Source organism: Triturus cristatus, chromosome 9 (assembly GCF_964204655.1).
Source record: "Triturus cristatus chromosome 9, aTriCri1.1, whole genome shotgun sequence".
In the NCBI taxonomy this organism is placed as follows: domain Eukaryota; kingdom Metazoa; phylum Chordata; class Amphibia; order Caudata; family Salamandridae; genus Triturus; species Triturus cristatus.
In genome coordinates, this window is record NC_140592.1 from 473,196,481 (window position 1) to 473,340,659 (window position 144,179).

Consider the following 144,179-nt stretch of genomic DNA (forward strand, 5'->3'; position numbering starts at 1 on the left):
AATCAAAAACGCCTGTTTTTTAGTGAAAGAGATAACCACCCCCCCTTACGACATGCTTCAGAAATGAAAAAAATGTCCATTTTCAAATGTTGCGTCTTTGAACGACAATTCACATTTGTACGTGGAAATTCACGTTTAAAGATAAAATGAGATGTTTAAAGTGATTTTCATTCTTCCAGGGGCCTTAAACACGAGATTTGAGGAATGGGTAAAAGTGAATGAAAATGGCCAATTTACTCACTCTGCGGCCTTAAAATGTGTTTCTCCTCCTCGGGAAGTGAATAAAATACCATTTGGAGGCATTTATAGTTCAATCAAAAACGCCTGTTTTTTAGTGAAAGAGATAACCACCCCCCCTTACGACATGCTTCAGAAACGAAAAAAATGGTCCATTTTCAAATGTTGCGTCTTTGAACGACAATTCACATTTGTACGTGGATAATCACTTTTAGAGAAAAAATTAGATGTTTAAAGTGATTTTCAAGCTTCCAGGGGCCCTAAACACAAGATTTGAGGAATGGGTAAAAGTGAATGAAAATGGCCAATTTACTCACTCTGCGGCCTTAAAAAGTGTTTCTCCTCCACGGGAAGTGAATAAAATACCATTTGGAGGCATTTATAGTTCAATCAAAAACGCCTGTTTTTTGGTGAAAGAGATAACCACCCCCCCTTACGACATGCTTCAGAAACGAAAAAAATGGTCCATTTTCAAATGTTGCGTCTTTGAACTACAATTCACATTTGTACGTGGATAAACGCTTTTAGAGCTAAAATTAGATGTTTAAAGTGATTTTCAAGCTTCCAGGGGCCGTAAACACAAGATTTGACAAATGGTTAAATGTGAATGAAAATGGCCAATTTATGCACTCTGAGGCCTTAAAAAGTTTTTCTCCACCCCAGCAAGTGAATTAAATAACATTTGTAGGCCTTTATTGTTCAATCAAAAACGTCCGAGTTTTTGATGAAAGAGATAACCACCCCCCCTTACGACATGCTTCAGAAACTAAAAAAATGGTCCGTTTTCAAATGTTGCCTCTTTGAACTACAATTCACATTTGTACGTGGAAAATCACTTTTAAAGATAAAATGAGATGATTAAAGTGATTTTCATGCTTCCAGGGGCCTTAAACACGAGATTTGAGGAATGGGTAAAAGTGAATGAAAATGGCCAATTTACTCACTCTGCGGCCTTAAAAAGTGTTTCTCCTCCACAGGAAGTGAATAAAATACCATTTGGAGGCATTTATAGTTCAATCAAAAACGCCTGTTTTTTAGTGAAAGAGATAACCACCCCCCCTTACGACATGCTTCAGAAATGAAAAAAATGTCCATTTTCAAATGTTGCGTCTTTGAACGACAATTCACATTTGTACGTGGAAATTCACGTTTAAAGATAAAATGAGATGTTTAAAGTGATTTTCATGCTTCCAGGGGCCTTAAACACGAGATTTGAGGAATGGGTAAAAGTGAATGAAAATGGCCAATTTACTCACTCTGCGGCCTTAAAAAGTGTTTCTCCTCCACGGGAAGTGAATTAAGTAATATTTGTAGGCCTTTATTGTTAAAGCAAAAACGCCCGATTTTTGACGAAAGAGATAACCACCCCCCCTTACGTCATGCTTCAGAAACTAAAAAAATGGTCCGTTTTCAAATGTTGCCTCTTTGAACTACAATTCACATTTGTACGTGGAAAATCACTTTTAAAGATAAAATGAGATGTTTAAAGTGATTTTCATGCTTCCAGGGGCCTTAAACACGAGATTTGAGGAATGGGTAAAAGTGAATGAAAATGGCCAATTTACTCACTCTGCGGCCTTAAAAAGTGTTTCTCCTCCTCGGGAAGTGAATAAAATACCATTTGGAGGCATTTATAGTTCAATCAAAAACGCCTGTTTTTTGGTGAAAGAGATAACCACCCCCCCTTACGACATGCTTCAGAAACGAAAAAAATGGTCCATTTTCAAATGTTGCGTCTTTGAACGACAATTCACATTTGTACGTGGATAATCACTTTTAGAGATAAAATTAGATGTTTAAAGTGATTTTCAAGCTTCCAGGGGCCCTAAACTCAAGATTTGAGAAATGGGTAAAAGTGAATGAAAATGGCCAATTTACTCACTCTGAGGCCTTAAAATGTGTTTCTCCTCCACGGGAAGTGAATAAAATAACATTTGGAGGCCTTTAATGTTCAATCAAAAACGCCAGTTTTTTGGTGAAAGAGTTAACCACCCCCCCTTACGACATGCTTCAGAAACGAAAAAAATGGTTCATTTTCAAATGTTGCGTCTTTGAACTACAATTCAGATTTGTACGTGGATAATCACTTTTAGAGCTAAAATTAGATGTTTAAAGTGATTTTCAAGCTTCCAGGGGCCGTAAACACAAGATTTGAGGAATGGGTAAATGTGAATGAAAATGGCCAATTTATGCACTCTGAGGCCTTAAAAAGTGTTTCTCCTCCACGGGAAGTGAATAAAATAACATTTGGAGGCCTTTATTGTTCAATCAAAAACACCAGTTTTTTGGTGAAAGAGATAACCACCCCCCCTTACGACATGCTTCAGAAACTAAAAAAATGGTCCGTTTTCAAATGTTGCCTCTTTGAACTACAATTCACATTTGTACGTGGAAAATCACTTTTAAAGATAAAATGAGATGTTTAAAGTGATTTTCATGCTTCCAGGGGCCTTAAACACAAGATTTGAGGAATGGGTAAAAGTGAATGAAAATGGCCAATTTACTCATTCTGAGGCCTTAAAAAGTGTTTCTCCTCCACGGGAAGTGAATTAAGTAATATTTGTAGGCCTTTATTGTTCAAGCGAAAACTCCTGATTTTTGGCGAAAGAGATAACCACCCCCCCTTACGACATGCTTCAGAAACTAAAAAAATGGTCCGTTTTCAAATGTTGCCTCTTTGAACTACAATTCACATTTGTACGTGGAAAATCACTTTTAAAGATAAAATGAGATGTTTAAAGTGATTTTCATGCTTCCAGGGGCCTTAAACACGAGATTTGAGGAATGGGTAAAAGTGAATGAAAATGGCCAATTTACTCACTCTGCGGCCTTAAAAAGTGTTTCTCCTCCACGGGAAGTGAATAAAATACCATTTGGAGGCATTTATAGTTCAATCAAAAACGCCTGTTTTTTGGTGAAAGAGATAACCACCCCCCCTTACGACATGCTTCAGAAACTAAAAAAATGGTCCGTTTTCAAAAGTTGCCTCTTTGAACTACAATTCACATTTGTACGTGGAAAATCACTTTTAAAGATAAAATGAGATGTTTAAAGTGATTTTCATGCTTCCAGGGGCCTTAAACACAAGATTTGAGGAATGGGTAAAAGTGAATGAAAATGGCCAATTTACTCATTCTGAGGCCTTAAAAAGTGTTTCTCCTCCACGGGAAGTGAATTAAGTAATATTTGTAGGCCTTTATTGTTCAAGCGAAAACTCCTGATTTTTGGCGAAAGAGATAACCACCCCCCCTTACGACATGCTTCAGAAACTAAAAAAATGGTCCGTTTTCAAATGTTGCGTCTTTGAACGACAATTCACATTTGTACGTGGAAAATCACATTTAAAGATAAAATGAGATGTTTAAAGTGATTTTCATGCTTCCAGGGGCCTTAAACACGAGATTTGAGGAATGGGTAAAAGTGAATGAAAATGGCCAATTTACTCACTCTGCGGCCTTAAAAAGTGTTTCTCCTCCACGGGAAGTGAATAAAATACCATTTGGAGGCATTTATAGTTCAATCAAAAACGCCTGTCTTTTGGTGAAAGAGATAACCACCCCCCCCTTACGACATGCTTCAGAAATGAAAAAAATGTCCATTTTCAAATGTTGCGTCTTTGAACGACAATTCACATTTGTACGTGGAAAATCACATTTAAAGATAAAATGAGATGTTTAAAGTGATTTTCATGCTTCCAGGGGCCTTAAACACGAGATTTGAGGAATGGGTAAAAGTGAATGAAAATGGCCAATTTACTCACTCTGCGGCCTTAAAAAGTGTTTCTCCTCCACGGGAAGTGAATTAAATAACATTTGTAGGCCTTTATTGTTAAAGCAAAAACGCCCGATTTGTGACGAAAGAGATAACCACCCCCCTTACGACATGCTTCAGAAACTATAAAAATGGTCCGTTTTGAAATGTTGCCTCTTTGAACTACAATTCACATTTGTACGTGGAAAATCACTTTTAAAGATAAAATGAGATGTTTAAAGTGATTTTCATGCTTCCAGGGGCCTTAAACACGAGATTTGAGGAATGGGTAAAAGTGAATGAAAATGGCCAATTTACTCACTCTGCGGCCTTAAAAAGTGTTTCTCCTCCACGGGAAGTGAATAAAATACCATTTGGAGGCATTTATAGTTCAATCAAAAACGCCTGTTTTTTGGTGAAAGAGATAACCACCCCCCCTTACGACATGCTTCAGAAACTAAAAAAATGGTCCGTTTTCAAAAGTTGCCTCTTTGAACTACAATTCACATTTGTACGTGGAAAATCACTTTTAAAGATAAAATGAGATGTTTAAAGTGATTTTCATGCTTCCAGGGGCCTTAAACACAAGATTTGAGGAATGGGTAAAAGTGAATGAAAATGGCCAATTTACTCATTCTGAGGCCTTAAAAAGTGTTTCTCCTCCACGGGAAGTGAATTAAGTAATATTTGTAGGCCTTTATTGTTCAAGCGAAAACTCCTGATTTTTGGCGAAAGAGATAACCACCCCCCCTTACGACATGCTTCAGAAACTAAAAAAATGGTCCGTTTTCAAATGTTGCGTCTTTGAACGACAATTCACATTTGTACGTGGAAAATCACATTTAAAGATAAAATGAGATGTTTAAAGTGATTTTCATGCTTCCAGGGGCCTTAAACACGAGATTTGAGGAATGGGTAAAAGTGAATGAAAATGGCCAATTTACTCACTCTGCGGCCTTAAAAAGTGTTTCTCCTCCACGGGAAGTGAATAAAATACCATTTGGAGGCATTTATAGTTCAATCAAAAACGCCTGTCTTTTGGTGAAAGAGATAACCACCCCCCCCTTACGACATGCTTCAGAAATGAAAAAAATGTCCATTTTCAAATGTTGCGTCTTTGAACGACAATTCACATTTGTACGTGGAAAATCACATTTAAAGATAAAATGAGATGTTTAAAGTGATTTTCATGCTTCCAGGGGCCTTAAACACGAGATTTGAGGAATGGGTAAAAGTGAATGAAAATGGCCAATTTACTCACTCTGCGGCCTTAAAAAGTGTTTCTCCTCCACGGGAAGTGAATTAAATAACATTTGTAGGCCTTTATTGTTAAAGCAAAAACGCCCGATTTGTGACGAAAGAGATAACCACCCCCCTTACGACATGCTTCAGAAACTATAAAAATGGTCCGTTTTGAAATGTTGCCTCTTTGAACTACAATTCACATTTGTACGTGGAAAATCACTTTTAAAGATAAAATGAGATGTTTAAAGTGATTTTCATGCTTCCAGGGGCCTTAAACACGAGATTTGAGGAATGGGTAAAAGTGAATGAAAATGGCCAATTTACTCACTCTGCGGCCTTAAAAAGTGTTTCTCCTCCACGGGAAGTGAATAAAATACCATTTGGAGGCATTTATAGTTCAATCAAAAACGCCTGTCTTTTGGTGAAAGAGATAACCACCCCCCCTTACGACATGCTTCAGAAACGAAAAAAATGGTCCATTTTCAAATGTTGCGTCTTTGAACGACAATTCACATTTGTACGTGGATAATCACTTTTAGAGATAAAATTAGATGTTTAAAGTGATTTTCAAGCTTCCAGGGGCCCTAAACACAAGATTTGAGAAATGGGTAAAAGTGAATGAAAATGGCCAATTTACTCACTCTGAGGCCTTAAAATGTGTTTCTCCTCCACGGGAAGTGAATAAAATAACATTTGGAGGCTTTTATTGTTCAATCAAAAACGCCAGTTTTTTGGTGAAAGAGTTAACCACCCCCCCTTACGACATGCTTCAGAAACGAAAAAAATGGTTCATTTTCAAATGTTGCGTCTTTGAACTACAATTCAGATTTGTACGTGGATAATCACTTTTAGAGATAAAATTAGATGTTTAAAGTGATTTTCAAGCTTCCAGGGGCCGTAAACACAAGATTTGAGGAATGGGTAAATGTGAATGAAAATGGCCAATTTATGCACTCTGAGGCCTTAAAAAGTTTTTCTCCACCCCAGCAAGTGAATCAAATAACATTTGTGGGCCTTTATTGTTCAATCAAACCCCCCCCCCTTACGACATGCTTCAGAAACTAAAAAAATGGTCCGTTTTCAAAAGTTGCCTCTTTGAACTACAATTCACATTTGTACGTGGAAAATCACTTTTAAAGATAAAATGAGATGTTTAAAGTGATTTTCATGCTTCCAGGGGCCGTAAACACAAGATTTGAGGAATGGGTAAAAGTGAATGAAAATGGCCAATTTACTCACTCTGCGGCCTTAAAAAGTGTTTCTCCTCCACAGGAAGTGAATGAAATACCATTTGGAGGCATTTATAGTTCAATCAAAAACGCCTGTTTTTTGGTGAAAGAGTTAACCAACCCCCCTTACGACATGCTTCAGAAACGAAAAAAATGGTTCATTTTCAAATGTTGCGTCTTTGAACTACAATTCAGATTTGTACGTGGATAATCAATTTTAGAGATAAAATTAGATGTTTATAGTGATTTTCAAGCTTCCAGGGGCCGTAAACACAAGATTTGAGGAATGGGTAAATGTGAATGAAAATGGCCAATTTATGCACTCTGAGGCCTTAAAAAGTTTTTCTCCACCCCAGCAAGTGAATTAAATAACATTTGTAGGCCTTTATTGTTCAATCAAAAACGCCCGAGTTTTTGATGAAAGAGATAACCACCCCCCCTTACGACATGCTTCAGAAACTAAAAAAATGGTCCGTTTTCAAAAGTTGCCTCTTTGAACTACAATTCACATTTGTACGTGGAAAATCACTTTTAAAGATAAAATGAGATGTTTAAAGTGATTTTCATGCTTCCAGGGGCCTTAAACACAAGATTTGAGGAATGGGTAAAAGTGAATGAAAATGGCCAATTTACTCATTCTGAGGCCTTAAAAAGTGTTTCTCCTCCACGGGAAGTGAATTAAGTAATATTTGTAGGCCTTTATTGTTCAAGCGAAAACTCCTGATTTTTGGCGAAAGAGATAACCACCCCCCCTTACGACATGCTTCAGAAACTAAAAAAATGGTCCGTTTTCAAATGTTGCGTCTTTGAACGACAATTCACATTTGTACGTGGAAAATCACATTTAAAGATAAAATGAGATGTTTAAAGTGATTTTCATGCTTCCAGGGGCCTTAAACACGAGATTTGAGGAATGGGTAAAAGTGAATGAAAATGGCCAATTTACTCACTCTGCGGCCTTAAAAAGTGTTTCTCCTCCACGGGAAGTGAATAAAATACCATTTGGAGGCATTTATAGTTCAATCAAAAACGCCTGTCTTTTGGTGAAAGAGATAACCACCCCCCCCTTACGACATGCTTCAGAAATGAAAAAAATGTCCATTTTCAAATGTTGCGTCTTTGAACGACAATTCACATTTGTACGTGGAAAATCACATTTAAAGATAAAATGAGATGTTTAAAGTGATTTTCATGCTTCCAGGGGCCTTAAACACGAGATTTGAGGAATGGGTAAAAGTGAATGAAAATGGCCAATTTACTCACTCTGCGGCCTTAAAAAGTGTTTCTCCTCCACGGGAAGTGAATTAAATAACATTTGTAGGCCTTTATTGTTAAAGCAAAAACGCCCGATTTGTGACGAAAGAGATAACCACCCCCCTTACGACATGCTTCAGAAACTATAAAAATGGTCCGTTTTGAAATGTTGCCTCTTTGAACTACAATTCACATTTGTACGTGGAAAATCACTTTTAAAGATAAAATGAGATGTTTAAAGTGATTTTCATGCTTCCAGGGGCCTTAAACACGAGATTTGAGGAATGGGTAAAAGTGAATGAAAATGGCCTATTTATGCACTCTGAGGCCTTAAAAAGTGTTTCTCCTCCACGGGAAGTGAATAAAATACCATTTGGAGGCATTTATAGTTCAATCAAAAACGCCTGTTTTTTTGGTGAAAGAGATAACCACCCGCCCCTTACGACATGCTTCAGAAATGAAAAAAATGGTCCATTTTCAAATGTTGCGTCTTTGAACGACAATTCACATTTGTACGTGGAAAATCACGTTTAAAGATAAAATGAGATGTTTAAAGTGATTTTCATGCTTCCAGGGGCCTTAAACACGAGATTTGAGGAATGGGTAAAAGTGAATGAAAATGGCCAATTTACTCACTCTGCGGCCTTAAAAAGTGTTTCTCCTCCACGGGAAGTGAATAAAATACCATTTGGAGGCATTTATAGTTCAATCAAAAACGCCTGTTTTTTGGTGAAAGAGATAACCACCCCCCCTTACGACATGCTTCAGAAACGAAAAAAATGGTCCATTTTCAAATGTTGCGTCTTTGAACGACAATTCACATTTGTACGTGGATAATCACTTTTAGAGAAAAAATTAGATGTTTAAAGTGATTTTCAAGCTTCCAGGGGCCCTAAACACAAGATTTGAGGAATGGGTAAATGTGAATGAAAATGGCCAATTTATGCACTCTGAGGCCTTAAAAAGTTTTTCTCCACCCCAGCAAGTGAATTAAATAACATTTGTAGGCCTTTATTGTTCAATCAAAAACGCCCGAGTTTTTGATGAAAGAGATAACCACCCCCCCTTACGACATGCTTCAGAAACTAAAAAAATGGTCAGTTTTCAAAAGTTGCCTCTTTGAACTACAATTCACATTTGTACGTGGAAAATCACTTTTAAAGATAAAATGAGATGTTTAAAGTGATTTTCATGCTACCAGGGGCCTTAAACACAAGATTTGAGGAATGGGTAAAAGTGAATGAAAATGGCCAATTTACTCATTCTGAGGCCTTAAAAAGTGTTTCTCCTCCACGGGAAGTGAATAAAATACCATTTGGAGGCATTTATAGTTCAATCAAAAACGCCTGTTTTTTTGGTGAAAGAGATAACCACCCGCCCCTTACGACATGCTTCAGAAATGAAAAAAATGGTCCATTTTCAAATGTTGCGTCTTTGAACGACAATTCACATTTGTACGTGGAAAATCACGTTTAAAGATAAAATGAGATGTTTAAAGTGATTTTCATGCTTCCAGGGGCCTTAAACACGAGATTTGAGGAATGGGTAAAAGTGAATGAAAATGGCCAATTTACTCACTCTGCGGCCTTAAAAAGTGTTTCTCCTCCACGGGAAGTGAATAAAATACCATTTGGAGGCATTTATAGTTCAATCAAAAACGCCTGTTTTTTGGTGAAAGAGATAACCACCCCCCTTACGACATGCTTCAGAAACGAAAAAAATGGTCCATTTTCAAATGTTGCGTCTTAGAACGACAATTCACATTTGTACGTGGAAAATCACGTTTAAAGATAAAATGAGATGTTTAAAGTGATTTTCATGCTTCCAGGGGCCTTAAACACGAGATTTGAGGAATGGGTAAAAGTGAATGAAAATGGCCAATTTACTCACTCTGAGGCCTTAAAAAGTGTTTCTCCTCCACGGGAAGTGAATTAAATAACATTTGTAGGCCTTTATTGTTAAAGCAAAAACGCCCGATTTTTGACGAAAGAGATAACCACCCCCCCTTACGACATGCTTCAGAAACTAAAAAAATGGTCCGTTTTGAAATGTTGCCTCTTTGAACTACAATTCACATTTGTACGTGGAAAATCACTTTTAAAGATAAAATGAGATGTTTAAAGTGATTTTCATGCTTCCAGGGGCCTTAAACACGAGATTTGAGGAATGGGTAAAAGTGAATGAAAATGGCCAATTTACTCACTCTGCGGCCTTAAAAAGTGTTTCTCCTCCACGGGAAGTGAATAAAATACCATTGGAGGCATTTATAGTTCAATCAAAAACGCCTGTTTTTTGGTGAAAGAGATAACCACCCCCCCTTACGACATGCTTCAGAAACGAAAAAAATGGTCCATTTTCAAATGTTGCGTCTTTGAACGACAATTCACATTTGTACGTGGATAATCACTTTTAGAGAAAAAATTAGATGTTTAAAGTGATTTTCAAGCTTCCAGGGGCCCTAAACACAAGATTTGAGGAATGGGTAAATGTGAATGAAAATGGCCAATTTATGCACTCTGAGGCCTTAAAAAGTTTTTCTCCACCCCAGCAAGTGAATTAAATAACATTTGTAGGCCTTTATTGTTCAATCAAAAACGCCCGAGTTTTTGATGAAAGAGATAACCACCCCCCCTTACGACATGCTTCAGAAACTAAAAAAATGGTCCGTTTTCAAAAGTTGCCTCTTTGAACTACAATTCACATTTGTACGTGGAAAATCACTTTTAAAGATAAAATGAGATGTTTAAAGTGATTTTCATGCTTCCAGGGGCCTTAAACACAAGATTTGAGGAATGGGTAAAAGTGAATGAAAATGGCCAATTTACTCATTCTGAGGCCTTAAAAAGTGTTTCTCCTCCACGGGAAGTGAATAAAATACCATTTGGAGGCATTTATAGTTCAATCAAAAACGCCTGTTTTTTTGGTGAAAGAGATAACCACCCGCCCCTTACGACATGCTTCAGAAATGAAAAAAATGGTCCATTTTCAAATGTTGCGTCTTTGAACGACAATTCACATTTGTACGTGGAAAATCACGTTTAAAGATAAAATGAGATGTTTAAAGTGATTTTCATGCTTCCAGGGGCCTTAAACACGAGATTTGAGGAATGGGTAAAAGTGAATGAAAATGGCCAATTTACTCACTCTGCGGCCTTAAAAAGTGTTTCTCCTCCACAGGAAGTGAATAAAATACCATTTGGAGGCATTTATAGTTCAATCAAAAACGCCTGTTTTTTGGTGAAAGAGATAACCACCCCCCCTTACGACATGCTTCAGAAACGAAAAAAATGGTCCATTTTCAAATGTTGCGTCTTTGAACGACAATTCACATTTGTACGTGGATAATCACTTTTAGAGAAAAAATTAGATGTTTAAAGTGATTTTCAAGCTTCCAGGGGCCCTAAACACAAGATTTGAGGAATGGGTAAAAGTGAATGAAAATGGCCAATTTACTCACTCTGCGGCCTTAAAAAGTGTTTCTCCTCCACGGGAAGTGAATAAAATACCATTTGGAGGCATTTATAGTTCAATCAAAAACGCCTGTTTTTTGGTGAAAGAGATAACCACCCCCCCTTACGACATGCTTCAGAAACGAAAAAAATGGTCCATTTTCAAATGTTGCGTCTTTGAACTACAATTCACATTTGTACGTGGATAAACGCTTTTAGAGCTAAAATTAGATGTTTAAAGTGATTTTCAAGCTTCCAGGGGCCGTAAACACAAGATTTGACAAATGGTTAAATGTGAATGAAAATGGCCAATTTATGCACTCTGAGGCCTTAAAAAGTTTTTCTCCACCCCAGCAAGTGAATTAAATACCATTTGTAGGCCTTTATTGTTCAATCAAAAACGTCCGAGTTTTTGATGAAAGAGATAACCACCCCCCCTCACGACATGCTTCAGAAACTAAAAAAATGGTCCGTTTTCAAATGTTGCCTCTTTGAACTACAATTCACATTTGTACGTGGAAAATCACTTTTAAAGATAAAATGAGATGTTTAAAGTGATTTTCATGCTTCCAGGGGCCTTAAACACAAGATTTGAGGAATGGGTAAAAGTGAATGAAAATGGCCAATTTACTCATTCTGAGGCCTTAAAAAGTGTTTCTCCTCCACGGGAAGTGAATTAAGTAATATTTGTAGGCCTTTATTGTTCAAGCGAAAACTCCTGATTTTTGGCGAAAGAGATAACCACCCCCCCTTACGACATGCTTCAGAAACTAAAAAAATGGTCCGTTTTCAAATGTTGCCTCTTTGAACTACAATTCACAATTGTACGTGGAAAATCACTTTTAAAGATAAAATGAGATGTTTAAAGTGATTTTCATGCTTCCAGGGGCCTTAAACACGAGATTTGAGGAATGGGTAAAAGTGAATGAAAATGGCCAATTTACTCACTCTGCGGCCTTAAAAAGTGTTTCTCCTCCACGGGAAGTGAATAAAATACCATTTGGAGGCATTTATAGTTCAATCAAAAACGCCTGTTTTTTGGTGAAAGAGATAACCACCCCCCCTTACGACATGCTTCAGAAACTAAAAAAATGGTCCGTTTTCAAAAGTTGCCTCTTTGAACTACAATTCACATTTGTACGTGGAAAATCACTTTTAAAGATAAAATGAGATGTTTAAAGTGATTTTCATGCTTCCAGGGGCCTTAAACACAAGATTTGAGGAATGGGTAAAAGTGAATGAAAATGGCCAATTTACTCATTCTGAGGCCTTAAAAAGTGTTTCTCCTCCACGGGAAGTGAATAAAATAACATTTGGAGGCCTTTATTGTTCAATCAAAAACACCAGTTTTTTGGTGAAAGAGATAACCACCCCCCCTTACGACATGCTTCAGAAACGAAAAAAATGGTTCATTTTCAAATGTTGCATCTTTGAACTACAATTCACATTTGTACGTGGATAATCGCTTTTAGAGATAAAATTAGATGTTTATAGTGATTTTCAAGCTTCCAGGGGCCGTAAACACAAGATTTGAGGAATGGGTAAATGTGAATGAAAATGGCCAATTTATGCACTCTGAGGCCTTAAAAAGTTTTTCTCCACCCCAGCAAGTGAATTAAATAACATTTGTAGGCCTTTATTGTTCAATCAAAAACGTGCGAGTTTTTGATGAAAGAGATAACCACCCCCCCTTACGGCATGCTTCAGAAACTAAAAAAATGGTCCGTTTTCAAATGTTGCCTCTTTGAACTACAATTCACATTTGTACGTGGAAAATCACTTTTAAAGATAAAATGAGATGTTTAAAGTGATTTTCATGCTTCCAGGGGCCTTAAACACAAGATTTGAGGAATGGGTAAAAGTGAATGAAAAAGGCCAATTTACTCATTCTGAGGCCTTAAAAAGTGTTTCTCCTCCACGGGAAGTGAATTAAGTAATATTTGTAGGCCTTTATTGTTCAAGCGAAAACTCCTGATTTTTGGCGAAAGAGATAACCACCCCCCCTTACGACATGCTTCAGAAACTAAAAAAATGGTCCGTTTTCAAATGTTGCCTCTTTGAACTACAATTCACAATTGTACGTGGAAAATCACTTTTAAAGATAAAATGAGATGTTTAAAGTGATTTTCATGCTTCCAGGGGCCTTAAACACGAGATTTGAGGAATGGGTAAAAGTGAATGAAAATGGCCTATTTATGCACTCTGAGGCCTTAAAAAGTGTTTCTCCTCCACGGGAAGTGAATTAAATAACATTTGTAGGCCTTTATTGTTAAAGCAAAAACGCCCGATTTTTGACGAAAGAGATAACCACCCCCCCTTACGTCATGCTTCAGAAACTAAAAAAATGGTCCGTTTTCAAATGTTGCCTCTTTGAACTACAATTCACATTTGTACGTGGAAAATCATTTTTAGAGATAAAATTAGATGTTTAAAGTGATTTTCAAGCTTCCAGGGGCCCTAAACACAAGATTTGAGAAATGGGTAAAAGTGAATGAAAATGGCCTATTTATGCACTCTGAGGCCTTAAAATGTGTTTCTCCACCCCAGCAAGTGAATAAAATAACATTTGTAGGCCTTTATTGTTCAATCAAAAACTCCGGGTTTTTGATGAAAGAGATAACCACCCCCCCTTATGACATGCTTCAGAAACGAAAAAAATGGTCCGTTTTCAAATGTTGCCTCTTTGAACTACAATTCACATTTGTACGTGGAAAATCACTTTTAAAGATAAAATGAGATGTTTAAAGTGATTTTCATGCTTCCAGGGGCCTTAAACACGAGATTTGAGGAATGGGTAAAAGTGAATGAAAATGGCCAATTTACTCACTCTGCGGCCTTAAAAAGTGTTTCTCCTCCACGGGAAGTGAATTAAATAACATTTGTAGGCCTTTATTGTTAAAGCAAAAACGCCCGATTTTTGACGAAAGAGATAACCACCCCCCCTTACGTCATGCTTCAGAAACTAAAAAAATGGTCCGTTTTCAAATGTTGCCTCTCTGAACTACAATTCACATTTGTACGTGGAAAATCACTTTTAAAGATAAAATGAGATGTTTAAAGTGATTTTCATGCTTCCAGGGGCCTTAAACACGAGATTTGAGGAATGGGTAAAAGTGAATGAAAATGGCCAATTTACTCACTCTGCGGCCTTAAAAAGTGTTTCTCCTCCTCGGGAAGTGAATAAAATACCATTTGGAGGCATTTATAGTTCAATCAAAAACGCCTGTTTTTTAGTGAAAGAGATAACCACCCCCCCTTACGACATGCTTCAGAAATGAAAAAAATGTCCATTTTCAAATGTTGCGTCTTTGAACGACAATTCACATTTGTACGTGGAAATTCACGTTTAAAGATAAAATGAGATGTTTAAAGTGATTTTCATGCTTCCAGGGGCCTTAAACACGAGATTTGAGGAATGGGTAAAAGTGAATGAAAATGGCCAATTTACTCACTCTGCGGCCTTAAAAAGTGTTTCTCCTCCACGGGAAGTGAATTAAATAACATTTGTAGGCCTTTATTGTTAAAGCAAAAACGCCCGATTTTTGACGAAAGAGATAACCACCCCCCCTTACGTCATGCTTCAGAAACTAAAAAAATGGTCCGTTTTCAAATGTTGCCTCTCTGAACTACAATTCACATTTGTACGTGGAAAATCACTTTTAAAGATAAAATGAGATGTTTAAAGTGATTTTCATGCTTCCAGGGGCCTTAAACACGAGATTTGAGGAATGGGTAAAAGTGAATGAAAATGGCCAATTTACTCACTCTGCGGCCTTAAAAAGTGTTTCTCCTCCTCGGGAAGTGAATAAAATACCATTTGGAGGCATTTATAGTTCAATCAAAAACGCCTGTTTTTTAGTGAAAGAGATAACCACCCCCCCTTACGACATGCTTCAGAAATGAAAAAAATGTCCATTTTCAAATGTTGCGTCTTTGAACGACAATTCACATTTGTACGTGGAAATTCACGTTTAAAGATAAAATGAGATGTTTAAAGTGATTTTCATTCTTCCAGGGGCCTTAAACACGAGATTTGAGGAATGGGTAAAAGTGAATGAAAATGGCCAATTTACTCACTCTGCGGCCTTAAAATGTGTTTCTCCTCCTCGGGAAGTGAATAAAATACCATTTGGAGGCATTTATAGTTCAATCAAAAACGCCTGTTTTTTAGTGAAAGAGATAACCACCCCCCCTTACGACATGCTTCAGAAACGAAAAAAATGGTCCATTTTCAAATGTTGCGTCTTTGAACGACAATTCACATTTGTACGTGGATAATCACTTTTAGAGAAAAAATTAGATGTTTAAAGTGATTTTCAAGCTTCCAGGGGCCCTAAACACAAGATTTGAGGAATGGGTAAAAGTGAATGAAAATGGCCAATTTACTCACTCTGCGGCCTTAAAAAGTGTTTCTCCTCCACGGGAAGTGAATAAAATACCATTTGGAGGCATTTATAGTTCAATCAAAAACGCCTGTTTTTTGGTGAAAGAGATAACCACCCCCCCTTACGACATGCTTCAGAAACGAAAAAAATGGTCCATTTTCAAATGTTGCGTCTTTGAACTACAATTCACATTTGTACGTGGATAAACGCTTTTAGAGCTAAAATTAGATGTTTAAAGTGATTTTCAAGCTTCCAGGGGCCGTAAACACAAGATTTGACAAATGGTTAAATGTGAATGAAAATGGCCAATTTATGCACTCTGAGGCCTTAAAAAGTTTTTCTCCACCCCAGCAAGTGAATTAAATAACATTTGTAGGCCTTTATTGTTCAATCAAAAACGTCCGAGTTTTTGATGAAAGAGATAACCACCCCCCCTTACGACATGCTTCAGAAACTAAAAAAATGGTCCGTTTTCAAATGTTGCCTCTTTGAACTACAATTCACATTTGTACGTGGAAAATCACTTTTAAAGATAAAATGAGATGATTAAAGTGATTTTCATGCTTCCAGGGGCCTTAAACACGAGATTTGAGGAATGGGTAAAAGTGAATGAAAATGGCCAATTTACTCACTCTGCGGCCTTAAAAAGTGTTTCTCCTCCACAGGAAGTGAATAAAATACCATTTGGAGGCATTTATAGTTCAATCAAAAACGCCTGTTTTTTAGTGAAAGAGATAACCACCCCCCCTTACGACATGCTTCAGAAATGAAAAAAATGTCCATTTTCAAATGTTGCGTCTTTGAACGACAATTCACATTTGTACGTGGAAATTCACGTTTAAAGATAAAATGAGATGTTTAAAGTGATTTTCATGCTTCCAGGGGCCTTAAACACGAGATTTGAGGAATGGGTAAAAGTGAATGAAAATGGCCAATTTACTCACTCTGCGGCCTTAAAAAGTGTTTCTCCTCCACGGGAAGTGAATTAAGTAATATTTGTAGGCCTTTATTGTTAAAGCAAAAACGCCCGATTTTTGACGAAAGAGATAACCACCCCCCCTTACGTCATGCTTCAGAAACTAAAAAAATGGTCCGTTTTCAAATGTTGCCTCTTTGAACTACAATTCACATTTGTACGTGGAAAATCACTTTTAAAGATAAAATGAGATGTTTAAAGTGATTTTCATGCTTCCAGGGGCCTTAAACACGAGATTTGAGGAATGGGTAAAAGTGAATGAAAATGGCCAATTTACTCACTCTGCGGCCTTAAAAAGTGTTTCTCCTCCTCGGGAAGTGAATAAAATACCATTTGGAGGCATTTATAGTTCAATCAAAAACGCCTGTTTTTTGGTGAAAGAGATAACCACCCCCCCTTACGACATGCTTCAGAAACGAAAAAAATGGTCCATTTTCAAATGTTGCGTCTTTGAACGACAATTCACATTTGTACGTGGATAATCACTTTTAGAGATAAAATTAGATGTTTAAAGTGATTTTCAAGCTTCCAGGGGCCCTAAACTCAAGATTTGAGAAATGGGTAAAAGTGAATGAAAATGGCCAATTTACTCACTCTGAGGCCTTAAAATGTGTTTCTCCTCCACGGGAAGTGAATAAAATAACATTTGGAGGCCTTTAATGTTCAATCAAAAACGCCAGTTTTTTGGTGAAAGAGTTAACCACCCCCCCTTACGACATGCTTCAGAAACGAAAAAAATGGTTCATTTTCAAATGTTGCGTCTTTGAACTACAATTCAGATTTGTACGTGGATAATCACTTTTAGAGCTAAAATTAGATGTTTAAAGTGATTTTCAAGCTTCCAGGGGCCGTAAACACAAGATTTGAGGAATGGGTAAATGTGAATGAAAATGGCCAATTTATGCACTCTGAGGCCTTAAAAAGTGTTTCTCCTCCACGGGAAGTGAATAAAATAACATTTGGAGGCCTTTATTGTTCAATCAAAAACACCAGTTTTTTGGTGAAAGAGATAACCACCCCCCCTTACGACATGCTTCAGAAACTAAAAAAATGGTCCGTTTTCAAATGTTGCCTCTTTGAACTACAATTCACATTTGTACGTGGAAAATCACTTTTAAAGATAAAATGAGATGTTTAAAGTGATTTTCATGCTTCCAGGGGCCTTAAACACAAGATTTGAGGAATGGGTAAAAGTGAATGAAAATGGCCAATTTACTCATTCTGAGGCCTTAAAAAGTGTTTCTCCTCCACGGGAAGTGAATTAAGTAATATTTGTAGGCCTTTATTGTTCAAGCGAAAACTCCTGATTTTTGGCGAAAGAGATAACCACCCCCCCTTACGACATGCTTCAGAAACTAAAAAAATGGTCCGTTTTCAAATGTTGCCTCTTTGAACTACAATTCACATTTGTACGTGGAAAATCACTTTTAAAGATAAAATGAGATGTTTAAAGTGATTTTCATGCTTCCAGGGGCCTTAAACACGAGATTTGAGGAATGGGTAAAAGTGAATGAAAATGGCCAATTTACTCACTCTGCGGCCTTAAAAAGTGTTTCTCCTCCACGGGAAGTGAATAAAATACCATTTGGAGGCATTTATAGTTCAATCAAAAACGCCTGTTTTTTGGTGAAAGAGATAACCACCCCCCCTTACGACATGCTTCAGAAACTAAAAAAATGGTCCGTTTTCAAAAGTTGCCTCTTTGAACTACAATTCACATTTGTACGTGGAAAATCACTTTTAAAGATAAAATGAGATGTTTAAAGTGATTTTCATGCTTCCAGGGGCCTTAAACACAAGATTTGAGGAATGGGTAAAAGTGAATGAAAATGGCCAATTTACTCATTCTGAGGCCTTAAAAAGTGTTTCTCCTCCACGGGAAGTGAATTAAGTAATATTTGTAGGCCTTTATTGTTCAAGCGAAAACTCCTGATTTTTGGCGAAAGAGATAACCACCCCCCCTTACGACATGCTTCAGAAACTAAAAAAATGGTCCGTTTTCAAATGTTGCGTCTTTGAACGACAATTCACATTTGTACGTGGAAAATCACATTTAAAGATAAAATGAGATGTTTAAAGTGATTTTCATGCTTCCAGGGGCCTTAAACACGAGATTTGAGGAATGGGTAAAAGTGAATGAAAATGGCCAATTTACTCACTCTGCGGCCTTAAAAAGTGTTTCTCCTCCACGGGAAGTGAATAAAATACCATTTGGAGGCATTTATAGTTCAATCAAAAACGCCTGTCTTTTGGTGAAAGAGATAACCACCCCCCCCTTACGACATGCTTCAGAAATGAAAAAAATGTCCATTTTCAAATGTTGCGTCTTTGAACGACAATTCACATTTGTACGTGGAAAATCACATTTAAAGATAAAATGAGATGTTTAAAGTGATTTTCATGCTTCCAGGGGCCTTAAACACGAGATTTGAGGAATGGGTAAAAGTGAATGAAAATGGCCAATTTACTCACTCTGCGGCCTTAAAAAGTGTTTCTCCTCCACGGGAAGTGAATTAAATAACATTTGTAGGCCTTTATTGTTAAAGCAAAAACGCCCGATTTGTGACGAAAGAGATAACCACCCCCCTTACGACATGCTTCAGAAACTATAAAAATGGTCCGTTTTGAAATGTTGCCTCTTTGAACTACAATTCACATTTGTACGTGGAAAATCACTTTTAAAGATAAAATGAGATGTTTAAAGTGATTTTCATGCTTCCAGGGGCCTTAAACACGAGATTTGAGGAATGGGTAAAAGTGAATGAAAATGGCCAATTTACTCACTCTGCGGCCTTAAAAAGTGTTTCTCCTCCACGGGAAGTGAATAAAATACCATTTGGAGGCATTTATAGTTCAATCAAAAACGCCTGTCTTTTGGTGAAAGAGATAACCACCCCCCCTTACGACATGCTTCAGAAACGAAAAAAATGGTCCATTTTCAAATGTTGCGTCTTTGAACGACAATTCACATTTGTACGTGGATAATCACTTTTAGAGATAAAATTAGATGTTTAAAGTGATTTTCAAGCTTCCAGGGGCCCTAAACACAAGATTTGAGAAATGGGTAAAAGTGAATGAAAATGGCCAATTTACTCACTCTGAGGCCTTAAAATGTGTTTCTCCTCCACGGGAAGTGAATAAAATAACATTTGGAGGCTTTTATTGTTCAATCAAAAACGCCAGTTTTTTGGTGAAAGAGTTAACCACCCCCCCTTACGACATGCTTCAGAAACGAAAAAAATGGTTCATTTTCAAATGTTGCGTCTTTGAACTACAATTCAGATTTGTACGTGGATAATCACTTTTAGAGATAAAATTAGATGTTTAAAGTGATTTTCAAGCTTCCAGGGGCCGTAAACACAAGATTTGAGGAATGGGTAAATGTGAATGAAAATGGCCAATTTATGCACTCTGAGGCCTTAAAAAGTTTTTCTCCACCCCAGCAAGTGAATCAAATAACATTTGTGGGCCTTTATTGTTCAATCAAACCCCCCCCCCTTACGACATGCTTCAGAAACTAAAAAAATGGTCCGTTTTCAAAAGTTGCCTCTTTGAACTACAATTCACATTTGTACGTGGAAAATCACTTTTAAAGATAAAATGAGATGTTTAAAGTGATTTTCATGCTTCCAGGGGCCGTAAACACAAGATTTGAGGAATGGGTAAAAGTGAATGAAAATGGCCAATTTACTCACTCTGCGGCCTTAAAAAGTGTTTCTCCTCCACAGGAAGTGAATGAAATACCATTTGGAGGCATTTATAGTTCAATCAAAAACGCCTGTTTTTTGGTGAAAGAGTTAACCAACCCCCCTTACGACATGCTTCAGAAACGAAAAAAATGGTTCATTTTCAAATGTTGCGTCTTTGAACTACAATTCAGATTTGTACGTGGATAATCAATTTTAGAGATAAAATTAGATGTTTATAGTGATTTTCAAGCTTCCAGGGGCCGTAAACACAAGATTTGAGGAATGGGTAAATGTGAATGAAAATGGCCAATTTATGCACTCTGAGGCCTTAAAAAGTTTTTCTCCACCCCAGCAAGTGAATTAAATAACATTTGTAGGCCTTTATTGTTCAATCAAAAACGCCCGAGTTTTTGATGAAAGAGATAACCACCCCCCCTTACGACATGCTTCAGAAACTAAAAAAATGGTCCGTTTTCAAAAGTTGCCTCTTTGAACTACAATTCACATTTGTACGTGGAAAATCACTTTTAAAGATAAAATGAGATGTTTAAAGTGATTTTCATGCTTCCAGGGGCCTTAAACACAAGATTTGAGGAATGGGTAAAAGTGAATGAAAATGGCCAATTTACTCATTCTGAGGCCTTAAAAAGTGTTTCTCCTCCACGGGAAGTGAATTAAGTAATATTTGTAGGCCTTTATTGTTCAAGCGAAAACTCCTGATTTTTGGCGAAAGAGATAACCACCCCCCCTTACGACATGCTTCAGAAACTAAAAAAATGGTCCGTTTTCAAATGTTGCGTCTTTGAACGACAATTCACATTTGTACGTGGAAAATCACATTTAAAGATAAAATGAGATGTTTAAAGTGATTTTCATGCTTCCAGGGGCCTTAAACACGAGATTTGAGGAATGGGTAAAAGTGAATGAAAATGGCCAATTTACTCACTCTGCGGCCTTAAAAAGTGTTTCTCCTCCACGGGAAGTGAATAAAATACCATTTGGAGGCATTTATAGTTCAATCAAAAACGCCTGTCTTTTGGTGAAAGAGATAACCACCCCCCCCTTACGACATGCTTCAGAAATGAAAAAAATGTCCATTTTCAAATGTTGCGTCTTTGAACGACAATTCACATTTGTACGTGGAAAATCACATTTAAAGATAAAATGAGATGTTTAAAGTGATTTTCATGCTTCCAGGGGCCTTAAACACGAGATTTGAGGAATGGGTAAAAGTGAATGAAAATGGCCAATTTACTCACTCTGCGGCCTTAAAAAGTGTTTCTCCTCCACGGGAAGTGAATTAAATAACATTTGTAGGCCTTTATTGTTAAAGCAAAAACGCCCGATTTGTGACGAAAGAGATAACCACCCCCCTTACGACATGCTTCAGAAACTATAAAAATGGTCCGTTTTGAAATGTTGCCTCTTTGAACTACAATTCACATTTGTACGTGGAAAATCACTTTTAAAGATAAAATGAGATGTTTAAAGTGATTTTCATGCTTCCAGGGGCCTTAAACACGAGATTTGAGGAATGGGTAAAAGTGAATGAAAATGGCCAATTTACTCACTCTGCGGCCTTAAAAAGTGTTTCTCCTCCACGGGAAGTGAATAAAATACCATTTGGAGGCATTTATAGTTCAATCAAAAACGCCTGTCTTTTGGTGAAAGAGATAACCACCCCCCCTTACGACATGCTTCAGAAACGAAAAAAATGGTCCATTTTCAAATGTTGCGTCTTTGAACGACAATTCACATTTGTACGTGGATAATCACTTTTAGAGATAAAATTAGATGTTTAAAGTGATTTTCAAGCTTCCAGGGGCCCTAAACACAAGATTTGAGAAATGGGTAAAAGTGAATGAAAATGGCCAATTTACTCACTCTGAGGCCTTAAAATGTGTTTCTCCTCCACGGGAAGTGAATAAAATAACATTTGGAGGCTTTTATTGTTCAATCAAAAACGCCAGTTTTTTGGTGAAAGAGTTAACCACCCCCCCTTACGACATGCTTCAGAAACGAAAAAAATGGTTCATTTTCAAATGTTGCGTCTTTGAACTACAATTCAGATTTGTACGTGGATAATCACTTTTAGAGATAAAATTAGATGTTTAAAGTGATTTTCAAGCTTCCAGGGGCCGTAAACACAAGATTTGAGGAATGGGTAAATGTGAATGAAAATGGCCAATTTATGCACTCTGAGGCCTTAAAAAGTTTTTCTCCACCCCAGCAAGTGAATCAAATAACATTTGTGGGCCTTTATTGTTCAATCAAACCCCCCCCCCTTACGACATGCTTCAGAAACTAAAAAAATGGTCCGTTTTCAAAAGTTGCCTCTTTGAACTACAATTCACATTTGTACGTGGAAAATCACTTTTAAAGATAAAATGAGATGTTTAAAGTGATTTTCATGCTTCCAGGAGCCGTAAACACAAGATTTGAGGAATGGGTAAAAGTGAATGAAAATGGCCAATTTACTCACTCTGCGGCCTTAAAAAGTGTTTCTCCTCCACAGGAAGTGAATGAAATACCATTTGGAGGCATTTATAGTTCAATCAAAAACGCCTGTTTTTTGGTGAAAGAGTTAACCAACCCCCCTTACGACATGCTTCAGAAACGAAAAAAATGGTTCATTTTCAAATGTTGCGTCTTTGAACTACAATTCAGATTTGTACGTGGATAATCAATTTTAGAGATAAAATTAGATGTTTATAGTGATTTTCAAGCTTCCAGGGGCCGTAAACACAAGATTTGAGGAATGGGTAAATGTGAATGAAAATGGCCAATTTATGCACTCTGAGGCCTTAAAAAGTTTTTCTCCACCCCAGCAAGTGAATTAAATAACATTTGTAGGCCTTTATTGTTCAATCAAAAACGCCCGAGTTTTTGATGAAAGAGATAACCACCCCCCCTTACGACATGCTTCAGAAACTAAAAAAATGGTCCGTTTTCAAAAGTTGCCTCTTTGAACTACAATTCACATTTGTACGTGGAAAATCACTTTTAAAGATAAAATGAGATGTTTAAAGTGATTTTCATGCTTCCAGGGGCCTTAAACACAAGATTTGAGGAATGGGTAAAAGTGAATGAAAATGGCCAATTTACTCATTCTGAGGCCTTAAAAAGTGTTTCTCCTCCACGGGAAGTGAATTAAGTAATATTTGTAGGCCTTTATTGTTCAAGCAAAAACGCCCGATTTTTGACGAAAGAGATAACCACCCCCCCTTACGACATGCTTCAGAAACTAAAAAAATGGTCCGTTTTCAAATGTTGCCTCTTTGAACTACAATTCACATTTGTACGTGGAAAATCACTTTTAAAGATAAAATGAGATGTTTAAAGTGATTTTCATGCTTCCAGGGGCCTTAAACACGAGATTGGAGGAATGGGTAAAAGTGAATGAAAATGGCCAATTTACTCACTCTGCGGCCTTAAAAAGTGTTTCTCCTCCACGGGAAGTGAATAAAATACCATTTGGAGGCATTTATAGTTCAATCAAAAACGCCTGTTTTTTTGGTGAAAGAGATAACCACCCCCCCTTACGACATGCTTCAGAAATGAAAAAAATGGTCCATTTTTAAATGTTGCGTCTTTGAACGACAATTCACATTTGTACTTGGAAAATCACGTTTAAAGATAAAATGAGATGTTTAAAGTGATTTTCATGCTTCCAGGGGCCTTAAACACGAGATTTGAGGAATGGGTAAAAGTGAATGAAAATGGCCAATTTACTCACTCTGCGGCCTTAAAAAGTGTTTCTCCTCCACGGGAAGTGAATAAAATACCATTTGGAGGCATTTATAGTTCAATCAAAAACGCCAGTTTTTTGGTGAAAGAGATAACCACCCCCCCTTACGACATGCTTCAGAAACGAAAAAAATGGTTCATTTTCAAATGTTGCGTCTTTGAACTACAATTCACATTTGTACGTGGATAATCGCTTTTAGAGATAAAATTAGATGTTTAAAGTGATTTTCAAGCTTCCAGGGGCCGTAAACACAAGATTTGAGGAATGGGTAAATGTGAATGAAAATGGCCAATTTATGCACTCTGAGGCCTTAAAAAGTTTTTCTCCACCCCAGTAAGTGAATTAAATAACATTTGTAGGCCTTTATTGTTCAATCAAAAACGTCCGAGTTTTTGATGAAAGAGATAACCACCCCCCCTTACGACATGCTTCAGAAACTAAAAAAATGGTCCGTTTTCAAATGTTGCCTCTTTGAACTACAATTCACAATTGTACGTGGAAAATCACTTTTAAAGATAAAATGAGATGTTTAAAGTGATTTTCATGCTTCCAGGGGCCTTAAACACGAGATTTGAGGAATGGGTAAAAGTGAATGAAAATGGCCAATTTACTCACTCTGCGGCCTTAAAAAGTGTTTCTCCTCCACAGGAAGTGAATAAAATACCATTTGGAGGCATTTATAGTTCAATCAAAAACGCCTGTTTTTTAGTGAAAGAGATAACCACCCCCCCTTACGACATGCTTCAGAAATGAAAAAAATGTCCATTTTCAAATGTTGCGTCTTTGAACGACAATTCACATTTGTATGTGGAAAATCACGTTTAAAGATAAAATGAGATGTTTAAAGTGATTTTCATGCTTCCAGGGGCCTTAAACACGAGATTTGAGGAATGGGTAAAAGTCAATGAAAATGGCCAATTTACTCACTCTGCGGCCTTAAAAAGTGTTTCTCCTCCACGGGAAGTGAATTAAATAACATTTGTAGGCCTTTATTGTTAAAGCAAAAACGCCCGATTTTTGACGAAAGAGATAACCACCCCCCCTTACGTCATGCTTCAGAAACTAAAAAAATGGTCCGTTTTCAAATGTTGCCTCTTTGAACTACAATTCACATTTGTACGTGGAAAATCACTTTTAAAGATAAAATGAGATGTTTAAAGTGATTTTCATGCTTCCAGGAGCCTTAAACACGAGATTTGAGGAATGGGTAAAAGTGAATGAAAATGGCCAATTTACTCACTCTGCGGCCTTAAAAAGTGTTTCTCCTCCACGGGAAGTGAATAAAATACCATTTGGAGGCATTTATAGTTCAATCAAAAACGCCTGTTTTTTGGTGAAAGAGATAACCACCCCCCCTTACGACATGCTTCAGAAACGAAAAAAATGGTCCATTTTCAAATGTTGCGTCTTTGAACGACAATTCACATTTGTACGTGGATAATGACTTTTAGAGATAAAATGAGATGTTTAAAGTGATTTTCATGCTTCCAGGTGCCTTAAACACGAGATTTGAGGAATGGGTAAAAGTGAATGAAAATGGCCAATTTACTCACTCTGCGGCCTTAAAAAGTGTTTCTCCTCCACAGGAAGTGAATAAAATACCATTTGGAGGCATTTATAGTTCAATCAAAAACGCCTGTTTTTTAGTGAAAGAGATAACCACCCCCCCTTATGACATGCTTCAGAAATGAAAAAAATGTCCATTTTCAAATGTTGCGTCTTTGAACGACAATTCACATTTGTACGTGGAAAATCACGTTTAAAGATAAAATGAGATGTTTAAAGTGATTTTCATGCTTCCAGGGGCCTTAAACACGAGATTTAAGGAATGGGTAAAAGTGAATGAAAATGGCCAATTTACTCACTCTGCGGCCTTAAAAAGTGTTTCTCCTCCACGGGAAGTGAATTAAATAACATTTGTAGGCCTTTATTGTTAAAGCACAAACGCCCGATTTTTGACGAAAGAGATAACCACCCCCCCTTACGTCATGCTTCAGAAACTAAAAAAATGGTCCGTTTTCAAATGTTGCCTCTTTGAACTACAATTCACATTTGTACGTGGAAAATCACTTTTAAAGATAAAATGAAAATGTTTAAAGTGATTTTCATGCTTCCAGGGGCCTTAAACACGAGATTTGAGGAATGGGTAAAAGTGAATGAAAATGGCCAATTTACTCACTCTGCGGCCTTAAAAAGTGTTTCTCCTCCACAGGAAGTGAATAAAATACCATTTGGAGGCATTTATAGTTCAATCAAAAACGCCTGTTTTTTGGTGAAAGAGATAACCACCCCCCCTTACGACATGCTTCAGAAACGAAAAAAATGGTCCATTTTCAAATGTTGCGTTTTTGAACGACAATTCACATTTGTACGTGGAAAATCACGTTTAAAGATAAAATGAGATGTTTAAAGTGATTTTCATGCTTCCAGGGGCCTTAAACACGAGATTTGAGGAATGGGTAAAAGTGAATGAAAATGGCCAATTTACTCACTCTGCGGCCTTAAAAAGTGTTTCTCCTCCACGGGAAGTGAATAAAATACCATTTGGAGGCATTTATAGTTCAATCAAAAACGCCTGTTTTTTGGTGAAAGAGATAACCACCCCCCCTTACGACATGCTTCAGAAACGAAAAAAATGGTCCATTTTCAAATGTTGCGTCTTTGAACGACAATTCACATTTGTACGTGGATAATCACTTTTAGAGATAAAATTAGATGTTTAAAGTGATTTTCAAGCTTCCAGGGGCCCTAAACACAAGATTTGAGAAATGGGTAAAAGTGAATGAAAATGGCCAATTTACTCACTCTGAGGCCTTAAAAAGTGTTTCTCCTCCACGGGAAGTGAATTAAATAACATTTGTAGGCCTTTATTGTTAAAGCAAAAACGCCCGATTTTTGACGAAAGAGATAACCACCCCCCCTTACGACATGCTTCAGAAACTAAAAAAATGGTCCGTTTTGAAATGTTGCCTCTTTGAACTACAATTCACATTTGTACGTGGAAAATCACTTTTAAAGATAAAATGAGATGTTTAAAGTGATTTTCATGCTTCCAGGGGCCTTAAACACGAGATTTGAGGAATGGGTAAATGTGAATGAAAATGGCCAATTTATGCACTCTGAGGCCTTAAAAAGTTTTTCTCCACCCCAGCAAGTGAATTAAATAACATTTGTAGGCCTTTATTGTTCAATCAAAAACGCCTGTTTTTTTGGTGAAAGAGATAACCACCCGCCCCTTACGACATGCTTCAGAAATGAAAAAAATGGTCCATTTTCAAATGTTGCGTCTTTGAACGACAATTCACATTTGTACGTGGAAAATCACGTTTAAAGATAAAATGAGATGTTTAAAGTGATTTTCATGCTTCCAGGGGCCTTAAACACGAGATTTGAGGAATGGGTAAAAGTGAATGAAAATGGCCAATTTACTCATTCTGAGGCCTTAAAAAGTGTTTCTCCTCCACGGGAAGTGAATAAAATACCATTTGGAGGCATTTATAGTTCAATCAAAAACGCCTGTTTTTTTGGTGAAAGAGATAACCACCCGCCCCTTACGACATGCTTCAGAAATGAAAAAAATGGTCCATTTTCAAATGTTGCGTCTTTGAACGACAATTCACATTTGTACGTGGAAAATCACGTTTAAAGATAAAATGAGATGTTTAAAGTGATTTTCATGCTTCCAGGGGCCTTAAACACGAGATTTGAGGAATGGGTAAAAGTGAATGAAAATGGCCAATTTACTCACTCTGCGGCCTTAAAAAGTGTTTCTCCTCCACGGGAAGTGAATAAAATACCATTTGGAGGCATTTATAGTTCAATCAAAAACGCCTGTTTTTTGGTGAAAGAGATAACCACCCCCCCTTACGACATGCTTCAGAAACGAAAAAAATGGTCCATTTTCAAATGTTGCGTCTTTGAACGACAATTCACATTTGTACGTGGATAATCACTTTTAGAGAAAAAATTAGATGTTTAAAGTGATTTTCAAGCTTCCAGGGGCCCTAAACACAAGATTTGAGGAATGGGTAAATGTGAATGAAAATGGCCAATTTATGCACTCTGAGGCCTTAAAAAGTTTTTCTCCACCCCAGCAAGTGAATTAAATAACATTTGTAGGCCTTTATTGTTCAATCAAAAACGCCCGAGTTTTTGATGAAAGAGATAACCACCCCCCCTTACGACATGCTTCAGAAACTAAAAAAATGGTCAGTTTTCAAAAGTTGCCTCTTTGAACTACAATTCACATTTGTACGTGGAAAATCACTTTTAAAGATAAAATGAGATGTTTAAAGTGATTTTCATGCTACCAGGGGCCTTAAACACAAGATTTGAGGAATGGGTAAAAGTGAATGAAAATGGCCAATTTACTCATTCTGAGGCCTTAAAAAGTGTTTCTCCTCCACGGGAAGTGAATAAAATACCATTTGGAGGCATTTATAGTTCAATCAAAAACGCCTGTTTTTTTGGTGAAAGAGATAACCACCCGCCCCTTACGACATGCTTCAGAAATGAAAAAAATGGTCCATTTTCAAATGTTGCGTCTTTGAACGACAATTCACATTTGTACGTGGAAAATCACGTTTAAAGATAAAATGAGATGTTTAAAGTGATTTTCATGCTTCCAGGGGCCTTAAACACGAGATTTGAGGAATGGGTAAAAGTGAATGAAAATGGCCAATTTACTCACTCTGCGGCCTTAAAAAGTGTTTCTCCTCCACGGGAAGTGAATAAAATACCATTTGGAGGCATTTATAGTTCAATCAAAAACGCCTGTTTTTTGGTGAAAGAGATAACCACCCCCCCTTACGACATGCTTCAGAAACGAAAAAAATGGTCCATTTTCAAATGTTGCGTCTTTGAACGACAATTCACATTTGTACGTGGATAATCACTTTTAGAGAAAAAATTAGATGTTTAAAGTGATTTTCAAGCTTCCAGGGGCCCTAAACACAAGATTTGAGGAATGGGTAAATGTGAATGAAAATGGCCAATTTATGCACTCTGAGGCCTTAAAAAGTGTTTCTCCACCCCAGCAAGTGAATTAAATAACATTTGTAGGCCTTTATTGTTCAATCAAAAACGCCCGAGTTTTTGATGAAAGAGATAACCACCCCCCCTTACGACATGCTTCAGAAACTAAAAAAATGGTCCGTTTTCAAAAGTTGCCTCTTTGAACTACAATTCACATTTGTACGTGGAAAATCACTTTTAAAGATAAAATGAGATGTTTAAAGTGATTTTCATGCTTCCAGGGGCCTTAAACACAAGATTTGAGGAATGGGTAAAAGTGAATGAAAATGGCCAATTTACTCACTCTGCGGCCTTAAAAAGTGTTTCTCCTCCACGGGAAGTGAATAAAATACCATTTGGAGGCATTTATAGTTCAATCAAAAACGCCTGTTTTTTGGTGAAAGAGATAACCACCCCCCTTACGACATGCTTCAGAAACGAAAAAAATGGTCCATTTTCAAATGTTGCGTCTTAGAACGACAATTCACATTTGTACGTGGAAAATCACGTTTAAAGATAAAATGAGATGTTTAAAGTGATTTTCATGCTTCCAGGGGCCTTAAACACGAGATTTGAGGAATGGGTAAAAGTGAATGAAAATGGCCAATTTACTCACTCTGAGGCCTTAAAAAGTGTTTCTCCTCCACGGGAAGTGAATTAAATAACATTTGTAGGCCTTTATTGTTAAAGCAAAAACGCCCGATTTTTGACGAAAGAGATAACCACCCCCCCTTACGACATGCTTCAGAAACTAAAAAAATGGTCCGTTTTGAAATGTTGCCTCTTTGAACTACAATTCACATTTGTACGTGGAAAATCACTTTTAAAGATAAAATGAGATGTTTAAAGTGATTTTCATGCTTCCAGGGGCCTTAAACACGAGATTTGAGGAATGGGTAAAAGTGAATGAAAATGGCCAATTTACTCACTCTGCGGCCTTAAAAAGTGTTTCTCCTCCACGGGAAGTGAATAAAATACCATTGGAGGCATTTATAGTTCAATCAAAAACGCCTGTTTTTTGGTGAAAGAGATAACCACCCCCCCTTACGACATGCTTCAGAAACGAAAAAAATGGTCCATTTTCAAATGTTGCGTCTTTGAACGACAATTCACATTTGTACGTGCATAATCACTTTTAGAGAAAAAATTAGATGTTTAAAGTGATTTTCAAGCTTCCAGGGGCCCTAAACACAAGATTTGAGGAATGGGTAAATGTGAATGAAAATGGCCAATTTATGCACTCTGAGGCCTTAAAAAGTTTTTCTCCACCCCAGCAAGTGAATTAAATAACATTTGTAGGCCTTTATTGTTCAATCAAAAACGCCCGAGTTTTTGATGAAAGAGATAACCACCCCCCCTTACGACATGCTTCAGAAACTAAAAAAATGGTCCGTTTTCAAAAGTTGCCTCTTTGAACTACAATTCACATTTGTACGTGGAAAATCACTTTTAAAGATAAAATGAGATGTTTAAAGTGATTTTCATGCTTCCAGGGGCCTTAAACACAAGATTTGAGGAATGGGTAAAAGTGAATGAAAATGGCCAATTTACTCATTCTGAGGCCTTAAAAAGTGTTTCTCCTCCACGGGAAGTGAATAAAATACCATTTGGAGGCATTTATAGTTCAATCAAAAACGCCTGTTTTTTTGGTGAAAGAGATAACCACCCGCCCCTTACGACATGCTTCAGAAATGAAAAAAATGGTCCATTTTCAAATGTTGCGTCTTTGAACGACAATTCACATTTGTACGTGGAAAATCACGTTTAAAGATAAAATGAGATGTTTAAAGTGATTTTCATGCTTCCAGGGGCCTTAAACACGAGATTTGAGGAATGGGTAAAAGTGAATGAAAATGGCCAATTTACTCACTCTGCGGCCTTAAAAAGTGTTTCTCCTCCACAGGAAGTGAATAAAATACCATTTGGAGGCATTTATAGTTCAATCAAAAACGCCTGTTTTTTGGTGAAAGAGATAACCACCCCCCCTTACGACATGCTTCAGAAACGAAAAAAATGGTCCATTTTCAAATGTTGCGTCTTTGAACGACAATTCACATTTGTACGTGGATAATCACTTTTAGAGAAAAAATTAGATGTTTAAAGTGATTTTCAAGCTTCCAGGGGCCCTAAACACAAGATTTGAGGAATGGGTAAAAGTGAATGAAAATGGCCAATTTACTCACTCTGCGGCCTTAAAAAGTGTTTCTCCTCCACGGGAAGTGAATAAAATACCATTTGGAGGCATTTATAGTTCAATCAAAAACGCCTGTTTTTTGGTGAAAGAGATAACCACCCCCCCTTACGACATGCTTCAGAAACGAAAAAAATGGTCCATTTTCAAATGTTGCGTCTTTGAACTACAATTCACATTTGTACGTGGATAAACGCTTTTAGAGCTAAAATTAGATGTTTAAAGTGATTTTCAAGCTTCCAGGGGCCGTAAACACAAGATTTGACAAATGGTTAAATGTGAATGAAAATGGCCAATTTATGCACTCTGAGGCCTTAAAAAGTTTTTCTCCACCCCAGCAAGTGAATTAAATACCATTTGTAGGCCTTTATTGTTCAATCAAAAACGTCCGAGTTTTTGATGAAAGAGATAACCACCCCCCCTCACGACATGCTTCAGAAACTAAAAAAATGGTCCGTTTTCAAATGTTGCCTCTTTGAACTACAATTCACATTTGTACGTGGAAAATCACTTTTAAAGATAAAATGAGATGTTTAAAGTGATTTTCATGCTTCCAGGGGCCTTAAACACAAGATTTGAGGAATGGGTAAAAGTGAATGAAAATGGCCAATTTACTCATTCTGAGGCCTTAAAAAGTGTTTCTCCTCCACGGGAAGTGAATTAAGTAATATTTGTAGGCCTTTATTGTTCAAGCGAAAACTCCTGATTTTTGGCGAAAGAGATAACCACCCCCCCTTACGACATGCTTCAGAAACTAAAAAAATGGTCCGTTTTCAAATGTTGCCTCTTTGAACTACAATTCACAATTGTACGTGGAAAATCACTTTTAAAGATAAAATGAGATGTTTAAAGTGATTTTCATGCTTCCAGGGGCCTTAAACACGAGATTTGAGGAATGGGTAAAAGTGAATGAAAATGGCCAATTTACTCACTCTGCGGCCTTAAAAAGTGTTTCTCCTCCACGGGAAGTGAATAAAATACCATTTGGAGGCATTTATAGTTCAATCAAAAACGCCTGTTTTTTGGTGAAAGAGATAACCACCCCCCCTTACGACATGCTTCAGAAACTAAAAAAATGGTCCGTTTTCAAAAGTTGCCTCTTTGAACTACAATTCACATTTGTACGTGGAAAATCACTTTTAAAGATAAAATGAGATGTTTAAAGTGATTTTCATGCTTCCAGGGGCCTTAAACACAAGATTTGAGGAATGGGTAAAAGTGAATGAAAATGGCCAATTTACTCATTCTGAGGCCTTAAAAAGTGTTTCTCCTCCACGGGAAGTGAATAAAATAACATTTGGAGGCCTTTATTGTTCAATCAAAAACACCAGTTTTTTGGTGAAAGAGATAACCACCCCCCCTTACGACATGCTTCAGAAACGAAAAAAATGGTTCATTTTCAAATGTTGCATCTTTGAACTACAATTCACATTTGTACGTGGATAATCGCTTTTAGAGATAAAATTAGATGTTTATAGTGATTTTCAAGCTTCCAGGGGCCGTAAACACAAGATTTGAGGAATGGGTAAATGTGAATGAAAATGGCCAATTTATGCACTCTGAGGCCTTAAAAAGTTTTTCTCCACCCCAGCAAGTGAATTAAATAACATTTGTAGGCCTTTATTGTTCAATCAAAAACGTGCGAGTTTTTGATGAAAGAGATAACCACCCCCCCTTACGGCATGCTTCAGAAACTAAAAAAATGGTCCGTTTTCAAATGTTGCCTCTTTGAACTACAATTCACATTTGTACGTGGAAAATCACTTTTAAAGATAAAATGAGATGTTTAAAGTGATTTTCATGCTTCCAGGGGCCTTAAACACAAGATTTGAGGAATGGGTAAAAGTGAATGAAAAAGGCCAATTTACTCATTCTGAGGCCTTAAAAAGTGTTTCTCCTCCACGGGAAGTGAATTAAGTAATATTTGTAGGCCTTTATTGTTCAAGCGAAAACTCCTGATTTTTGGCGAAAGAGATAACCACCCCCCCTTACGACATGCTTCAGAAACTAAAAAAATGGTCCGTTTTCAAATGTTGCCTCTTTGAACTACAATTCACAATTGTACGTGGAAAATCACTTTTAAAGATAAAATGAGATGTTTAAAGTGATTTTCATGCTTCCAGGGGCCTTAAACACGAGATTTGAGGAATGGGTAAAAGTGAATGAAAATGGCCTATTTATGCACTCTGAGGCCTTAAAAAGTTTTTCTCCACCCCAGCAAGTGAATTAAATAACATTTGTAGGCCTTTATTGTTCAATCAAAAAACTCCGGGTTTTTGATGAAAGAGGTAACCACCCCCCCTTATGACATGCTTCAGAAACGAAAAAAATGGTCCGTTTTCAAATGTTGCCTCTTTGAACTACAATTCACATTTGTACGTGGAAAATCACTTTTAAAGATAAAATGAGATGTTTAAAGTGATTTTCATGCTTCCAGGGGCCTTAAACACGAGATTTGAGGAATGGGTAAAAGTGAATGAAAATGGCCAATTTACTCACTCTGCGGCCTTAAAAAGTGTTTCTCCTCCACGGGAAGTGAATTAAATAACATTTGTAGGCCTTTATTGTTAAAGCAAAAACGCCCGATTTTTGACGAAAGAGATAACCACCCCCCCTTACGTCATGCTTCAGAAACTAAAAAAATGGTCCGTTTTCAAATGTTGCCTCTTTGAACTACAATTCACATTTGTACGTGGAAAATCATTTTTAGAGATAAAATTAGATGTTTAAAGTGATTTTCAAGCTTCCAGGGGCCCTAAACACAAGATTTGAGAAATGGGTAAAAGTGAATGAAAATGGCCAATTTACTCACTCTGAGGCCTTAAAATGTGTTTCTCCTCCACGGGAAGTGAATAAAATAACATTTGGAGGCCTTTATTGTTCAATCAAAAACGCCAGTTTTTTGGTGAAAGAGTTAACCACCCCCCCTTACGACATGCTTCAGAAATGAAAAAAATGGTTCATTTTCAAATGTTGCGTCTTTGAACTACAATTCAGATTTGTACGTGGATAATCACTTTTAGAGATAAAATTAGATGTTTAAAGTGATTTTCAAGCTTCCAGGGGCCGTAAACACAAGATTTGAGGAATGGGTAAATGTGAATGAAAATGGCCTATTTATGCACTCTGAGGCCTTAAAAAGTTTTTCTCCACCCCAGCAAGTGAATTAAATAACATTTGTAGGCCTTTATTGTTCAATCAAAAACTCCGGGTTTTTGATGAAAGAGATAACCACCCCCCCTTATGACATGCTTCAGAAACGAAAAAAATGGTCCGTTTTCAAATGTTGCCTCTTTGAACTACAATTCACATTTGTACGTGGAAAATCACTTTTAAAGATAAAATGAGATGTTTAAAGTGATTTTCATGCTTCCAGGGGCCTTAAACACGAGATTTGAGGAATGGGTAAAAGTGAATGAAAATGGCCAATTTACTCACTCTGCGGCCTTAAAAAGTGTTTCTCCTCCACGGGAAGTGAATTAAATAACATTTGTAGGCCTTTATTGTTAAAGCAAAAACGCCCGATTTTTGACGAAAGAGATAACCACCCCCCCTTACGTCATGCTTCAGAAACTAAAAAAATGGTCCGTTTTCAAATGTTGCCTCTCTGAACTACAATTCACATTTGTACGTGGAAAATCACTTTTAAAGATAAAATGAGATGTTTAAAGTGATTTTCATGCTTCCAGGGGCCTTAAACACGAGATTTGAGGAATGGGTAAAAGTGAATGAAAATGGCCAATTTACTCACTCTGCGGCCTTAAAAAGTGTTTCTCCTCCTCGGGAAGTGAATAAAATACCATTTGGAGGCATTTATAGTTCAATCAAAAACGCCTGTTTTTTAGTGAAAGAGATAACCACCCCCCCTTACGACATGCTTCAGAAATGAAAAAAATGTCCATTTTCAAATGTTGCGTCTTTGAACGACAATTCACATTTGTACGTGGAAATTCACGTTTAAAGATAAAATGAGATGTTTAAAGTGATTTTCATTCTTCCAGGGGCCTTAAACACGAGATTTGAGGAATGGGTAAAAGTGAATGAAAATGGCCAATTTACTCACTCTGCGGCCTTAAAATGTGTTTCTCCTCCTCGGGAAGTGAATAAAATACCATTTGGAGGCATTTATAGTTCAATCAAAAACGCCTGTTTTTTAGTGAAAGAGATAACCACCCCCCCTTACGACATGCTTCAGAAACGAAAAAAATGGTCCATTTTCAAATGTTGCGTCTTTGAACGACAATTCACATTTGTACGTGGATAATCACTTTTAGAGATAAAATTAGATGTTTAAAGTGATTTTCAAGCTTCCAGGGGCCCTAAACACAAGATTTGAGAAATGGGTAAAAGTGAATGAAAATGGCCAATTTACTCACTCTTAGGCCTTAAAATGTGTTTCTCCTCCACGGGAAGTGAATAAAATAACATTTGGAGGCCTTTAATGTTCAATCAAAAACGCCAGTTTTTTGGTGAAAGAGTTAAGCACCCCCCCTTACGACATGCTTCAGAAACGAAAAAAATGGTTCATTTTCAAATGTTGCGTCTTTGAACTACAATTCAGATTTGTACGTGGATAATCACTTTTAGAGATAAAATTAGATGTTTAAAGTGATTTTCAAGCTTCCAGGGGCCGTAAACACAAGATTTGAGGAATGGGTAAATGTGAATGAAAATGGCCAATTTATGCACTCTGAGGCCTTAAAAAGTGTTTCTCCTCCACGGGAAGTGAATAAAATAACATTTGGAGGCCTTTATTGTTCAATCAAAAACACCAGTTTTTTGGTGAAAGAGATAACCACCCCCCCTTACGACATGCTTCAGAAACTAAAAAAATGGTCCGTTTTCAAATGTTGCCTCTTTGAACTACAATTCACATTTGTACGTGGAAAATCACTTTTAAAGATAAAATGAGATGTTTAAAGTGATTTTCATGCTTCCAGGGGCCTTAAACACAAGATTTGAGGAATGGGTAAAAGTGAATGAAAATGGCCAATTTACTCATTCTGAGGCCTTAAAAAGTGTTTCTCCTCCACGGGAAGTGAATTAAGTAATATTTGTAGGCCTTTATTGTTCAAGCGAAAACTCCTGATTTTTGGCGAAAGAGATAACCACCCCCCCTTACGACATGCTTCAGAAACTAAAAAAATGGTGCGTTTTCAAATGTTGCCTCTTTGAACTACAATTCACATTTGTACGTGGAAAATCACTTTTAAAGATAAAATGAGATGTTTAAAGTGATTTTCATGCTTCCAGGGGCCTTAAACACGAGATTTGAGGAATGGGTAAAAGTGAATGAAAATGGCCAATTTACTCACTCTGCGGCCTTAAAAAGTGTTTCTCCTCCACGGGAAGTGAATAAAATACCATTTGGAGGCATTTATAGTTCAATCAAAAACGCCTGTTTTTTTGGTGAAAGAGATAACCACCCCCCCCTTACGACATGCTTCAGAAATGAAAAAAATGGTCCATTTTCAAATGTTGCGTCTTTGAACGACAATTCACATTTGTACGTGGATAATCACTTTTAGAGATAAAATTAGATGTTTAAAGTGATTTTCAAGCTTCCAGGGGCCCTAAACACAAGATTTGAGAAATGGGTAAAAGTGAATGAAAATGGCCAATTTACTCACTCTGAGGCCTTAAAATGTGTTTCTCCTCCACGGGAAGTGAATAAAATAACATTTGGAGGCCTTTATTGTTCAATCAAAAACGCCAGTTTTTTGGTGAAAGAGTTAACCACCCCCCCTTACGACATGCTTCAGAAATGAAAAAAATGGTTCATTTTCAAATGTTGCGTCTTTGAACTACAATTCAGATTTGTACGTGGATAATCACTTTTAGAGATAAAATTAGATGTTTAAAGTGATTTTCAAGCTTCCAGGGGCCGTAAACACAAGATTTGAGGAATGGGTAAATGTGAATGAAAATGGCCTATTTATGCACTCTGAGGCCTTAAAAAGTTTTTCTCCACCCCAGCAAGTGAATTAAATAACATTTGTAGGCCTTTATTGTTCAATCAAAAACTCCGGGTTTTTGATGAAAGAGATAACCACCCCCCCTTATGACATGCTTCAGAAACGAAAAAAATGGTCCGTTTTCAAATGTTGCCTCTTTGAACTACAATTCCCATTTGTACGTGGAAAATCACTTTTAAAGATAAAATGAGATGTTTAAAGTGATTTTCATGCTTCCAGGGGCCTTAAACACGAGATTTGAGGAATGGGTAAAAGTGAATGAAAATGGCCAATTTACTCACTCTGCGGCCTTAAAAAGTGTTTCTCCTCCTCGGGAAGTGAATAAAATACCATTTGGAGGCATTTATAGTTCAATCAAAAACGCCTGTTTTTTAGTGAAAGGGATAACCACCCCCCCTTACGACATGCTTCAGAAATGAAAAAAATGTCCATTTTCAAATGTTGCGTCTTTGAACGACAATTCACATTTGTACGTGGAAATTCACGTTTAAAGATAAAATGAGATGTTTAAAGTGATTTTCATTCTTCCAGGGGCCTTAAACACGAGATTTGAGGAATGGGTAAAAGTGAATGAAAATGGCCAATTTACTCACTCTGCGGCCTTAAAATGTGTTTCTCCTCCTCGGGAAGTGAATAAAATACCATTTGGAGGCATTTATAGTTCAATCAAAAACGCCTGTTTTTTAGTGAAAGAGATAACCACCCCCCCTTACGACATGCTTCAGAAACGAAAAAAATGGTCCATTTTCAAATGTTGCGTCTTTGAACGACAATTCACATTTGTACGTGGATAATCACTTTTAGAGATAAAATTAGATGTTTAAAGTGATTTTCAAGCTTCCAGGGGCCCTAAACACAAGATTTGAGAAATGGGTAAAAGTGAATGAAAATGGCCAATTTACTCACTCTGAGGCCTTAAAATGTGTTTCTCCTCCACGGGAAGTGAATAAAATAACATTTGGAGGCCTTTAATGTTCAATCAAAAACGCCAGTTTTTTGGTGAAAGAGTTAAGCACCCCCCCTTACGACATGCTTCAGAAACGAAAAAAATGGTTCATTTTCAAATGTTGCGTCTTCGAACTACAATTCAGATTTGTACGTGGATAATCACTTTTAGAGATAAAATTAGATGTTTAAAGTGATTTTCAAGCTTCCAGGGGCCGTAAACACAAGATTTGAGGAATGGGTAAATGTGAATGAAAATGGCCAATTTATGCACTCTGAGGCCTTAAAAAGTGTTTCTCCTCCACGGGAAGTGAATAAAATAACATTTGGAGGCCTTTATTGTTCAATCAAAAACACCAGTTTTTTGGTGAAAGAGATAACCACCCCCCCTTACGACATGCTTCAGAAACTAAAAAAATGGTCCGTTTTCAAATGTTGCCTCTTTGAACTACAATTCACATTTGTACGTGGAAAATCACTTTTAAAGATAAAATGAGATGTTTAAAGTGATTTTCATGCTTCCAGGGGCCTTAAACACAAGATTTGAGGAATGGGTAAAAGTGAATGAAAATGGCCAATTTACTCATTCTGAGGCCTTAAAAAGTGTTTCTCCTCCACGGGAAGTGAATTAAGTAATATTTGTAGGCCTTTATTGTTCAAGCGAAAACTCCTGATTTTTGGCGAAAGAGATAACCACCCCCCCTTACGACATGCTTCAGAAACTAAAAAAATGGTGCGTTTTCAAATGTTGCCTCTTTGAACTACAATTCACATTTGTACGTGGAAAATCACTTTTAAAGATAAAATGAGATGTTTAAAGTGATTTTCATGCTTCCAGGGGCCTTAAACACGAGATTTGAGGAATGGGTAAAAGTGAATGAAAATGGCCAATTTACTCACTCTGCGGCCTTAAAAAGTGTTTCTCCTCCACGGGAAGTGAATAAAATACCATTTGGAGGCATTTATAGTTCAATCAAAAACGCCTGTTTTTTGGTGAAAGAGATAACCACCCCCCCTTACGACATGCTTCAGAAACTAAAAAAATGGTCCGTTTTCAAAAGTTGCCTCTTTGAACTACAATTCACATTTGTATGTGGAAAATCACTTTTAAAGATAAAATGAGATGTTTAAAGTGATTTTCATGCTTCCAGGGGCCTTAAACACAAGATTTGAGGAATGGGTAAAAGTGAATGAAAATGGCCAATTTACTCATTCTGAGGCCTTAAAAAGTGTTTCTCCTCCACGGGAAGTGAATAAAATAACATTTGGAGGCCTTTATTGTTCAATCAAAAACACCAGTTTATTGGTGAAAGAGATAACCACCCCCCCTTACGACATGCTTCAGAAACGAAAAAAATGGTTCATTTTCAAATGTTGCATCTTTGAACTACAATTCACATTTGTACGTGGATAATCGCTTTTAGAGATAAAATTAGATGTTTATAGTGATTTTCAAGCTTCCAGGGGCCGTAAACACAAGATTTGAGGAATGGGTAAATGTGAATGAAAATTGACAATTTATGCACTCTGAGGCCTTAAAAAGTTTTTCTCCACCCCAGCAAGTGAATTAAATAACATTTGTAGGCCTTTATTGTTCAATCAAAAACGTGCGAGTTTTTGATGAAAGAGATAACCACCCCCCCTTACGGCATGCTTCAGAAACTAAAAAAATGGTCCGTTTTCAAATGTTGCCTCTTTGAACTACAATTCACATTTGTACGTGGAAAATCACTTTTAAAGATAAAATGAGATGTTTAAAGTGATTTTCATGCTTCCAGGGGCCTTAAACACAAGATTTGAGGAATGGGTAAAAGTGAATGAAAAAGGCCAATTTACTCATTCTGAGGCCTTAAAAAGTGTTTCTCCTCCACGGGAAGTGAATTAAGTAATATTTGTAGGCCTTTATTGTTCAAGCGAAAACTCCTGATTTTTGGCGAAAGAGATAACCACCCCCCCTTACGACATGCTTCAGAAACTAAAAAAATGGTCCGTTTTCAAATGTTGCCTCTTTGAACTACAATTCACAATTGTACGTGGAAAATCACTTTTAAAGATAAAATGAGATGTTTAAAGTGATTTTCATGCTTCCAGGGGCCTTAAACACGAGATTTGAGGAATGGGTAAAAGTGAATGAAAATGGCCAATTTACTCACTCTGCGGCCTTAAAAAGTGTTTCTCCTCCACAGGAAGTGAATAAAATACCATTTGGAGGCATTTCTAGTTCAATCAAAAACGCCTGTTTTTTAGTGAAAGAGATAACCACCCCCCCTTACGACATGCTTCAGAAATAAAAAAAATGTCCATTTTCAAATGTTGCGTCTTTGAACGACAATTCACATTTGTACGTGGAAAATCACGTTTAAAGATAAAATGAGATGTTTAAAGTGATTTTCATGCTTCCAGGGGCCTTAAACACGAGATTTGAGGAATGGGTAAAAGTGAATGAAAATGGCCAATTTACTCACTCTGCGGCCTTAAAAAGGGTTTCTCCTCCACGGGAAGTGAATTAAATAACATTTGTAGGCCTTTATTGTTAAAGCAAAAACGCCCGATTTTTGACGAAAGAGATAACCACCCCCCCTTACGTCATGCTTCAGAAACTAAAAAAATGGTCCGTTTTCAAATGTTGCCTCTTTGAACTACAATTCACATTTGTACGTGGAAAATCATTTTTAGAGATAAAATTAGATGTTTAAAGTGATTTTCAAGCTTCCAGGGGCCCTAAACACAAGATTTGAGAAATGGGTAAAAGTGAATGAAAATGGCCAATTTACTCACTCTGAGGCCTTAAAATGTGTTTCTCCTCCACGGGAAGTGAATAAAATAACATTTGGAGGCCTTTATTGTTCAATCAAAAACGCCAGTTTTTTGGTGAAAGAGTTAACCACCCCCCCTTACGACATGCTTCAGAAATGAAAAAAATGGTTCATTTTCAAATGTTGCGTCTTTGAACTACAATTCAGATTTGTACGTGGATAATCACTTTTAGAGATAAAATTAGATGTTTAAAGTGATTTTCAAGCTTCCAGGGGCCGTAAACACAAGATTTGAGGAATGGGTAAATGTGAATGAAAATGGCCTATTTATGCACTCTGAGGCCTTAAAAAGTTTTTCTCCACCCCAGCAAGTGAATTAAATAACATTTGTAGGCCTTTATTGTTCAATCAAAAACTCCGGGTTTTTGATGAAAGAGATAACCACCCCCCCTTATGACATGCTTCAGAAACGAAAAAAATGGTCCGTTTTCAAATGTTGCCTCTTTGAACTACAATTCACATTTGTACGTGGAAAATCACTTTTAAAGATAAAATGAGATGTTTAAAGTGATTTTCATGCTTCCAGGGGCCTTAAACACAAGATTTGAGGAATGGGTAAAAGTGAATGAAAATGGCCAATTTACTCACTCTGCGGCCTTAAAAAGTGTTTCTCCTCCACAGGAAGTGAATAAAATACCATTTGGAGGCATTTCTAGTTCAATCAAAAACGCCTGTTTTTTAGTGAAAGAGATAACCACCCCCCCTTACGACATGCTTCAGAAATGAAAAAAATGTCAATTTTCAAATGTTGCGTCTTTGAACGACAATTCACATTTGTACGTGGAAAATCACGTTTAAAGATAAAATGAGATGTTTAAAGTGATTTTCATGCTTCCAGGGGCCTTAAACACGAGATTTGAGGAATGGGTAAAAGTGAATGAAAATGGCCAATTTACTCACTCTGCGGCCTTAAAAAGGGTTTCTCCTCCACGGGAAGTGAATTAAATAACATTTGTAGGCCTTTATTGTTAAAGCAAAAACGCCCGATTTTTGACGAAAGAGATAACCACCCCCCCTTACGTCATGCTTCAGAAACTAAAAAAATGGTCCGTTTTCAAATGTTGCCTCTTTGAACTACAATTCACATTTGTACGTGGAAAATCATTTTTAGAGATAAAATTAGATGTTTAAAGTGATTTTCACGCTTCCAGGGGCCCTAAACACAAGATTTGAGAAATGGGTAAAAGTGAATGAAAATGGCCAATTTACTCACTCTGAGGCCTTAAAAAGTGTTTCTCCTCCACAGGAAGTGAATAAAATACCATTTGGAGGCATTTCTAGTTCAATCAAAAACGCCTGTTTTTTAGTGAAAGAGATAACCACCCCCCCTTACGACATGCTTCAGAAATGAAAAAAATGTCCATTTTCAAATGTTGCGTCTTTGAACGACAATTCACATTTGTACGTGGAAAATCACGTTTAAAGATAAAATGAGATGTTTAAAGTGATTTTCATGCTTCCAGGGGCCTTAAACACGAGATTTGAGGAATGGGTAAAAGTGAATGAAAATGGCCAATTTACTCACTCTGCGGCCTTAAAAAGGGTTTCTCCTCCACGGGAAGTGAATTAAATAACATTTGTAGGCCTTTATTGTTAAAGCAAAAACGCCCGATTTTTGACGAAAGAGATAACCACCCCCCCTTACGTCATGCTTCAGAAACTAAAAAAATGGTCCGTTTTCAAATGTTGCCTCTTTGAACTACAATTCACATTTGTACGTGGAAAATCATTTTTAGAGATAAAATTAGATGTTTAAAGTGATTTTCAAGCTTCCAGGGGCCCTAAACACAAGATTTGAGAAATGGGTAAAAGTGAATGAAAATGGCCAATTTACTCACTCTGAGGCCTTAAAATGTGTTTCTCCTCCACAGGAAGTGAATAAAATACCATTTGGAGGCATTTCTAGTTCAATCAAAAACGCCTGTTTTTTAGTGAAAGAGATAACCACCCCCCCTTACGACATGCTTCAGAAATGAAAAAAATGTCCATTTTCAAATGTTGCGTCTTTGAACTACAATTCACATTTGTACGTGGAAAATCACGTTTAAAGATAAAATGAGATGTTTAAAGTGATTTTCATGCTTCCAGGGGCCTTAAACACGAGATTTGAGGAATGGGTAAAAGTGAATGAAAATGGCCAATTTACTCACTCTGAGGCCTTAAAATGTGTTTCTCCTCCACGGGAAGTGAATAAAATAACATTTGGAGGCCTTTATTGTTCAATCACAAACCCCAGTTTTTTGGTGAAAGAGTTAACCACCCCCCCTTACGACATGCTTCAGAAATGAAAAAAATGGTTCATTTTCAAATGTTGCGTCTTTGAACTACAATTCAGATTTGTACGTGGATAATCACTTTTAGAGATAAAATTAGATGTTTAAAGTGATTTTCAAGCTTCCAGGGGCCGTAAACACAAGATTTGAGGAATGGGTAAATGTGAATGAAAATGGCCTATTTATGCACTCTGAGGCCTTAAAAAGTTTTTCTCCACCCCAGCAAGTGAATTAAATAACATTTGTAGGCCTTTATTGTTCAATCAAAAACTCCGGGTTTTTGATGAAAGAGATAACCACCCCCCCTTATGACATGCTTCAGAAACGAAAAAAATGGTCCGTTTTCAAATGTTGCCTCTTTGAACTACAATTCACATTTGTACGTGGAAAATCACTTTTAAAGATAAAATGAGATGTTTAAAGTGATTTTCATGCTTCCAGGGGCCTTAAACACAAGATTTGAGGAATGGGTAAAAGTGAATGAAAAAGGCCAATTTACTCACTCTGCGGCCTTAAAAAGTGTTTCTCCTCCACGGGAAGTGAATTAAGTAATATTTGTAGGCCTTTATTGTTCAAGCGAAAACTCCTGATTTTTGGCGAAAGAGATAACCACCCCCCCTTACGACATGCTTCAGAAACTAAAAAAATGGTCCGTTTTCAAATGTTGCCTCTTTGAACTACAATTCACAATTGTACGTGGAAAATCACTTTTAAAGATAAAATGAGATGTTTAAAGTGATTTTCAAGCTTCCAGGGGCCGTAAACACAAGATTTGAGGAATGGGTAAATGTGAATGAAAATGGCCTATTTATGCACTCTGAGGCCTTAAAAAGTTTTTCTCCAGCCCAGCAAGTGAATTAAATAACATTTGTAGGCCTTTATTGTTCAATCAAAAACTCCGGATTTTTGATGAAAGAGATAACCACCCCCCCTTATGACATGCTTCAGAAACGAAAAAAATGGTCCGTTTTCAAATGTTGCCTCTTTGAACTACAATTCACATTTGTACGTGGAAAATCACTTTTAAAGATAAAATGAGATGTTTAAAGTGATTTTCATGCTTCCAGGGGCCTTAAACACAAGATTTGAGGAATGGGTAAAAGTGAATGAAAAAGGCCAATTTACTCATTCTGAGGCCTTAAAAAGTGTTTCTCCTCCACGGGAAGTGAATTAAGTAATATTTGTAGGCCTTTATTGTTCAAGCGAAAACTCCTGATTTTTGGCGAAAGAGTTAACCACCCCCCCTTACGACATGCTTCAGAAATGAAAAAAATGGTTCATTTTCAAATGTTGCGTCTTTGAACTACAATTCAGATTTGTACGTGGATAATCACTTTTAGAGATAAAATTAGATGTTTAAAGTGATTTTCAAGCTTCCAGGGGCCGTAAACACAAGATTTGAGGAATGGGTAAATGTGAATGAAAATGGCCTATTTATGCACTCTGAGGCCTTAAAAAGTTTTTCTCCACCCCAGCAAGTGAATTAAATAACATTTGTAGGCCTTTATTGTTCAATCAAAAACTCCGGGTTTTTGATGAAAGAGATAACCACCCCCCCTTATGACATGCTTCAGAAACGAAAAAAATGGTCCGTTTTCAAATGTTGCCTCTTTGAACTACAATTCACATTTGTACGTGGAAAATCACTTTTAAAGATAAAATGAGATGTTTAAAGTGATTTTCAGGCTTCCAGGGGCCTTAAACACAAGATTTGAGGAATGGGTAAAAGTGAATGAAAATGGCCAATTTATTCACTCTGCGGCCTTAAAAAGTGTTTCTCCTCCACAGGAAGTGAATAAAATACCATTTGGAGGCATTTCTAGTTCAATCAAAAACGCCTGTTTTTTAGTGAAAGAGATAACCACCCCCCCTTACGACATGCTTCAGAAATGAAAAAAATGTCCATTTTCAAATGTTGCGTCTTTGAACGACAATTCACATTTGTACGTGGAAAATCACGTTTAAAGATAAAATGAGATGTTTAAAGTGATTTTCATGCTTCCAGGGGCCTTAAACACGAGATTTGAGGAATGGGTAAAAGTGAATGAAAAGGGCCAATTTACTCACTCTGCGGCCTTAAAAAGGGTTTCTCCTCCACGGGAAGTGAATTAAATAACATTTGTAGGCCTTTATTGTTAAAGCAAAAACGCCCGATTTTTGACGAAAGAGATAACCACCCCCCCTTACGTCATGCTTCAGAAACTAAAAAAATGGTCCGTTTTCAAATGTTGCCTCTTTGAACTACAATTCACATTTGTACGTGGAAAATCACTTTGAAAGATAAAATGAGATGTTTAAAGTGATTTTCATGCTTCCAGGGGCCTTAAACACAAGATTTGAGGAATGGGTAAAAGTGAATGAAAATGGCCAATTTACTCATTCTGAGGCCTTAAAAAGTGTTTCTCCTCCACGGGAAGTGAATTAAGTAATATTTGTAGACCTTTATTGTTCAAGCGAAAACGCCCGATTTTTGACGAAAGAGATAACCACCCCCCCTTACGACATGCTTCAGAAACTAAAAAAATGGTCCGTTTTCAAATGTTGCCTCTTTGAACTACAATTCACATTTGTACGTGGAAAATCACTTTTAAAGATAAAATGAGATGTTTAAAGTGATTTTCATGCTTCCAGGGGCCTTAAACACGAGATTTGAGGAATGGGTAAAAGTGAATGAAAATGGCCAATTTACTCACTCTGCGGCCTTAAAAAGTGTTTCTCCTCCACGGGAAGTGAATAAAATACCATTTGGAGGCATTTATAGTTCAATCAAAAACGCCTGTTTTTTTGGTGAAAGAGATAACCACCCCCCCCTTACGACATGCTTCAGAAATGAAAAAAATGGTCCATTTTCAAATGTTGCGTCTTTGAACGACAATTCACATTTGTACGTGGAAAATCACGTTTAAAGATAAAATGAGATGTTTAAAGTGATTTTCATGCTTCCAGGGGCCATAAAACACGAGATTTGAGGAATGGGTAAAAGTGAATGAAAATGGCCAATTTACTCACTCTGCGGCCTTAAAAAGGGTTTCTCCTCCACGGGAAGTGAATTAAATAACATTTGTAGGCCTTTATTGTTAAAGCAAAAACGCCCGATTTTTGACGAAAGAGATAACCACCCCCCCTTACGACATGCTTCAGAAACTAAAAAAATGGTCCGTTTTCAAATGTTGCCTCTTTGAACTACAATTCACATTTGTACGTGGAAAATCACTTTTAAAGATAAAATGAGATGTTTAAAGTGATTTTCATGCTTCCAGGGGCCTTAAACACGAGATTTGAGGAATGGGTAAAAGTGAATGAAAATGGCCAATTTACTCACTCTGCGGCCTTAAAAAGTGTTTCTCCTCCACGGGAAGTGAATAAAATACCATTTGGAGGCATTTATAGTTCAATCAAAAACGCCTGTTTTTTTGGTGAAAGAGATAACCACCCCCCCCCCTTACGACATGCTTCAGAAACGAAAAAAATGGTTCATTTTCAAATGTTGCGTCTTTGAACAACAATTCACATTTGTATGTGGAAAATCACTTTTAAAGATAAAATGAGATGTTTAAAGTGATTTTCATGCTTCCAGGGGCCTTAAACACAAGATTTGAGGAATGGGTAAAAGTGAATGAAAATGGCCAATTTACTCATTCTGAGGCCTTAAAAAGTGTTTCTCCTCCACGGGAAGTGAATTAAGTAATATTTGTAGGCCTTTATTGTTCAAGCGAAAACGCCCGATTTTTGACGAAAGAGATAACCACCCCCCCTTACGACATGCTTCAGAAACTAAAAAAATGGTCCGTTTTCAAATGATGCCTCTTTGAACTACAATTCACATTTGTACGTGGAAAATCACTTTTAAAGATAAAATGAGATGTTTAAAGTGATTTTCATGCTTCCAGGGGCCTTAAACACGAGATTTGAGGAATGGGTAAAAGTGAATGAAAATGGCCAATTTACTCACTCTGCGGCCTTAAAAAGTGTTTCTCCTCCACGGGAAGTGAATAAAATACCATTTGGAGGCATTTATAGTTCAATCAAAAACGCCTGTTTTTTTGGTGAAAGAGATAACCACCCCCCCTTACGACATGCTTCAGAAATGAAAAAAATGGTCCATTTTCAAATGTTGCGTCTTTGAACGACAATTCACATTTGTACGTGGAAAATCACGTTTAAAGATAAAATGAGATGTTTAAAGTGATTTTCATGCTTCCAGGGGCCTTAAACACGAGATTTGAGGAATGGGTAAAAGTGAATGAAAATGGCCAATTTACTCACTCTGCGGCCTTAAAAAGTGTTTCTCCTCCATGGGAAGTGAATAAAATACCATTTGGAGGCATTTATAGTTCAATCAAAAACGCCTGTTTTTTGGTGAAAGAGATAACCACCCCCCCTTACGACATGCTTCAGAAACGAAAAAAATGGTCCATTTTCAAATGTTGCGTCTTTGAACGACAATTCACATTTGGACGTGGATAATCACTTTTAGAGATAAAATTAGATGTTTAAAGTGATTTTCAAGCTTCCAGGGGCCCTAAACACAAGATTTGAGAAATGGGTAAAAGTGAATGAATATGGTCAATTTACTCACTCTGAGGCCTTAAAAAGTGTTTCTCCTCCACGGGAAGTGAATAAAATAACATTTGGAGGCCTTTATTGTTCAATCAAAAACACCAGTTTTTTGGTGAAAGAGATAACCACCCCCCTTACGACATGCTTCAGAAACGAAAAAAATGGTTCATTTTCAAATGTTGCGTCTTTGAACTACAATTCACATTTGTACGTGGATAATCACTTTTAGAGATAAAATTAGATGTTTAAAGTGATTTTCAAGCTTCCAGGGGCCGTAAACACAAGATTTGAGGAATGGGTAAATGTGAATGAAAATGGCCAATTTATGCACTCTGAGGCCTTAAAAAGTTTTTCTCCACCCCAGCAAGTGAATTAAATAACATTTGTAGGCCTTTATTGTTCAATCAAAAACGTCCGAGTTTTTGATGAAAGAGATAACTACCCCCCCTTACGACATGCTTCAGAAACTAAAAAAATGGTCCGTTTTCAAATGTTGCCTCTTTGAACTACAATTCACAATTGTACGTGGAAAATCACTTTTAAAGATAAAATTAGATGTTTAAAGTGATTTTCATGCTTCCTGGGGCCTTAAAAACGAGATTTGAGGAATGGGTAAAAGTGAATGAAAATGGCCAATTTACTCACTCTGCGGCCTTAAAAAGTGTTTCTCCTCCACAGGAAGTGAATAAAATACCATTTGGAGGCATTTATAGTTCAATCAAAAACGCCTGTTTTTTAGTGAAAGAGATAACCACCCCCCCTTACGACATGCTTCAGAAATGAAAAAAATGTCCATTTTCAAATGTTGCGTCTTTGAACGACAATTCACATTTGTACGTGGAAAATCACGTTTAAAGATAAAATGAGATGTTTAAAGTGATTTTCATGCTTCCAGGGGCCTTAAACACGAGATTTGAGGAATGGGTAAAAGTGAATGAAAATGGCCAATTTACTCACTCTGCGGCCTTAAAAAGTGTTTCTCCTCCACGGGAAGTGAATAAAATACCATTTGGAGGCATTTATAGTTTAATCAAAAACGCCTGCTTTTTGGTGAAAGAGATAACCACCCCCCCTTACGACATGCTTCAGAAACGAAAAAAATGGTTCATTTTCAAATGTTGCGTCTTTGAACTACAATTCAGATTTGTACGTGCATAATCACTTTTAGAGATCAAATTAGATGTTTAAAGTGATTTTCAAGCTTCCAGGGGCCGTAAACACAAGATTTGAGGAATGGGTAAATGTGAATGAAAATGGCCAATTTATGCACTCTGAGGCCTTAAAAAGTTTTTCTCCATCCCAGCAAGTGAATTAAATAACATTTGTAGGCCTTTATTGTTCAATCAAAAACACCAGTTTTTTGGTGAAAGAGATAACCACCCCCCCTTACGACATGCTTCAGAAACTAAAAAAATGGTCCGTTTTCAAATGTTGCCTCTTTGAACTATAATTCACATTTGTACGTGGAAAATCACTTTTAAAGATAAAATGAGATGTTTAAAGTGATTTTCATGCTTCCAGGGGCCTTAAACACAAGATTTGAGGAATGGGTAAAAGTGAATGAAAATGTCCAATTTACTCATTCTGAGGCCTTAAAAAGTGTTTCTCCTCCACGGGAAGTGAATTAAGTAATATTTGTAGGCCTTTATTGTTCAAGCGAAAACTCCTGATTTTTGGCGAAAGAGATAACCACCCCCCCTTACGACATGCTTCAGAAACTAAAAAAATGATCCGTTTTCAAATGTTGCCTCTTTGAACTACAATTCACAATTGTACGTGGAAAATCACTTTTAAAGATAAAATGAGATGTTTAAAGTGATTTTCATGCTTCCAGGGGCCTTAAACACGAGATTTGAGGAATGGGTAAAAGTGAATGAAAATGGCCAATTTACTCACTCTGCGGCCTTAAAAAGTGTTTCTCCTCCACGGGAAGTGAATAAAATACCATTTGGAGGCATTTATAGTTCAATCAAAAACGCCTGTTTTTTGGTGAAATAGATAACCACCCCCCCTTACGACATGCTTCAGAAACGAAAAAAATGGTCCATTTTCAAATGTTGCGTCTTTGAACGACAATTCACATTTGTACGTGGATAATCACTTTTAGAGATAAAATTAGATGTTTAAAGTGATTTTCAAGCTTCCAGGGGCCCTAAACACAAGATTTGAGAAATGGGTAAAAGTGAATGAAAATGGCCAATTTACTCACTCTGAGGCCTTAAAATGTGTTTCTCCTCCACGGGAAGTGAATAAAATAACATTTGGAGGCCTTTATTGTTCAATCAAAAACACCAGTTTTTTGGTGAAAGAGATAACCACCCCCCCTTACGACATGCTTCAGAAACGAAAAAAATGGTTCATTTTCAAATGTTGCGTCTTTGAACTACAATTCACATTTGTACGTGGATAATCACTTTTAGAGATAAAATTAGATGTTTAAAGTGATTTTCAAGCTTCCAGGGGCCGTAAACACAAGATTTGAGGAATGGGTAAATGTGAATGAAAATGGGCAATTTATGCACTCTGAGGCCTTAAAAAGTTTTTCTCCACCCCAGCAAGTGAATTAAATAACATTTGTAGGCCTTTATTGTTCAATCAAAAACGTCCGAGTTTTTGATGAAAGAGATAACCACCCCCCCTTACGACATGCTTCAGAAACTAAAAAAATGGTCCGTTTTCAAATGTTGCCTCTTTGAACTACAATTCACATTTGTACGTGGAAAATCACTTTTAAAGATAAAATGAGATGTTTAAAGTGATTTTCATGCTTCCAGGGGCCTTAAACACAAGATTTGAGGAATGGGTAAAAGTGAATGAAAATGGCCAATTTACTCATTCTGAGGCCTTAAAAAGTGTTTCTCCTCCACGGGAAGTGAATTAAGTAATATTTGTAGGCCTTTATTGTTCAAGCGAAAACTCCTGATTTTTGGCGAAAGAGATAACCACCCCCCATTACGACATGCTACAGAAACTAAAAAAATGGTCCGTTTTCAAATGTTGCCTCTTTGAACTACAATTCACAATTGTACGTGGAAAATCACTTTTAAAGATAAAATGAGATGTTTAAAGTGATTTTCATGCTTCCAGGGGCCTTAAACACAAGATTTGAGGAATGGGTAAAAGTGAATGAAAATGGCCAATTTACTCATTCCGAGGCCTTAAAAAGTGTTTCTCCTCCAAGGGAAGTGAATTAAGTAATATTTGTAGGCCTTTATTGTTCAAGCGAAAACGCCCGATTTTTGACGAAAGAGATAACCACCCCCCCTTACGACATGCTTCAGAAACTAAAAAAATGGTCCGTTTTCAAATGTTGCCTCTTTGAACTACAATTCACATTTGTACGTGGAAAATCACTTTTAAAGATAAAATGAGATGTTTAAAGTGATTTTCATGCTTCCAGGGGCCTTAAACAAGAGATTTGAGGAATGGGTAAAAGTGAATGAAAATGGCCAATTTACTCACTCTGCGGCCTTAAAAAGTGTTTCTCCTCCACGGGAAGTGAATAAAATACCATTTGGAGGCATTTATAGTTCAATCAAAAACGCCTGTTTTTTTGGTGAAATAGATAACCACCCCCCCTTACGACATGCTTCAGAAACGAAAAAAATGGTCCATTTTCAAATGTTGCGTCTTTGAACGACAATTCACATTTGTACGTGGATAATCACTTTTAGAGATAAAATTAGATGTTTAAAGTGATTTTCAAGCTTCCAGGGGCCCTAAACACAAGATTTGAGAAATGGGTAAAAGTGAATGAAAATGGCCAATTTACTCACTCTGAGGCCTTAAAATGTGTTTCTCCTCCACGGGAAGTGAATAAAATAACATTTGGAGGCCTTTATTGTTCAATCAAAAACACCAGTTTTTTGGTGAAAGAGATAACCACCCCCCCTTACGACATGCTTCAGAAACGAAAAAAATGGTTCATTTTCAAATGTTGCGTCCTTGAACTACAATTCACATTTGTACGTGGATAATCACTTTTAGAGATAAAATTAGATGTTTAAAGTGATTTTCAAGCTTCCAGGGGCCGTAAACACAAGATTTGAGGAATGGGTAAATGTGAATGAAAATGGCCAATTTATGCACTCTGAGGCCTTAAAAAGTTTTTCTCCACCCCAGCAAGTGAATTAAATAACATTTGTAGGCCTTTATTGTTCAATCAAAAACGTCCGAGTTTTTGATGAAAGAGATAACCACCCCCCCTTAACGACATGCTTCAGAAACTAAAAAAATGGTCCGTTTTCAAATGTTGCCTCTTTGAACTACAATTCACATTTGTACGTGGAAAATCACTTTTAAAGATAAAATGAGATGTTTAAAGTGATTTTCATGCTTCCAGGGGCCTTAAACACAAGATTTGAGGAATGGGTAAAAGTGAATGAAAATGGCCAATTTACTCATTCTGAGGCCTTAAAAAGTGTTTCTCCTCCACGGGAAGTGAATTAAGTAATATTTGTAGGCCTTTATTGTTCAAGCGAAAACTCCTGATTTTTGGCGAAAGAGATAACCACCCCCCATTACGACATGCTACAGAAACTAAAAAAATGGTCCGTTTTCAAATGTTGCCTCTTTGAACTACAATTCACAATTGTACGTGGAAAATCACTTTTAAAGATAAAATGAGATGTTTAAAGTGATTTTCATGCTTCCAGGGGCCTTAAACACGAGATTTGAGGAATGGGTAAAAGTGAATGAAAATGGCCAATTTACTCACTCTGCGGCCTTAAAAAGTGTTTCTCCTCCACAGGAAGTGAATAAAATACCATTTGGAGGCATTTATAGTTCAATCAAAAACGCCTGTTTTTTAGTGAAAGAGATAACCACCCCCCCCTTACGACATGCTTCAGAAATGAAAAAAATGTCCATTTTCAAATGTTGCGTCTTTGAACGACAATTCTCATTTGTACGTGGAAAATCACGTTTAAAGATAAAATGAGATGTTTAAAGTGATTTTCATGCTTCCAGGGGCCTTAAACACGAGATTTGAGGAATGGGTAAAAGTGAATGAAAATGGCCAATTTACTCACTCTGCGGCCTTAAAAAGTGTTTCTCCTCCACGGGAAGTGAATTAAATAACATTTGTAGGCCTTTATTGTTAAAGCAAAAACGCCCGATTTTTGACGAAAGAGATAACCACCCCCCCCTTATGACATGCTTCAGAAACTAAAAAAATGGTCCGTTTTCAAATGTTGCCTCTTTGAACTACAATTCACATTTGTACGTGGAAAATCACTTTTAAAGATAAAATGAGATGTTTAAAGTGATTTTCATGCTTCCAGGGGCCTTAAACACGAGATTTGAGGAATGGGTAAAAGTGAATGAAAATGGCCAATTTACTCACTCTGCGGCCTTAAAAAGTGTTTCTCCTCCACGGGAAGTGAATAAAATACCATTTGGAGGCATTTATAGTTCAATCAAAAACGCCTGTTTTTTGGTGAAAGAGATAACCACCCCCCCTTACGACATGCTTCAGAAACGAAAAAAATGGTTCATTTTCAAATGTTGCGACTTTGAACTACAATTCAGATTTGTACGTGGATAATCACTTTTAGAGATCAAATTAGATGTTTAAAGTGATTTTCAAGCTTCCAGGGGCCGTAAACACAAGATTTGAGGAATGGGTAAATGTGAATGAAAATGGCCAATTTATGCACTCTGAGGCCTTAAAAAGTTTTTCTCCACCCCAGCAAGTGAATTAAATAACATTTGTAGGCCTTATTGTTCAATCAAAAACGCCCGAGTTTTTGACGAAAGAGATAACCACCCCCCCTTACGACATGCTTCAGAAACTAAAAAAATGGTCCGTTTTCAAAAGTTGCCTCTTTGAACTACAATTCACATTTGTACGTGGAAAATCACTTTTAAAGATAAAATGAGATGTTTAAAGTGATTTTCATGCTTCCAGGGGCCTTAAACACAAGATTTGAGGAATGGGTAAAAGTGAATGAAAATGGCCAATTTACTCATTCTGAGGCCTTAAAAAGTGTTTCTCCTCCGCGGGAAGTGAATTAAGTAATATTTGTAGGCCTTTATTGTTCAAGCGAAAACGCCCGATTTTTGACGAAAGAGATAACCACCCCCCCTTACGACATGCTTCAGAAACTAAAAAAATGGTCCGTTTTCAAATGTTGCCTCTTTGAACTACAATTCACGTTTGTACGTGGAAAATCACTTTTAAAGATAAAATGAGATGTTTAAAGTGATTTTCATGCTTCCAGGGGCCTTAAACACGAGATTTGAGGAATGGGTAAAAGTGAATGAAAATGGCCAATTTACTCACTCTGCGGCCTTAAAAAGTGTTTCTCCTCCACGGGAAGTGAATAAAATACCATTTGGAGGCATTTATAGTTCAATCAAAAACGCCTGTTTTTTTGGTGAAAGAGATAACCACCCCCCCTTACGACATGCTTCAGAAATGAAAAAAATGGTCCATTTTCAAATGTTGCGTCTTTGAACGACAATTCACATTTGTACGTGGAAAATCACGTTTAAAGATAAAATGAGATGTTTAAAGTGATTTTCATGCTTCCAGGGGCCTTAAACACAAGATTTGAGGAATGGGTAAAAGTGAATGAAAATGGCCAATTTACTCACTCTGCGGCCTTAAAAAGTGTTTCTCCTCCACGGGAAGTGAATAAAATACCATTTGGAGGCATTTATAGTTCAATCAAAAACGCCTGTTTTTTGGTGAAATAGATAACCACCCCACCTTACGACATGCTTCAGAAACGAAAAAAATGGTCCATTTTCAAATGTTGCGTCTTTGAACGACAATTCACATTTGTACGTGGATAATCACTTTTAGAGATAAAATTAGATGTTTAAAGTGATTTTCAAGCTTCCAGGGGCCCTAAACACAAGATTTGAGAAATGGGTAAAAGTGAATGAAAATGGCCAATTTACTCACTCTGAGGCCTTAAAATGTGTTTCTCCTCCACGGGAAGTGAATAAAATAACATTTGGAGGCCTTTATTGTTCAATCAAAAACGCCAGTTTTTTGGTGAAAGAGTTAACCACCCCCTCTTACGACATGCTTCAGAAACGGAAAAAATGGTTCATTTTCAAATGTTGCGTCTTTGAACTACAATTCAGATTTGTACGTGGATAATCACTTTTAGAGATAAAATTAGATGTTTAAAGTGATTTTCAAGCTTCCAGGGGCCGTAAACACAAGATTTGAGGAATGGGTAAATGTGAATGAAAATGGCCAATTTATGCACTCTGAGGCCTTAAAAAGTTTTTCTCCACCCCAGCAAGTGAATTAAATAACATTTGTAGGCCTTTATTGTTCAATCAAAAACGTCCGAGTTTTTGATGAAAGAGATAACCACCCCCCCTTACGACATGCTTCAGAAACTAAAAAAATGGTCCGTTTTCAAATGTTGCCTCTTTGAACTACAATTCACATTTGTACGCGGAAAATCACTTTTAAAGATAAAATGAGATGTTTAAAGTGATTTTCATGCTTCCAGGGGCCTTAAACACGAGATTTGAGGAATGGGTAAAAGTGAATGAAAATGGCCAATTTACTCACTCTGCGGCCTTAAAAAGTGTTTCTCCTCCACGGGAAGTGAATAAAATACCATTTGGAGGCATTTATAGTTCAATCAAAAACGCCTGTTTTTTGGTGAAAGAGATAACCACCCCCCCTTACGACATGCTTCAGAAACGAAAAAAATGGTTCATTTTCAAATGTTGCGACTTTGAACTACAATTCAGATTTGTACGTGGATAATCACTTTTAGAGATCAAATTAGATGTTTAAAGTGATTTTCAAGCTTCCAGGGGCCGTAAACACAAGATTTGAGGAATGGGTAAATGTGAATGAAAATGGCCAATTTATGCACTCTGAGGCCTTAAAAAGTTTTTCTCCACCCCAGCAAGTGAATTAAATAACATTTGTAGGCCTTATTGTTCAATCAAAAACGCCCGAGTTTTTGACGAAAGAGATAACCACCCCCCCTTACGACATGCTTCAGAAACTAAAAAAATGGTCCGTTTTCAAAAGTTGCCTCTTTGAACTACAATTCACATTTGTACGTGGAAAATCACTTTTAAAGATAAAATGAGATGTTTAAAGTGATTTTCATGCTTCCAGGGGCCTTAAACACAAGATTTGAGGAATGGGTAAAAGTGAATGAAAATGGCCAATTTACTCATTCTGAGGCCTTAAAAAGTGTTTCTCCTCCGCGGGAAGTGAATTAAGTAATATTTGTAGGCCTTTATTGTTCAAGCGAAAACGCCCGATTTTTGACGAAAGAGATAACCACCCCCCCTTACGACATGCTTCAGAAACTAAAAAAATGGTCCGTTTTCAAATGTTGCCTCTTTGAACTACAATTCACGTTTGTACGTGGAAAATCACTTTTAAAGATAAAATGAGATGTTTAAAGTGATTTTCATGCTTCCAGGGGCCTTAAACACGAGATTTGAGGAATGGGTAAAAGTGAATGAAAATGGCCAATTTACTCACTCTGCGGCCTTAAAAAGTGTTTCTCCTCCACGGGAAGTGAATAAAATACCATTTGGAGGCATTTATAGTTCAATCAAAAACGCCTGTTTTTTTGGTGAAAGAGATAACCACCCCCCCTTACGACATGCTTCAGAAATGAAAAAAATGGTCCATTTTCAAATGTTGCGTCTTTGAACGACAATTCACATTTGTACGTGGAAAATCACGTTTAAAGATAAAATGAGATGTTTAAAGTGATTTTCATGCTTCCAGGGGCCTTAAACACAAGATTTGAGGAATGGGTAAAAGTGAATGAAAATGGCCAATTTACTCACTCTGCGGCCTTAAAAAGTGTTTCTCCTCCACGGGAAGTGAATAAAATACCATTTGGAGGCATTTATAGTTCAATCAAAAACGCCTGTTTTTTGGTGAAATAGATAACCACCCCACCTTACGACATGCTTCAGAAACGAAAAAAATGGTCCATTTTCAAATGTTGCGTCTTTGAACGACAATTCACATTTGTACGTGGATAATCACTTTTAGAGATAAAATTAGATGTTTAAAGTGATTTTCAAGCTTCCAGGGGCCCTAAACACAAGATTTGAGAAATGGGTAAAAGTGAATGAAAATGGCCAATTTACTCACTCTGAGGCCTTAAAATGTGTTTCTCCTCCACGGGAAGTGAATAAAATAACATTTGGAGGCCTTTATTGTTCAATCAAAAACGCCAGTTTTTTGGTGAAAGAGTTAACCACCCCCTCTTACGACATGCTTCAGAAACGGAAAAAATGGTTCATTTTCAAATGTTGCGTCTTTGAACTACAATTCAGATTTGTACGTGGATAATCACTTTTAGAGATAAAATTAGATGTTTAAAGTGATTTTCAAGCTTCCAGGGGCCGTAAACACAAGATTTGAGGAATGGGTAAATGTGAATGAAAATGGCCAATTTATGCACTCTGAGGCCTTAAAAAGTTTTTCTCCACCCCAGCAAGTGAATTAAATAACATTTGTAGGCCTTTATTGTTCAATCAAAAACGTCCGAGTTTTTGATGAAAGAGATAACCACCCCCCCTTACGACATGCTTCAGAAACTAAAAAAATGGTCCGTTTTCAAATGTTGCCTCTTTGAACTACAATTCACATTTGTACGCGGAAAATCACTTTTAAAGATAAAATGAGATGTTTAAAGTGATTTTCATGCTTCCAGGGGCCTTAAACACAAGATTTGAGGAATGGGTAAAAGTGAATGAAAATGGCCAATTTACTCATTCTGAGGCCTTAAAAAGTGTTTCTCCTCCACGGGAAGTGAATTAAGTAATATTTGTAGGCCTTTATTGTTCAAGCGAAAACGCCCGATTTTTGACGAAAGAGATAACCACCCCCCCTTACGACATGCTTCAGAAACTAAAAAAATGGTCCGTTTTCAAATGTTGCCTCTTTGAACTACAATTCACATTTGTACGTGGAAAATCACTTTTAAAGATAAAATGAGATGTTTAAAGTGATTTTCATGCTTCCAGGGGCCTTAAACACGAGATTTGAGGAATGGGTAAAAGTGAATGAAAATGGCCAATTTACTCACTCTGCGGCCTTAAAAAGTGTTTCTCCTCCACGGGAAGTGAATAAAATACCATTTGGAGGCATTTATAGTTCAATCAAAAACGCCTGTTTTTTTGGTGAAAGAGATAACCACCCCCCCCCTTACGACATGCTTCAGAAATGAAAAAAATGGTCCATTTTCAAATGTTGCGTCTTTGAACGACAATTCACATTTGTACGTGGAAAATCACGTTTAAAGATAAAATGAGATGTTTAAAGTGATTTTCATGCTTCCAGGGGCCTTAAACACGAGATTTGAGGAATGGGTAAAAGTGAATGAAAATGGCCAATTTACTCACTCTGCGGCCTTAAAAAGTGTTTCTCCTCCACAGGAAGTGAATAAAATACCATTTGGAGGCATTTATAGTTCAATCAAAAACGCCTGTTTTTTGGTGAAAGAGATAACCACCCCCCCTTACGACATGCTTCAGAAACGAAAAAAATGGTCCATTTTCAAATGTTGCATCTTTGAACGACAATTCACATTTGTACGTGGAAAATCATGTTTAAAGATAAAATGAGATGTTTAAAGTGATTTTCATGCTTCCAGGGGCCTCAAACACAAGATTTGAGGAATGGGTAAAAGTGAATGAAAATGGCCAATTTACTCATTCTGAGGCCTTAAAAAGTGTTTCTCCTCCACGGGAAGTGAATTAAGTAATATTTGTAGGCCTTTATTGTTCAAGCGAAAACTCCTGATTTTTGGCGAAAGAGATAACCACCCCCCCTTACGACATGCTTCAGAAACTAAAAAAATGGTCCATTTTCAAATGTTGCCTCTTTGAACTACAATTCACAATTGTACGTGGAAAATCACTTTTAAAGATAAAATTAGATGTTTAAAGTGATTTTCATGCTTCCAGGGGCCTTAAAAACGAGATTTGAGGAATGGGTAAAAGTGAATAAAAATGGCCAATTTACTCACTCTGCGGCCTTAAAAAGTGTTTCTCCTCCACAGGAAGTGAATAAAATACCATTTGGAGGCATTTATAGTTCAATCAAAAACGCCTGTTTTTTAGTGAAAGAGATAACCACCCCCCCTTACGACATGCTTCAGAAATGAAAAAAATGTCCATTTTCAAATGTTGCGTCTTTGAACGACAATTCACATTTGTACGTGGAAAATCACGTTTAAAGATAAAATGAGATGTTTAAAGTGATTTTCATGCTTCCAGGGGCCTTAAACACGAGATTTGAGGAATGGGTAAAAGTGAATGAAAATGGCCAATTTACTCACTCTGCGGCCTTAAAAAGTGTTTCTCCTCCACGGGAAGTGAATAAAATACCATTTGGAGGCATTTCTAGTTCAATCAAAAACGCCTGTTTTTTGGTGAAAGAGATAACCACCCCCCCTTACGACATGCTTCAGAAACGAAAAAAATGGTTCATTTTCAAATGTTGCGACTTTGAACTACAATTCAGATTTGTACGTGGATAATCACTTTTAGAGATCAAATTAGATGTTTAAAGTGATTTTCAAGCTTCCAGGGGCCGTAAACACAAGATTTGAGGAATGGGTAAATGTGAATGAAAATGGCCAATTTATGCACTCTGAGGCCTTAAAAAGTTTTTCTCCACCCCAGCAAGTGAATTAAATAACATTTGTAGGCCTTATTGTTCAATCAAAAACGCCCGAGTTTTTGACGAAAGAGATAACCACCCCCCCTTACGACATGCTTCAGAAACTAAAAAAATGGTCCGTTTTCAAAAGTTGCCTCTTTGAACTACAATTCACATTTGTACGTGGAAAATCACTTTTAAAGATAAAATGAGATGTTTAAAGTGATTTTCATGCTTCCAGGGGCCTTAAACACAAGATTTGAGGAATGGGTAAAAGTGAATGAAAATGGCCAATTTACTCATTCTGAGGCCTTAAAAAGTGTTTCTCCTCCGCGGGAAGTGAATTAAGTAATATTTGTAGGCCTTTATTGTTCAAGCGAAAACGCCCGATTTTTGACGAAAGAGATAACCACCCCCCCTTACGACATGCTTCAGAAACTAAAAAAATGGTCCGTTTTCAAATGTTGCCTCTTTGAACTACAATTCACGTTTGTACGTGGAAAATCACTTTTAAAGATAAAATGAGATGTTTAAAGTGATTTTCATGCTTCCAGGGGCCTTAAACACGAGATTTGAGGAATGGGTAAAAGTGAATGAAAATGGCCAATTTACTCACTCTGCGGCCTTAAAAAGTGTTTCTCCTCCACGGGAAGTGAATAAAATACCATTTGGAGGCATTTATAGTTCAATCAAAAACGCCTGTTTTTTTGGTGAAAGAGATAACCACCCCCCCTTACGACATGCTTCAGAAATGAAAAAAATGGTCCATTTTCAAATGTTGCGTCTTTGAACGACAATTCACATTTGTACGTGGAAAATCACGTTTAAAGATAAAATGAGATGTTTAAAGTGATTTTCATGCTTCCAGGGGCCTTAAACACAAGATTTGAGGAATGGGTAAAAGTGAATGAAAATGGCCAATTTACTCACTCTGCGGCCTTAAAAAGTGTTTCTCCTCCACGGGAAGTGAATAAAATACCATTTGGAGGCATTTATAGTTCAATCAAAAACGCCTGTTTTTTGGTGAAATAGATAACCACCCCACCTTACGACATGCTTCAGAAACGAAAAAAATGGTCCATTTTCAAATGTTGCGTCTTTGAACGACAATTCACATTTGTACGTGGATAATCACTTTTAGAGATAAAATTAGATGTTTAAAGTGATTTTCAAGCTTCCAGGGGCCCTAAACACAAGATTTGAGAAATGGGTAAAAGTGAATGAAAATGGCCAATTTACTCACTCTGAGGCCTTAAAATGTGTTTCTCCTCCACGGGAAGTGAATAAAATAACATTTGGAGGCCTTTATTGTTCAATCAAAAACACCAGTTTTTTGGTGAAAGAGATAACCACCCCCCCTTACGACATGCTTCAGAAACGAAAAAAATGGTTCATTTTCAAATGTTGCGTCTTTGAACTACAATTCACATTTGTACGTGGATAATCACTTTTAGAGATAAAATTAGATGTTTAAAGTGATTTTCAAGCTTCCAGGGGCCCTAAACACAAGATTTGAGAAATGGGTAAAAGTGAATGAAAATGGCCAATTTACTCACTCTGAGGCCTTAAAATGTGTTTCTCCTCCACGGGAAGTGAATAAAATAACATTTGGAGGCCTTTATTGTTCAATCAAAAACACCAGTTTTTTGGTGAAAGAGATAACCACCCCCCCTTACGACATGCTTCAGAAACTAAAAAAATGGTCCGTTTTCAAATGTTGCGTCTTTGAACGACAATTCACATTTGTACGTGGATAATCACTTTTAGAGATAAAATTAGATGTTTAAAGTGATTTTCAAGCTTCCAGGGGCCCTAAACACAAGATTTGAGAAATGGGTAAAAGTGAATGAAAATGGCCAATTTACTCACTCTGAGGCCTTAAAAAGTGTTTCTCCTCCACGGGAAGTGAATAAAATAACATTTGGAGGCCTTTTTTGTTCAATCAAAAACACCAGTTTTTTGGTGAAAGAGATAACCACCCCCCCTTACGACATGCTTCAGAAACTAAAAAAATGGTCCGTTTTCAAATGCTGCCTCTTTGAACTACAATTCACAATTGTACGTGGAAAATCACTTTTAAAGATAAAATGAGATGTTTAAAGTGATTTTCATGCTTCCAGGGGCCTTAAACACAAGATTTGAGGAATGGGTAAAAGTGAATGAAAATGGCCAATTTACTCACTCTGCGGCCTTAAAAAGTGTTTCTCCTCCACGGGAAGTGAATAAAATACCATTTGGAGGCATTTATAGTTCAATCAAAAACGCCTGTTTTTTGGTGAAAGAGATAACCACCCCCCCTTACGACATGCTTCAGAAACGAAAAAAATGGTTCATTTTCAAATGTTGCGACTTTGAACTACAATTCAGATTTGTACGTGGATAATCACTTTTAGAGATCAAATTAGATGTTTAAAGTGATTTTCAAGCTTCCAGGGGCCGTAAACACAAGATTTGAGGAATGGGTAAATGTGAATGAAAATGGCCAATTTATGCACTCTGAGGCCTTAAAAAGTTTTTCTCCACCCCAGCAAGTGCATTAAATAACATTTGTAGGCCTTATTGTTCAATCAAAAACGCCCGAGTTTTTGACGAAAGAGATAACCACCCCCCCTTACGACATGCTTCAGAAACTAAAAAAATGGTCCGTTTTCAAAAGTTGCCTCTTTGAACTACAATTCACATTTGTACGTGGAAAATCACTTTTAAAGATAAAATGAGATGTTTAAAGTGATTTTCATGCTTCCAGGGGCCTTAAACACAAGATTTGAGGAATGGGTAAAAGTGAATGAAAATGGCCAATTTACTCATTCTGAGGCCTTAAAAAGTGTTTCTCCTCCGCGGGAAGTGAATTAAGTAATATTTGTAGGCCTTTATTGTTCAAGCGAAAACGCCCGATTTTTGACGAAAGAGATAACCACCCCCCCTTACGACATGCTTCAGAAACTAAAAAAATGGTCCGTTTTCAAATGTTGCCTCTTTGAACTACAATTCACGTTTGTACGTGGAAAATCACTTTTAAAGATAAAATGAGATGTTTAAAGTGATTTTCATGCTTCCAGGGGCCTTAAACACGAGATTTGAGGAATGGGTAAAAGTGAATGAAAATGGCCAATTTACTCACTCTGCGGCCTTAAAAAGTGTTTCTCCTCCACGGGAAGTGAATAAAATACCATTTGGAGGCATTTATAGTTCAATCAAAAACGCCTGTTTTTTTGGTGAAAGAGATAACCACCCCCCCTTACGACATGCTTCAGAAATGAAAAAAATGGTCCATTTTCAAATGTTGCGTCTTTGAACGACAATTCACATTTGTACGTGGAAAATCACGTTTAAAGATAAAATGAGATGTTTAAAGTGATTTTCATGCTTCCAGGGGCCTTAAACACAAGATTTGAGGAATGGGTAAAAGTGAATGAAAATGGCCAATTTACTCACTCTGCGGCCTTAAAAAGTGTTTCTCCTCCACGGGAAGTGAATAAAATACCATTTGGAGGCATTTATAGTTCAATCAAAAACGCCTGTTTTTTGGTGAAATAGATAACCACCCCACCTTACGACATGCTTCAGAAACGAAAAAAATGGTCCATTTTCAAATGTTGCGTCTTTGAACGACAATTCACATTTGTACGTGGATAATCACTTTTAGAGATAAAATTAGATGTTTAAAGTGATTTTCAAGCTTCCAGGGGCCCTAAACACAAGATTTGAGAAATGGGTAAAAGTGAATGAAAATGGCCAATTTACTCACTCTGAGGCCTTAAAATGTGTTTCTCCTCCACGGGAAGTGAATAAAATAACATTTGGAGGCCTTTATTGTTCAATCAAAAACACCAGTTTTTTGGTGAAAGAGATAACCACCCCCCCTTACGACATGCTTCAGAAACGAAAAAAATGGTTCATTTTCAAATGTTGCGTCTTTGAACTACAATTCACATTTGTACGTGGATAATCACTTTTAGAGATAAAATTAGATGTTTAAAGTGATTTTCAAGCTTCCAGGGGCCCTAAACACAAGATTTGAGAAATGGGTAAAAGTGAATGAAAATGGCCAATTTACTCACTCTGAGGCCTTAAAATGTGTTTCTCCTCCACGGGAAGTGAATAAAATAACATTTGGAGGCCTTTATTGTTCAATCAAAAACACCAGTTTTTTGGTGAAAGAGATAACCACCCCCCCTTACGACATGCTTCAGAAACTAAAAAAATGGTCCGTTTTCAAATGTTGCGTCTTTGAACGACAATTCACATTTGTACGTGGATAATCACTTTTAGAGATAAAATTAGATGTTTAAAGTGATTTTCAAGCTTCCAGGGGCCCTAAACACAAGATTTGAGAAATGGGTAAAAGTGAATGAAAATGGCCAACTTACTCACTCTGAGGCCTTAAAAAGTGTTTCTCCTCCACGGGAAGTGAATAAAATAACATTTGGAGGCCTTTTTTGTTCAATCAAAAACACCAGTTTTTTGGTGAAAGAGATAACCACCCCCCCTTACGACATGCTTCAGAAACTAAAAAAATGGTCCGTTTTCAAATGCTGCCTCTTTGAACTACAATTCACAATTGTACGTGGAAAATCACTTTTAAAGATAAAATGAGATGTTTAAAGTGATTTTCATGCTTCCAGGGGCCTTAAACACAAGATTTGAGGAATGGGTAAAAGTGAATGAAAATGGCCAATTTACTCACTCTGCGGCCTTAAAAAGTGTTTCTCCTCCACGGGAAGTGAATAAAATACCATTTGGAGGCATTTATAGTTCAATCAAAAACGCCTGTTTTTTGGTGAAATAGATAACCACCCCCCCTTACGACATGCTTCAGAAACGAAAAAAATGGTCCATTTTCAAATGTTGCGTCTTTGAACGACAATTCACATTTGTACGTGGATAATCACTTTTAGAGATAAAATTAGATGTTTAAAGTGATTTTCAAGCTTCCAGGGGCCCTAAACACAAGATTTGAGAAATGGGTAAAAGTGAATGAAAATGGCCAATTTACTCACTCTGAGGCCTTAAAATGTGTTTCTCCTCCACGGGAAGTGAATAAAATAACATTTGGAGGCCTTTATTGTTCAATCAAAAACACCAGTTTTTTGGTGAAAGAGATAACCACCCCCCCTTACGACATGCTTCAGAAACGAAAAAAATGGTTCATTTTCAAATGTTGCGTCTTTGAACTACAATTCACATTTGTACGTGGATAATCACTTTTAGAGATAAAATTAGATGTTTAAAGTGATTTTCAAGCTTCCAGGGGCCGTAAACACAAGATTTGAGGAATGGGTAAATGTGAATGAAAATGGCCAATTTATGCACTCTGAGGCCTTAAAAAGTTTTTCTCCACCCCAGCAAGTGAATAAAATAACATTTGGAGGCCTTTATTGTTCAATCAAAAACACCAGTTTTTTGGTGAAAGAGATAACCACCCCCCCTTACGACATGCTTCAGAAACTAAAAAAATGGTCCGTTTTCAAATGTTGCCTCTTTGAACTACAAGTCACATTTGTACGTGGAAAATCACTTTTAAAGATAAAATGAGATGTTTAAAGTGATTTTCATGCTTCCAGGGGCCTTAAACACAAGATTTGAGGAATGGGTAAAAGTGAATGAAAATGGCCAATTTACTCATTCTGAGGCCTTAAAAAGTGTTTCTCTTCCACGGGAAGTGAATTAAGTAATATTTGTAGGCCTTTATTGTTCAAGCGAAAACTCCTGATTTTTGGCGAAAGAGATAACCACCCCCCATTACGACATGCTACAGAAACTAAAAAAATGGTCCGTTTTCAAATGTTGCCTCTTTGAACTACAATTCACAATTGTACGTGGAAAATCACTTTTAAAGATAAAATTAGATGTTTAAAGTGATTTTCATGCTTCCAGGGGCCTTAAACACGAGATTTGAGGAATGGGTAAAAGTGAATGAAAATGGCCAATTTACTCACTCTGCGGCCTTAAAAAGTGTTTCTCCTCCACGGGAAGTGAATTAAATAACATTTGTAGGCCTTTATTGTTAAAGCAAAAACGCCCGATTTTTGATGAAAGAGATAACCACCCCCCCTTACGACATGCTTCAGAAACTAAAAAAATGGTCCGTTTTCAAATGTTGCCTCTTTGAACTACAATTCACATTTGTACGTGGAAAATCACTTTTAAAGGTAAAATGAGATGTTTAAAGTGATTTTCATGCTTCCAGGGGCCTTAAACACGAGATTTGAGGAATGGGTAAAAGTGAATGAAAATGGCCAATTTACTCACTCTGCGGCCTTAAAAAGTGTTTCTCCTCCACGGGAAGTGAATAAAATACCATTTGGAGGCATTTATAGTTCAATCAAAAACGCCTGTTTTTTGGTGAAAGAGATAACCACCCCCCCTTACGACATGCTTCAGAAACGAAAAAAATGGTTCATTTTCAAATGTTGCGTCTTTGAACTACAATTCAGATTTGTACGTGGATAATCACTTTTAGAGATAAAATTAGATGTTTAAAGTGATTTTCAAGCTTCCAGGGGCCGTAAACACAAGATTTGAGGAATGGGTAAATGTGAATGAAAATGGCCAATTTATGCACTCTGAGGCCTTAAAAAGTTTTTCTCCACCCCAGCAAGTGAATAAAATAACATTTGGAGGCCTTTATTGTTCAATCAAAAACACCAGTTTTTTGGTGAAAGAGATAACCACCCCCCCTTACGACATGCTTCAGAAACTAAAAAAATGGTCCGTTTTCAAATGTTGCCTCTTTGAACTACAAGTCACATTTGTACGTGGAAAATCACTTTTAAAGATAAAATGAGATGTTTAAAGTGATTTTCATGCTTCCAGGGGCCTTAAACACAAGATTTGAGGAATGGGTAAAAGTGAATGAAAATGGCCAATTTACTCATTCTGAGGCCTTAAAAAGTGTTTCTCTTCCACGGGAAGTGAATTAAGTAATATTTGTAGGCCTTTATTGTTCAAGCGAAAACTCCTGATTTTTGGCGAAAGAGATAACCACCCCCCATTACGACATGCTACAGAAACTAAAAAAATGGTCCGTTTTCAAATGTTGCCTCTTTGAACTACAATTCACAATTGTACGTGGAAAATCACTTTTAAAGATAAAATTAGATGTTTAAAGTGATTTTCATGCTTCCAGGGGCCTTAAACACGAGATTTGAGGAATGGGTAAAAGTGAATGAAAATGGCCAATTTACTCACTCTGCGGCCTTAAAAAGTGTTTCTCCTCCACGGGAAGTGAATTAAATAACATTTGTAGGCCTTTATTGTTAAAGCAAAAACGCCCGATTTTTGATGAAAGAGATAACCACCCCCCCTTACGACATGCTTCAGAAACTAAAAAAATGGTCCGTTTTCAAATGTTGCCTCTTTGAACTACAATTCACATTTGTACGTGGAAAATCACTTTTAAAGGTAAAATGAGATGTTTAAAGTGATTTTCATGCTTCCAGGGGCCTTAAACACGAGATTTGAGGAATGGGTAAAAGTGAATGAAAATGGCCAATTTACTCACTCTGCGGCCTTAAAAAGTGTTTCTCCTCCACGGGAAGTGAATAAAATACCATTTGGAGGCATTTATAGTTCAATCAAAAACGCCTGTTTTTTGGTGAAAGAGATAACCACCCCCCCTTACGACATGCTTCAGAAACGAAAAAAATGGTTCATTTTCAAATGTTGCGTCTTTGAACTACAATTCAGATTTGTACGTGGATAATCACTTTTAGAGATAAAATTAGATGTTTAAAGTGATTTTCAAGCTTCCAGGGGCCGTAAACACAAGATTTGAGGAATGGGTAAATGTGAATGAAAATGGCCAATTTATGCACTCTGAGGCCTTAAAAAGTTTTTCTCCACCCCAGCAAGTGAATTAAATAACATTTGTAGGCCTTTATTGTTCAATCAAAAACGCCCGAGTTTTTGATGAAAGAGATAACCACCCCCCCTTACGACATGCTTCAGAAACTAAAAAAATGGTCCGTTTTCAAAAGTTGCCTCTTTGAACTACAATTCACATTTGTACGTGGAAAATCACTTTTAAAGATAAAATGAGATGTTTAAAGTGATTTTCATGCTTCCAGGGGCCTTAAACACAAGATTTGAGGAATGGGTAAAAGTGAATGAAAATGGCCAATTTACTCATTCTGAGGCCTTAAAAAGTGTTTCTCCTCCACGGGAAGTGAATTAAGTAATATTTGTAGGCCTTTATTGTTCAAGCGAAAACGCCGGATTTTTGACGAAAGAGATAACCACCCCCCCTTACGACATGCTTCAGAAACTAAAAAAATGGTCCGTTTTCAAATGTTGCCTCTTTGAACTACAATTCACATTTGTACGTGGAAAATCACTTTTAAAGATAAAATGAGATGTTTAAAGTGATTTTCATGCTTCCAGGGGCCTTAAACACGAGATTTGAGGAATGGGTAAAAGTGAATGAAAATGGCCAATTTACTCACTCTGCGGCCTTAAAAAGTGTTTCTCCTCCACGGGAAGTGAATAAAATACCATTTGGAGGCATTTATAGTTCAATCAAAAACGCCTGTTGTTTTGGTGAAAGAGATAACCACCCCCCCCCTTACGACATGCTTCAGAAATGAAAAAAATGGTCCATTTTCAAATGTTGCGTCTTTGAACGACAATTCACATTTGTACGTGGAAAATCACGTTTAAAGATAAAATGAGATGTTTAAAGTGATTTTCATGCTTCCAGGGGCCTTAAACACGAGATTTGAGGAATGGGTAAAAGTGAATGAAAATGGCCAATTTACTCACTCTGCGGCCTTAAAAAGTGTTTCTCCTCCACGGGAAGTGAATAAAATACCATTTGGAGGCATTTATAGTTCAATCAAAAACGCCTGTTTTTTGGTGAAAGAGATAACCACCCCCCCTTACGACATGCTTCAGAAACGAAAAAAATGGTCCATTTTCAAATGTTGCGTCTTTGAACGACAATTCACATTTGTACGTGGATAATCACTTTTAGAGATAAAATTAAGATGTTTAAAGTGATTTTCAAGCTTCCAGGGGCCCTAAACACAAGATTTGAGAAATGGGTAAAAGTGAATGAAAATGGCCAATTTACTCACTCTGAGGCCTTAAAATGTGTTTCTCCTCCACGGGAAGTGAATAAAATAACATTTGGAGGCCTTTATTGTTCAATCAAAAACGCCAGTTTTTTGGTGAAAGAGTTAACCACCCCCCCTTACGACATGCTTCAGAAACGAAAAAAATGGTTCATTTTCAAATGTTGCGTCTTTGAACTACAATTCAGATTTGTACGTGGATAATCACTTTTAGAGATAAAATTAGATGTTTAAAGTGATTTTCAAGCTTCCAGGGGCCGTAAACACAAGATTTGAGGAATGGGTAAAAGTGAATGAAAATGGCCAATTTACTCATTCTGAGGCCTTAAAAAGTGTTTCTCCTCCACGGGAAGTGAATTAAGTAATATTTGTAGGCCTTTATTGTTCAAGCGAAAACGCCCGATTTTTGACGAAAGAGATAACCACCCCCCCTTACGACATGCTTCAGAAACTAAAAAAATGGTCCATTTTCAAATGTTGCGTCTTTGAACGACAATTCACATTTGTACGTGGAAAATCACGTTTAAAGATAAAATGAGATGTTTAAAGTGATTTTCATGCTTCCAGGGGCCTTAAACACGAGATTTGAGGAATGGGTAAAAGTGAATGAAAATGGCCAATTTACTCACTCTGCGGCCTTAAAAAGTGTTTCTCCTCCACGGGAAGTGAATAAAATACCATTTGGAGGCATTTATAGTTCAATCAAAAACGCCTGTTTTTTGGTGAAAGAGATAACCACCCCCCCTTACGACATGCTTCAGAAACGAAAAAAATGGTCCATTTTCAAATGTTGCGTCTTTGAACGACAATTCACATTTGTACGTGGAAAATCACGTTTAAAGATAAAATGAGATGTTTAAAGTGATTTTCATGCTTCCAGGGGCCTTAAACACGAGATTTGAGGAATGGGTAAAAGTGAATGAAAATGGCCAATTTACTCACTCTGCGGCCTTAAAAAGTGTTTCTCCTCCACGGGAAGTGAATTAAAAACCATTTGTAGGCCTTTATTGTTAAAGCAAAAACGCCCGATTTTTGACGAAAGAGATAACCACCCCCCCTTACGACATGCTTCAGAAACTAAAAAAATGGTCCATTTTCAAATGTTGCCTCTTTGAACTACAATTCACATTTGTACATGGAAAATCACTTTTAAAGGTAAAATGAGATGTTTAAAGTGATTTTCATGCTTCCAGGGGCCTTAAACACGAGATTTGAGGAATGGGTAAAAGTGAATGAAAATGGCCAATTTACTCACTCTGCGGCCTTAAAAAGTGTTTCTCCTCCACGGGAAGTGAATAAAATACCATTTGGAGGCATTTATAGTTCAATCAAAAACGCCTGTTTTTTGGTGAAAGAGATAACCACCCCCCCTTACGACATGCTTCAGAAACGAAAAAAATGGTCCATTTTCAAATGTTGCGTCTTTGAACGACAATTCACATTTGTACGTGGATAATCACTTTTAGAGATAAAATTAGATGTTTAAAGTGATTTTCAAGCTTCCAGGGGCCGTAAACACAAGATTTGAGGAATGGGTAAATGTGAATGAAAATGGCCAATTTATGCACTCTGAGGCCTTAAAAAGTTTTTCTCCACCCCAGCAAGTGAATTAAATAACATTTGTAGGCCTTATTGTTCAATCAAAAACGCCCAAGTTTTTGACGAAAGAGATAACCACCCCCCCTTACGACATGCTTCAGAAACTAAAAAAATGGTCCGTTTTCAAAAGTTGCCTCTTTGAACTACAATTCACATTTGTACGTGGAAAATCACTTTTAAAGATAAAATGAGATGTTTAAAGTGATTTTCATGCTTCCAGGGGCCTTAAACACAAGATTTGAGGAATGGGTAAAAGTGAATGAAAATGGCCAATTTACTCATTCTGAGGCCTTAAAAAGTGTTTCTCCTCCACGGGAAGTGAATTAAGTAATATTTGTAGGCCTTTATTGTTCAAGCGAAAACGCCCGATTTTTGACGAAAGAGATAACCACCCCCCCTTACGACATGCTTCAGAAACTAAAAAAATGGTCCGTTTTCAAATGTTGCCTCTTTGAACTACAATTCACGTTTGTACGTGGAAAATCACTTTTAAAGATAAAATGAGATGTTTAAAGTGATTTTCATGCTTCCAGGGGCCTTAAACACGAGATTTGAGGAATGGGTAAAAGTGAATGAAAATGGCCAATTTACTCACTCTGCGGCCTTAAAAAGTGTTTCTCCTCCACGGGAAGTGAATAAAATACCATTTGGAGGCATTTATAGTTCAATCAAAAACGCCTGTTTTTTTGGTGAAAGAGATAACCACCCCCCCTTACGACATGCTTCAGAAATGAAAAAAATGGTCCATTTTCAAATGTTGCGTCTTTGAACGACAATTCACATTTGTACGTGGATAATCACTTTTAGAGATAAAATTAGATGTTTAAAGTGATTTTCAAGCTTCCAGGGGCCCTAAACACAAGATTTGAGAAATGGGTAAAAGTGAATGAAAATGGCCAATTTACTCACTCTGAGGCCTTAAAATGTGTTTCTCCTCCACGGGAAGTGAATAAAATAACATTTGGAGGCCTTTATTGTTCAATCAAAAACACCAGTTTTTTGGTGAAAGAGATAACCACCCACCCTTACGACATGCTTCAGAAACGAAAAAAATGGTTCATTTTCAAATGTTGCGTCTTTGAACTACAATTCACATTTGTACGTGGATAATCACTTTTAGAGATAAAATTAGATGTTTAAAGTGATTTTCAAGCTTCCAGGGGCCGTAAACACAAGATTTGAGGAATGGGTAAATGTGAATGAAAATGGCCAATTTATGCACTCTGAGGCCTTAAAAAGTTTTTCTCCACCCCAGCAAGTGAATAAAATAACATTTGGAGGCCTTTATTGTTCAATCAAAAACACCAGTTTTTTGGTGAAAGAGATAACCACCCCCCCTTACGACATGCTTCAGAAACTAAAAAAATGGTCCGTTTTCAAATGTTGCCTCTTTGAACTACAATTCACATTTGTACGTGGAAAATCACTTTTAAAGATAAAATGAGATGTTTAAAGTGATTTTCATGCTTCCAGGGGCCTTAAACACAAGATTTGAGGAATGGGTAAAAGTGAATGAAAATGGCCAATTTACTCATTCTGAGGCCTTAAAAAGTGTTTCTCCTCCACGGGAAGTGAATTAAGTAATATTTGTAGGCCTTTATTGTTCAAGCGAAAACTCCTGATTTTTGGCGAAAGAGATAACCACCCCCCATTACGACATGCTACAGAAACTAAAAAAATGGTCCGTTTTCAAATGTTGCCTCTTTGAACTACAATTCACAATTGTACGTGGAAAATCACTTTTAAAGATAAAATTAGATGTTTAAAGTGATTTTCATGCTTCCAGGGGCCTTAAACACGAGATTTGAGGAATGGGTAAAAGTGAATGAAAATGGCCAATTTACTCACTCTGCGGCCTTAAAAAGTGTTTCTCCTCCACAGGAAGTGAATAAAATACCATTTGGAGGCATTTATAGTTCAATCAAAAACGCCTGTTTTTTAGTGAAAGAGATAACCACCCCCCCTTACGACATGCTTCAGAAATGAAAAAAATTTCCATTTTCAAATGTTGCGTCTTTGAACGACAATTCACATTTGTACGTGGAAAATCACGTTTAAAGATAAAATGAGATGTTTAAAGTGATTTTCATGCTTCCAGGGGCCTTAAACACGAGATTTGAGGAATGGGTAAAAGTGAATGAAAATGGCCAATTTACTCACTCTGCGGCCTTAAAAAGTGTTTCTCCTCCACGGGAAGTGAATTAAATAACATTTGTAGGCCTTTATTGTTAAAGCAAAAACGCCCGATTTTTGATGAAAGAGATAACCACCCCCCCTTACGACATGCTTCAGAAACTAAAAAAATGGTCCGTTTTCAAATGTTGCCTCTTTGAACTACAATTCACATTTGTACGTGGAAAATCACTTTTAAAGGTAAAATGAGATGTTTAAAGTGATTTTCATGCTTCCAGGGGCCTTAAACACGAGATTTGAGGAATGGGTAAAAGTGAATGAAAATGGCCAATTTACTCACTCTGCGGCCTTAAAAAGTGTTTCTCCTCCACGGGAAGTGAATAAAATACCATTTGGAGGCATTTATAGTTCAATCAAAAACGCCTGTTTTTTGGTGAAAGAGATAACCACCCCCCCTTACGACATGCTTCAGAAACGAAAAAAATGGTCCATTTTCAAATGTTGCGTCTTTGAACGACAATTCACATTTGTACGTGGATAATCACTTTTAGAGATAAAATTAGATGTTTAAAGTGATTTTCAAGCTTCCAGGGGCCGTAAACACAAGATTTGAGGAATGGGTAAATGTGAATGAAAATGGCCAATTTATGCACTCTGAGGCCTTAAAAAGTTTTTCTCCACCCCAGCAAGTGAATTAAATAACATTTGTAGGCCTTTATTGTTCAATCAAAAACGCCCGAGTTTTTGATGAAAGAGATAACCACCCCCCCTTACGACATGCTTCAGAAACTAAAAAAATGGTCCGTTTTCAAAAGTTGCCTCTTTGAACTACAATTCACATTTGTACGTGGAAAATCACTTTTAAAGATAAAATGAGATGTTTAAAGTGATTTTCATGCTTCCAGGGGCCTTAAACACAAGATTTGAGGAATGGGTAAAAGTGAATGAAAATGGCCAATTTACTCATTCTGAGGCCTTAAAAAGTGTTTCTCCTCCACGGGAAGTGAATTAAGTAATATTTGTAGGCCTTTATTGTTCAAGCGAAAACGCCGGATTTTTGACGAAAGAGATAACCACCCCCCCTTACGACATGCTTCAGAAACTAAAAAAATGGTCCGTTTTCAAATGTTGCCTCTTTGAACTACAATTCACATTTGTACGTGGAAAATCACTTTTAAAGATAAAATGAGATGTTTAAAGTGATTTTCATGCTTCCAGGGGCCTTAAACACGAGATTTGAGGAATGGGTAAAAGTGAATGAAAATGGCCAATTTACTCACTCTGCGGCCTTAAAAAGTGTTTCTCCTCCACGGGAAGTGAATAAAATACCATTTGGAGGCATTTATAGTTCAATCAAAAACGCCTGTTTTTTTGGTGAAAGAGATAACCACCCCCCCCCTTACGACATGCTTCAGAAATGAAAAAAATGGTCCATTTTCAAATGTTGCGTCTTTGAACGACAATTCACATTTGTACGTGGAAAATCACGTTTAAAGATAAAATGAGATGTTTAAAGTGATTTTCATGCTTCCAGGGGCCTTAAACACGAGATTTGAGGAATGGGTAAAAGTGAATGAAAATGGCCAATTTACTCACTCTGCGGCCTTAAAAAGTGTTTCTCCTCCACGGGAAGTGAATAAAATACCATTTGGAGGCATTTATAGTTCAATCAAAAACACCTGTTTTTTGGTGAAAGAGATAACCACCCCCCCTTACGACATGCTTCAGAAACGAAAAAAATGGTCCATTTTCAAATGTTGCGTCTTTGAACGACAATTCACATTTGTACGTGGATAATCACTTTTAGAGATAAAATTAAGATGTTTAAAGTGATTTTCAAGCTTCCAGGGGCCCTAAACACAAGATTTGAGAAATGGGTAAAAGTGAATGAAAATGGCCAATTTACTCACTCTGAGGCCTTAAAATGTGTTTCTCCTCCACGGGAAGTGAATAAAATAACATTTGGAGGCCTTTATTGTTCAATCAAAAACGCCAGTTTTTTGGTGAAAGAGTTAACCACCCCCCCTTACGACATGCTTCAGAAACGAAAAAAATGGTTCATTTTCAAATGTTGCGTCTTTGAACTACAATTCAGATTTGTATGTGGATAATCACTTTTAGAGATAAAATTAGATGTTTAAAGTGATTTTCAAGCTTCCAGGGGCCGTAAACACAAGATTTGAAGAATGGGTAAATGTGAATGAAAATGGCCAATTTATGCACTCTGAGGCCTTAAAAAGTTTTTCTCCACCCCAGCAAGTGAATTAAATAACATTTGTAGGCCTTTATTGTTCAATCAAAAACGTCCGAGTTTTTGATGAAAGAGATAACCACCCCCCCTTACGACATGCTTCAGAAACTAAAAAAATGGTCCGTTTTCAAATGTTGCCTCTTTGAACTACAATTCACATTTTTACGCGGAAAATCACTTTTAAAGATAAAATGAGATGTTTAAAGTGATTTTCATGCTTCCAGGGGCCTTAAACACAAGATTTGAGGAATGGGTAAAAGTGAATGAAAATGGCCAATTTACTCATTCTGAGGCCTTAAAAAGTGTTTCTCCTCCACGGGAAGTGAATTAAGTAATATTTGTAGGCCTTTATTGTTCAAGCGAAAACGCCCGATTTTTGACGAAAGAGATAACCACCCCCCCTTACGACATGCTTCAGAAACTAAAAAAATGGTCCGTTTTCAAATGTTGCCTCTTTGAACTACAATTCACATTTGTACGTGGAAAATCACTTTTAAAGATAAAATGAGATGTTTAAAGTGATTTTCATGCTTCCAGGGGCCTTAAACACGAGATTTGAGGAATGGGTAAAAGTGAATGAAAATGGCCAATTTACTCACTCTGCGGCCTTAAAAAGTGTTTCTCCTCCACGGGAAGTGAATAAACTACCATTTGGAGGCATTTATAGTTCAATCAAAAATGCCTGTTTTTTTGGTGAAAGAGATAACCACCCCCCCCCTTACGACATGCTTCAGAAATGAAAAAAATGGTCCATTTTCAAATGTTGCGTCTTTGAACGACAATTCACATTTGTACGTGGAAAATCACGTTTAAAGATAAAATGAGATGTTTAAAGTGATTTTCATGCTTCCAGGGGCCTTAAACACGAGATTTGAGGAATGGGTAAAAGTGAATGAAAATGGCCAATTTACTCACTCTGCGGCCTTAACAAGTGTTTCTCCTCCACGGGAAGTGAATAAAATACCATTTGGAGGCATTTATAGTTCAATCAAAAACGCCTGTTTTTTTGGTGAAAGAGATAACCACCCCCCCCCTTACGACATGCTTCAGAAATGAAAAAAATGGTCCATTTTCAAATGTTGCGTCTTTGAACGACAATTCACATTTGTACGTGGAAAATCACGTTTAAAGATAAAATGAGATGTTTAAAGTGATTTTCATGCTTCCAGGGGCCTAAAACACGAGATTTGAGGAATGGGTAAAAGTGAATGAAAATGGCCAATTTACTCACTCTGCGGCCTTAAAAAGTGTTTCTCCTCCACAGGAAGTGAATAAAATACCATTTGGAGGCATTTATAGTTCAATCAAAAACGCCTGTTTTTTGGTAAAAGAGATAACCACCCCCCCTTACGACATGCTTCAGAAACGAAAAAAATGGTCCATTTTCAAATGTTGCGTCTTTGAACGACAATTCACATTTGTACGTGGAAAATCACATTTAAAGATAAAATGAGATGTTTAAAGTGATTTTCATGCTTCCAGGGGCCTTAAACACGAGATTTGAGGAATGGGTAAAAGTGAATGAAAATGGCCAATTTACTCACTCTGCGGCCTTAAAAAGTGTTTCTCCTCCACGGGAAGTGAATTAAATAACATTTGTAGGCCTTTATTGTTAAAGCAAAAACGCCCGATTTTTGACGAAAGAGATAACCACCCCCCCTTACGACATGCTTCAGAAACTAAAAAAATGGTCCGTTTTCAAATGTTGCCTCTTTGAACTACAATTCACATTTGTACGTGGAAAATCACTTTTAAAGGTAAAATGAGATGTTTAAAGTGATTTTCATGCTTCCAGGGGCCTTACACACGAGATTTGAGGAATGGGTAAAAGTGAATGAAAATGGCCAATTTACTCACTCTGCGGCCTTAAAAAGTGTTTCTCCTCCACGGGAAGTGAATAAAATACCATTTGGAGGCATTTATAGTTCAATCAAAAACGCCTGTTTTTTGGTGAAAGAGATAACCACCCCCCCTTACGACATGCTTCAGAAACGAAAAAAATGGTCCATTTTCAAATGTTGCGTCTTTGAACGACAATTCACATTTGTACGTGGATAATCACTTTTAGAGATAAAATTAGATGTTTAAAGTGATTTTCAAGCTTCCAGGGGCCCTAAACACAAGATTTGAGAAATGGGTAAAAGTGAATGAAAATGGCCAATTTACTCACTCTGAGGCCTTAAAAAGTGTTTCTCCTCCACGGGAAGTGAATAAAATAACATTTGGAGGCCTTTATTGTTCAATCAAAAACACCAGTTTTTTGGTGAAAGAGATAACCACCCCCCCTTACGACATGCTTCAGAAACGAAAAAAATGGTTCATTTTCAAATGTTGCGTCTTTGAACTACAATTCACATTTGTACGTGGATAATCACTTTTAGAGATAAAATTAGATGTTTAACCCCTTCAGTGCCCGCCCCTTTCCCCGCCCAGTGCTGGCCGTTGCATTAGCGGGCGGGGTCTATGACGAGCTGGACTCGTCATGGGCACAGCGCCACCGCGGCCCATGACGAGTCCAGCTCGTCATGGGCACTGAAGGGGTTAAAGTGATTTTCAAGCTTCCAGGGGCCGTAAACACAAGATTTGAGGAATGGGTAAATGTGAATGAAAATGGCCAATTTATGCACTCTGAGGCCTTAAAAAGTTTTTCTCCACCCCAACAAGTGAATTAAATAACATTTGTAGGCCTTTATTGTTCAATCAAAAACGCCCGAGTTTTTGATGAAAGAGATAACCACCCCCCTTACGACATGCTTCAGAAACTAAAAAAATGGTCCGTTTTCAAAAGTTGCCTCTTTGAACTACAATTCACATTTGTACGTGGAAAATCACTTTTAAAGATAAAATGAGATGTTTAAAGTGATTTTCATGCTTCCAGGGGCCTTAAACACAAGATTTGAGGAATGGGTAAAAGTGAATGAAAATGGCCAATTTACTCATTCTGAGGCCTTAAAAAGTGTTTCTCCTCCACGGGAAGTGAATTAAGTAATATTTGTAGGCCTTTATTGTTCAAGCGAAAACGCCCGATTTTTGACGAAAGAGATAACCACCCCCCCTTACGACATGCTTCAGAAACTAAAAAAATAGTCCGTTTTCAAATGTTGCGTCTTTGAACGACAATTCACATTTGTACGTGGAAAATCACGTTTAAAGATAAAATGAGACGTTTAAAGTGATTTTCATGCTTCCAGGGGCCTTAAACACGAGATTTGAGGAATGGGTAAAAGTGAATGAAAATGGCCAATTTACTCACTCTGTGGCCTTAAAAAGTGTTTCTCCTCCACGGGAAGTGAATAAAATACCATTTGGAGGCATTTATAGTTCAATCAAAAACGCCTGTTCTTTGGTGAAAGAGATAACCACCCCTCCTTACGACATGCTTCAGAAACTAAAAAAATGGTCCGTTTTCAAATGCTGCCTCTTTAAACTACAATTCACATTTGTACGTGGAAAATCACTTTTAAAGATAAAATGAGATGTTTAAAGTGATTTTCATGCTTCCAGGGGCCTTAAACACGAGATTTGAGGAATGGGTAAAAGTGAATGAAAATGGCCAATTTACTCACTCTGCGGCCTTAAAAAGTGTTTCTCCTCCACAGGAAGTGAATAAAATACCATTTGGAGGCATTTATAGTTTAATCAAAAACGCCTGTTTTTTAGTGAAAGAGATAACCACCCCCCCTTACGACATGCTTCAGAAATGAAAAAAATGTCCATTTTCAAATGTTGCGTCTTTGAACGACAATTCACATTTGTACGTGGAAAATCACGTTTAAAGATAAAATGAGATGTTTAAAGTGATTTTCATGCTTCCAGGGGCCTTAAACACGAGATTTGAGGAATGGGTAAAGGTGAATGAAAATGGCCAATTTACTCACTCTGCGGCCTTAAAAAGTGTTTCTCCTCCACGGGAAGTGAATTAAATAACATTTGTAGGCCTTTATTGTTAAAGCAAAAACGCCCGATTTTTGACGAAAGAGATAACCACCCCCCCTTACGACATGCTTCAGAAACTAAAAAAATGGTCCGTTTTCAAATGTTGCCTCTTTGAACTACAATTCACATTTGTACGTGGAAAATCACTTTTAAAGATAAAATGAGATGTTTAAAGTGATTTTCATGCTTCCAAGGGCCTTAAACACGAGATTTGAGGAATGGGTAAAAGTGAATGAAAATGGCCAATTTACTCACTCTGCGGCCTTAAAAAGTGTTTCTCCTCCACGGGAAGTGAATAAAATACCATTTGGAGGCATTTATAGTTCAATCAAAAACGCCTGTTTTTTGGTGAAAGAGATAACCACCCCCCCTTACGACATGCTTCAGAAACGAAAAAAATGGTCCATTTTCAAATGTTGCGTCTTTGAACGACAATTCACATTTGTACGTGGATAATCACTTTTAGAGATAAAATTAGATGTTTAAAGTGATTTTCAAGCTTCCAGGGGCCCCAAACACAAGATTTGAGAAATGGGTAAAAGTGAATGAAAATGGCCAATTTACTCACTCTGAGGCCTTAAAAAGTGTTTCTCCTCCACGGGAAGTGAATAAAATAACATTTGGAGGCCTTTATTGTTCAATCAAAAACACCAGTTTTTTGGTGAAAGAGATAACCACCCCCCCTTACGACATGCTTCAGAAACGAAAAAAATGGTTCATTTTCAAATGTTGCGTCTTTGAACTACAATTCACATTTGTACGTGGATAATCACTTTTAGAGATAAAATTAGACGTTTAAAGTGATTTTCAAGCTTCCCGGGGGCCGTAAACACAAGATTTGAGGAATGGGTAAATGTGAATGAAAATGGCCAATTTATGCACTCTGAGGCCTTAAAAAGTTTTTCTCCACCCCAGCAAGTGAATTAAATAACATTTGTAGGCCTTTATTGTTCAATCAAAAACGTCCGAGTTTTTGATGAAAGAGATAACCACCCCCCCTTACGACATGCTTCAGAAACTAAAAAAATGGTCCGTTTTCAAATGTTGCCTCTTTGAACTACAATTCACATTTGTACGTGGAAAATCACTTTTAAAGATAAAATGAGATGTTTAAAGTGATTTTCATGCTTCCAGGGGCCTTAAACACAAGATTTGAGGAATGGGTAAAAGTGAATGAAAATGGCCAATTTACTCATTCTGAGGCCTTAAAAGTGTTTCTCCTCCACGGGAAGTGAATTAAGTAATATTTGTAGGCCTTTATTGTTCAAGCGAAAACTCCTGTTTTTTGACGAAAGAGATAACCACCCCCCCCCTTACGACATGCTTCAGAAACTAAAAAAATGGTCCGTTTTCAAATGTTGCCTCTTTGAACTACAATTCACATTTGTACGTGGAAAATCACTTTTAAAGATAAAATGAGATGTTTAAAGTGATTTTCATGCTTCCAGGGGCCTTAAACACGAGATTTGAGGAATGGGTAAAAGTGAATGAAAATGGCCAATTTACTCACTCTGCGGCCTTAAAAAGTGTTTCTCCTCCACGGGAAGTGAATAAAATACCATTTGGAGGCATTTATAGTTCAATCAAAAACGCCTGTTTTTTTGGTGAAAGAGATAACCACCCCCCCCTTACGACATGCTTCAGAAATGAAAAAAATGGTCCATTTTCAAATGTTGCGTCTTTGAACGACAATTCACATTTGTACGTGGAAAATCACGTTTAAAGATAAAATGAGATGTTTAAAGTGATTTTCATGCTTCCAGGGGCCTTAAACACGAGATTTGAGGAATGGGTAAAAGTGAATGAAAATGGCCAATTTACTCACTCTGCGGCCTTAAAAAGTGTTTCTCCTCCACGGGAAGTGAATAAAATACCATTTGGAGGCATTTATAGTTCAATCAAAAACGCCTGTTTTTTGGTGAAAGAGATAACCACCCCCCTTACGACATGCTTCAGAAACGAAAAAAATGGTCCATTTTCAAATGTTGCGTCTTTGAACGACAATTCACATTTGTACGTGGATAATCACTTTTAGAGATAAAATTAGATGTTTAAAGTGATTTTCAAGCTTCAGGGGCCCTAAACACAAGATTTGAGAAATGGGTAAAAGTGAATGAAAATGGCCAATTTACTCACTCTGAGGCCTTAAAAAGTGTTTCTCCTCCACGGGAAGTGAATAAAATAACATTTGGAGGCCTTTATTGTTCAATCAAAAACACCAGTTTTTTGGTGAAAGAGATAACCACCCCCCCTTACGACATGCTTCAGAAACTAAAAAAATGGTCCGTTTTCAAATGCTGCCTCTTTGAACTACAATTCACAATTGTACGTGGAAAATCACTTTTAAAGATAAAATGAGATGTTTAAAGTGATTTTCATGCTTCCAGGGGCCTTAAACACAAGATTTGAGGAATGGGTAAAAGTGAATGAAAATGGCCAATTTACTCACTCTGCGGCCTTAAAAAGTGTTTCTCCTCCACGGGAAGTGAATAAAATACCATTTGGAGGCATTTATAGTTCAATCAAAAACGCCTGTTTTTTGGTGAAATAGATAACCACCCCCCCTTACGACATGCTTCAGAAACGAAAAAAATGGTCCATTTTCAAATGTTGCGTCTTTGAACGACAATTCACATTTGTACGTGGATAATCACTTTTAGAGATAAAATTAGATGTTTAAAGTGATTTTCAAGCTTCCAGGGGCCCTAAACACAAGATTTGAGAAATGGGTAAAAGTGAATGAAAATGGCCAATTTACTCACTCTGAGGCCTTAAAATGTGTTTCTCCTCCACGGGAAGTGAATAAAATAACATTTGGAGGCCTTTATTGTTCAATCAAAAATGCCAGTTTTTTGGTGAAAGAGTTAACCACCCCCCCTTACGACATGCTTCAGAAACGAAAAAAATGGTTCATTTTCAAATGTTGCGTCTTTGAACTACAATTCACATTTGTACGTGGATAATCACTTTTAGAGATAAAATTAGATGTTTAAAGTGATTTTCAAGCTTCCAGGGGCCGTAAACACAAGATTTGAGGAATGGGTAAATGTGAATGAAAATGGCCAATTTATGCACTCTGAGGCCTTAAAAAGTTTTTCTCCACCCCAGCAAGTGAATAAAATAACATTTGGAGGCCTTTATTGTTCAATCAAAAACACCAGTTTTTGGTGAAAGAGATAACCACCCCCCCTTACGACATGCTTCAGAAACTAAAAAAATGGTCCGTTTTCAAATGTTGCCTCTTTGAACTACAATTCACATTTGTACGTGGAAAATCACTTTTAAAGATAAAATGAGATGTTTAAAGTGATTTTCATGCTTCCAGGGGCCTTAAACACAAAGATTTGAGGAATGGGTAAAAGTGAATGAAAATGGCCAATTTACTCATTCTGAGGCCTTAAAAAGTGTTTCTCCTCCACGGGAAGTGAATTAAGTAATATTTGTAGGCCTTTATTGTTCAAGCGAAAACTCCTGATTTTTGGCGAAAGAGATAACCACCCCCCATTACGACATGCTACAGAAACTAAAAAAATGGTCCGTTTTCAAATGTTGCCTCTTTGAACTACAATTCACAATTGTACGTGGAAAATCACTTTTAAAGATAAAATTAGATGTTTAAAGTGATTTTCATGCTTCCAGGGGCCTTAAACACGAGATTTGAGGAATGGGTAAAAGTGAATGAAAATGGCCAATTTACTCACTCTGCGGCCTTAAAAAGTGTTTCTCCTCCACAGGAAGTGAATAAAATACCATTTGGAGGCATTTATAGTTCAATCAAAAACGCCTGTTTTTTGGTGAAAGAGATAACCACCCCCCCTTACGACATGCTTCAGAAACGAAAAAAATGGTCCATTTTCAAATGTTGCGTCTTTGAACGACAATTCACATTTGTACGTGGATAATCACTTTTAGAGATAAAATTAGATGTTTAAAGTGATTTTCAAGCTTCCAGGGGCCGTAAACACAAGATTTGAGGAATGGGTAAATGTGAATGAAAATGGCCAATTTATGCACTCTGAGGCCTTAAAAAGTTTTTCTCCACCCCAGCAAGTGAATTAAATAACATTTGTAGGCCTTTATTGTTCAATCAAAAACGCCCGAGTTTTTGATGAAAGAGATAACCACCCCCCCTTACGACATGCTTCAGAAACTAAAAAAATGGTCCGTTTTCAAAAGTTGCCTCTTTGAACTACAATTCACATTTGTACGTGGAAAATCACTTTTAAAGATAAAATGAGATGTTTAAAGTGATTTTCATGCTTCCAGGGGCCTTAAACACAAGATTTGAGGAATGGGTAAAAGTGAATGAAAATGGCCAATTTACTCATTCTGAGGCCTTAAAAAGTGTTTATCCTCCACGGGAAGTGAATTAAGTAATATTTGTAGGCCTTTATTGTTCAAGCGAAAACGCCGGATTTTTGACGAAAGAGATAACCACCCCCCCTTACGACATGCTTCAGAAACAAAAAAAATGGTCCGTTTTCAAATGTTGCCTCTTTGAACTACAATTCACATTTGTACGTGGAAAATCACTTTTAAAGATAAAATGAGATGTTTAAAGTGATTTTCAAGCTTCCAGGGGCCGTAAACACAAGATTTGAGGAATGGGTAAATGTGAATGAAAATGGCCAATTTATGCACTCTGAGGCCTTAAAAAGTTTTTCTCCACCCCAGCAAGTGAATTAAATAACATTTGTAGGCCTTTATTGTTCAATCAAAAACGCCCGAGTTTTTGATGAAAGAGATAACCACCCCCCCTTACGACATGCTTCAGAAACTAAAAAAATGGTCCGTTTTCAAAAGTTGCCTCTTTGAACTACAATTCACATTTGTACGTGGAAAATCACTTTTAAAGATAAAATGAGATGTTTAAAGTGATTTTCATGCTTCCAGGGGCCTTAAACACAAGATTTGAGGAATGGGTAAAAGTGAATGAAAATGGCCAATTTACTCACTCTGCGGCCTTAAAAAGTGTTTCTCCTCCACGGGAAGTGAATAAAATACCATTTGGAGGCATTTATAGTTCAATCAAAAACGCCTGTTTTTTGGTGAAAGAGATAACCACCCCCCCTTACGACATGCTTCAGAAACTAAAAAAATGGTCCGTTTTCAAATGTTGCCTCTTTGAACTACAATTCACATTTGTACGTGGAAAATCACTTTTAAAGGTAAAATGAGATGTTTAAAGTGATTTTCATGCTTCCAGGGGCCTTAAACACGAGATTTGAGGAATGGGTAAAAGTGAATGAAAATGGCCAATTTACTCACTCTGCGGCCTTAAAAAGTGTTTCTCCTCCACGGGAAGTGAATAAAATACCATTTGGAGGCATTTATAGTTCAATCAAAAACGCCTGTTTTTTGGTGAAAGAGATAACCACCCCCCCTTACGACATGCTTCAGAAACGAAAAAAATGGTCCATTTTCAAATGTTGCGTCTTTGAACGACAATTCACATTTGTACGTGGATAATCACTTTTAGAGATAAAATTAGATGTTTAAAGTGATTTTCAAGCTTCCAGGGGCCGTAAACACAAGATTTGAGGAATGGGTAAATGTGAATGAAAATGGCCAATTTATGCACTCTGAGGCCTTAAAAAGTTTTTCTCCACCCCAGCAAGTGAATTAAATAACATTTGTAGGCCTTTATTGTTCAATCAAAAACGCCCGAGTTTTTGATGAAAGAGATAACCACCCCCCCTTACGACATGCTTCAGAAACTAAAAAAATGGTCCGTTTTCAAAAGTTGCCTCTTTGAACTACAATTCACATTTGTACGTGGAAAATCACTTTTAAAGATAAAATGAGATGTTTAAAGTGATTTTCATGCTTCCAGGGGCCTTAAACACAAGATTTGAGGAATGGGTAAAAGTGAATGAAAATGGCCAATTTACTCATTCTGAGGCCTTAAAAAGTGTTTATCCTCCACGGGAAGTGAATTAAGTAATATTTGTAGGCCTTTATTGTTCAAGCGAAAACGCCGGATTTTTGACGAAAGAGATAACCACCCCCCCTTACGACATGCTTCAGAAACAAAAAAAATGGTCCGTTTTCAAATGTTGCCTCTTTGAACTACAATTCACATTTGTACGTGGAAAATCACTTTTAAAGATAAAATGAGATGTTTAAAGTGATTTTCATGCTTCCAGGGGCCTTAAACACGAGATTTGAGGAATGGGTAAAAGTGAATGAAAATGGCCAATTTACTCACTCTGCGGCCTTAAAAAGTGTTTCTCCTCCACGGGAAGTGAATAAAATACCATTTGGAGGCATTTATAGTTCAATCAAAAACGCCTGTTTTTTTGGTGAAAGAGATAACCACCCCCCCCTTACGACATGCTTCAGAAATGAAAAAAATGGTCCATTTTCAAATGTTGCGTCTTTGAACGACAATTCACATTTGTACGTGGAAAATCACGTTTAAAGATAAAATGAGATGTTTAAAGTGATTTTCATGCTTCCAGGGGCCTTAAACACGAGATTTGAGGAATGGGTAAAAGTGAATGAAAATGGCCAATTTACTCACTCTGCGGCCTTAAAAAGTGTTTCTCCTCCACGGGAAGTGAATAAAATACCATTTGGAGGCATTTATAGTTCAATCAAAAACGCCTGTTTTTTGGTGAAAGAGATAACCACCCCCCCTTACGACATGCTTCAGAAACGAAAAAAATGGTCCATTTTCAAATGTTGCGTCTTTGAACGACAATTCACATTTGTACGTGGATAATCACTTTTAGAGATAAAATTAAGATGTTTAAAGTGATTTTCAAGCTTCCAGGGGCCCTAAACACAAGATTTGAGAAATGGGTAAAAGTGAATGAAAATGGCCAATTTACTCACTCTGAGGCCTTAAAATGTGTTTCTCCTCCACGGGAAGTGAATAAAATAACATTTGGAGGCCTTTATTGTTCAATCAAAAACGCCAGTTTTTTGGTGAAAGAGTTAACCACCCCCCCTTACGACATGCTTCAGAAACGAAAAAAATGGTTCATTTTCAAATGTTGCGTCTTTGAACTACAATTCAGATTTGTATGTGGATAATCACTTTTAGAGATAAAATTAGATGTTTAAAGTGATTTTCAAGCTTCCAGGGGCCGTAAACACAAGATTTGAGGAATGGGTAAATGTGAATGAAAATGGCCAATTTATGCACTCTGAGGCCTTAAAAAGTTTTTCTCCACCCCAGCAAGTGAATTAAATAACATTTGTAGGCCTTTATTGTTCAATCAAAAACGTCCGAGTTTTTGATGAAAGAGATAACCACCCCCCCTTACGACATGCTTCAGAAACTAAAAAAATGGTCCGTTTTCAAATGTTGCCTCTTTGAACTACAATTCACATTTGTACGCGGAAAATCACTTTTAAAGATAAAATGAGATGTTTAAAGTGATTTTCATGCTTCCAGGGGCCTTAAACACAAGATTTGAGGAATGGGTAAAAGTGAATGAAAATGGCCAATTTACTCATTCTGAGGCCTTAAAAAGTGTTTCTCCTCCACGGGAAGTGAATTAAGTAATATTTGTAGGCCTTTATTGTTCAAGCGAAAACGCCTGATTTTTGACGAAAGAGATAACCACCCCCCCTTACGACATGCTTCGGAAACTAAAAAAATGGTCCGTTTTCAAATGTTGCCTCTTTGAACTACAATTCACATTTGTACGTGGAAAATCACTTTTAAAGATAAAATGAGATGTTTAAAGTGATTTTCATGCTTCCAGGGGCCTTAAACACGAGATTTGAGGAATGGGTAAAAGTGAATGAAAATGGCCAATTTACTCACTCTGCGGCCTTAAAAAGTGTTTCTCCTCCACGGGAAGTGAATAAACTACCATTTGGAGGCATTTATAGTTCAATCAAAAATGCCTGTTTTTTTGGTGAAAGAGATAACCACCCCCCCCCTTACGACATGCTTCAGAAATGAAAAAAATGGTCCATTTTCAAATGTTGCGTCTTTGAACGACAATTCACATTTGTACGTGGAAAATCACGTTTAAAGATAAAATGAGATGTTTAAAGTGATTTTCATGCTTCCAGGGGCCTTAAACACGAGATTTGAGGAATGGGTAAAAGTGAATGAAAATGGCCAATTTACTCACTCTGCGGCCTGAAAAAGTGTTTCTCCTCCACGGGAAGTGAATAAAATACCATTTGGAGGCATTTATAGTTCAATCAAAAACGCCTGTTTTTTTGGTGAAAGAGATAACCACCCCCCCCCCTTACGACATGCTTCAGAAATGAAAAAAATGGTCCATTTTCAAATGTTGCGTCTTTGAACGACAATTCACATTTGTACGTGGAAAATCACGTTTAAAGATAAAATGAGATGTTTAAAGTGATTTTCATGCTTCCAGGGGCCTAAAACACGAGATTTGAGGAATGGGTAAAAGTGAATGAAAATGGCCAATTTACTCACTCTGCGGCCTTAAAAAGTGTTTCTCCTCCACAGGAAGTGAATAAAATACCATTTGGAGGCATTTATAGTTCAATCAAAAACGCCTGTTTTTTGGTAAAAGAGATAACCACCCCCCCTTACGACATGCTTCAGAAACGAAAAAAATGGTCCATTTTCAAATGTTGCGTCTTTGAACGACAATTCACATTTGTACGTGGAAAATCACATTTAAAGATAAAATGAGATGTTTAAAGTGATTTTCATGCTTCCAGGGGCCTTAAACACGAGATTTGAGGAATGGGTAAAAGTGAATGAAAATGGCCAATTTACTCACTCTGCGGCCTTAAAAAGTGTTTCTCCTCCACGGGAAGTGAATTAAATAACATTTGTAGGCCTTTATTGTTAAAGCAAAAACGCCCGATTTTTGACGAAAGAGATAACCACCCCCCCTTACGACATGCTTCAGAAACTAAAAAAATGGTCCGTTTTCAAATGTTGCCTCTTTGAACTACAATTCACATTTGTACGTGGAAAATCACTTTTAAAGGTAAAATGAGATGTTTAAAGTGATTTTCATGCTTCCAGGGGCCTTACACACGAGATTTGAGGAATGGGTAAAAGTGAATGAAAATGGCCAATTTACTCACTCTGCGGCCTTAAAAAGTGTTTCTCCTCCACGGGAAGTGAATAAAATACCATTTGGAGGCATTTATAGTTCAATCAAAAACGCCTGTTTTTTGGTGAAAGAGATAACCACCCCCCCTTACGACATGCTTCAGAAACGAAAAAAATGGTCCATTTTCAAATGTTGCGTCTTTGAACGACAATTCACATTCGTACGTGGATAATCACTTTTAGAGATAAAATTAGATGTTTAAAGTGATTTTCAAGCTTCCAGGGGCCCTAAACACAAGATTTGAGAAATGGGTAAAAGTGAATGAAAATGGCCAATTTACTCACTCTGAGGCCTTAAAAAGTGTTTCTCCTCCACGGGAAGTGAATAAAATAACATTTGGAGGCCTTTATTGTTCAATCAAAAACACCAGTTTTTTGGTGAAAGAGATAACCACCCCCCCTTACGACATGCTTCAGAAACGAAAAAAATGGTTCATTTTCAAATGTTGCGTCTTTGAACTACAATTCACATTTGTACGTGGATAATCACTTTTAGAGATAAAATTAGATGTTTAACCCCTTCAGTGCCCGCCCCTTTCCCCGCCCAGTGCTGGCCGTTGCATTAGCGGGCGGGGTCTATGACGAGCTGGACTCGTCATGGGCACAGCGCCACCGCGGCCCATGACGAGTCCAGCTCGTCATGGGCACTGAAGGGGTTAAAGTGATTTTCAAGCTTCCAGGGGCCGTAAACACAAGATTTGAGGAATGGGTAAATGTGAATGAAAATGGCCAATTTATGCACTCTGAGGCCTTAAAAAGTTTTTCTCCACCCCAACAAGTGAATTAAATAACATTTGTAGGCCTTTATTGTTCAATCAAAAACGCCTGAGTTTTTGATGAAAGAGATAACCACCCCCCCTTACGACATGCTTCAGAAACTAAAAAAATGGTCCGTTTTCAAAAGTTGCCTCTTTGAACTACAATTCACATTTGTACGTGGAAAATCACTTTTAAAGATAAAATGAGATGTTTAAAGTGATTTTCATGCTTCCAGGGGCCTTAAACACAAGATTTGAGGAATGGGTAAAAGTGAATGAAAATGGCCAATTTACTCATTCTGAGGCCTTAAAAAGTGTTTCTCCTCCACGGGAAGTGAATTAAGTAATATTTGTAGGCCTTTATTGTTCAAGCGAAAACGCCCGATTTTTGACGAAAGAGATAACCCCCCCCCCTTACGACATGCTTCAGAAACTAAAAAAATGGTCCGTTTTCAAATGTTGCCTCTTTGAACTACAATTCACATTTGTACGTGGAAAATCACTTTTAAAGATAAAATGAGATGTTTAAAGTGATTTTCATGCTTCCAGGGGCCTTAAACACAAGATTTGAGGAATGGGTAAAAGTGAATGAAAATGGCCAATTTACTCATTCTGAGGCCTTAAAAAGTGTTTCTCCTCCACGGGAAGTGAATAAAATACCATTTGGAGGCATTTATAGTTCAATCAAAAACGCCTGTTCTTTGGTGAAAGAGATAACCACCCCTCCTTACGACATGCTTCAGAAACTAAAAAAATGGTCCGTTTTCAAATGCTGCCTCTTTAAACTACAATTCACATTTGTACGTGGAAAATCACTTTTAAAGATAAAATGAGATGTTTAAAGTGATTTTCATGCTTCCAGGGGCCTTAAACACGAGATTTGAGGAATGGGTAAAAGTGAATGAAAATGGCCAATTTACTCACTCTGCGGCCTTAAAAAGTGTTTCTCCTCCACAGGAAGTGAATAAAATACCATTTGGAGGCATTTATAGTTTAATCAAAAACGCCTGTTTTTTAGTGAAAGAGATAACCACCCCCCCTTACGACATGCTTCAGAAATGAAAAAAATGTCCATTTTCAAATGTTGCGTCTTTGAACGACAATTCACATTTGTACGTGGAAAATCACGTTTAAAGATAAAATGAGATGTTTAAAGTGATTTTCATGCTTCCAGGGGCCTTAAACACGAGATTTGAGGAATGGGTAAAGGTGAATGAAAATGGCCAATTTACTCACTCTGCGGCCTTAAAAAGTGTTTCTCCTCCACGGGAAGTGAATTAAATAACATTTGTAGGCCTTTATTGTTAAAGCAAAAACGCCCGATTTTTGACGAAAGAGATAACCACCCCCCCTTACGACATGCTTCAGAAACTAAAAAAATGGTCCGTTTTCAAATGTTGCCTCTTTGAACTACAATTCACATTTGTACGTGGAAAATCACTTTTAAAGATAAAATGAGATGTTTAAAGTGATTTTCATGCTTCCAAGGGCCTTAAACACGAGATTTGAGGAATGGGTAAAAGTGAATGAAAATGGCCAATTTACTCACTCTGCGGCCTTAAAAAGTGTTTCTCCTCCACGGGAAGTGAATAAAATACCATTTGGAGGCATTTATAGTTCAATCAAAAACGCCTGTTTTTTGGTGAAAGAGATAACCACCCCCCCTTACGACATGCTTCAGAAACGAAAAAAATGGTCCATTTTCAAATGTTGCGTCTTTGAACGACAATTCACATTTGTACGTGGATAATCACTTTTAGAGATAAAATTAGATGTTTAAAGTGATTTTCAAGCTTCCAGGGGCCCTAAACACAAGATTTGAGAAATGGGTAAAAGTGAATGAAAATGGCCAATTTACTCACTCTGAGGCCTTAAAAAGTGTTTCTCCTCCACGGGAAGTGAATAAAATAACATTTGGAGGCCTTTATTGTTCAATCAAAAACACCAGTTTTTTGGTGAAAGAGATAACCACCCCCCCTTACGACATGCTTCAGAAACGAAAAAAATGGTTCATTTTCAAATGTTGCGTCTTTGAACTACAATTCACATTTGTACGTGGATAATCACTTTTAGAGATAAAATTAGACGTTTAAAGTGATTTTCAAGCTTCCAGGGGCCGTAAACACAAGATTTGAGGAATGGGTAAATGTGAATGAAAATGGCCAATTTATGCACTCTGAGGCCTTAAAAAGTTTTTCTCCACCCCAGCAAGTGAATTAAATAACATTTGTAGGCCTTTATTGTTCAATCAAAAACGTCCGAGTTTTTGATGAAAGAGATAACCACCCCCCCTTACGACATGCTTCAGAAACTAAAAAAATGGTCCGTTTTCAAATGTTGCCTCTTTGAACTACAATTCACATTTGTACGTGGAAAATCACTTTTAAAGATAAAATGAGATGTTTAAAGTGATTTTCATGCTTCCAGGGGCCTTAAACACAAGATTTGAGGAATGGGTAAAAGTGAATGAAAATGGCCAATTTACTCATTCTGAGGCCTTAAAAAGTGTTTCTCCTCCACGGGAAGTGAATTAAGTAATATTTGTAGGCCTTTATTGTTCAAGCGAAAACTCCTGTTTTTTGACGAAAGAGATAACCACCCCCCCCCTTACGACATGCTTCAGAAACTAAAAAAATGGTCCGTTTTCAAATGTTGCCTCTTTGAACTACAATTCACATTTGTACGTGGAAAATCACTTTTAAAGATAAAATGAGATGTTTAAAGTGATTTTCATGCTTCCAGGGGCCTTAAACACGAGATTTGAGGAATGGGTAAAAGTGAATGAAAATGGCCAATTTACTCACTCTGCGGCCTTAAAAAGTGTTTCTCCTCCACGGGAAGTGAATAAAATACCATTTGGAGGCATTTATAGTTCAATCAAAAACGCCTGTTTTTTTGGTGAAAGAGATAACCACCCCCCCCTTACGACATGCTTCAGAAATGAAAAAAATTGTCCATTTTCAAATGTTGCGTCTTTGAACGACAATTCACATTTGTACGTGGAAAATCACGTTTAAAGATAAAATGAGATGTTTAAAGTGATTTTCATGCTTCCAGGGGCCTTAAACACGAGATTTGAGGAATGGGTAAAAGTGAATGAAAATGGCCAATTTACTCACTCTGCGGCCTTAAAAAGTGTTTCTCCTCCACGGGAAGTGAATAAAATACCATTTGGAGGCATTTATAGTTCAATCAAAAACGCCTGTTTTTTGGTGAAAGAGATAACCACCCCCCCTTACGACATGCTTCAGAAACGAAAAAAATGGTCCATTTTCAAATGTTGCGTCTTTGAACGACAATTCACATTTGTACGTGGATAATCACTTTTAGAGATAAAATTAGATGTTTAAAGTGATTTTCAAGCTTCAGGGGCCCTAAACACAAGATTTGAGAAATGGGTAAAAGTGAATGAAAATGGCCAATTTACTCACTCTGAGGCCTTAAAAAGTGTTTCTCCTCCACGGGAAGTGAATAAAATAACATTTGGAGGCCTTTATTGTTCAATCAAAAACACCAGTTTTTTGGTGAAAGAGATAACCACCCCCCCTTACGACATGCTTCAGAAACTAAAAAAATGGTCCGTTTTCAAATGCTGCCTCTTTGAACTACAATTCACAATTGTACGTGGAAAATCACTTTTAAAGATAAAATGAGATGTTTAAAGTGATTTTCATGCTTCCAGGGGCCTTAAACACAAGATTTGAGGAATGGGTAAAAGTGAATGAAAATGGCCAATTTACTCACTCTGCGGCCTTAAAAAGTGTTTCTCCTCCACGGGAAGTGAATAAAATACCATTTGGAGGCATTTATAGTTCAATCAAAAACGCCTGTTTTTTGGTGAAATAGATAACCACCCCCCCTTACGACATGCTTCAGAAACGAAAAAAATGGTCCATTTTCAAATGTTGCGTCTTTGAACGACAATTCACATTTGTACGTGGATAATCACTTTTAGAGATAAAATTAGATGTTTAAAGTGATTTTCAAGCTTCCAGGGGCCCTAAACACAAGATTTGAGAAATGGGTAAAAGTGAATGAAAATGGCCAATTTACTCACTCTGAGGCCTTAAAATGTGTTTCTCCTCCACGGGAAGTGAATAAAATAACATTTGGAGGCCTTTATTGTTCAATCAAAAATGCCAGTTTTTTGGTGAAAGAGTTAACCACCCCCCCTTACGACATGCTTCAGAAACGAAAAAAATGGTTCATTTTCAAATGTTGCGTCTTTGAACTACAATTCACATTTGTACGTGGATAATCACTTTTAGAGATAAAATTAGATGTTTAAAGTGATTTTCAAGCTTCCAGGGGCCGTAAACACAAGATTTGAGGAATGGGTAAATGTGAATGAAAATGGCCAATTTATGCACTCTGAGGCCTTAAAAAGTTTTTCTCCACCCCAGCAAGTGAATAAAATAACATTTGGAGGCCTTTATTGTTCAATCAAAAACACCAGTTTTTTGGTGAAAGAGATAACCACCCCCCCTTACGACATGCTTCAGAAACTAAAAAAATGGTCCGTTTTCAAATGTTGCCTCTTTGAACTACAATTCACATTTGTACGTGGAAAATCACTTTTAAAGATAAAATGAGATGTTTAAAGTGATTTTCATGCTTCCAGGGGCCTTAAACACAAGATTTGAGGAATGGGTAAAAGTGAATGAAAATGGCCAATTTACTCATTCTGAGGCCTTAAAAAGTGTTTCTCCTCCACGGGAAGTGAATTAAGTAATATTTGTAGGCCTTTATTGTTCAAGCGAAAACTCCTGATTTTTGGCGAAAGAGATAACCACCCCCCATTACGACATGCTACAGAAACTAAAAAAATGGTCCGTTTTCAAATGTTGCCTCTTTGAACTACAATTCACAATTGTACGTGGAAAATCACTTTTAAAGATAAAATTAGATGTTTAAAGTGATTTTCATGCTTCCAGGGGCCTTAAACACGAGATTTGAGGAATGGGTAAAAGTGAATGAAAATGGCCAATTTACTCACTCTGCGGCCTTAAAAAGTGTTTCTCCTCCACAGGAAGTGAATAAAATACCATTTGGAGGCATTTATAGTTCAATCAAAAACGCCTGTTTTTTGGTGAAAGAGATAACCACCCCCCCTTACGACATGCTTCAGAAACGAAAAAAATGGTCCATTTTCAAATGTTGCGTCTTTGAACGACAATTCACATTTGTACGTGGATAATCACTTTTAGAGATAAAATTAGATGTTTAAAGTGATTTTCAAGCTTCCAGGGGCCGTAAACACAAGATTTGAGGAATGGGTAAATGTGAATGAAAATGGCCAATTTATGCACTCTGAGGCCTTAAAAAGTTTTTCTCCACCCCAGCAAGTGAATTAAATAACATTTGTAGGCCTTTATTGTTCAATCAAAAACGCCCGAGTTTTTGATGAAAGAGATAACCACCCCCCCTTACGACATGCTTCAGAAACTAAAAAAATGGTCCGTTTTCAAAAGTTGCCTCTTTGAACTACAATTCACATTTGTACGTGGAAAATCACTTTTAAAGATAAAATGAGATGTTTAAAGTGATTTTCATGCTTCCAGGGGCCTTAAACACAAGATTTGAGGAATGGGTAAAAGTGAATGAAAATGGCCAATTTACTCATTCTGAGGCCTTAAAAAGTGTTTATCCTCCACGGGAAGTGAATTAAGTAATATTTGTAGGCCTTTATTGTTCAAGCGAAAACGCCGGATTTTTGACGAAAGAGATAACCACCCCCCCTTACGACATGCTTCAGAAACAAAAAAAATGGTCCGTTTTCAAATGTTGCCTCTTTGAACTACAATTCACATTTGTACGTGGAAAATCACTTTTAAAGATAAAATGAGATGTTTAAAGTGATTTTCAAGCTTCCAGGGGCCGTAAACACAAGATTTGAGGAATGGGTAAATGTGAATGAAAATGGCCAATTTATGCACTCTGAGGCCTTAAAAAGTTTTTCTCCACCCCAGCAAGTGAATTAAATAACATTTGTAGGCCTTTATTGTTCAATCAAAAACGCCCGAGTTTTTGATGAAAGAGATAACCACCCCCCCTTACGACATGCTTCAGAAACTAAAAAAATGGTCCGTTTTCAAAAGTTGCCTCTTTGAACTACAATTCACATTTGTACGTGGAAAATCACTTTTAAAGATAAAATGAGATGTTTAAAGTGATTTTCATGCTTCCAGGGGCCTTAAACACAAGATTTGAGGAATGGGTAAAAGTGAATGAAAATGGCCAATTTACTCACTCTGCGGCCTTAAAAAGTGTTTCTCCTCCACGGGAAGTGAATAAAATACCATTTGGAGGCATTTATAGTTCAATCAAAAACGCCTGTTTTTTGGTGAAAGAGATAACCACCCCCCCTTACGACATGCTTCAGAAACTAAAAAAATGGTCCGTTTTCAAATGTTGCCTCTTTGAACTACAATTCACATTTGTACGTGGAAAATCACTTTTAAAGGTAAAATGAGATGTTTAAAGTGATTTTCATGCTTCCAGGGGCCTTAAACACGAGATTTGAGGAATGGGTAAAAGTGAATGAAAATGGCCAATTTACTCACTCTGCGGCCTTAAAAAGTGTTTCTCCTCCACGGGAAGTGAATAAAATACCATTTGGAGGCATTTATAGTTCAATCAAAAACGCCTGTTTTTTGGTGAAAGAGATAACCACCCCCCCTTACGACATGCTTCAGAAACGAAAAAAATGGTCCATTTTCAAATGTTGCGTCTTTGAACGACAATTCACATTTGTACGTGGATAATCACTTTTAGAGATAAAATTAGATGTTTAAAGTGATTTTCAAGCTTCCAGGGGCCGTAAACACAAGATTTGAGGAATGGGTAAATGTGAATGAAAATGGCCAATTTATGCACTCTGAGGCCTTAAAAAGTTTTTCTCCACCCCAGCAAGTGAATTAAATAACATTTGTAGGCCTTTATTGTTCAATCAAAAACGCCCGAGTTTTTGATGAAAGAGATAACCACCCCCCCTTACGACATGCTTCAGAAACTAAAAAAATGGTCCGTTTTCAAAAGTTGCCTCTTTGAACTACAATTCACATTTGTACGTGGAAAATCACTTTTAAAGATAAAATGAGATGTTTAAAGTGATTTTCATGCTTCCAGGGGCCTTAAACACAAGATTTGAGGAATGGGTAAAAGTGAATGAAAATGGCCAATTTACTCATTCTGAGGCCTTAAAAAGTGTTTATCCTCCACGGGAAGTGAATTAAGTAATATTTGTAGGCCTTTATTGTTCAAGCGAAAACGCCGGATTTTTGACGAAAGAGATAACCACCCCCCCTTACGACATGCTTCAGAAACAAAAAAAATGGTCCGTTTTCAAATGTTGCCTCTTTGAACTACAATTCACATTTGTACGTGGAAAATCACTTTTAAAGATAAAATGAGATGTTTAAAGTGATTTTCATGCTTCCAGGGGCCTTAAACACGAGATTTGAGGAATGGGTAAAAGTGAATGAAAATGGCCAATTTACTCACTCTGCGGCCTTAAAAAGTGTTTCTCCTCCACGGGAAGTGAATAAAATACCATTTGGAGGCATTTATAGTTCAATCAAAAACGCCTGTTTTTTTGGTGAAAGAGATAACCACCCCCCCCTTACGACATGCTTCAGAAATGAAAAAAATGGTCCATTTTCAAATGTTGCGTCTTTGAACGACAATTCACATTTGTACGTGGAAAATCACGTTTAAAGATAAAATGAGATGTTTAAAGTGATTTTCATGCTTCCAGGGGCCTTAAACACGAGATTTGAGGAATGGGTAAAAGTGAATGAAAATGGCCAATTTACTCACTCTGCGGCCTTAAAAAGTGTTTCTCCTCCACGGGAAGTGAATAAAATACCATTTGGAGGCATTTATAGTTCAATCAAAAACGCCTGTTTTTTGGTGAAAGAGATAACCACCCCCCCTTACGACATGCTTCAGAAACGAAAAAAATGGTCCATTTTCAAATGTTGCGTCTTTGAACGACAATTCACATTTGTACGTGGATAATCACTTTTAGAGATAAAATTAAGATGTTTAAAGTGATTTTCAAGCTTCCAGGGGCCCTAAACACAAGATTTGAGAAATGGGTAAAAGTGAATGAAAATGGCCAATTTACTCACTCTGAGGCCTTAAAATGTGTTTCTCCTCCACGGGAAGTGAATAAAATAACATTTGGAGGCCTTTATTGTTCAATCAAAAACGCCAGTTTTTTGGTGAAAGAGTTAACCACCCCCCCTTACGACATGCTTCAGAAACGAAAAAAATGGTTCATTTTCAAATGTTGCGTCTTTGAACTACAATTCAGATTTGTATGTGGATAATCACTTTTAGAGATAAAATTAGATGTTTAAAGTGATTTTCAAGCTTCCAGGGGCCGTAAACACAAGATTTGAGGAATGGGTAAATGTGAATGAAAATGGCCAATTTATGCACTCTGAGGCCTTAAAAAGTTTTTCTCCACCCCAGCAAGTGAATTAAATAACATTTGTAGGCCTTTATTGTTCAATCAAAAACGTCCGAGTTTTTGATGAAAGAGATAACCACCCCCCCTTACGACATGCTTCAGAAACTAAAAAAATGGTCCGTTTTCAAATGTTGCCTCTTTGAACTACAATTCACATTTGTACGCGGAAAATCACTTTTAAAGATAAAATGAGATGTTTAAAGTGATTTTCATGCTTCCAGGGGCCTTAAACACAAGATTTGAGGAATGGGTAAAAGTGAATGAAAATGGCCAATTTACTCATTCTGAGGCCTTAAAAAGTGTTTCTCCTCCACGGGAAGTGAATTAAGTAATATTTGTAGGCCTTTATTGTTCAAGCGAAAACGCCTGATTTTTGACGAAAGAGATAACCACCCCCCCTTACGACATGCTTCGGAAACTAAAAAAATGGTCCGTTTTCAAATGTTGCCTCTTTGAACTACAATTCACATTTGTACGTGGAAAATCACTTTTAAAGATAAAATGAGATGTTTAAAGTGATTTTCATGCTTCCAGGGGCCTTAAACACGAGATTTGAGGAATGGGTAAAAGTGAATGAAAATGGCCAATTTACTCACTCTGCGGCCTTAAAAAGTGTTTCTCCTCCACGGGAAGTGAATAAACTACCATTTGGAGGCATTTATAGTTCAATCAAAAATGCCTGTTTTTTTGGTGAAAGAGATAACCACCCCCCCCCTTACGACATGCTTCAGAAATGAAAAAAATGGTCCATTTTCAAATGTTGCGTCTTTGAACGACAATTCACATTTGTACGTGGAAAATCACGTTTAAAGATAAAATGAGATGTTTAAAGTGATTTTCATGCTTCCAGGGGCCTTAAACACGAGATTTGAGGAATGGGTAAAAGTGAATGAAAATGGCCAATTTACTCACTCTGCGGCCTGAAAAAGTGTTTCTCCTCCACGGGAAGTGAATAAAATACCATTTGGAGGCATTTATAGTTCAATCAAAAACGCCTGTTTTTTTGGTGAAAGAGATAACCACCCCCCCCCCTTACGACATGCTTCAGAAATGAAAAAAATGGTCCATTTTCAAATGTTGCGTCTTTGAACGACAATTCACATTTGTACGTGGAAAATCACGTTTAAAGATAAAATGAGATGTTTAAAGTGATTTTCATGCTTCCAGGGGCCTAAAACACGAGATTTGAGGAATGGGTAAAAGTGAATGAAAATGGCCAATTTACTCACTCTGCGGCCTTAAAAAGTGTTTCTCCTCCACAGGAAGTGAATAAAATACCATTTGGAGGCATTTATAGTTCAATCAAAAACGCCTGTTTTTTGGTAAAAGAGATAACCACCCCCCCTTACGACATGCTTCAGAAACGAAAAAAATGGTCCATTTTCAAATGTTGCGTCTTTGAACGACAATTCACATTTGTACGTGGAAAATCACATTTAAAGATAAAATGAGATGTTTAAAGTGATTTTCATGCTTCCAGGGGCCTTAAACACGAGATTTGAGGAATGGGTAAAAGTGAATGAAAATGGCCAATTTACTCACTCTGCGGCCTTAAAAAGTGTTTCTCCTCCACGGGAAGTGAATTAAATAACATTTGTAGGCCTTTATTGTTAAAGCAAAAACGCCCGATTTTTGACGAAAGAGATAACCACCCCCCCTTACGACATGCTTCAGAAACTAAAAAAATGGTCCGTTTTCAAATGTTGCCTCTTTGAACTACAATTCACATTTGTACGTGGAAAATCACTTTTAAAGGTAAAATGAGATGTTTAAAGTGATTTTCATGCTTCCAGGGGCCTTACACACGAGATTTGAGGAATGGGTAAAAGTGAATGAAAATGGCCAATTTACTCACTCTGCGGCCTTAAAAAGTGTTTCTCCTCCACGGGAAGTGAATAAAATACCATTTGGAGGCATTTATAGTTCAATCAAAAACGCCTGTTTTTTGGTGAAAGAGATAACCACCCCCCCTTACGACATGCTTCAGAAACGAAAAAAATGGTCCATTTTCAAATGTTGCGTCTTTGAACGACAATTCACATTCGTACGTGGATAATCACTTTTAGAGATAAAATTAGATGTTTAAAGTGATTTTCAAGCTTCCAGGGGCCCTAAACACAAGATTTGAGAAATGGGTAAAAGTGAATGAAAATGGCCAATTTACTCACTCTGAGGCCTTAAAAAGTGTTTCTCCTCCACGGGAAGTGAATAAAATAACATTTGGAGGCCTTTATTGTTCAATCAAAAACACCAGTTTTTTGGTGAAAGAGATAACCACCCCCCCTTACGACATGCTTCAGAAACGAAAAAAATGGTTCATTTTCAAATGTTGCGTCTTTGAACTACAATTCACATTTGTACGTGGATAATCACTTTTAGAGATAAAATTAGATGTTTAACCCCTTCAGTGCCCGCCCCTTTCCCCGCCCAGTGCTGGCCGTTGCATTAGCGGGCGGGGTCTATGACGAGCTGGACTCGTCATGGGCACAGCGCCACCGCGGCCCATGACGAGTCCAGCTCGTCATGGGCACTGAAGGGGTTAAAGTGATTTTCAAGCTTCCAGGGGCCGTAAACACAAGATTTGAGGAATGGGTAAATGTGAATGAAAATGGCCAATTTATGCACTCTGAGGCCTTAAAAAGTTTTTCTCCACCCCAACAAGTGAATTAAATAACATTTGTAGGCCTTTATTGTTCAATCAAAAACGCCTGAGTTTTTGATGAAAGAGATAACCACCCCCCCTTACGACATGCTTCAGAAACTAAAAAAATGGTCCGTTTTCAAAAGTTGCCTCTTTGAACTACAATTCACATTTGTACGTGGAAAATCACTTTTAAAGATAAAATGAGATGTTTAAAGTGATTTTCATGCTTCCAGGGGCCTTAAACACAAGATTTGAGGAATGGGTAAAAGTGAATGAAAATGGCCAATTTACTCATTCTGAGGCCTTAAAAAGTGTTTCTCCTCCACGGGAAGTGAATTAAGTAATATTTGTAGGCCTTTATTGTTCAAGCGAAAACGCCCGATTTTTGACGAAAGAGATAACCCCCCCCCCTTACGACATGCTTCAGAAACTAAAAAAATGGTCCGTTTTCAAATGTTGCCTCTTTGAACTACAATTCACATTTGTACGTGGAAAATCACTTTTAAAGATAAAATGAGATGTTTAAAGTGATTTTCATGCTTCCAGGGGCCTTAAACACAAGATTTGAGGAATGGGTAAAAGTGAATGAAAATGGCCAATTTACTCATTCTGAGGCCTTAAAAAGTGTTTCTCCTCCACGGGAAGTGAATAAAATACCATTTGGAGGCATTTATAGTTCAATCAAAAACGCCTGTTCTTTGGTGAAAGAGATAACCACCCCTCCTTACGACATGCTTCAGAAACTAAAAAAATGGTCCGTTTTCAAATGCTGCCTCTTTAAACTACAATTCACATTTGTACGTGGAAAATCACTTTTAAAGATAAAATGAGATGTTTAAAGTGATTTTCATGCTTCCAGGGGCCTTAAACACGAGATTTGAGGAATGGGTAAAAGTGAATGAAAATGGCCAATTTACTCACTCTGCGGCCTTAAAAAGTGTTTCTCCTCCACAGGAAGTGAATAAAATACCATTTGGAGGCATTTATAGTTTAATCAAAAACGCCTGTTTTTTAGTGAAAGAGATAACCACCCCCCCTTACGACATGCTTCAGAAATGAAAAAAATGTCCATTTTCAAATGTTGCGTCTTTGAACGACAATTCACATTTGTACGTGGAAAATCACGTTTAAAGATAAAATGAGATGTTTAAAGTGATTTTCATGCTTCCAGGGGCCTTAAACACGAGATTTGAGGAATGGGTAAAGGTGAATGAAAATGGCCAATTTACTCACTCTGCGGCCTTAAAAAGTGTTTCTCCTCCACGGGAAGTGAATTAAATAACATTTGTAGGCCTTTATTGTTAAAGCAAAAACGCCCGATTTTTGACGAAAGAGATAACCACCCCCCCTTACGACATGCTTCAGAAACTAAAAAAATGGTCCGTTTTCAAATGTTGCCTCTTTGAACTACAATTCACATTTGTACGTGGAAAATCACTTTTAAAGATAAAATGAGATGTTTAAAGTGATTTTCATGCTTCCAAGGGCCTTAAACACGAGATTTGAGGAATGGGTAAAAGTGAATGAAAATGGCCAATTTACTCACTCTGCGGCCTTAAAAAGTGTTTCTCCTCCACGGGAAGTGAATAAAATACCATTTGGAGGCATTTATAGTTCAATCAAAAACGCCTGTTTTTTGGTGAAAGAGATAACCACCCCCCCTTACGACATGCTTCAGAAACGAAAAAAATGGTCCATTTTCAAATGTTGCGTCTTTGAACGACAATTCACATTTGTACGTGGATAATCACTTTTAGAGATAAAATTAGATGTTTAAAGTGATTTTCAAGCTTCCAGGGGCCCTAAACACAAGATTTGAGAAATGGGTAAAAGTGAATGAAAATGGCCAATTTACTCACTCTGAGGCCTTAAAAAGTGTTTCTCCTCCACGGGAAGTGAATAAAATAACATTTGGAGGCCTTTATTGTTCAATCAAAAACACCAGTTTTTTGGTGAAAGAGATAACCACCCCCCCTTACGACATGCTTCAGAAACGAAAAAAATGGTTCATTTTCAAATGTTGCGTCTTTGAACTACAATTCACATTTGTACGTGGATAATCACTTTTAGAGATAAAATTAGACGTTTAAAGTGATTTTCAAGCTTCCAGGGGCCGTAAACACAAGATTTGAGGAATGGGTAAATGTGAATGAAAATGGCCAATTTATGCACTCTGAGGCCTTAAAAAGTTTTTCTCCACCCCAGCAAGTGAATTAAATAACATTTGTAGGCCTTTATTGTTCAATCAAAAACGTCCGAGTTTTTGATGAAAGAGATAACCACCCCCCCTTACGACATGCTTCAGAAACTAAAAAAATGGTCCGTTTTCAAATGTTGCCTCTTTGAACTACAATTCACATTTGTACGTGGAAAATCACTTTTAAAGATAAAATGAGATGTTTAAAGTGATTTTCATGCTTCCAGGGGCCTTAAACACAAGATTTGAGGAATGGGTAAAAGTGAATGAAAATGGCCAATTTACTCATTCTGAGGCCTTAAAAAGTGTTTCTCCTCCACGGGAAGTGAATTAAGTAATATTTGTAGGCCTTTATTGTTCAAGCGAAAACTCCTGTTTTTTGACGAAAGAGATAACCACCCCCCCCCTTACGACATGCTTCAGAAACTAAAAAAATGGTCCGTTTTCAAATGTTGCCTCTTTGAACTACAATTCACATTTGTACGTGGAAAATCACTTTTAAAGATAAAATGAGATGTTTAAAGTGATTTTCATGCTTCCAGGGGCCTTAAACACGAGATTTGAGGAATGGGTAAAAGTGAATGAAAATGGCCAATTTACTCACTCTGCGGCCTTAAAAAGTGTTTCTCCTCCACGGGAAGTGAATAAAATACCATTTGGAGGCATTTATAGTTCAATCAAAAACGCCTGTTTTTTTGGTGAAAGAGATAACCACCCCCCCCTTACGACATGCTTCAGAAATGAAAAAAATTGTCCATTTTCAAATGTTGCGTCTTTGAACGACAATTCACATTTGTACGTGGAAAATCACGTTTAAAGATAAAATGAGATGTTTAAAGTGATTTTCATGCTTCCAGGGGCCTTAAACACGAGATTTGAGGAATGGGTAAAAGTGAATGAAAATGGCCAATTTACTCACTCTGCGGCCTTAAAAAGTGTTTCTCCTCCACGGGAAGTGAATAAAATACCATTTGGAGGCATTTATAGTTCAATCAAAAACGCCTGTTTTTTGGTGAAAGAGATAACCACCCCCCCTTACGACATGCTTCAGAAACGAAAAAAATGGTCCATTTTCAAATGTTGCGTCTTTGAACGACAATTCACATTTGTACGTGGATAATCACTTTTAGAGATAAAATTAGATGTTTAAAGTGATTTTCAAGCTTCAGGGGCCCTAAACACAAGATTTGAGAAATGGGTAAAAGTGAATGAAAATGGCCAATTTACTCACTCTGAGGCCTTAAAAAGTGTTTCTCCTCCACGGGAAGTGAATAAAATAACATTTGGAGGCCTTTATTGTTCAATCAAAAACACCAGTTTTTTGGTGAAAGAGATAACCACCCCCCCTTACGACATGCTTCAGAAACTAAAAAAATGGTCCGTTTTCAAATGCTGCCTCTTTGAACTACAATTCACAATTGTACGTGGAAAATCACTTTTAAAGATAAAATGAGATGTTTAAAGTGATTTTCATGCTTCCAGGGGCCTTAAACACAAGATTTGAGGAATGGGTAAAAGTGAATGAAAATGGCCAATTTACTCACTCTGCGGCCTTAAAAAGTGTTTCTCCTCCACGGGAAGTGAATAAAATACCATTTGGAGGCATTTATAGTTCAATCAAAAACGCCTGTTTTTTGGTGAAATAGATAACCACCCCCCCTTACGACATGCTTCAGAAACGAAAAAAATGGTCCATTTTCAAATGTTGCGTCTTTGAACGACAATTCACATTTGTACGTGGATAATCACTTTTAGAGATAAAATTAGATGTTTAAAGTGATTTTCAAGCTTCCAGGGGCCCTAAACACAAGATTTGAGAAATGGGTAAAAGTGAATGAAAATGGCCAATTTACTCACTCTGAGGCCTTAAAATGTGTTTCTCCTCCACGGGAAGTGAATAAAATAACATTTGGAGGCCTTTATTGTTCAATCAAAAATGCCAGTTTTTTGGTGAAAGAGTTAACCACCCCCCCTTACGACATGCTTCAGAAACGAAAAAAATGGTTCATTTTCAAATGTTGCGTCTTTGAACTACAATTCACATTTGTACGTGGATAATCACTTTTAGAGATAAAATTAGATGTTTAAAGTGATTTTCAAGCTTCCAGGGGCCGTAAACACAAGATTTGAGGAATGGGTAAATGTGAATGAAAATGGCCAATTTATGCACTCTGAGGCCTTAAAAAGTTTTTCTCCACCCCAGCAAGTGAATAAAATAACATTTGGAGGCCTTTATTGTTCAATCAAAAACACCAGTTTTTTGGTGAAAGAGATAACCACCCCCCCTTACGACATGCTTCAGAAACTAAAAAAATGGTCCGTTTTCAAATGTTGCCTCTTTGAACTACAATTCACATTTGTACGTGGAAAATCACTTTTAAAGATAAAATGAGATGTTTAAAGTGATTTTCATGCTTCCAGGGGCCTTAAACACAAGATTTGAGGAATGGGTAAAAGTGAATGAAAATGGCCAATTTACTCATTCTGAGGCCTTAAAAAGTGTTTCTCCTCCACGGGAAGTGAATTAAGTAATATTTGTAGGCCTTTATTGTTCAAGCGAAAACTCCTGATTTTTGGCGAAAGAGATAACCACCCCCCATTACGACATGCTACAGAAACTAAAAAAATGGTCCGTTTTCAAATGTTGCCTCTTTGAACTACAATTCACAATTGTACGTGGAAAATCACTTTTAAAGATAAAATTAGATGTTTAAAGTGATTTTCATGCTTCCAGGGGCCTTAAACACGAGATTTGAGGAATGGGTAAAAGTGAATGAAAATGGCCAATTTACTCACTCTGCGGCCTTAAAAAGTGTTTCTCCTCCACAGGAAGTGAATAAAATACCATTTGGAGGCATTTATAGTTCAATCAAAAACGCCTGTTTTTTAGTGAAAGAGATAACCACCCCCCCTTACGACATGCTTCAGAAATGAAAAAAATTTCCATTTTCAAATGTTGCGTCTTTGAACGACAATTCACATTTGTACGTGGAAAATCACGTTTAAAGATAAAATGAGATGTTTAAAGTGATTTTCATGCTTCCAGGGGCCTTAAACACGAGATTTGAGGAATGGGTAAAAGTGAATGAAAATGGCCAATTTACTCACTCTGCGGCCTTAAAAAGTGTTTCTCCTCCACGGGAAGTGAATTAAATAACATTTGTAGGCCTTTATTGTTAAAGCAAAAACGCCCGATTTTTGATGAAAGAGATAACCACCCCCCCTTACGACATGCTTCAGAAACTAAAAAAATGGTCCGTTTTCAAATGTTGCCTCTTTGAACTACAATTCACATTTGTACGTGGAAAATCACTTTTAAAGGTAAAATGAGATGTTTAAAGTGATTTTCATGCTTCCAGGGGCCTTAAACACGAGATTTGAGGAATGGGTAAAAGTGAATGAAAATGGCCAATTTACTCACTCTGCGGCCTTAAAAAGTGTTTCTCCTCCACGGGAAGTGAATAAAATACCATTTGGAGGCATTTATAGTTCAATCAAAAACGCCTGTTTTTTGGTGAAAGAGATAACCACCCCCCCTTACGACATGCTTCAGAAACGAAAAAAATGGTCCATTTTCAAATGTTGCGTCTTTGAACGACAATTCACATTTGTACGTGGATAATCACTTTTAGAGATAAAATTAGATGTTTAAAGTGATTTTCAAGCTTCCAGGGGCCGTAAACACAAGATTTGAGGAATGGGTAAATGTGAATGAAAATGGCCAATTTATGCACTCTGAGGCCTTAAAAAGTTTTTCTCCACCCCAGCAAGTGAATTAAATAACATTTGTAGGCCTTTATTGTTCAATCAAAAACGCCCGAGTTTTTGATGAAAGAGATAACCACCCCCCCTTACGACATGCTTCAGAAACTAAAAAAATGGTCCGTTTTCAAAAGTTGCCTCTTTGAACTACAATTCACATTTGTACGTGGAAAATCACTTTTAAAGATAAAATGAGATGTTTAAAGTGATTTTCATGCTTCCAGGGGCCTTAAACACAAGATTTGAGGAATGGGTAAAAGTGAATGAAAATGGCCAATTTACTCATTCTGAGGCCTTAAAAAGTGTTTATCCTCCACGGGAAGTGAATTAAGTAATATTTGTAGGCCTTTATTGTTCAAGCGAAAACGCCGGATTTTTGACGAAAGAGATAACCACCCCCCCTTACGACATGCTTCAGAAACAAAAAAAATGGTCCGTTTTCAAATGTTGCCTCTTTGAACTACAATTCACATTTGTACGTGGAAAATCACTTTTAAAGATAAAATGAGATGTTTAAAGTGATTTTCATGCTTCCAGGGGCCTTAAACACGAGATTTGAGGAATGGGTAAAAGTGAATGAAAATGGCCAATTTACTCACTCTGCGGCCTTAAAAAGTGTTTCTCCTCCACGGGAAGTGAATAAAATACCATTTGGAGGCATTTATAGTTCAATCAAAAACGCCTGTTTTTTGGTGAAAGAGATAACCACCCCCCCTTACGACATGCTTCAGAAACGAAAAAAATGGTCCATTTTCAAATGTTGCGTCTTTGAACGACAATTCACATTTGTACGTGGATAATCACTTTTAGAGATAAAATTAAGATGTTTAAAGTGATTTTCAAGCTTCCAGGGGCCCTAAACACAAGATTTGAGAAATGGGTAAAAGTGAATGAAAATGGCCAATTTACTCACTCTGAGGCCTTAAAATGTGTTTCTCCTCCACGGGAAGTGAATAAAATAACATTTGGAGGCCTTTATTGTTCAATCAAAAACGCCAGTTTTTTGGTGAAAGAGTTAACCACCCCCCCTTACGACATGCTTCAGAAACGAAAAAAATGGTTCATTTTCAAATGTTGCGTCTTTGAACTACAATTCAGATTTGTATGTGGATAATCACTTTTAGAGATAAAATTAGATGTTTAAAGTGATTTTCAAGCTTCCAGGGGCCGTAAACACAAGATTTGAGGAATGGGTAAATGTGAATGAAAATGGCCAATTTATGCACTCTGAGGCCTTAAAAAGTTTTTCTCCACCCCAGCAAGTGAATTAAATAACATTTGTAGGCCTTTATTGTTCAATCAAAAACGTCCGAGTTTTTGATGAAAGAGATAACCACCCCCCCTTACGACATGCTTCAGAAACTAAAAAAATGGTCCGTTTTCAAATGTTGCCTCTTTGAACTACAATTCAAATTTGTACGCGGAAAATCACTTTTAAAGATAAAATGAGATGTTTAAAGTGATTTTCATGCTTCCAGGGGCCTTAAACACAAGATTTGAGGAATGGGTAAAAGTGAATGAAAATGGCCAATTTACTCATTCTGAGGCCTTAAAAAGTGTTTCTCCTCCACGGGAAGTGAATTAAGTAATATTTGTAGGCCTTTATTGTTCAAGCGAAAACGCCCGATTTTTGACGAAAGAGATAACCACCCCCCCTTACGACATGCTTCGGAAACTAAAAAAATGGTCCGTTTTCAAATGTTGCCTCTTTGAACTACAATTCACATTTGTACGTGGAAAATCACTTTTAAAGATAAAATGAGATGTTTAAAGTGATTTTCATGCTTCCAGGGGCCTTAAACACGAGATTTGAGGAATGGGTAAAAGTGAATGAAAATGGCCAATTTACTCACTCTGCGGCCTTAAAAAGTGTTTCTCCTCCACGGGAAGTGAATAAACTACCATTTGGAGGCATTTATAGTTCAATCAAAAATGCCTGTTTTTTTGGTGAAAGAGATAACCACCCCCCCCCCTTACGACATGCTTCAGAAATGAAAAAAATGGTCCATTTTCAAATGTTGCGTCTTTGAACGACAATTCACATTTGTACGTGGAAAATCACGTTTAAAGATAAAATGAGATGTTTAAAGTGATTTTCATGCTTCCAGGGGCCTTAAACACGAGATTTGAGGAATGGGTAAAAGTGAATGAAAATGGCCAATTTACTCACTCTGCGGCCTGAAAAAGTGTTTCTCCTCCACGGGAAGTGAATAAAATACCATTTGGAGGCATTTATAGTTCAATCAAAAACGCCTGTTTTTTTGGTGAAAGAGATAACCACCCCCCCCCTTACGACATGCTTCAGAAATGAAAAAAATGGTCCATTTTCAAATGTTGCGTCTTTGAACGACAATTCACATTTGTACGTGGAAAATCACGTTTAAAGATAAAATGAGATGTTTAAAGTGATTTTCATGCTTCCAGGGGCCTAAAACACGAGATTTGAGGAATGGGTAAAAGTGAATGAAAATGGCCAATTTACTCACTCTGCGGCCTTAAAAAGTGTTTCTCCTCCACAGGAAGTGAATAAAATACCATTTGGAGGCATTTATAGTTCAATCAAAAACGCCTGTTTTTTGGTAAAAGAGATAACCACCCCCCCTTACGACATGCTTCAGAAACGAAAAAAATGGTCCATTTTCAAATGTTGCGTCTTTGAACGACAATTCACATTCGTACGTGGATAATCACTTTTAGAGATAAAATGAGATGTTTAAAGTGATTTTCATGCTTCCAGGGGCCTTAAACACGAGATTTGAGGAATGGGTAAAAGTGAATGAAAATGGCCAATTTACTCACTCTGCGGCCTTAAAAAGTGTTTCTCCTCCACGGGAAGTGAATTAAGTAATATTTGTAGGCCTTTATTGTTCAAGCGAAAACGCCCGATTTTTGACGAAAGAGATAACCCCCCCCCTTACGACATGCTTCAGAAACTAAAAAAATGGTCCGTTTTCAAATGTTGCCTCTTTGAACTACAATTCACATTTGTACGTGGAAAATCACTTTTAAAGATAAAATGAGATGTTTAAAGTGATTTTCATGCTTCCAGGGGCCTTAAACACGAGATTTGAGGAATGGGTAAAAGTGAATGAAAATGGCCAATTTACTCACTCTGCGGCCTTAAAAAGTGTTTCTCCTCCACGGGAAGTGAATTAAATAACATTTGTAGGCCTTTATTGTTAAAGCAAAAACGCCCGATTTTTGACGAAAGAGATAACCACCCCCCCTTACGACATGCTTCAGAAACTAAAAAAATGGTCCGTTTTCAAATGTTGCCTCTTTGAACTACAATTCACATTTGTACGTGGAAAATCACTTTTAAAGGTAAAATGAGATGTTTAAAGTGATTTTCATGCTTCCAGGGGCCTTACACACGAGATTTGAGGAATGGGTAAAAGTGAATGAAAATGGCCAATTTACTCACTCTGCGGCCTTAAAAAGTGTTTCTCCTCCACGGGAAGTGAATAAAATACCATTTGGAGGCATTTATAGTTCAATCAAAAACGCCTGTTTTTTGGTGAAAGAGATAACCACCCCCCCTTACGACATGCTTCAGAAACGAAAAAAATGGTCCATTTTCAAATGTTGCGTCTTTGAACGACAATTCACATTCGTACGTGGATAATCACTTTTAGAGATAAAATTAGATGTTTAAAGTGATTTTCAAGCTTCCAGGGGCCCTAAACACAAGATTTGAGAAATGGGTAAAAGTGAATGAAAATGGCCAATTTACTCACTCTGAGGCCTTAAAATGTGTTTCTCCTCCACGGGAAGTGAATAAAATAACATTTGGAGGCCTTTATTGTTCAATCAAAAACGCCAGTTTTTTGGTGAAATAGTTAACCACCCCCCCTAACGACATGCTTCAGAAACGAAAAAAATGGTTCATTTTCAAATGTTGCGTCTTTGAACTACAATTCAGATTTGTACGTGGATAATCACTTTTAGAGATAAAATTAGATGTTTAAAGTGATTTTCAAGCTTCCAGGGGCCGTAAACACAAGATTTGAGGAATGGGTAAATGTGAATGAAAATGGCCTATTTATGCACTCTGGGGCCTTAAAAAGTTTTTCTCCACCCCAGCAAGTGAATTAAATAACATTTGTAGGCCTTTATTGTTCAATCAAAAACGTCCGAGTTTTTGATGAAAGAGATAACCACCCCCCCTTACGACATGCTTCAGAAACTAAAAAAATGGTCCGTTTTCAAATGTTGCCTCTTTGAACTACAATTCACATTTGTACGTGGAAAATCACTTTTAAAGATAAAATGAGATGTTTAAAGTGATTTTCATGCTTCCAGGGGCCTTAAACACAAGATTTGAGGAATGGGTAAAAGTGAATGAAAATGGCCAACTTACTCATTCTGAGGCCTTAAAAAGTGTTTCTCCTCCACGGGAAGTGAATTAAGTAATATTTGTAGGCCTTTATTGTTCAAGCGAAAACGCCCGATTTTTGACGAAAGAGATAACCACCCCCCCTTACGACATGCTTCAGAAACTAAAAAAATGATCCGTTTTCAAATGTTGCCTCTTTGAACTACAATTCACATTTGTACGTGGAAAATCACTTTTAAAGATAAAATGAGATGTTTAAAGTGATTTTCATGCTTCCAGGGGCCTTAAACACGAGATTTGAGGAATGGGTAAAAGTGAATGAAAATGGCCAATTTACTCACTCTGCGGCCTTAAAAAGTGTTTCTCCTCCACGGGAAGTGAATAAAATACCATTTGGAGGCATTTATAGTTCAATCAAAAACGCCTGTTTTTTGGTGAAAGAGATAACCACCCCCCCTTACGACATGCTTCAGAAACGAAAAAAATGGTCCATTTTCAAATGTTGCGTCTTTGAACGACAATTCACATTTGTACGTGGATAATCACTTTTAGAGATAAAATTAGATGTTTAAAGTGATTTTCAAGCTTCCAGGGGCCCTAAACACAAGATTTGAGAAATGGGTAAAAGTGAATGAAAATGGCCAATTTACTCACTCTGAGGCCTTAAAAAGTGTTTCTCCTCCACGGGAAGTGAATAAAATAACATTTGGAGGCCTTTATTGTTCAATCAAAAACACCAGTTTTTTGGTGAAAGAGATAACCACCCCCCCTTACGACATGCTTCAGAAACGAAAAAAATGGTTCATTTTCAAATGTTGCGTCTTTGAACTACAATTCACATTTGTACGTGGATAATCACTTTTAGAGATAAAATTAGATGTTTAACCCCTTCAGTGCCCGCCCCTTTCCCCGCCCAGTGCTGGCCGTTGCATTAGCGGGCGGGGTCTATGACGAGCTGGACTCGTCATGGGCACAGCGCCACCGCGGCCCATGACGAGTCCAGCTCGTCATGGGCACTGAAGGGGTTAAAGTGATTTTCAAGCTTCCAGGGGCCGTAAACACAAGATTTGAGGAATGGGTAAATGTGAATGAAAATGGCCAATTTATGCACTCTGAGGCCTTAAAAAGTTTTTCTCCACCCCAACAAGTGAATTAAATAACATTTGTAGGCCTTTATTGTTCAATCAAAAACGCCCGAGTTTTTGATGAAAGAGATAACCACCCCCCCTTACGACATGCTTCAGAAACTAAAAAAATGGTCCGTTTTCAAAAGTTGCCTCTTTGAACTACAATTCACATTTGTACGTGGAAAATCACTTTTAAAGATAAAATGAGATGTTTAAAGTGATTTTCATGCTTCCAGGGGCCTTAAACACAAGATTTGAGGAATGGGTAAAAGTGAATGAAAATGGCCAATTTACTCATTCTGAGGCCTTAAAAAGTGTTTCTCCTCCACGGGAAGTGAATTAAGTAATATTTGTAGGCCTTTATTGTTCAAGCGAAAACGCCCGATTTTTGACGAAAGAGATAACCCCCCCCCTTACGACATGCTTCAGAAACTAAAAAAATGGTCCGTTTTCAAATGTTGCCTCTTTGAACTACAATTCACATTTGTACGTGGAAAATCACTTTTAAAGATAAAATGAGATGTTTAAAGTGATTTTCATGCTTCCAGGGGCCTTAAACACAAGATTTGAGGAATGGGTAAAAGTGAATGAAAATGGCCAATTTACTCATTCTGAGGCCTTAAAAAGTGTTTCTCCTCCACGGGAAGTGAATTAAGTAATATTTGTAGGCCTTTATTGTTCAAGCGAAAACGCCCGATTTTTGACGAAAGAGATAACCACCCCCCCTTACGACATGCTTCAGAAACTAAAAAAATGGTCCGTTTTCAAATGTTGCCTCTTTGAACTACAATTCACATTTGTACGTGGAAAATCACTTTTAAAGATAAAATGAGATGTTTAAAGTGATTTTCATGCTTCCAGGGGCCTTAAACACGAGATTTGAGGAATGGGTAAAAGTGAATGAAAATGGCCAATTTACTCACTCTGCGGCCTTAAAAAGTGTTTCTCCTCCACGGGAAGTGAATAAAATACCATTTGGAGGCATTTATAGTTCAATCAAAAACGCCTGTTTTTTTGGTGAAAGAGATAACCACCCCCCCCCCCCTTACGACATGCTTCAGAAATGAAAAAAATGGTCCATTTTCAAATGTTGCGTCTTTGAACGACAATTCACATTTGTACGTGGAAAATCACGTTTAAAGATAAAATGAGACGTTTAAAGTGATTTTCATGCTTCCAGGGGCCTTAAACACGAGATTTGAGGAATGGGTAAAAGTGAATGAAAATGGCCAATTTACTCACTCTGTGGCCTTAAAAAGTGTTTCTCCTCCACGGGAAGTGAATAAAATACCATTTGGAGGCATTTATAGTTCAATCAAAAACGCCTGTTCTTTGGTGAAAGAGATAACCACCCCTCCTTACGACATGCTTCAGAAACTAAAAAAATGGTCCGTTTTCAAATGCTGCCTCTTTAAACTACAATTCACATTTGTACGTGGAAAATCACTTTTAAAGATAAAATGAGATGTTTAAAGTGATTTTCATGCTTCCAGGGGCCTTAAACACGAGATTTGAGGAATGGGTAAAAGTGAATGAAAATGGCCAATTTACTCACTCTGCGGCCTTAAAAAGTGTTTCTCCTCCACAGGAAGTGAATAAAATACCATTTGGAGGCATTTATAGTTTAATCAAAAACGCCTGTTTTTTAGTGAAAGAGATAACCACCCCCCCTTACGACATGCTTCAGAAATGAAAAAAATGTCCATTTTCAAATGTTGCGTCTTTGAACGACAATTCACATTTGTACGTGGAAAATCACGTTTAAAGATAAAATGAGATGTTTAAAGTGATTTTCATGCTTCCAGGGGCCTTAAACACGAGATTTGAGGAATGGGTAAAGGTGAATAAAAATGGCCAATTTACTCACTCTGCGGCCTTAAAAAGTGTTTCTCCTCCACGGGAAGTGAATTAAATAACATTTGTAGGCCTTTATTGTTAAAGCAAAAACGCCCGATTTTTGACGAAAGAGATAACCACCCCCCCTTACGACATGCTTCAGAAACTAAAAAAATGGTCCGTTTTCAAATGTTGCCTCTTTGAACTACAATTCACATTTGTACGTGGAAAATCACTTTTAAAGATAAAATGAGATGTTTAAAGTGATTTTCATGCTTCCAAGGGCCTTAAACACGAGATTTGAGGAATGGGTAAAAGTGAATGAAAATGGCCAATTTACTCACTCTGCGGCCTTAAAAAGTGTTTCTCCTCCACGGGAAGTGAATAAAATACCATTTGGAGGCATTTATAGTTCAATCAAAAACGCCTGTTTTTTGGTGAAAGAGATAACCACCCCCCCTTACGACATGCTTCAGAAACGAAAAAAATGGTCCATTTTCAAATGTTGCGTCTTTGAACGACAATTCACATTTGTACGTGGATAATCACTTTTAGAGATAAAATTAGATGTTTAAAGTGATTTTCAAGCTTCCAGGGGCCCTAAACACAAGATTTGAGAAATGGGTAAAAGTGAATGAAAATGGCCAATTTACTCACTCTGAGGCCTTAAAAAGTGTTTCTCCTCCACGGGAAGTGAATAAAATAACATTTGGAGGCCTTTATTGTTCAATCAAAAACACCAGTTTTTTGGTGAAAGAGATAACCACCCCCCCTTACGACATGCTTCAGAAACGAAAAAAATGGTTCATTTTCAAATGTTGCGTCTTTGAACTACAATTCACATTTGTACGTGGATAATCACTTTTAGAGATAAAATTAGACGTTTAAAGTGATTTTCAAGCTTCCAGGGGCCGTAAACACAAGATTTGAGGAATGGGTAAATGTGAATGAAAATGGCCAATTTATGCACTCTGAGGCCTTAAAAAGTTTTTCTCCACCCCAGCAAGTGAATTAAATAACATTTGTAGGCCTTTATTGTTCAATCAAAAACGTCCGAGTTTTTGATGAAAGAGATAACCACCCCCCCTTACGACATGCTTCAGAAACTAAAAAAATGGTCCATTTTCAAATGTTGCCTCTTTGAACTACAATTCACATTTGTACGTGGAAAATCACTTTTAAAGATAAAATGAGATGTTTAAAGTGATTTTCATGCTTCCAGGGGCCTTAAACACAAGATTTGAGGAATGGGTAAAAGTGAATGAAAATGGCCAATTTACTCATTCTGAGGCCTTAAAAAGTGTTTCTCCTCCACGGGAAGTGAATTAAGTAATATTTGTAGGCCTTTATTGTTCAAGCGAAAACTCCCGTTTTTTGACGAAAGAGATAACCACCCCCCCCCCTTACGACATGCTTCAGAAACTAAAAAAATGGTCCGTTTTCAAATGTTGCCTCTTTGAACTACAATTCACATTTGTACGTGGAAAATTACTTTTAAAGATAAAATGAGATGTTTAAAGTGATTTTCATGCTTCCAGGGGCCTAAAACACGAGATTTGAGGAATGGGTAAAAGTGAATGAAAATGGCCAATTTACTCACTCTGCGGCCTTAAAAAGTGTTTCTCCTCCACAGGAAGTGAATAAAATACCATTTGGAGGCATTTATAGTTCAATCAAAAACGCCTGTTTTTTGGTAAAAGAGATAACCACCCCCCCTTACGACATGCTTCAGAAACGAAAAAAATGGTCCATTTTCAAATGTTGCGTCTTTGAACGACAATTCACATTTGTACGTGGAAAATCACATTTAAAGATAAAATGAGATGTTTAAAGTGATTTTCATGCTTCCAGGGGCCTTAAACACGAGATTTGAGGAATGGGTAAAAGTGAATGAAAATGGCCAATTTACTCACTCTGCGGCCTTAAAAAGTGTTTCTCCTCCACGGGAAGTGAATTAAATAACATTTGTAGGCCTTTATTGTTAAAGCAAAAACGCCCGATTTTTGACGAAAGAGATAACCACCCCCCCTTACGACATGCTTCAGAAACTAAAAAAATGGTCCGTTTTCAAATGTTGCCTCTTTGAACTACAATTCACATTTGTACGTGGAAAATCACTTTTAAAGGTAAAATGAGATGTTTAAAGTGATTTTCATGCTTCCAGGGGCCTTACACACGAGATTTGAGGAATGGGTAAAAGTGAATGAAAATGGCCAATTTACTCACTCTGCGGCCTTAAAAAGTGTTTCTCCTCCACGGGAAGTGAATAAAATACCATTTGGAGGCATTTATAGTTCAATCAAAAACGCCTGTTTTTTGGTGAAAGAGATAACCACCCCCCCTTACGACATGCTTCAGAAACGAAAAAAATGGTCCATTTTCAAATGTTGCGTCTTTGAACGACAATTCACATTCGTACGTGGATAATCACTTTTAGAGATAAAATTAGATGTTTAAAGTGATTTTCAAGCTTCCAGGGGCCCTAAACACAAGATTTGAGAAATGGGTAAAAGTGAATGAAAATGGCCAATTTACTCACTCTGAGGCCTTAAAATGTGTTTCTCCTCCACGGGAAGTGAATAAAATAACATTTGGAGGCCTTTATTGTTCAATCAAAAACGCCAGTTTTTTGGTGAAATAGTTAACCACCCCCCCTAACGACATGCTTCAGAAACGAAAAAAATGGTTCATTTTCAAATGTTGCGTCTTTGAACTACAATTCAGATTTGTACGTGGATAATCACTTTTAGAGATAAAATTAGATGTTTAAAGTGATTTTCAAGCTTCCAGGGGCCGTAAACACAAGATTTGAGGAATGGGTAAATGTGAATGAAAATGGCCTATTTATGCACTCTGGGGCCTTAAAAAGTTTTTCTCCACCCCAGCAAGTGAATTAAATAACATTTGTAGGCCTTTATTGTTCAATCAAAAACGTCCGAGTTTTTGATGAAAGAGATAACCACCCCCCCTTACGACATGCTTCAGAAACTAAAAAAATGGTCCGTTTTCAAATGTTGCCTCTTTGAACTACAATTCACATTTGTACGTGGAAAATCACTTTTAAAGATAAAATGAGATGTTTAAAGTGATTTTCATGCTTCCAGGGGCCTTAAACACAAGATTTGAGGAATGGGTAAAAGTGAATGAAAATGGCCAACTTACTCATTCTGAGGCCTTAAAAAGTGTTTCTCCTCCACGGGAAGTGAATTAAGTAATATTTGTAGGCCTTTATTGTTCAAGCGAAAACGCCCGATTTTTGACGAAAGAGATAACCACCCCCCCTTACGACATGCTTCAGAAACTAAAAAAATGATCCGTTTTCAAATGTTGCCTCTTTGAACTACAATTCACATTTGTACGTGGAAAATCACTTTTAAAGATAAAATGAGATGTTTAAAGTGATTTTCATGCTTCCAGGGGCCTTAAACACGAGATTTGAGGAATGGGTAAAAGTGAATGAAAATGGCCAATTTACTCACTCTGCGGCCTTAAAAAGTGTTTCTCCTCCACGGGAAGTGAATAAAATACCATTTGGAGGCATTTATAGTTCAATCAAAAACGCCTGTTTTTTGGTGAAAGAGATAACCACCCCCCCTTACGACATGCTTCAGAAACGAAAAAAATGGTCCATTTTCAAATGTTGCGTCTTTGAACGACAATTCACATTTGTACGTGGATAATCACTTTTAGAGATAAAATTAGATGTTTAAAGTGATTTTCAAGCTTCCAGGGGCCCTAAACACAAGATTTGAGAAATGGGTAAAAGTGAATGAAAATGGCCAATTTACTCACTCTGAGGCCTTAAAAAGTGTTTCTCCTCCACGGGAAGTGAATAAAATAACATTTGGAGGCCTTTATTGTTCAATCAAAAACACCAGTTTTTTGGTGAAAGAGATAACCACCCCCCCTTACGACATGCTTCAGAAACGAAAAAAATGGTTCATTTTCAAATGTTGCGTCTTTGAACTACAATTCACATTTGTACGTGGATAATCACTTTTAGAGATAAAATTAGATGTTTAACCCCTTCAGTGCCCGCCCCTTTCCCCGCCCAGTGCTGGCCGTTGCATTAGCGGGCGGGGTCTATGACGAGCTGGACTCGTCATGGGCACAGCGCCACCGCGGCCCATGACGAGTCCAGCTCGTCATGGGCACTGAAGGGGTTAAAGTGATTTTCAAGCTTCCAGGGGCCGTAAACACAAGATTTGAGGAATGGGTAAATGTGAATGAAAATGGCCAATTTATGCACTCTGAGGCCTTAAAAAGTTTTTCTCCACCCCAACAAGTGAATTAAATAACATTTGTAGGCCTTTATTGTTCAATCAAAAACGCCCGAGTTTTTGATGAAAGAGATAACCACCCCCCCTTACGACATGCTTCAGAAACTAAAAAAATGGTCCGTTTTCAAAAGTTGCCTCTTTGAACTACAATTCACATTTGTACGTGTAAAATCACTTTTAAAGATAAAATGAGATGTTTAAAGTGATTTTCATGCTTCCAGGGGCCTTAAACACAAGATTTGAGGAATGGGTAAAAGTGAATGAAAATGGCCAATTTACTCATTCTGAGGCCTTAAAAAGTGTTTCTCCTCCACGGGAAGTGAATTAAGTAATATTTGTAGGCCTTTATTGTTCAAGCGAAAACGCCCGATTTTTGACGAAAGAGATAACCCCCCCCCCTTACGACATGCTTCAGAAACTAAAAAAATGGTCCGTTTTCAAATGTTGCCTCTTTGAACTACAATTCACATTTGTACGTGGAAAATCACTTTTAAAGATAAAATGAGATGTTTAAAGTGATTTTCATGCTTCCAGGGGCCTTAAACACAAGATTTGAGGAATGGGTAAAAGTGAATGAAAATGGCCAATTTACTCATTCTGAGGCCTTAAAAAGTGTTTCTCCTCCACGGGAAGTGAATTAAGTAATATTTGTAGGCCTTTATTGTTCAAGCGAAAACGCCCGATTTTTGACGAAAGAGATAACCACCCCCCCTTACGACATGCTTCAGAAACTAAAAAAATGGTCCGTTTTCAAATGTTGCCTCTTTGAACTACAATTCACATTTGTACGTGGAAAATCACTTTTAAAGATAAAATGAGATGTTTAAAGTGATTTTCATGCTTCCAGGGGCCTTAAACACGAGATTTGAGGAATGGGTAAAAGTGAATGAAAATGGCCAATTTACTCACTCTGCGGCCTTAAAAAGTGTTTCTCCTCCACGGGAAGTGAATAAAATACCATTTGGAGGCATTTATAGTTCAATCAAAAACGCCTGTTTTTTTGGTGAAAGAGATAACCACCCCCCCCCCCTTACGACATGCTTCAGAAATGAAAAAAATGGTCCATTTTCAAATGTTGCGTCTTTGAACGACAATTCACATTTGTACGTGGAAAATCACGTTTAAAGATAAAATGAGACGTTTAAAGTGATTTTCATGCTTCCAGGGGCCTTAAACACGAGATTTGAGGAATGGGTAAAAGTGAATGAAAATGGCCAATTTACTCACTCTGTGGCCTTAAAAAGTGTTTCTCCTCCACGGGAAGTGAATAAAATACCATTTGGAGGCATTTATAGTTCAATCAAAAACGCCTGTTCTTTGGTGAAAGAGATAACCACCCCTCCTTACGACATGCTTCAGAAACTAAAAAAATGGTCCGTTTTCAAATGCTGCCTCTTTAAACTACAATTCACATTTGTACGTGGAAAATCACTTTTAAAGATAAAATGAGATGTTTAAAGTGATTTTCATGCTTCCAGGGGCCTTAAACACGAGATTTGAGGAATGGGTAAAAGTGAATGAAAATGGCCAATTTACTCACTCTGCGGCCTTAAAAAGTGTTTCTCCTCCACAGGAAGTGAATAAAATACCATTTGGAGGCATTTATAGTTTAATCAAAAACGCCTGTTTTTTAGTGAAAGAGATAACCACCCCCCCTTACGACATGCTTCAGAAATGAAAAAAATGTCCATTTTCAAATGTTGCGTCTTTGAACGACAATTCACATTTGTACGTGGAAAATCACGTTTAAAGATAAAATGAGATGTTTAAAGTGATTTTCATGCTTCCAGGGGCCTTAAACACGAGATTTGAGGAATGGGTAAAGGTGAATAAAAATGGCCAATTTACTCACTCTGCGGCCTTAAAAAGTGTTTCTCCTCCACGGGAAGTGAATTAAATAACATTTGTAGGCCTTTATTGTTAAAGCAAAAACGCCCGATTTTTGACGAAAGAGATAACCACCCCCCCTTACGACATGCTTCAGAAACTAAAAAAATGGTCCGTTTTCAAATGTTGCCTCTTTGAACTACAATTCACATTTGTACGTGGAAAATCACTTTTAAAGATAAAATGAGATGTTTAAAGTGATTTTCATGCTTCCAAGGGCCTTAAACACGAGATTTGAGGAATGGGTAAAAGTGAATGAAAATGGCCAATTTACTCACTCTGCGGCCTTAAAAAGTGTTTCTCCTCCACGGGAAGTGAATAAAATACCATTTGGAGGCATTTATAGTTCAATCAAAAACGCCTGTTTTTTGGTGAAAGAGATAACCACCCCCCCTTACGACATGCTTCAGAAACGAAAAAAATGGTCCATTTTCAAATGTTGCGTCTTTGAACGACAATTCACATTTGTACGTGGATAATCACTTTTAGAGATAAAATTAGATGTTTAAAGTGATTTTCAAGCTTCCAGGGGCCCTAAACACAAGATTTGAGAAATGGGTAAAAGTGAATGAAAATGGCCAATTTACTCACTCTGAGGCCTTAAAAAGTGTTTCTCCTCCACGGGAAGTGAATAAAATAACATTTGGAGGCCTTTATTGTTCAATCAAAAACACCAGTTTTTTGGTGAAAGAGATAACCACCCCCCCTTACGACATGCTTCAGAAACGAAAAAAATGGTTCATTTTCAAATGTTGCGTCTTTGAACTACAATTCACATTTGTACGTGGATAATCACTTTTAGAGATAAAATTAGACGTTTAAAGTGATTTTCAAGCTTCCAGGGGCCGTAAACACAAGATTTGAGGAATGGGTAAATGTGAATGAAAATGGCCAATTTATGCACTCTGAGGCCTTAAAAAGTTTTTCTCCACCCCAGCAAGTGAATTAAATAACATTTGTAGGCCTTTATTGTTCAATCAAAAACGTCCGAGTTTTTGATGAAAGAGATAACCACCCCCCCTTACGACATGCTTCAGAAACTAAAAAAATGGTCCGTTTTCAAATGTTGCCTCTTTGAACTACAATTCACATTTGTACGTGGAAAATCACTTTTAAAGATAAAATGAGATGTTTAAAGTGATTTTCATGCTTCCAGGGGCCTTAAACACAAGATTTGAGGAATGGGTAAAAGTGAATGAAAATGGCCAATTTACTCATTCTGAGGCCTTAAAAAGTGTTTCTCCTCCACGGGAAGTGAATTAAGTAATATTTGTAGGCCTTTATTGTTCAAGCGAAAACTCCCGTTTTTTGACGAAAGAGATAACCACCCCCCCCCCTTACGACATGCTTCAGAAACTAAAAAAATGGTCCGTTTTCAAATGTTGCCTCTTTGAACTACAATTCACATTTGTACGTGGAAAATCACTTTTAAAGATAAAATGAGATGTTTAAAGTGATTTTCATGTTTCCAGGGGCCTTAAACACGAGATTTGAGGAATGGGTAAAAGTGAATGAAAATGGCCAATTTACTCACTCTGCGGCCTTAAAAAGTGTTTCTCCTCCACGGGAAGTGAATAAAATACCATTTGGAGGCATTTATAGTTCAATCAAAAACACCTGTTTTTTTGGTGAAAGAGATAACCACCCCCCCTTACGACATGCTTCAGAAATGAAAAAAATGGTCCATTTTCAAATGTTGCGTCTTTGAACGACAATTCACATTTGTACGTGGAAAATCACGTTTAAAGATAAAATGAGATGTTTAAAGTGATTTTCATGCTTCCAGGGGCCTTAAACACGAGATTTGAGGAATGGGTAAAAGTGAATGAAAATGGCCAATTTACTCACTCTGCGGCCTTAAAAAGTCTTTCTCCTCCACGGGAAGTGAATAAAATACCATTTGGAGGCATTTATAGTTCAATCAAAAACGCCTGTTTTTTGGTGAAAGAGATAACCACCCCCCCTTACGACATGCTTCAGAAACGAAAAAAATGGTTCATTTTCAAATGTTGCGTCTTTGAACTACAATTCACATTTGTACGTGGATAATCACTTTTAGAGATAAAATTAGATGTTTAACCCCTTCAGTTCCCGCCCCTTTCCCCGCCCAGTGCCGGCCGTTGCATTAGCGGGCGGGGTCTATGACGAGCTGGACTCGTCATGGGCACAGCGCCACCGCGGCCCATGACGAGTCCAGCTCGTCATGGGCACTGAAGGGGTTAAAGTGATTTTCAAGCTTCCAGGGGCCGTAAACACAAGATTTGAGGAATGGGTAAATGTGAATGAAAATGGCCAATTTATGCACTCTGAGGCCTTAAAAAGTTTTTCTCCACCCCAGCAAGTGAATTAAATAACATTTGTAGGCCTTTATTGTTCAATCAAAAACACCCGAGTTTTTGATGAAAGAGATAACCACCCCCCCTTACGACATGCTTCAGAAACTAAAAAAATGGTCCGTTTTCAAAAGTTGCCTCTTTGAACTACAATTCACATTTGTACGTGGAAAATCACTTTTAAAGATAAAATGAGATGTTTAAAGTGATTTTCATGCTTCCAGGGGCCTTAAACACAAGATTTGAGGAATGGGTAAAAGTGAATGAAAATGGCCAATTTACTCACTCTGCGGCCTTAAAAAGTGTTTCTCCTCCACGGGAAGTGAATAAAATACCATTTGGAGGCATTTATAGTTCAATCAAAAACGCCTGTTTTTTTGGTGAAAGAGATAACCACCCCCCCCTTACGACATGCTTCAGAAATGAAAAAAATGGTCCATTTTCAAATGTTGCGTCTTTGAACGACAATTCACATTTGTACGTGGAAAATCACGTTTAAAGATAACATGAGATGTTTAAAGTGATTTTCATGCTTCCAGGGGCCTTAAACACGAGATTTGAGGAATGGGTAAAAGTGAATGAAAATGGCCAATTTACTCACTCTGCGGCCTTAAAAAGTGTTTCTCCTCCACGGGAAGTGAATAAAATACCATTTGGAGGCATTTATAGTTCAATCAAAAACGCCTGTTTTTTGGTGAAAGAGATAACCACCCCTCCTTACGACATGCTTCAGAAACGAAAAAAATTGTCCATTTTCAAATGTTGCGTCTTTGAACGACAATTCACATTTGTACGTGGATAATCACTTTTAGAGATAAAATTAGATGTTTAAAGTGATTTTCAAGCTTCCAGGGGCCCTAAACACAAGATTTGAGAAATGGGTAAAAGTGAATGAAAATGGCCAATTTCCTCACTCTGAGGCCTTAAAAAGTGTTTCTCCTCCACGGGAAGTGAATAAAATAACATTTGGAGGCCTTTATTGTTCAATCAAAAACACCAGTTTTTTGGTGAAAGAGATAACCACCCCCCCATACGACATGCTTCAGAAACTAAAAAAATGGTCCGTTTTCAAATGCTGCCTCTTTGAACTACAATTCACATTTGTACGTGGAAAATCACTTTTAAAGATAAAATGAGATGTTTAAAGTGATTTTCATGCTTCCAGGGGCCTTAAACACAAGATTTGAGGAATGGGTAAAAGTGAATGAAAATGGCCAATTTACTCATTCTGAGGCCTTAAAAAGTGTGTCTCCTCCACGGGAAGTGAATTAAGTAATATTTGTAGGCCTTTATTGTTCAAGCGAAAACTCCTGATTTTTGGCGAAAGAGATAACCACCCCCCCTTACGACATGCTTCAGAAACTAAAAAAATGGTCCGTTTTCAAATGTTGCCTCTTTGAACTACAATTCACAATTGTACGTGGAAAATCACTTTTAAAGATAAAATTGGATGTTTAAAGTGATTTTCATGCTTCCAGGGGCCTTAAACACGAGATTTGAGGAATGGGTAAAAGTGACAGAAAATGGCCAATTTACTCACTCTGCGGCCTTAAAAAGTGTTTCTCCTCCACAGGAAGTGAATAAAATACCATTTGGAGGCATTTATAGTTCAATCAAAAACGCTTGTTTTTTAGTGAAAGAGATAACCACCCCCCCTTACGACATGCTTCAGAAATGAAAAAAATGTCCATTTTCAAATGTTGCGTCTTTGAACGACAATTCACAATAAACGTGGAAAATCACGTTTAAAGATAAAATGAGATGTTTAAAGTGATTTTCATGCTTCCAGGGGCCTTAAACACGAGATTTGAGGAATGGGTAAAGGTGAATGAAAATGGCCAATTTACTCACTCTGCGGCCTTAAAAAGTTTTTCTCCACCCCAGCAAGTGAAATAAATAACATTTGTAGGCCTTATTGTTCAATCAAAAACGCCCGAGTTTTTGATGAAAGAGATAACCACCCCCCCTTACGACATGCTTCAGAAACTAAAAAAATGGTCCGTTTTCAAAAGTTGCCTCTTTGAACTACAATTCACATTTGTACGTGGAAAATCACTTTTAAAGATAAAATGAGATGTTTAAAGTGATTTTCATGATTCCAGGGGCCTTAAACACAAGATTTGAGGAATGGGTAAAAGTGAATGAAAATGGCCAATTTACTCACTCTGCGGCCTTAAAAAGTGTTTCTCCTCCACGGGAAGTGAATAAAATACCATTTGGAGGCATTTATAGTTCAATCAAAAACGCCTGTTTTTTGGTGAAAGAGATAACCACCCCCCCTTACGACATGCTTCAGAAACGAAAAAAATGGTCCATTTTCAAATGTTGCGTCTTTGAACGACAATTCACATTTGTACGTGGATAATCACTTTTAGAGATAAAATTAGATGTTTAAAGTGATTTTCAAGCTTCCAGGGGCCCTAAACACAAGATTTGAGGAATGGGTAAAAGTGAATGAAAATGGCCAAGTTACTCACTCTGAGGCCTTAAAATGTGTTTCTCCTCCACGGGAAGTGAATAAAATAACATTTGGAGGCCTTTATTGTTCAATCAAAAACGCCAGTTTTTTGGTGAAAGAGTTAACCACCCCCCCCTTACGACATGCTTCAGAAACGAAAAAAATGGTTCATTTTCAAATGTTGCGTCTTTGAACTACAATTCAGATTTGTACGTGGATAATCACTTTTAGAGATCAAATTAGATGTTTAAAGTGATTTTCAAGCTTCCAGGGGCCGTAAACACAAGATTTGAGGTATGGGTAGATGTGAATGAAAATGGCCAATTTATGCACTCTGAGGCCTTAAAAAGTTTTTCTCCACCCCAGCAAGTGAATTAAATAACATTTGTAGGCCTTTATTGTTCAAGCGAAAACGCCCGATTTTTGACGAAAGAGATAACCACCCCCCCTTACGACATGCTTCAGAAACTAAAAAAATGGTCCGTTTTCAAATGTTGCCTCTTTGAACTACAATTCACATTTGTACGTGGAAAATCACTTTTAAAGATAAAATGAGATGTTTAAAGTGATTTTCATGCTTCCAGGGGCCTTAAACACGAGATTTGAGGAATGGGTAAAAGTGAATGAAAATGGCCAATTTACTCACTCTGCGGCCTTAAAAAGTGTTTCTCCTCCACGGGAATTGAATAAAATACCATTTGGAGGCATTTATAGTTCAATCAAAAACGCCTGTTTTTTTGGTGAAAGAGATAACCACCCCCCCTTACGACATGCTTCAGAAATGAAAAAAATGGTCCATTTTCAAATGTTGCGTCTTTGAACGACAATTCACATTTGAGCGTGGAAAATCACGTTTAAAGATAAAATGAGATGTTTAAAGTGATTTTCATGCTTCCAGGGGCCTTAAACACGAGATTTGAGGAATGGGTAAAAGTGAATGAAAATGGCCAATTTACTCACTCTGCGGCCTTAAAAAGTGTTTCTCCTCCACGGGAAGTGAATAAAATACCATTTGGAGGCATTTATAGTTCAATCAAAAACGCCTGTTTTTTGGTGAAAGAGATAACCACCCCCCTTACAACATGCTTCAGAAACGAAAAAAATGGTCCATTTTCAAATGTTGCGTCTTTGAACGACAATTCACATTTGTACGTGGATAATCACTTTTAGAGATAAAATTAGATGTTTAAAGTGATTTTCAAGCTTCCAGGGGCCGTAAACACAAGATTTGAGGAATGGGTAAATGTGAATGAAAATGGCCAATTTATGCACTCTGAGGCCGTAAAAAGTTTTTCTCCACCCCAGCAAGTGAATTAAATAACATTTGTAGGCCTTTATTGTTCAATCAAAAACGTCCGAGTTTTTGATGAAAGAGATAACCACCCCCCCTTACGACATGCTTCAGAAACTAAAAAAATGGTCCGTTTTCAAATGTTGCCTCTTTGAACTACAATTCACATTTGTACGTGGAAAATCACTTTTAAAGATAAAATGAGATGTTTAAAGTGATTTTCATGCTTCCAGGGGCCTTAAACACAAGATTTGAGGAATGGGTAAAAGTGAATGAAAATGGCCAATTTACTCATTCTGAGGCCTTAAAAAGTGTTTCTCCTCCACGGGAAGTGAATTAAGTAATATTTGTAGGCCTTTATTGTTCAAGCGAAAACGCCCGATTTTTGACGAAAGAGATAACCACCCCTCCTTACGACATGCTTCAGAAACTAAAAAAATGGTCCGTTTTCAAATGTTGCCTCTTTGAACTACAATTCACATTTGTACGTGGAAAATCACTTTTAAAGATAAAATGAGATGTTTAAAGTGATTTTCATGCTTCCAGGGGCCTTAAACACAAGATTTGAGGAATGGGTAAAAGTGAATGAAAATGGCCAATTTACTCACTCTGCGGCCTTAAAAAGTGTTTCTCCTCCACGGGAAGTGAATAAAATACCATTTGGAGGCATTTATAGTTCAATCAAAAACGCCTGTTTTTTTGGTGAAAGAGATAACCACCCCCCCCCCTTACGACATGCTTCAGAAATGAAAAAAATGGTCCATTTTCAAATGTTGCGTCTTTGAACGACAATTCACATTTGTACGTGGAAAATCACGTTTAAAGATAAAATGAGATGTTTAAAGTGATTTTCATGCTTCCAGGGGCCTTAAACACGAGATTTGAGGAATGGGTAAAAGTGAATGAAAATGGCCAATTTACTCACTCTGCGGCCTTAAAAAGTGTTTCTCCTCCACGGGAAGTGAATAAAATACCATTTGGAGGCATTTATAGTTCAATCAAAAACGCCTGTTTTTTGGTGAAAGAGATAACCAACCCTCCTTACGACATGCTTCAGAAACGAAAAAAATTGTCCATTTTCAAATGTTGCGTCTTTGAACGACAATTCACATTTGTACGTGGATAATCACTTTTAGAGATAAAATTAGATGTTTAAAGTGATTTTCAAGCTTCCAGGGGCCCTAAACACAAGATTTGAGAAATGGGTAAAAGTGAATGAAAATGGCCAATTTCCTCACTCTGAGGCCTTAAAAAGTGTTTCTCCTCCACGGGAAGTGAATAAAATAACATTTGGAGGCCTTTATTGTTCAATCAAAAACACCAGTTTTTTGGTGAAAGAGATAACCACCCCCCCTTACGACATGCTTCAGAAACTAAAAAAATGGTCCGTTTTCAAATGCTGCCTCTTTGAACTACAATTCACATTTGTACGTGGAAAATCACTTTTAAAGATAAAATGAGATGTTTAAAGTGATTTTCATGCTTCCAGGGGCCTTAAACACAAGATTTGAGGAATGGGTAAAAGTGAATGAAAATGGCCAATTTACTCATTCTGAGGCCTTAAAAAGTGTGTCTCCTCCACGGGAAGTGAATTAAGTAATATTTGTAGGCCTTTATTGTTCAAGCGAAAACTCCTGATTTTTGGCGAAAGAGATAACCACCCCCCCTTACGACATGCTTCAGAAACTAAAAAAATGGTCCGTTTTCAAATGTTGCCTCTTTGAACTACAATTCACAACTGTACGTGGAAAATCACTTTTAATTATAAAATTGGATGTTTAAAGTGATTTTCATGCTTCCAGGGGCCTTAAACACGAGATTTGAGGAATGGGTAAAAGTGACAGAAAATGGCCAATTTACTCACTCTGCGGCCTTAAAAAGTGTTTCTCCTCCACAGGAAGTGAATAAAATACCATTTGGAGGCATTTATAGTTCAATCAAAAACGCCTGTTTTTTAGTGAAAGAGATAACCACCCCCCCTTACGACATGCTTCAGAAATGAAAAAAATGTCCATTTTCAAATGTTGCGTCTTTGAACGACAATTCACATTTGTACGTGGAAAATCACGTTTAAAGATAAAATGAGATGTTTAAAGTGATTTTCATGCTTCCAGGGGCCTTAAACACGAGATTTGAGGAATGGGTAAAGGTGAATGAAAATGGCCAATTTACTCACTCTGCGGCCTTAAAAAGTGTTTCTCCTCCACGGGAAGTGAATTAAATAACATTTGTAGGCCTTTATTGTTAAAGCAAAAACGCCCGATTTTTGACGAAAGAGATAACGACCCCCCCTTACGACATGCTTCAGAAACTAAAAAAATGGTCCGTTTTCAAATGTTGCCTCTTTGAACTACAATTCACATTTGTACGTGGAAAATCACTTTTAAAGATAAAATGAGATGTTTAAAGTGATTTTCATGCTTCCAGGGGCCTTAAACACGAGATTTGAGGAATGGGTAAAAGTGAATGAAAATGGCCAATTTACTCACTCTGCGGCCTTAAAAAGTGTTTCTCCTCCACAGGAAGTGAATAAAATACCATTTGGAGGCATTTATAGTTCAATCAAAAACGCCTGTTTTTTGGTAAAAGAGATAACCACCCCCCCTTACGACATGCTTCAGAAACGAAAAAAATGGTCCATTTTCAAATGTTGCGTCTTTGAACGACAATTCACATTCGTACGTGGATAATCACTTTTAGAGATAAAATGAGATGTTTAAAGTGATTTTCATGCTTCCAGGGGCCTTAAACACGAGATTTGAGGAATGGGTAAAAGTGAATGAAAATGGCCAATTTACTCACTCTGCGGCCTTAAAAAGTGTTTCTCCTCCACGGGAAGTGAATTAAGTAATATTTGTAGGCCTTTATTGTTCAAGCGAAAACGCCCGATTTTTGACGAAAGAGATAACCCCCCCCCTTACGACATGCTTCAGAAACTAAAAAAATGGTCCGTTTTCAAATGTTGCCTCTTTGAACTACAATTCACATTTGTACGTGGAAAATCACTTTTAAAGATAAAATGAGATGTTTAAAGTGATTTTCATGCTTCCAGGGGCCTTAAACACGAGATTTGAGGAATGGGTAAAAGTGAATGAAAATGGCCAATTTACTCACTCTGCGGCCTTAAAAAGTGTTTCTCCTCCACGGGAAGTGAATTAAATAACATTTGTAGGCCTTTATTGTTAAAGCAAAAACGCCCGATTTTTGACGAAAGAGATAACCACCCCCCCTTACGACATGCTTCAGAAACTAAAAAAATGGTCCGTTTTCAAATGTTGCCTCTTTGAACTACAATTCACATTTGTACGTGGAAAATCACTTTTAAAGGTAAAATGAGATGTTTAAAGTGATTTTCATGCTTCCAGGGGCCTTACACACGAGATTTGAGGAATGGGTAAAAGTGAATGAAAATGGCCAATTTACTCACTCTGCGGCCTTAAAAAGTGTTTCTCCTCCACGGGAAGTGAATAAAATACCATTTGGAGGCATTTATAGTTCAATCAAAAACGCCTGTTTTTTGGTGAAAGAGATAACCACCCCCCCTTACGACATGCTTCAGAAACGAAAAAAATGGTCCATTTTCAAATGTTGCGTCTTTGAACGACAATTCACATTCGTACGTGGATAATCACTTTTAGAGATAAAATTAGATGTTTAAAGTGATTTTCAAGCTTCCAGGGGCCCTAAACACAAGATTTGAGAAATGGGTAAAAGTGAATGAAAATGGCCAATTTACTCACTCTGAGGCCTTAAAATGTGTTTCTCCTCCACGGGAAGTGAATAAAATAACATTTGGAGGCCTTTATTGTTCAATCAAAAACGCCAGTTTTTTGGTGAAATAGTTAACCACCCCCCCTAACGACATGCTTCAGAAACGAAAAAAATGGTTCATTTTCAAATGTTGCGTCTTTGAACTACAATTCAGATTTGTACGTGGATAATCACTTTTAGAGATAAAATTAGATGTTTAAAGTGATTTTCAAGCTTCCAGGGGCCGTAAACACAAGATTTGAGGAATGGGTAAATGTGAATGAAAATGGCCTATTTATGCACTCTGGGGCCTTAAAAAGTTTTTCTCCACCCCAGCAAGTGAATTAAATAACATTTGTAGGCCTTTATTGTTCAATCAAAAACGTCCGAGTTTTTGATGAAAGAGATAACCACCCCCCCTTACGACATGCTTCAGAAACTAAAAAAATGGTCCGTTTTCAAATGTTGCCTCTTTGAACTACAATTCACATTTGTACGTGGAAAATCACTTTTAAAGATAAAATGAGATGTTTAAAGTGATTTTCATGCTTCCAGGGGCCTTAAACACAAGATTTGAGGAATGGGTAAAAGTGAATGAAAATGGCCAACTTACTCATTCTGAGGCCTTAAAAAGTGTTTCTCCTCCACGGGAAGTGAATTAAGTAATATTTGTAGGCCTTTATTGTTCAAGCGAAAACGCCCGATTTTTGACGAAAGAGATAACCACCCCCCCTTACGACATGCTTCAGAAACTAAAAAAATGATCCGTTTTCAAATGTTGCCTCTTTGAACTACAATTCACATTTGTACGTGGAAAATCACTTTTAAAGATAAAATGAGATGTTTAAAGTGATTTTCATGCTTCCAGGGGCCTTAAACACGAGATTTGAGGAATGGGTAAAAGTGAATGAAAATGGCCAATTTACTCACTCTGCGGCCTTAAAAAGTGTTTCTCCTCCACGGGAAGTGAATAAAATACCATTTGGAGGCATTTATAGTTCAATCAAAAACGCCTGTTTTTTGGTGAAAGAGATAACCACCCCCCCTTACGACATGCTTCAGAAACGAAAAAAATGGTCCATTTTCAAATGTTGCGTCTTTGAACGACAATTCACATTTGTACGTGGATAATCACTTTTAGAGATAAAATTAGATGTTTAAAGTGATTTTCAAGCTTCCAGGGGCCCTAAACACAAGATTTGAGAAATGGGTAAAAGTGAATGAAAATGGCCAATTTACTCACTCTGAGGCCTTAAAAAGTGTTTCTCCTCCACGGGAAGTGAATAAAATAACATTTGGAGGCCTTTATTGTTCAATCAAAAACACCAGTTTTTTGGTGAAAGAGATAACCACCCCCCCTTACGACATGCTTCAGAAACGAAAAAAATGGTTCATTTTCAAATGTTGCGTCTTTGAACTACAATTCACATTTGTACGTGGATAATCACTTTTAGAGATAAAATTAGATGTTTAACCCCTTCAGTGCCCGCCCCTTTCCCCGCCCAGTGCTGGCCGTTGCATTAGCGGGCGGGGTCTATGACGAGCTGGACTCGTCATGGGCACAGCGCCACCGCGGCCCATGACGAGTCCAGCTCGTCATGGGCACTGAAGGGGTTAAAGTGATTTTCAAGCTTCCAGGGGCCGTAAACACAAGATTTGAGGAATGGGTAAATGTGAATGAAAATGGCCAATTTATGCACTCTGAGGCCTTAAAAAGTTTTTCTCCACCCCAACAAGTGAATTAAATAACATTTGTAGGCCTTTATTGTTCAATCAAAAACGCCCGAGTTTTTGATGAAAGAGATAACCACCCCCCCTTACGACATGCTTCAGAAACTAAAAAAATGGTCCGTTTTCAAAAGTTGCCTCTTTGAACTACAATTCACATTTGTACGTGGAAAATCACTTTTAAAGATAAAATGAGATGTTTAAAGTGATTTTCATGCTTCCAGGGGCCTTAAACACAAGATTTGAGGAATGGGTAAAAGTGAATGAAAATGGCCAATTTACTCATTCTGAGGCCTTAAAAAGTGTTTCTCCTCCACGGGAAGTGAATTAAGTAATATTTGTAGGCCTTTATTGTTCAAGCGAAAACGCCCGATTTTTGACGAAAGAGATAACCCCCCCCCTTACGACATGCTTCAGAAACTAAAAAAATGGTCCATTTTCAAATGTTGCCTCTTTGAACTACAATTCACATTTGTACGTGGAAAATCACTTTTAAAGATAAAATGAGATGTTTAAAGTGATTTTCATGCTTCCAGGGGCCTTAAACACAAGATTTGAGGAATGGGTAAAAGTGAATGAAAATGGCCAATTTACTCATTCTGAGGCCTTAAAAAGTGTTTCTCCTCCACGGGAAGTGAATTAAGTAATATTTGTAGGCCTTTATTGTTCAAGCGAAAACGCCCGATTTTTGACGAAAGAGATAACCACCCCCCCTTACGACATGCTTCAGAAACTAAAAAAATGGTCCGTTTTCAAATGTTGCCTCTTTGAACTACAATTCACATTTGTACGTGGAAAATCACTTTTAAAGATAAAATGAGATGTTTAAAGTGATTTTCATGCTTCCAGGGGCCTTAAACACGAGATTTGAGGAATGGGTAAAAGTGAATGAAAATGGCCAATTTACTCACTCTGCGGCCTTAAAAAGTGTTTCTCCTCCACGGGAAGTGAATAAAATACCATTTGGAGGCATTTATAGTTCAATCAAAAACGCCTGTTTTTTTGGTGAAAGAGATAACCACCCCCCCCCCCCTTACGACATGCTTCAGAAATGAAAAAAATGGTCCATTTTCAAATGTTGCGTCTTTGAACGACAATTCACATTTGTACGTGGAAAATCACGTTTAAAGATAAAATGAGACGTTTAAAGTGATTTTCATGCTTCCAGGGGCCTTAAACACGAGATTTGAGGAATGGGTAAAAGTGAATGAAAATGGCCAATTTACTCACTCTGTGGCCTTAAAAAGTGTTTCTCCTCCACGGGAAGTGAATAAAATACCATTTGGAGGCATTTATAGTTCAATCAAAAACGCCTGTTCTTTGGTGAAAGAGATAACCACCCCTCCTTACGACATGCTTCAGAAACTAAAAAAATGGTCCGTTTTCAAATGCTGCCTCTTTAAACTACAATTCACATTTGTACGTGGAAAATCACTTTTAAAGATAAAATGAGATGTTTAAAGTGATTTTCATGCTTCCAGGGGCCTTAAACACGAGATTTGAGGAATGGGTAAAAGTGAATGAAAATGGCCAATTTACTCACTCTGCGGCCTTAAAAAGTGTTTCTCCTCCACAGGAAGTGAATAAAATACCATTTGGAGGCATTTATAGTTTAATCAAAAACGCCTGTTTTTTAGTGAAAGAGATAACCACCCCCCCTTACGACATGCTTCAGAAATGAAAAAAATGTCCATTTTCAAATGTTGCGTCTTTGAACGACAATTCACATTTGTACGTGGAAAATCACGTTTAAAGATAAAATGAGATGTTTAAAGTGATTTTCATGCTTCCAGGGGCCTTAAACACGAGATTTGAGGAATGGGTAAAGGTGAATAAAAATGGCCAATTTACTCACTCTGCGGCCTTAAAAAGTGTTTCTCCTCCACGGGAAGTGAATTAAATAACATTTGTAGGCCTTTATTGTTAAAGCAAAAACGCCCGATTTTTGACGAAAGAGATAACCACCCCCCCTTACGACATGCTTCAGAAACTAAAAAAATGGTCCGTTTTCAAATGTTGCCTCTTTGAACTACAATTCACATTTGTACGTGGAAAATCACTTTTAAAGATAAAATGAGATGTTTAAAGTGATTTTCATGCTTCCAAGGGCCTTAAACACGAGATTTGAGGAATGGGTAAAAGTGAATGAAAATGGCCAATTTACTCACTCTGCGGCCTTAAAAAGTGTTTCTCCTCCACGGGAAGTGAATAAAATACCATTTGGAGGCATTTATAGTTCAATCAAAAACGCCTGTTTTTTGGTGAAAGAGATAACCACCCCCCCTTACGACATGCTTCAGAAACGAAAAAAATGGTCCATTTTCAAATGTTGCGTCTTTGAACGACAATTCACATTTGTACGTGGATAATCACTTTTAGAGATAAAATTAGATGTTTAAAGTGATTTTCAAGCTTCCAGGGGCCCTAAACACAAGATTTGAGAAATGGGTAAAAGTGAATGAAAATGGCCAATTTACTCACTCTGAGGCCTTAAAAAGTGTTTCTCCTCCACGGGAAGTGAATAAAATAACATTTGGAGGCCTTTATTGTTCAATCAAAAACACCAGTTTTTTGGTGAAAGAGATAACCACCCCCCCTTACGACATGCTTCAGAAACGAAAAAAATGGTTCATTTTCAAATGTTGCGTCTTTGAACTACAATTCACATTTGTACGTGGATAATCACTTTTAGAGATAAAATTAGACGTTTAAAGTGATTTTCAAGCTTCCAGGGGCCGTAAACACAAGATTTGAGGAATGGGTAAATGTGAATGAAAATGGCCAATTTATGCACTCTGAGGCCTTAAAAAGTTTTTCTCCACCCCAGCAAGTGAATTAAATAACATTTGTAGGCCTTTATTGTTCAATCAAAAACGTCCGAGTTTTTGATGAAAGAGATAACCACCCCCCCTTACGACATGCTTCAGAAACTAAAAAAATGGTCCATTTTCAAATGTTGCCTCTTTGAACTACAATTCACATTTGTACGTGGAAAATCACTTTTAAAGATAAAATGAGATGTTTAAAGTGATTTTCATGCTTCCAGGGGCCTTAAACACAAGATTTGAGGAATGGGTAAAAGTGAATGAAAATGGCCAATTTACTCATTCTGAGGCCTTAAAAAGTGTTTCTCCTCCACGGGAAGTGAATTAAGTAATATTTGTAGGCCTTTATTGTTCAAGCGAAAACTCCCGTTTTTTGACGAAAGAGATAACCACCCCCCCCCCTTACGACATGCTTCAGAAACTAAAAAAATGGTCCGTTTTCAAATGTTGCCTCTTTGAACTACAATTCACATTTGTACGTGGAAAATTACTTTTAAAGATAAAATGAGATGTTTAAAGTGATTTTCATGCTTCCAGGGGCCTAAAACACGAGATTTGAGGAATGGGTAAAAGTGAATGAAAATGGCCAATTTACTCACTCTGCGGCCTTAAAAAGTGTTTCTCCTCCACAGGAAGTGAATAAAATACCATTTGGAGGCATTTATAGTTCAATCAAAAACGCCTGTTTTTTGGTAAAAGAGATAACCACCCCCCCTTACGACATGCTTCAGAAACGAAAAAAATGGTCCATTTTCAAATGTTGCGTCTTTGAACGACAATTCACATTTGTACGTGGAAAATCACATTTAAAGATAAAATGAGATGTTTAAAGTGATTTTCATGCTTCCAGGGGCCTTAAACACGAGATTTGAGGAATGGGTAAAAGTGAATGAAAATGGCCAATTTACTCACTCTGCGGCCTTAAAAAGTGTTTCTCCTCCACGGGAAGTGAATTAAATAACATTTGTAGGCCTTTATTGTTAAAGCAAAAACGCCCGATTTTTGACGAAAGAGATAACCACCCCCCCTTACGACATGCTTCAGAAACTAAAAAAATGGTCCGTTTTCAAATGTTGCCTCTTTGAACTACAATTCACATTTGTACGTGGAAAATCACTTTTAAAGGTAAAATGAGATGTTTAAAGTGATTTTCATGCTTCCAGGGGCCTTACACACGAGATTTGAGGAATGGGTAAAAGTGAATGAAAATGGCCAATTTACTCACTCTGCGGCCTTAAAAAGTGTTTCTCCTCCACGGGAAGTGAATAAAATACCATTTGGAGGCATTTATAGTTCAATCAAAAACGCCTGTTTTTTGGTGAAAGAGATAACCACCCCCCCTTACGACATGCTTCAGAAACGAAAAAAATGGTCCATTTTCAAATGTTGCGTCTTTGAACGACAATTCACATTCGTACGTGGATAATCACTTTTAGAGATAAAATTAGATGTTTAAAGTGATTTTCAAGCTTCCAGGGGCCCTAAACACAAGATTTGAGAAATGGGTAAAAGTGAATGAAAATGGCCAATTTACTCACTCTGAGGCCTTAAAATGTGTTTCTCCTCCACGGGAAGTGAATAAAATAACATTTGGAGGCCTTTATTGTTCAATCAAAAACGCCAGTTTTTTGGTGAAATAGTTAACCACCCCCCCTAACGACATGCTTCAGAAACGAAAAAAATGGTTCATTTTCAAATGTTGCGTCTTTGAACTACAATTCAGATTTGTACGTGGATAATCACTTTTAGAGATAAAATTAGATGTTTAAAGTGATTTTCAAGCTTCCAGGGGCCGTAAACACAAGATTTGAGGAATGGGTAAATGTGAATGAAAATGGCCTATTTATGCACTCTGGGGCCTTAAAAAGTTTTTCTCCACCCCAGCAAGTGAATTAAATAACATTTGTAGGCCTTTATTGTTCAATCAAAAACGTCCGAGTTTTTGATGAAAGAGATAACCACCCCCCCTTACGACATGCTTCAGAAACTAAAAAAATGGTCCGTTTTCAAATGTTGCCTCTTTGAACTACAATTCACATTTGTACGTGGAAAATCACTTTTAAAGATAAAATGAGATGTTTAAAGTGATTTTCATGCTTCCAGGGGCCTTAAACACAAGATTTGAGGAATGGGTAAAAGTGAATGAAAATGGCCAACTTACTCATTCTGAGGCCTTAAAAAGTGTTTCTCCTCCACGGGAAGTGAATTAAGTAATATTTGTAGGCCTTTATTGTTCAAGCGAAAACGCCCGATTTTTGACGAAAGAGATAACCACCCCCCCTTACGACATGCTTCAGAAACTAAAAAAATGATCCGTTTTCAAATGTTGCCTCTTTGAACTACAATTCACATTTGTACGTGGAAAATCACTTTTAAAGATAAAATGAGATGTTTAAAGTGATTTTCATGCTTCCAGGGGCCTTAAACACGAGATTTGAGGAATGGGTAAAAGTGAATGAAAATGGCCAATTTACTCACTCTGCGGCCTTAAAAAGTGTTTCTCCTCCACGGGAAGTGAATAAAATACCATTTGGAGGCATTTATAGTTCAATCAAAAACGCCTGTTTTTTGGTGAAAGAGATAACCACCCCCCCTTACGACATGCTTCAGAAACGAAAAAAATGGTCCATTTTCAAATGTTGCGTCTTTGAACGACAATTCACATTTGTACGTGGATAATCACTTTTAGAGATAAAATTAGATGTTTAAAGTGATTTTCAAGCTTCCAGGGGCCCTAAACACAAGATTTGAGAAATGGGTAAAAGTGAATGAAAATGGCCAATTTACTCACTCTGAGGCCTTAAAAAGTGTTTCTCCTCCACGGGAAGTGAATAAAATAACATTTGGAGGCCTTTATTGTTCAATCAAAAACACCAGTTTTTTGGTGAAAGAGATAACCACCCCCCCTTACGACATGCTTCAGAAACGAAAAAAATGGTTCATTTTCAAATGTTGCGTCTTTGAACTACAATTCACATTTGTACGTGGATAATCACTTTTAGAGATAAAATTAGATGTTTAACCCCTTCAGTGCCCGCCCCTTTCCCCGCCCAGTGCTGGCCGTTGCATTAGCGGGCGGGGTCTATGACGAGCTGGACTCGTCATGGGCACAGCGCCACCGCGGCCCATGACGAGTCCAGCTCGTCATGGGCACTGAAGGGGTTAAAGTGATTTTCAAGCTTCCAGGGGCCGTAAACACAAGATTTGAGGAATGGGTAAATGTGAATGAAAATGGCCAATTTATGCACTCTGAGGCCTTAAAAAGTTTTTCTCCACCCCAACAAGTGAATTAAATAACATTTGTAGGCCTTTATTGTTCAATCAAAAACGCCCGAGTTTTTGATGAAAGAGATAACCACCCCCCCTTACGACATGCTTCAGAAACTAAAAAAATGGTCCGTTTTCAAAAGTTGCCTCTTTGAACTACAATTCACATTTGTACGTGTAAAATCACTTTTAAAGATAAAATGAGATGTTTAAAGTGATTTTCATGCTTCCATGGGCCTTAAACACAAGATTTGAGGAATGGGTAAAAGTGAATGAAAATGGCCAATTTACTCATTCTGAGGCCTTAAAAAGTGTTTCTCCTCCACGGGAAGTGAATTAAGTAATATTTGTAGGCCTTTATTGTTCAAGCGAAAACGCCCGATTTTTGACGAAAGAGATAACCCCCCCCCCTTACGACATGCTTCAGAAACTAAAAAAATGGTCCGTTTTCAAATGTTGCCTCTTTGAACTACAATTCACATTTGTACGTGGAAAATCACTTTTAAAGATAAAATGAGATGTTTAAAGTGATTTTCATGCTTCCAGGGGCCTTAAACACAAGATTTGAGGAATGGGTAAAAGTGAATGAAAATGGCCAATTTACTCATTCTGAGGCCTTAAAAAGTGTTTCTCCTCCACGGGAAGTGAATTAAGTAATATTTGTAGGCCTTTATTGTTCAAGCGAAAACGCCCGATTTTTGACGAAAGAGATAACCACCCCCCCTTACGACATGCTTCAGAAACTAAAAAAATGGTCCGTTTTCAAATGTTGCCTCTTTGAACTACAATTCACATTTGTACGTGGAAAATCACTTTTAAAGATAAAATGAGATGTTTAAAGTGATTTTCATGCTTCCAGGGGCCTTAAACACGAGATTTGAGGAATGGGTAAAAGTGAATGAAAATGGCCAATTTACTCACTCTGCGGCCTTAAAAAGTGTTTCTCCTCCACGGGAAGTGAATAAAATACCATTTGGAGGCATTTATAGTTCAATCAAAAACGCCTGTTTTTTTGGTGAAAGAGATAACCACCCCCCCCCCCTTACGACATGCTTCAGAAATGAAAAAAATGGTCCATTTTCAAATGTTGCGTCTTTGAACGACAATTCACATTTGTACGTGGAAAATCACGTTTAAAGATAAAATGAGACGTTTAAAGTGATTTTCATGCTTCCAGGGGCCTTAAACACGAGATTTGAGGAATGGGTAAAAGTGAATGAAAATGGCCAATTTACTCACTCTGTGGCCTTAAAAAGTGTTTCTCCTCCACGGGAAGTGAATAAAATACCATTTGGAGGCATTTATAGTTCAATCAAAAACGCCTGTTCTTTGGTGAAAGAGATAACCACCCCTCCTTACGACATGCTTCAGAAACTAAAAAAATGGTCCGTTTTCAAATGCTGCCTCTTTAAACTACAATTCACATTTGTACGTGGAAAATCACTTTTAAAGATAAAATGAGATGTTTAAAGTGATTTTCATGCTTCCAGGGGCCTTAAACACGAGATTTGAGGAATGGGTAAAAGTGAATGAAAATGGCCAATTTACTCACTCTGCGGCCTTAAAAAGTGTTTCTCCTCCACAGGAAGTGAATAAAATACCATTTGGAGGCATTTATAGTTTAATCAAAAACGCCTGTTTTTTAGTGAAAGAGATAACCACCCCCCCTTACGACATGCTTCAGAAATGAAAAAAATGTCCATTTTCAAATGTTGCGTCTTTGAACGACAATTCACATTTGTACGTGGAAAATCACGTTTAAAGATAAAATGAGATGTTTAAAGTGATTTTCATGCTTCCAGGGGCCTTAAACACGAGATTTGAGGAATGGGTAAAGGTGAATAAAAATGGCCAATTTACTCACTCTGCGGCCTTAAAAAGTGTTTCTCCTCCACGGGAAGTGAATTAAATAACATTTGTAGGCCTTTATTGTTAAAGCAAAAACGCCCGATTTTTGACGAAAGAGATAACCACCCCCCCTTACGACATGCTTCAGAAACTAAAAAAATGGTCCGTTTTCAAATGTTGCCTCTTTGAACTACAATTCACATTTGTACGTGGAAAATCACTTTTAAAGATAAAATGAGATGTTTAAAGTGATTTTCATGCTTCCAAGGGCCTTAAACACGAGATTTGAGGAATGGGTAAAAGTGAATGAAAATGGCCAATTTACTCACTCTGCGGCCTTAAAAAGTGTTTCTCCTCCACGGGAAGTGAATAAAATACCATTTGGAGGCATTTATAGTTCAATCAAAAACGCCTGTTTTTTGGTGAAAGAGATAACCACCCCCCCTTACGACATGCTTCAGAAACGAAAAAAATGGTCCATTTTCAAATGTTGCGTCTTTGAACGACAATTCACATTTGTACGTGGATAATCACTTTTAGAGATAAAATTAGATGTTTAAAGTGATTTTCAAGCTTCCAGGGGCCCTAAACACAAGATTTGAGAAATGGGTAAAAGTGAATGAAAATGGCCAATTTACTCACTCTGAGGCCTTAAAAAGTGTTTCTCCTCCACGGGAAGTGAATAAAATAACATTTGGAGGCCTTTATTGTTCAATCAAATACACCAGTTTTTTGGTGAAAGAGATAACCACCCCCCCTTACGACATGCTTCAGAAACGAAAAAAATGGTTCATTTTCAAATGTTGCGTCTTTGAACTACAATTCACATTTGTACGTGGATAATCACTTTTAGAGATAAAATTAGACGTTTAAAGTGATTTTCAAGCTTCCAGGGGCCGTAAACACAAGATTTGAGGAATGGGTAAATGTGAATGAAAATGGCCAATTTATGCACTCTGAGGCCTTAAAAAGTTTTTCTCCACCCCAGCAAGTGAATTAAATAACATTTGTAGGCCTTTATTGTTCAATCAAAAACGTCCGAGTTTTTGATGAAAGAGATAACCACCCCCCCTTACGACATGCTTCAGAAACTAAAAAAATGGTCCGTTTTCAAATGTTGCCTCTTTGAACTACAATTCACATTTGTACGTGGAAAATCACTTTTAAAGATAAAATGAGATGTTTAAAGTGATTTTCATGCTTCCAGGGGCCTTAAACACAAGATTTGAGGAATGGGTAAAAGTGAATGAAAATGGCCAATTTACTCATTCTGAGGCCTTAAAAAGTGTTTCTCCTCCACGGGAAGTGAATTAAGTAATATTTGTAGGCCTTTATTGTTCAAGCGAAAACTCCCGTTTTTTGACGAAAGAGATAACCACCCCCCCCCCTTACGACATGCTTCAGAAACTAAAAAAATGGTCCGTTTTCAAATGTTGCCTCTTTGAACTACAATTCACATTTGTACGTGGAAAATCACTTTTAAAGATAAAATGAGATGTTTAAAGTGATTTTCATGTTTCCAGGGGCCTTAAACACGAGATTTGAGGAATGGGTAAAAGTGAATGAAAATGGCCAATTTACTCACTCTGCGGCCTTAAAAAGTGTTTCTCCTCCACGGGAAGTGAATAAAATACCATTTGGAGGCATTTATAGTTCAATCAAAAACACCTGTTTTTTTGGTGAAAGAGATAACCACCCCCCCTTACGACATGCTTCAGAAATGAAAAAAATGGTCCATTTTCAAATGTTGCGTCTTTGAACGACAATTCACATTTGTACGTGGAAAATCACGTTTAAAGATAAAATGAGATGTTTAAAGTGATTTTCATGCTTCCAGGGGCCTTAAACACGAGATTTGAGGAATGGGTAAAAGTGAATGAAAATGGCCAATTTACTCACTCTGCGGCCTTAAAAAGTCTTTCTCCTCCACGGGAAGTGAATAAAATACCATTTGGAGGCATTTATAGTTCAATCAAAAACGCCTGTTTTTTGGTGAAAGAGATAACCACCCCCCCTTACGACATGCTTCAGAAACGAAAAAAATGGTTCATTTTCAAATGTTGCGTCTTTGAACTACAATTCACATTTGTACGTGGATAATCACTTTTAGAGATAAAATTAGATGTTTAACCCCTTCAGTTCCCGCCCCTTTCCCCGCCCAGTGCCGGCCGTTGCATTAGCGGGCGGGGTCTATGACGAGCTGGACTCGTCATGGGCACAGCGCCACCGCGGCCCATGACGAGTCCAGCTCGTCATGGGCACTGAAGGGGTTAAAGTGATTTTCAAGCTTCCAGGGGCCGTAAACACAAGATTTGAGGAATGGGTAAATGTGAATGAAAATGGCCAATTTATGCACTCTGAGGCCTTAAAAAGTTTTTCTCCACCCCAGCAAGTGAATTAAATAACATTTGTAGGCCTTTATTGTTCAATCAAAAACACCCGAGTTTTTGATGAAAGAGATAACCACCCCCCCTTACGACATGCTTCAGAAACTAAAAAAATGGTCCGTTTTCAAAAGTTGCCTCTTTGAACTACAATTCACATTTGTACGTGGAAAATCACTTTTAAAGATAAAATGAGATGTTTAAAGTGATTTTCATGCTTCCAGGGGCCTTAAACACAAGATTTGAGGAATGGGTAAAAGTGAATGAAAATGGCCAATTTACTCACTCTGCGGCCTTAAAAAGTGTTTCTCCTCCACGGGAAGTGAATAAAATACCATTTGGAGGCATTTATAGTTCAATCAAAAACGCCTGTTTTTTTGGTGAAAGAGATAACCACCCCCCCCTTACGACATGCTTCAGAAATGAAAAAAATGGTCCATTTTCAAATGTTGCGTCTTTGAACGACAATTCACATTTGTACGTGGAAAATCACGTTTAAAGATAACATGAGATGTTTAAAGTGATTTTCATGCTTCCAGGGGCCTTAAACACGAGATTTGAGGAATGGGTAAAAGTGAATGAAAATGGCCAATTTACTCACTCTGCGGCCTTAAAAAGTGTTTCTCCTCCACGGGAAGTGAATAAAATACCATTTGGAGGCATTTATAGTTCAATCAAAAACGCCTGTTTTTTGGTGAAAGAGATAACCACCCCTCCTTACGACATGCTTCAGAAACGAAAAAAATTGTCCATTTTCAAATGTTGCGTCTTTGAACGACAATTCACATTTGTACGTGGATAATCACTTTTAGAGATAAAATTAGATGTTTAAAGTGATTTTCAAGCTTCCAGGGGCCCTAAACACAAGATTTGAGAAATGGGTAAAAGTGAATGAAAATGGCCAATTTCCTCACTCTGAGGCCTTAAAAAGTGTTTCTCCTCCACGGGAAGTGAATAAAATAACATTTGGAGGCCTTTATTGTTCAATCAAAAACACCAGTTTTTTGGTGAAAGAGATAACCACCCCCCCATACGACATGCTTCAGAAACTAAAAAAATGGTCCGTTTTCAAATGCTGCCTCTTTGAACTACAATTCACATTTGTACGTGGAAAATCACTTTTAAAGATAAAATGAGATGTTTAAAGTGATTTTCATGCTTCCAGGGGCCTTAAACACAAGATTTGAGGAATGGGTAAAAGTGAATGAAAATGGCCAATTTACTCATTCTGAGGCCTTAAAAAGTGTGTCTCCTCCACGGAAGTGAATTAAGTAATATTTGTAGGCCTTTATTGTTCAAGCGAAAACTCCTGATTTTTGGCGAAAGAGATAACCACCCCCCCTTACGACATGCTTCAGAAACTAAAAAATGGTCCGTTTTCAAATGTTGCCTCTTTGAACTACAATTCACAATTGTACGTGGAAAATCACTTTTAAAGATAAAATTGGATGTTTAAAGTGATTTTCATGCTTCCAGGGGCCTTAAACACGAGATTTGAGGAATGGGTAAAAGTGACAGAAAATGGCCAATTTACTCACTCTGCGGCCTTAAAAAGTGTTTCTCCTCCACAGGAAGTGAATAAAATACCATTTGGAGGCATTTATAGTTCAATCAAAAACGCTTGTTTTTTAGTGAAAGAGATAACCACCCCCCTTACGACATGCTTCAGAAATGAAAAAATGTCCATTTTCAAATGTTGCGTCTTTGAACGACAATTCACAATAAACGTGGAAAATCACGTTTAAAGATAAAATGAGATGTTTAAAGTGATTTTCATGCTTCCAGGGGCCTTAAACACGAGATTTGAGGAATGGGTAAAGGTGAATGAAATGGCCAATTTACTCACTCTGCGGCCTTAAAAAGTTTTTCTCCACCCCAGCAAGTGAAATAAATAACATTTGTAGGCCTTATTGTTCAATCAAAAACGCCCGAGTTTTTGATGAAAGAGATAACCACCCCCCTTACGACATGCTTCAGAAACTAAAAAAATGGTCCGTTTTCAAAAGTTGCCTCTTTGAACTACAATTCACATTTGTACGTGGAAAATCACTTTTAAAGATAAAATGAGATGTTTAAAGTGATTTTCATGATTCCAGGGGCCTTAAACACAAGATTTGAGGAATGGGTAAAAGTGAATGAAAATGGCCAATTTACTCACTCTGCGGCCTTAAAAAGTGTTTCTCCTCCACGGGAAGTGAATAAAATACCATTTGGAGGCATTTATAGTTCAATCAAAAACGCCTGTTTTTTGGTGAAAGAGATAACCACCCCCCCTTACGACATGCTTCAGAAACGAAAAAAATGGTCCATTTTCAAATGTTGCGTCTTTGAACGACAATTCACATTTGTACGTGGATAATCACTTTTAGAGATAAAATTAGATGTTTAAAAGTGATTTTCAAGCTTCCAGGGGCCCTAAACACAAGATTTGAGGAATGGGTAAAAGTGAATGAAAATGGCCAAGTTACTCACTCTGAGGCCTTAAAATGTGTTTCTCCTCCACGGGAAGTGAATAAAATAACATTTGGAGGCCTTTATTGTTCAATCAAAAACGCCAGTTTTTTGGTGAAAGAGTTAACCACCCCCCCCTTACGACATGCTTCAGAAACGAAAAAAATGGTTCATTTTCAAATGTTGCGTCTTTGAACTACAATTCAGATTTGTACGTGGATAATCACTTTTAGAGATCAAATTAGATGTTTAAAGTGATTTTCAAGCTTCCAGGGGCCGTAAACACAAGATTTGAGGTATGGGTAGATGTGAATGAAAATGGCCAATTTATGCACTCTGAGGCCTTAAAAAGTTTTTCTCCACCCCAGCAAGTGAATTAAATAACATTTGTAGGCCTTTATTGTTCAAGCGAAAACGCCCGATTTTTGACGAAAGAGATAACCACCCCCCCTTACGACATGCTTCAGAAACTAAAAAAATGGTCCGTTTTCAAATGTTGCCTCTTTGAACTACAATTCACATTTGTACGTGGAAAATCACTTTTAAAGATAAAATGAGATGTTTAAAGTGATTTTCATGCTTCCAGGGGCCTTAAACACGAGATTTGAGGAATGGGTAAAAGTGAATGAAAATGGCCAATTTACTCACTCTGCGGCCTTAAAAAGTGTTTCTCCTCCACGGGAATTGAATAAAATACCATTTGGAGGCATTTATAGTTCAATCAAAAACGCCTGTTTTTTTGGTGAAAGAGATAACCACCCCCCCTTACGACATGCTTCAGAAATGAAAAAAATGGTCCATTTTCAAATGTTGCGTCTTTGAACGACAATTCACATTTGAGCGTGGAAAATCACGTTTAAAGATAAAATGAGATGTTTAAAGTGATTTTCATGCTTCCAGGGGCCTTAAACACGAGATTTGAGGAATGGGTAAAAGTGAATGAAAATGGCCAATTTACTCACTCTGCGGCCTTAAAAAGTGTTTCTCCTCCACGGGAAGTGAATAAAATACCATTTGGAGGCATTTATAGTTCAATCAAAAACGCCTGTTTTTTGGTGAAAGAGATAACCACCCCCCTTACAACATGCTTCAGAAACGAAAAAAATGGTCCATTTTCAAATGTTGCGTCTTT